The sequence below is a fragment of the Prionailurus bengalensis genome, chromosome A2 (genome assembly GCF_016509475.1).
Source record: "Prionailurus bengalensis isolate Pbe53 chromosome A2, Fcat_Pben_1.1_paternal_pri, whole genome shotgun sequence".
In the NCBI taxonomy this organism is placed as follows: domain Eukaryota; kingdom Metazoa; phylum Chordata; class Mammalia; order Carnivora; family Felidae; genus Prionailurus; species Prionailurus bengalensis.
The window spans coordinates 51,529,728-51,640,425 of NC_057348.1; the positions used below are offsets into that span (position 1 = coordinate 51,529,728).

The 110,698-nt window shown below is 46.0% G+C and overlaps 3 protein-coding genes across 6 annotated transcripts; 2 read left to right on the forward strand and 1 right to left on the reverse strand.

Annotated features, from left to right (window-relative positions):
* Nucleotides 1-981: 981 nt before the first annotated feature.
* On the forward strand, nucleotides 982-62,893 carry IRAK2 (interleukin 1 receptor associated kinase 2). 2 transcript variants are annotated; one of them, XM_043588098.1, is made up of 13 exons: nucleotides 983-1,195; nucleotides 9,494-9,676; nucleotides 28,629-28,766; nucleotides 34,862-34,953; nucleotides 37,550-37,744; nucleotides 37,828-37,892; nucleotides 40,605-40,719; nucleotides 43,307-43,416; nucleotides 45,465-45,660; nucleotides 49,527-49,589; nucleotides 57,107-57,307; nucleotides 60,539-60,830; nucleotides 61,907-62,893. In XM_043588098.1, exons 1-13 carry the CDS (start codon nucleotides 1,102-1,104, stop codon nucleotides 62,017-62,019), a joined length of 1,857 nt encoding a protein of 618 aa, XP_043444033.1. In that variant the 5' UTR covers nucleotides 983-1,101; the 3' UTR covers nucleotides 62,020-62,893. The 2 variants fall into 2 exon arrangements, with proteins under 2 accessions (XP_043444035.1, XP_043444033.1); XM_043588100.1 differs by lacking the exon at nucleotides 49,527-49,589 and having other exon boundaries at nucleotides 982-1,195.
* Nucleotides 62,894-65,777: 2,884 nt separating this feature from the next.
* On the forward strand, nucleotides 65,778-91,653 carry TATDN2 (TatD DNase domain containing 2). Of its 2 annotated transcripts, none has more exons than XR_006298392.1 (8): nucleotides 65,778-66,337; nucleotides 66,450-66,881; nucleotides 74,037-74,531; nucleotides 81,834-82,712; nucleotides 87,046-87,173; nucleotides 88,706-88,889; nucleotides 89,084-89,181; nucleotides 89,306-89,417. XR_006298392.1 is itself a non-coding variant. In XM_043588105.1 (8 exons), exons 2-7 carry the CDS (start codon nucleotides 66,456-66,458, stop codon nucleotides 89,444-89,446), a joined length of 2,253 nt encoding a protein of 750 aa, XP_043444040.1. In that variant the 5' UTR covers nucleotides 65,780-66,337; nucleotides 66,450-66,455; the 3' UTR covers nucleotides 89,447-89,474; nucleotides 89,655-91,653. The 2 variants fall into 2 exon arrangements, 1 of the variants encoding a protein (XP_043444040.1); XM_043588105.1 differs by lacking the exon at nucleotides 89,084-89,181 and adding an exon at nucleotides 89,655-91,653 and having other exon boundaries at nucleotides 65,780-66,337; nucleotides 89,306-89,474.
* A 5,328-nt stretch (nucleotides 91,654-96,981) lies between these two features.
* GHRL (ghrelin and obestatin prepropeptide) lies at nucleotides 96,982-102,414 on the reverse strand. 2 transcript variants are annotated; one of them, XM_043588109.1, is made up of 4 exons: nucleotides 101,366-102,414; nucleotides 101,010-101,126; nucleotides 97,951-98,059; nucleotides 96,982-97,143 (listed from the first exon to the last, which is right to left on the reverse strand). In XM_043588109.1, exons 1-4 carry the CDS (start codon nucleotides 101,471-101,473, stop codon nucleotides 97,124-97,126), a joined length of 354 nt encoding a protein of 117 aa, XP_043444044.1. In that variant the 5' UTR covers nucleotides 101,474-102,414; the 3' UTR covers nucleotides 96,982-97,123. The 2 variants fall into 2 exon arrangements, with proteins under 2 accessions (XP_043444044.1, XP_043444043.1); XM_043588108.1 differs by lacking the exon at nucleotides 96,982-97,143 and having other exon boundaries at nucleotides 97,940-101,126; nucleotides 101,366-101,487; nucleotides 101,920-102,414.
* Between the last annotated feature and the right edge of the window lie 8,284 nt (nucleotides 102,415-110,698).

Below are 110,698 nucleotides of genomic sequence, written 5' to 3' on the forward strand. Positions count from 1 at the left end.
TTATTTTTGGGACAGAGAGAGACAGAGCATGAACGGGGGAGGGTCAGAGAGAGAGGGAGACACAGAATCGGAAACAGGCTCCAGGCTCTGAGCCATCAGCCCAGAGCCTGACGCGGGGCTCGAACTCACGGATCGCGAGATCGTGACCTGGCTGAAGTCGGACGCTTAACCGACTGCGCCACCCAGGCACCCCATAAAAATGTTTATTTATTTTTGAAGGAAAGAGAGACAGAGCATGAGCCGGGTGGGGGGTGGGGGTGTGTGCGCAGAGAGAGAGGGAGACGCCGAATCTGAAACGGGCTCCAGTCTGAGCTGTCAGGGCAGATCCCAACATGGGGCTCGAACTCACAAACCACGAGATCATGACCTGAGCTGCAGTTGGTCACTTAACCGACTGAGCCACCCAACGCCCCATGTCCTTTTTTCCTCAGAGGCATTGCCAGCACCTAGAACAGTGTCTAGCACATAGTAGCTGTTCAATGAACACTAACCGTTATTATGATAAAGTCTATCTTGTCTACCCTATTTAACTCGCTCTCAATTCCTAATTCCCTTAACCAACTTTCCTTTTTCTTTTTTGCAATAGCACTTACTACCTTTTAACACACCTCATAACTTATTTATTACATACTTTTATTACTTATCATTAGTTTTCTTCTCCCACCATCTAGGTTTTAAGTCCCATGAAAGTAAGGAAGTTTGTAGATTTTCTCCAATCCTGTATCTCCAATACCTTGAACAGTGCCTGGCATATAGTAGGTAATTAACAGAATATTTGTTGAATGAATTCTATGTGGCGGAGCGCCCAAAACACTGGGACTGGAGTCAGAAGTCCTCCTGGGACTGCCACTGAAGTCCTCGTGTGTCCTTAAACGCGTTCCCGCCCCACGTCGCCAGTCAGTCCAGCCGGCGGGGCGGGTGTCGCGCCGCGAGTGGCCGCTGGGGGCGGTGGTGTCAAGCTCCCGGCCCGCCCACTTCCCCGGAGGAGGTGGCTGGCTGGCTGGCTGGGACCCGCCCACCCCCAGAGTAGAGAAGCCCCGGGTCCCCGCGGGGCTGCCCCAGTTGCCGGCGAGCCTGCCCGCCGGCCTCCGGAGCCCAGCCATGTCCTGCTACATCTACCAGCTGCCCGCCTGGGTACTGGACGACCTGTGCCGCAACATGGACACGCTCAGCGAGTGGGACTGGATGCAGTTCGGTGAGTGGGTTCCCCCTGGCGACCCCGCCACCAAGCCCCCTGCTCACCCCTGTTTAAGTGGGTCCCGAACCGAGGGGCTCTTTGTGCGGCCGTTCCGGGCCGGAGCCTCATCGTGTATCCTCAGCTGGCCACCACCCCTTATCTGGACACCCCCCACTCCTCACCACTACCACCGGGATTGTCTGGAAGGTGTTAGATGATCTTAGAATATTTCTGTTCATCTGTCGCTGAATAATGACCGGCTCGACTTTGCTGTTTACGGTAAAGCTTATCCTAATAGCTCTGTCAGCAATTACTGTGCGCTTACTGTGCGTCCCGCCCGGATGCAGGCACTGACACGGATTATGTCATTGAATTCCCACAAGGGCCTATAAAGTGCATGTTTCTCTTACACCTTTTTACAGACGTGGAGACAGATTGAGAGAGTGATGGAGTAAATTGCCTACGGGCATGGCGTTGCTAAACGGTTGCTAAACTCCTTGGTGTGTTTGTTTGTTTGAGCTTGGTAATAGGCAGAGAGGGCCTGGCATCTGGGGCGGGGCGGGGGGGACGCTGCGCGCCTCAGGTCCTCCGATTCCCAAGCAGAGGTCTGCATTCCAGGCTCCACCTCCTTCCAGCTGGTGACTTTGGACAAGTTGCTTCACTTCTCTGAGCCTCAGCTTCTTAATCTGTAAACTGGAGGTTCTTGTGAGTAATGAAAATTACGCAAAGGCACCTGACACTTAAGTGTCAGATTCTTGTACGTAATAAGGAAGTATTAATAATTATTATGTTTGTGTTTGAAGTCATTGTAACTGGTACCACTTTATTTTTAAAATAATCTCTATATTTTCTTTAAAAAAAATTTTTTTTAACGTTTGTTCATTTTTGAGAGAGAGTGAGTGAGAGCGAGCCCTAGTGGGGGAGGGGCAGAGAGAGGGAGACAGAATCTGAAGCAGGCTCCAGGCTCGGAGCTGTCAGCACAGTGCTGGATGCGGGGCTCGAACTCACGCTTAACTGACTTAGCCACCTAGGTTTCCCTAAAATGATCTCTGTATTTTCTTTCGAACTTAGATTATGATATGTACCATTTATACAAGAGTGTATGATATATGCACAGTTGAAAGAATAGTAATAAAATGAACGTGTTTTTGTTATCCATCAGTTTGAGCAAATAATATACCTTTTAACCTAGTGATTCTCAACCAGAGGCGATTTTGCCCCCTCGGAAACACATGTCTGGACATTTTTGGTTGTCACAGCTGGGGGCATGCAGTGAGTAAAAGCCAGGGGTGTTGCTAACCACCCTACAATGCACAGGACAGCCCCCTCCACGTAGGATTATCAGGTCCAAAGTGTCAATAGTGCTCAGATTCAGAAACCCCGTTTTCAACCAGTAACAAAAATAATACACGCTTATTGAAAAATAGCGTGGCAAACAAAGATTAGCTCAAATTCCACTACTCAGGGATAACCATTCTTATTTGGATGCTAATATAATAATGATAATAAACAGCAACAACTTTTGCTGCCTACTTCCTATGTGCTAGCAGAGTGCTATGTGATTTATACCTTCTAGTATATAATAATAAATTTACTTATGTGCATGCATTTTTCAAAAATTGTATCGTTTTGTACATTCTAATAGCATGCTTTTTTAACTTAAAATGTTCAGGTATTTCTCCTTGCCAAGCAATGTTCCTTAGCAACATGGATTTAGGTTTTATTTTTAGCTTGTATTTTTGTTAACTATTTTTAATGGAAAAAGCGACGCATGCATTTATAAAAGTAAATAATACATCAGGGGTGGGGAGGAAGGTAAATGTCTTTCTTCTTCCGGGTCTTCAGTCTCAGTCCTCTCCCCAGAGGCGGTCACTGCTAACATGTCAGGACACCTCTGAGAAAGTCAGGACACCACCTGATCTTCTAGACTGTTCCTTTGTTCCAATGACCTGTGACTTATCTACTTTGAATGTTTCCTGGGCAGTGGACAAATTTTGTATAAGAGACTCCCTCTAGGTTTTTTTTTTTTTTTTTTTTCATGTCGGCCTTGACTGTAAACACCAGAGGAACTTCTGTTCCTAAGATATTTAAAAGGTACACCTGTGGCTTTTTTTTTTTTATTAAAGTTTATTTATTCTGAGAGAGAGAGAGTGAGCAGGGGAGGGGCAGACAGAGAGGGAGAGAGTCCCAAGTAGGCTCCTCACTGGCAGTGCAGTGCCTGATGTGGGGCTGGAACTCACAAACCGTGAGATCATGACCTGAGCCAAGATCAAGAGTCAGACACTTAACCAACTGAGCCACCCAGGTGCCCCTAACACCTGTGGCCCTTTAAAAGCACTTTATGGGGCGCCTGGGTGGCGCAGTCGGTTAAGCGTCCGACTTCAGCCAGGTCACGATCTCGCGGTCCGTGAGTTCGAGCCCCACGTCAGGCTCTGGGCTGATGGCTCGGAGCCTGGAGCCTGTTTCCGATTCTGTGTCTCCCTCTCTCTCTGCCCCTCCCCCGTTCATGCTCTGTCTCTCTCTGTCCCAAAAATAAATAAACGCTGAAAAAAAAATTAAAAAAAAAATAAAAGCACTTTATGAGATATAATCCATATGCCATACAATTCACCCATCTAAAGTGTATAATTCAATGGTGTTTAATATATAGAGAGAGTTGCATATCCATCTCGACAGTTAATCTTAGAACATTTTCGTTGCCCCCAAAAGAAACCCTATGCCCCTTAATTGTCAACCCCAGGATTCCCACCACATACCACTCATTTTCCTCAGCTTTGGGCATTACCTATTCTGGACATTTCATAGAAACGTGTAGTCTTTGGTGACTGGCTTCTTTCATATAGCATTAGTGTTCAAGATTCATCTCTGTTGTACCATGTATCAGTGCTTCATTTCTTTTTATTGCTGAATAATGTTGCACAATTTATTATCCATTCACCAGTTAATGGGGTTAACATTTGGGTCCTTTCCACTTTTTGGCTGTTTTGAATAATGCTCTTGTGCATACTTGTGTACAAGTTTTTATGTAGATATATGTTTTCATTTCCCTTAGTAGATACGTAGGAGTGGAATTACTGAGTCATATGGTAACTTTATATTTAACGTTTTGAGGAAGTGCCAGACTGTTTTCGATATTGTCTGCACTATTTTACAGTCCCTCCACCCGTGTACGAAGGTCCAGTTTCTCCATATCCTCCCCAACACTTGTTATTATCTGTCTTTTCACTGCTACCCATCCGAGCAGGTGTGAATGTAATTGTAATTTTGATTTGCATTTCTCTAATGACTAGTGATGCTGAGTATCTTTTTATGTACTTGTTGGCCCTCTGTACATCCTCTTTGGGGAATACCTCTGATTTTTTAGACCCTGGAGACACCAGAATTGCTCAAAGTCTTCAAAGACTTTCAATTGTGATTTAGGATATAATCCGAGCTCTACCAGACTTTCCCGATCTGTCACAATCTGACCCCCACTGACTTCTGACCTCTTCTCCTTCCACACTTGCTCTTGCTTGCCCTGCTTTCAGCCACATCAGCCTCCCTGGTCCAGGCTCAGGGCCTCTGTACTTGCTGTTGCCTCTGCCTGGGACATTCCTCCCCCAGTGTTCACCATGGCTGCTTAGTTCCCTCTTGCCGCTGTAACGAATTACCACAAATTTAATGGCTTGAAAACAACACACATTTATCATGTTACAATTCTGGAGGTCACAAGTCCTAAAATCAAGGTGTTGGCAGGGTTGCATTCTTCCTGGATGCTCTAGAGGAGAATTCATTTTCTTGCCCAAATGTATCAGCTTCTAGAAGGCTGCCTGCTTACGTTGGCTCGTGGCCTCTCCCTCCACCTTCAAAGCCAACAGCAAAGCATCTTCAAATCTCTCTCTGATGTCTGCTTCTGTTGCTATATCTTCTCTGAATCAGACACTGCTGCCTCCCCCTTGTAAGGACCCTTGTGATTACATTAGGTCCACTCTGATCATTCAGATAATCCCATCTCAGAACCCTTAATGTGAGCCCATCTGCAAAGTCACTTTTGTCACTCAAGGTGGTTTTGGGGTTTAGGATACTGACATCTTTGGAGGACCATAGCCCTTCTGGTCTCAGTTCATACTTCACCTTATTCCAGAGGCCCACCCTGCCCCCCTATTACTCTGTACCACCACTGTGTTTTATTTCCTCTGTTCCACTTAACATACTTTGATATTACCTCATTCCTTATTTATTTATGTGTCTCTCTCCCTGGAGAATGTAAGCACCATGAGTGCAGAGACCTCACCCATCTGGTTCACTCCTGTATTCCCAGAGTCTAGGACAGCACCTGGCCAGTGGGCAGCCATTCAACAGCCACTTGAACAAATGATGAGCTGAAGGATGTAGGAATGGCAAGGACGGGGTGGGTGTGTACTTTTTACCCCACTGAATTGGCTTTGGCCCATGGTCAACCAGCTCTCCATGTTGGCATGGGGCTTGCTGGGCTGGGAGCTAGCCATGTTGCCCGTTTAGCTGCTCCTTGCCAGATCACAGTATTGTCTGGCTTCCTCTTCATCAGCACTAGTGATCGCCATTGTCCTTCCATTGCTAAAGAGTCTTTGCTTCTGTGAGTCATTTAGAAGAGAAAAGAGGGGTACTTGGGTAGCTCAGTCAGTTAAGCATTTGACTCTTGGTTTTGGCTCAGGTCATGATCTCCTGGTTTGTGAGTTCAAGCCCCGCAATGGGCTCTGCACTGACTGTGCAGGGCCTGCTTGGGATTCTCTCTCTCTCTCTCTCTCTCTCTTTCTTTCTGTCTCTCAGAATAAATAAATAATAAACTTAAAAAAAAGAAAAGAAAAGAAAAGAAAAGATAGTCCCTTAGGGCAGATTGTGGTACTGGGGGGTATGTGGGGTGGGAAGATCCTTTGTCAGGTGATTTAGAAAATCACATGGCCACATATGCGTGCTCTTTGGATTTGGCAACTGTTGGGAGACATTGTGGCTGCTTCCTGTTCATTTCCCTATGATTACAGTGGCATCCATTTTTTGTCTTAGGGGAAGACAGGCTTCTTACAGCGTCACCCACCCAGGTGTTTTCCAAAGGGCCCGAGGGCAGGAGTTGCTTTGTTGGACTGCTCTGCATCTTGCTCAGTCATGCATGTGCTAGCCTTTGTGCATCGCCCTGCTTTGTCCCGGTCTAGCTGTGTGATTTTGGGCAAGTGACTGCCTCTCTCTCTGAGCCTTCTGTTTCCTCATCTACAAAATGGGAGTGAGTTGCTGAGATGCTTAGAGGACATGTTAGGGTCTTTCGTGTTTTCTCCTTCTCTTAGCCATGGAGGAGTCCCATTAATCCTGACAAGGGTCATTTGACCCTACATCACTTCCCACTGGCCAGGAATCATTTCAGGAGGCTATGTCGTATCTGTTTCAGAGGGCTTTGAGCATGAGGCAAGGCTTACTACTCTCAGGTGAACGAACTCCTGCAGGATTCAGGGACTCAGATCCGGTGGGATGGTCCCACGTGGTCTTAACCGCAGGGAACAAAACCAGGTTTTCATAGAACGTAGATGGCTTAATAATTACAGTTAACACTTATATCATACTTTCTATGTATGAAGCATTAGTCCAAGTACCTCTGTATATATGACTAATCTGATCCTTGCAACAGCTTCTGAGGCAGGTGCTATTGTTATCCTCATTTGCAGATGAGGAAACTGAGGCACAGGAAGAGGTGAAGGTCCTTCCTAAGTAGCAGAATAGGATTTTGAACCCTGGCCTCAAAATCCAAAATCTAGGCCCTGAACCACCCCTGTCCTGTCCTGCTTATATAAATATGTATTTTTATATCTGTAGAAAAGTTTGGAAGATTAGAAGTAAAAGTATGACCAGTGTGGGATGATCACAGAGACTTTGATTTCATCCTGTTAGCCAATAATGACCAAGTATTTCTTGTGTGTGCTGACAAAAGAGCTGGGAACTTAGCAGGGCCCTCAGTGCTGACTCATTCCCCCAAGATCTCTATCTTGCCTTGACCCTGTTTCAAGGGCCTGGTTAGACGTTGATAGGTTAATGCGTTAAGAATTGTCACTTTCATGCAAATGTGCTTTCATGGAAATGTTCAAAGTGCAAGGCACCTCAGGGCTGAGTTCCTGTTTCTCTTGTGTTGCCTGTAAGGAAAGCGCACCCCACAAAGGTGTGGTGGAACACCACACCAGGGTTTCTGTTTTCCCACTACCTCTGAAGAGTGCGAGGCGTGGTGTGCCGGTGAACAGGTGAATAGCCGGGTGCATAGGGAAGGGGGCAGGGAGAGGTGTTGGGGAGGTGTTCCTTCCTCTTCCCTCCCCTCTTTTCTCTCAGCTTCTAGAAGCAGCCCCTGACCCTGCTGACATCATTTCCCACTGACCAGGAATCTGGCCTGGGGTTTCCAGTGACTAAAGTTGCAACTGAGAACTTTCCATCCCCTAACAGGCTTTCTCTCTGCAGAAAGATTGAGGCTGTCTCAGTCTTTCCCATTCCTCCAGAGGGAGGGGATTGTGCAATGTGATCATGTCACTCCCTGGCTCTGAGGTCTTCTGTAGGTAGTGTCTGTGGCTCTTAGGATCAAGTCCAAACTCTATATAGCCCGGCCTTCGAGGCCTTTAATGTAGTCCTGAGTTTTATCTCTTGCCTCCCCTTCCCCACTCAGTTCACTTATGTTTGTATTTTTCAAACAGAAATCTCCATGGGCTTCTGGTTTATTCACCACGGTATCTCTACAGCTTGTCACAGGCTTGGAGCACAGAAGTGCTCAGTGATGTTTTGCCGAATGAATGAACGAATGAATGAACAACTTGATGTTTATATGCATTCCTGTTCCATGATTTCTGAAAATCTGGAACTGAAGCGTGATTATTTTATTCCTAAGTAGGACAAAAAAAGCCTCCTTCACTTTAGTAAACTCAGTGGAATACATGTGACCATTCAAAATGCCATTTAGGAAGAGTTTGTAACAACTCGGAAAATGCTGATGGTGTAATGATAGTAAATGAGAGCAGGATGCAAAATCTTACAGTCCAGCAACAGTGCATCTAGAACCGCTCCTGTGTGGAGGGGAGGGGAGAGGAGAGTTTTGGAAAGAGAAAGTACCCTAGTGGGATGCTGTGTAACATGTTATATTGGTGTTTTTCTCCCCTTTTTTTCCCAAGTTTTCTTTAGTGAACACCATTAATTTTATCATGAAAAATGGAAAGCAGGAATACTTTATATTTAGTATTGCCAGCAGCAGCCACCTGCAAATTTTGTAGTGTTTCTGAGTTGGCAATGTGCTTTTAGATGCATGAGCTCTCTTTTTTTTTATTTTATTAAAAAAATTTTTTTAATGTTTATTTTATTTTTGAGAGAGACAGAGTTCCAGTGGGGGAGGGGCAGAGAGAGAGGGAGACACAGAATCTGAAGTAGGCTCCAGGCTCTGAGCTGTCAGCACAGAGCCTGATATGGGGCTCGAACCCATAAACCATGAGATTGTGACCTGAGCTGAAATTGGATGCTTAACTGACTGAGCCACCCAGGCGCCCCTAGATGCATGGTCCTTCTTGATGCCTGTAACAGTTCTATGAGGATGCTGGGCCATGGGTTCATTTGTTCCTTGGTTCTTTCATTCGTTCATTCATTCATTCATTCATTCATTCATTATTCCCCCTCCCTTGCTGCCAAGGCTAGGACTTAGGGGTGAGGAGAATGAGATGCCCAGGGCAAAATTTAAGGAGGCACCTACTTTCCAGCTACTTCTCTAGCTTCTGAGATCAGCCCTGAGAGTGAGCTTTTGCCCCTGAGTGCCTTAAGTTTTGCTGCTGAGTGCCGCCTTTGCCTCACCTTGGTCCTGGTCTTGCCCCCACTCTGTACCAGGTGCTGTTCTCTGCTCTGGGGATCTAACAGTGGATGGAACAGATAAAACTCCCTGTCTACATGGAGCTTCTGTTCTAGGAGGGGAGGCAAGAGAAGTTCTATTACCTGCCCCCTCTTACAGTTGAGGAAGCTGAGGCTCCTACCAGTGAGGTGACTTGCCCATAACGGACAAGCAGCTAAAGCTCAAGGTCGCCCCTGACCCTCTCCTCCAGTGGGCTCTCTCCTAAGTTTTGTGTGGCTGTGAAGTTGATATTTACAATGAGGTGTCGAAGTGCCAGTCCCATGGGTGTCAGGTGGACTCAGTGCTACAACTCGAGCTGCCTATGGATCCCAGCTACAGGTAGAATTTCAGGTGTGAAGGGGAGCGAGTGAGAAGCTACTGCGGACAAAGGCCGCTAGCCTGGTGACCCTCTGGTGGAAGTACTGCCTTTCTGACGCTGAGATGGCCTCTCGCTTGCCTTCCAGCCTCGTATGTGATCACAGACCTGACCCAGCTGCGAAAGATCAAGTCGATGGAGCGGGTGCAGGGCGTGAGCATCACGCGGGAGCTTCTGTGGTGGTGGGGGATGCGGCAGGCCACCGTCCAGCAGCTGGTGGACCTTCTGTGCCGCCTGCAGCTCTACCGCGCCGCCCAGATCATTCTGAACTGTGAGTATCCAAGGCGGCCCGCTCAGCCGCCCGCGAGCAGGTTTCCGCAGGAGCCTCACCCTCTGGCCTTGGAACTTTTCTTCACCTTAGAAAAAAAATGTAACTGACAGAATTTACCACCCAACTAAGAAATTACCTCTGGGAGAGCAGTTGGGTGGCCAGGGAACCAGATATTGGAGAGAGACTTTTCTATAAGTTCTTCTGTACCTTTAAAAGTCTGCTTCTCTATTCCAAAAGTACATTTAGAAATAACGATTAAAAAGATAGCTATACATAAAAATCCAAAAGAGTCTACAGTAAAAAATGATTTATGTTGTCATCCTATATTCTCAGTTTTAATTCCCCAAGAAGGTAACCACTATTAACAATGTCATGCCTATCTTACTGGAAGTTTTCTGTGCATTGGCTAACATATATGTGACATCTACAACTACTTTTTTTTAAAGATTTTATTTTTAAAGGAATCTCTACAGCCAACGTGGGACTCAAACCCACAACTCCAAGATCAAGAGTCAGTTGTACACTCCACTGACTGAGCCATCCAGGTGCTCCTGTATTTTGAGTTTTTAAAATGATTTTATTTTATTATTTTTATGTGTATTTTTTAAATGTTTTTTTTGAGAGAGAGAGAGATAGAACAAGCGGGGGAGGGGCAGAGAGAGACATGGGGATAGAGGATCCAGAGCCGGCTCTGTGCTGTCAGCACAGCAGTAAGCCCGACATGGGGCTCGAACTCACTCTCGAACCATGAGATCATGACCTAAGCCAAAGTCAGATGCTCAACTGACTGAGCCACCTAAGTGCCCCTTAAGTTTTGGTTAATGTTTGTACCAATATTACTGGAGCACCTGGGTGGCTTAGTTGGTTAAGCATCCGACTCTTGATTTCGGCTCAGGTTATGATTTCAAGGTGGTAAGATTGAGCCTGCATCAGGCTCTGCACTGAGCGTGGAATCTGCTTAAGTTTCTCTCTCTCTCTCTCTCTCTCTCTCTCTCTCTTTCTCTCCCTCCCTCCTTCTGCCCCTTCCCCGCTTGTGTGTGCTCCCTCTTTCTCTAAAATAAAAACTGGAGAGCCTGGGTGGCTCAGTCAGTTAGGCATCTGATTTTGGCTCAGGTCATGATCTCGCAGTCTGTGGGTTCGAGCCCCATGTTGGGCTCTGTGCTGACAGCTCAGAGCCTGGAGCCTACTTTGGATTCTGTCTCCCCCTCCCTCTGCCCTTCCCCTGCTCACACTTTGTCTGTCTGTCTGTCTCTCTCTCAAAAAGAAAATAAAACATTAAAAAAATAAATAAAAATTTAAAAATTAAAAAAATATCTGGATCAGTATTACCAAATTACCCTCTTACCCGCTATTACAACAGTGGTGGGAATGTATTTAGCAGGTAAAAATCGTTCTCTGCCATGAAGAGATGCTGCAAAATTGAAGTAGAATTATGCCAAGTGCCTTGTGTTCAGCCAATGCTTAGCAGAAGGCAGGTAGGGTCATGGCTACTCCCATCTAGAACCCACCCCTTCTCATGTCTCCAAAAAGACAGTGTGGGGCAGCAAGCCGGTCTTTTATTTTTATTTTTTTTAACGTTTATTTATTTTTGAGACAGAGAGAGACAGAGCATGAACAGGGGAGGGGCAGAGAGAGAGGGAGACACAGAATCCGAAACAGGCTCCAAGCTGTCAGCACAGAGCCCGACGCGGGGCTCGAACTCACGAACCGCGAGATCATGACCTGAGCTGAAGTCGGACGCTTAACCGACTGAGCCACCCAGGCGCCCCAACAAGCCGGTCTTTTAATAGGTACTTTCTGAGCCCCTGCCTAGTGCCTGGTGCTGTCCTAGTTTCTAGACGACAGTGATGGGCAAAGCAACAGGTCCTTTGCCCTCATGGAGGATATAGTCATATGAAGATATAATCAATGGACAGGAAAATAAATAAAAATAATAGGTTGGAGTGAGCAGGCAGGAGAGTCTCCTAGAAGATGTTAGTCATGGAAGGCTAAGAAGTCGGAGAAGGTGAAATTGGAGGGATGGAAAGAAGACAGCCATGTGAAGAGCTGAGGTAAGAGAGCCCAGGGAGAGCACTGGATTTTGAAGGAACCAGCATGAAGCTGGTGTGGGAGTCAAGAGCAGTGCATTCTGAGCCACAGAGACCTGCAGAAGACCCTATGTAGGCTCTGGTGTCGTCCTGTATGGGGCTTTTGGTCTGGGAAGAAGCTGGCTGAATCAATAGACACAGGCTCAACACTTTCCTGACTGCACCTCAGGACTTCTGGAATCATGGAGGGCTTCCAGGAGGAGGGATGGTAGGATCTAGAGCAAAGAGCTGATTGATGGGGGCTTAGAAACCTCCACCCTCAGAGGTGGCAGGAGAATAAGGGACATTGGGGTGGCCCTGCGGGCGAGGGGATCTAGAGATGAAGCCCAAGGCAGGATTTCGGGTACACCACACGGGTAGATCACCTCTTGGGCAGGGAAGGCTAGTGGGACAGTGAGACCATCTCTCGCCCTTAGGCACGTAGTGATTCTTCAGGATTTCGGGTGTCCGGGGACACAGGGCTTCCGCACACCCACCGGATCTTATTAGATGAAGGACCGTTCCTCTGCTGGCAGGATTCTCTGCCTGGGGCAGGTTGTGGGGAAGATCCTGCTTACACAGCAAGCAGTGACACACCAGTGTGGGACTCGGCCTGTTCCCTGCCTCCAGGCCCTAGCAGCGTAATCTCTGAATCAAGAATGGGCACATCTCAAAACATGGCTACCCCCAAACTTCTACAGCCTCTGCCCCTGTCTGGCCAGCCTCCCCCAGCTCACCATCTTCCTCAGACTGGGGAGGGGTGGTCTGCTCAGCCCCCAGACTCCCCAAGCCTTTGGGAACTTCCTGAAACCCCTCCCTACCCTGCCAGCCCTTCTGTCCTGAGAGGGTTCCCTTAAGTCCAGTCAGACAGCATCCTTACCCTCACATCCCCAAGGCCAGGTCCTCATCCGGGTCAGCCGGGGGTGGCTGTGGTTTTATAGGAAGGTGGTCAGGCAGTGTGGCTAAGCCCTATTGTTACATGGGCAGGTCCTCCCTTTCCCTGGGCCTTAGTCCCGCCTTTGTCCAGTGGGGGTGGGCTGGATGCCGTCTGAGCCCCCTCTGGACACTCGTGGTGCCATGGCCCCCATTGTCCCTCAGACCTTGTTGGTTGGTGTGACCGACGCCTGCCCTGTTTAGCCATGCGCAGACCCTGGCTCTGGCTTCTCTGTGTCCCCAGAGCCTGGCACGTGGTGGATATGGAGATACGATTAGCACTATGTCCTCAAATATTTTTCACCTTTTGAGAGATTTAATGGTAAACTCTTAATGGGTTGGAAAAGAGGCAAGGAGGGAAGGGGCCGCTGGAGGTGAGGGGAAATGCCACTGGGTCAAATGCAGTCAGAATCTAGCGGCCCGGGTTTCTCCAGCCTAGCCCACTTCGGGGAGGGGGCCAGTGGGTTGGGGCCCGCACGACACCCTGGTTTTGTCTCTGCTGAGTGGCTGAAACACTACCGGGATGTCCTGAGCCCCGAAAGCAGACAAGTACCAGGCATTGAGACAGGCCTCTGGTTGGACACATCAACTCACCATTGACGTCAAAACCTGACTGTTGACTAATCTTGAACATGTTCTTAACGATTTGAGGTCAACACACAATGTAGTGCCAGATTTAAAGAAGCCACTCACTGCGGCACGACACTTTAAGCTAACTACTGACTGAGCCCTGAGCTGCCTGCTTGCCTCCTCCCAAAAGCCCCTTGAGGTGGGTGCTCTAAGGAGCCCCTTCTCCACCTAAGGAGACTGAGGCCAAGAATGGCTCAGTGACTCCCCCAGGGGCATAATTCTGGTCGTGGGTACAGATGGAGTTCACACCCAGGCGTGTCTGGACCCAACGCCCTCATGCTTAGCATTTCTCACAGAAACTTCACTGAACACAGCATTTGGGCTTCCAGGCAACAGTGATATTTTTTCTGTCAGCCTCTCTTCTGTTTAGAAGTGTACTCAGATCCCCGCTTTCCTGGTCCAGCTGCCCTCAACCTGTCAGGACTGTGGGAGTCTACCTTTGCCCCTCAAACCTCTCCTCTCTCCCCCTTAGCCCCTGAGGAAGAGAGACTAACACTTGTTTCCACATCCACAAATCCCCTCGATGTTCTTCTGACAGTCTGGTTGTGTTTTTACTATTGTTTTACGTCCTCAGGCAGGACACTTCCCCTTTCTATTTTTGTCATTAGTTTAAAAAAGTGTCATAAATCTCTGCCTCTTTTTGGAGGTAAATATAGAGGGCATATTCTATATGTGTGAAGCGTTTTAAGTTTCTGTATTCTGACTAGTCAAAGCCATTTTCCCTTCCCTAATCAGAACTTAGTTAAACCTTATTTTGCATTTGCTTGAGGAAGATTGCTTATGAACTTGATCAGCTGCTTCCGGCAGTTTGAGAACCTGATGTCTGCCTACCACTTCTTAAAGGGCCTCTAGAATAGATTTGATAGAAGCATGCTTGGAAACCGCACACACCAGAGGTCCTAGGTGTAAATTGGCTTCCTTAGAGACTATATTTGTATTTGTATCTCCAGGTGCTATATTTGTATTTAACAGAGGCCTTCTGAAGATTGTATCTGAACTGAAGGGCAGTGTGTGGGGTCCCCTGGGGGACACATTGCATCTAGTCTCTTGAAATCAAGTACTGTGGGTGGTCGCTGTTCTGACTGTGTAGAGACCTGGGTCTGTGGGTCTCTGTCCCTTGATATTTTCTCCACCTTCATTGCCAAGACTGTTGTTATTCTATTTGCCAAACTCCTAACATTAAATGTGATAAGAATTAGAATAGGGGCACCTGGGTTCCTCCAACTGAAGCATCCAGCTTCTGTTCAGGTCCTGATCTCATGGTTCGTGAGTTCAAGCCCCACATTGGGCTGTCTGATGTCAGCATGGAGCCTGCTTTGGATCCTCTGTCCCCTTGTCTCTCTACCCCTCCCCTCCCTCTCAAAAATAAATAAACATTTTAAAAAATGCCTTAAAAAAAGAATTAGAATACATTAGTACAGAAGGCTTACCACCCAACTGCCCATTCCTCTAGCAAATTTGTTTTCCAGCGTCAACCCCTTTTTATTCTCTGAGCCATCTCTTGGTGGTTGTCTGTATTAACATTTCTGGTTCACTGCTGTTACTAAGGGCAGACTCCAGTACTCAAATAAGGTGCATGCCTAACTTGCCACCCAAGCTGTCAGCCAGGACCTAGTCACATGATAGCACCTAGTTGCAGGGGAGACTTGGGGAATGTAATCTGTAGCTGGGAGGTTGTGTGCATAACTAAAGCTTCTATTACTCTAGAGGAGGAGGGAATAAATATTGGAGGGTCAGCAGTCTCCCTAGAATTTTCCCCTTTGGGCTACCCAAATATCCATTTATACCTGTCTTCCCACAACTAAAACGTGCTCACCCCTTCCCCAAGAGAGACAGGACCGAGGCCCTAATCAGTTTCTTCCTTTAGCTCAAGGCCCAGGATCTGTGGGTGATGTGTAGTCTTCGGGATCAGCCCCCAGTGGTCCAGAACCTCTCCACCAAAGAGAAGTTACCTGCTCCCCTTCCCCCAGCACACTCAGAGCCCAGTGGTGGTATCTGCACAGGGAGCCACGCTCACAACTGTCCCGTTTGAAATGAGAAACACGCTGTGGTCACTGATCTGTAGCAGTAGACATCTGGCAGAGCAGCAGGTGTAAAGGTCCAACCCGGCCAAGGGAAGTAAGTTTTTGGCTTGATTCATCTGCACCCCTTGTTCTTCTTGGTAGATCAGGGGTTCTCACTGCGCCAGACCTCCAGGCATCAGCATCACCTTGACCTTGTTAGGAATGCAAATTCTGGGGTCTCACCTCATCTTCAGATTCAGAAACTCCAGGGGTGGGGTCTGGGTCTATGTTTTACAAAGGGGTGAGGGATGGGGGCAGGAACTGGGGGGAGCTTCCCTGTTCATTATTCCCTGTGGCCTCATCTGAAGTGGGAAGTGAGAAAGGTCTGCCCTTAGGGAGGGCCACTTGGCTTGCACAGCCCGCTTCCTGTTGGTCTGGGAAGTGTAGTTTTTAGCCAGGCAATCATATGTCTAGCTAAAACTTCTAGAATGTGTGAAGACAAGGGGAATGGGCATTCTCTGCCTTATTAGTACTGTCTCTAAATAATGTGTTTATACTGACCCTTTCATATTTACTTTTATTTTTATTTTTTTAATTAAAAAATTTTTTAATGTGTATTTATTTTTGAGAGAGGGAGAAAGACAGTGCAAGCAGAGGAGGGGCAGAGAGAGAGGGAGACACAGAATCCGAAGCAGGGTCCAGGCTCTGAGCTGTCAGCACGGAGCCTGACGCAGGGCTCAAACTCATGAACTACGAGGTCATGATCTGAGCTAAAGCCAGATGTTTAACCAACTGAGCCACCCAGTTGCCCCTAATTTTTTAAGTTTTCTTTATGTATTTTGAGAGAAAGAGAGTGTGGGCACACAAGCAGGGAAGGGGCACAGAGAGAGGGAGAGAGAATTCCAGGCAGGCTCTGCACTGTCCACACAGATCCTGATGCAGGGCTTGAACTCAAGAACTGTGAGATCACGACCTAAGCTGAGACCAAGAGTTGGATGCTTTACCTACTGAGCTACCCAGAGGCCCCTCATATTTATTTTTAAATGCAACATACAAACTTTATTTTATTCTTTTTAAATGCAGCATGCAAACTTTTAAAAAAAGAATTTATTTTTAAGTAATTTCCACATCCAACATGGGGCTCGAACTTAAAACCCCAAGATCAAGAGTAGCACATTCTACCACCTGAGCCAGCCAGGTACCCCTAAACTTTATTTTTTTAAAATTCAGCGTATAAACTTAAAAAAAGTTTATTTATTGAGAGAGAGAGGGAATAGAGAGAGAACAAGTGGGGGAAGGCAGAGAGAGAGATGGAGAGAGAGAGAGAGAGAGAGAGAGGGAGAGAGAGAGAGAGAGAGAGAGAGAGAATCCCAAGCAGGCTCCACGCTGTCAGTGCAGAGCCTGATGCAGGACTTGATCTCAAAACTGTGAGATCATGACCTGAGCTGAAATCAAGAGTCGGACCCCTAACCAATTGGGCCACCCAGGTGCCCCACAAACTTTTTTTTTAATGCATCATACAAAGTTTATTTTTTTGTCCTTTTCATATTTATTAATTTAAATATTATCCACTAATTTCCTAGAAGAAGATTTGGCTTATACATAACTTCTCTCCCTTTAAAAAAAATTTTTTTTTTCAATGTGTACTTATTATTGAGAGACAGAGCATGAGCATGGGAGGGTCAGACAGAGGAGGAGACACAGAATTTGAAGCAGGCTCCAGGCTCTGAGCTGTCAGCACAGAGCCCGGCACGGGCTCAAACCCACCAACTGCAAGATCATGACCTGAGCCGAAGTCGCACACCCAACCGACTGAGCCACCCAGGCGTCCCACTTCTCTCCCTTTCTAATACATTTATGTCACAATTTTTAGTTCCTCAGTATATTGCTTTTGTAACATTTAAAGAACATCCTTACATTTCTGGTTCTTTCTTGGTCAGCTCTAGGCAATGCCTATTGATTCCCCACTTTGTGAGATGAAATTGCCCATTTTCTTGCCCTTTCTTACCCTGTTCTGTCCACTTTCACCTCCCAACTTTGGGTGAAGACCAGTTGTAAGTAGTCCTCCATGGATGTTGTTATAGCTCCAGGCTCTGGTAAGCCCACAGGGAAGAGCTGGCTCTTGGGTGAAACCCTAATCTCAGGGTCAGGACAGGCAGGGGAATGCTGTCTGTGTGTCCTGGTTGATAGATGTCTGTGATGGGGAAAGTACTGTGTGCATAGGGCATCTGCAGGGCGAATCATAGTCTAGAGTAGACTTTCCCAAAGCATGGGTCTCAGAAGAGTACTCCAGCCAGATACCCCTGCTGCAAACCAAAAGCTCATGAATAACTAAACTTGGGCAATTCTGTATGCTTTATCAGTGGCCCCTACCTTTGGAGATTCACAATGTAAACCATCATATTAAGGCTCTGATAAGTCCTGTAGCAAAGACCTGCTTAGGCCCATGTTTCCATTTATATTTGATCATGGGACCCCTTTTGATGTGACACTTGGAAATAATCCCACAGAACCAACACACTGTGGGAATCACTCCTCTAAAGAATGGTGACCATGGTGAAATTGCCAGACATTTCAGAGAGGCCTCATGATGGAGAGACCAGGGGATCAGGAGCAGACTTTTATGGTCAGGCTGCATTCAGCATCAGAAGAGTCTGCCCCAGGGGGCCAGGGCTGACCATCACCCTGGGGCTCAAAACATGAAGATCCTACTCCTCAGAGGGACTTTTCCAGACTCTGAGCCTTGGGAGGGGACTATAAGCCAGGCTCCAGAGCCCAAGTTCTAGCATCTTGGGTGCATAGGAACTGGAATACTTTGACAGAGGCCAAAGTATTGGAGCTGTGACTCCCAGCCAAAGACGGATCGACTGTCATCACTGCTGAGCTCTACAGCTGGTTAAATGCCACCAAAGGCAGGCCTAGGAGCTGAGCCTGTTGATGGTGAGGACCAGATGGCTCTAGCTCTGAGGAAAGAGGCTGGAAACCAGCTGTGCCTAGCCCGTGAGATAAAATTCTCCCTCATTCCTCCTCATAGAGAGTTAGGTATGTGGAAGCTGGGCAGGGGTCAGTAATGAACTAAAGAAATATTTGTCAAGTGGCTACAATATGTCAGGCACTAGGGACACAGCAATGAAAATACAGACACGGTCCCAGGCCTCAAGGAGCCTGCAGTCTAGTGTGGGAGACAAATACTAACAGGATGATGACACAGAGACCATAACCAACCACAGTGTGAGTGCTTGGGGAAGTGCATGTGGGGTGATAGTATGAAAGAGGGCAGGATTTGATCTCATCAGGGCAAGCTTCCCTGAGGAAGTGAAAACTGAGCTTCCATTAGAAGGCTAAGTGGACCTAGTGAGTGAGGGACCTCGCAAGCATTTCTAGGCAGAGGGCACAGCACGTGCAAAGGCCTGGAGATGGGAAGGAGTGATGTTTGAGGACTCAGAGGCCGTGGAGGTCTCAGCTAAAGGACATGTGAGTGTGGGTGGGCTGAGCCTACAGAGGGCGCAGGGGGCAGGGTCAGGCCACTCAAGGCCTCACAGGCCATGGTCAAGGGTCGGCTTCCTCAGGGGCAAAGGGAAGATTTTGGAGGGCTTGTCCCTGGGGTGTGCCCATTGTTCTGTCCGCTATGTGGAATAGGGGTTTGTGAGGTTCCGGGTGTGAGAATCTGAGTGGGAGAGCAAGAAGCTTCTGGAATCATTCCTCCTGCTGCCACCGTCTTCTCGGAGTTTTCTTGTGACTTTTGCAATTTTCACGTTTTGTTTTGGTTGTGCAACCTTGACACTTTCTAACTTTTGGTTTGGCATCTCAGCCAAAGTCATTTCCTTCCTGGAGCTGGGCTCTCATTGAATGGGGAATTTTTGGCTGCTGTTTAAAAGGAAACAGAAGAGAATGATCTCTTTCTTTCCAAAAGAGCCCGGGCTGTTGCAAGGGCCGGAAGGGGCTCCTGCATTTGCTCTCTTGGAAGGCTTCCCAGGATCTGCCCGTTTCCAACTGCTAGGGAATAAAAAAAACATGGATAGGATTCAGGGTCACTGGAGAATTGCCCCTGGAGGTTGGCACTGTGTTTGGCCAGGATTCCCCCAGGCCTGGAGTCTGCCCATCTGGGTACTAGTTGTAACTTGTATTTTGCACCTAATATGTGCCAGGCAGGCATCTTCTCTCACAAATCTTATTATCCCCATTTTATAGATGTGGAAACTGAGGCTCAGAGATTGACTAACATGCCCAGAGCCACATTGCTCATAAATAATGGGCTGGGATGGGGACTTACACCCTTACACCCTACTGGGGTAGGTCACTAGATGGTAGGTATCAGGTCTCGCTTTCCCCCTCCGAAAAACAGGTACACACATTGCCCTGTCTATTTTTCTTATAAACTAGGAAACTTCAAAACAAAAGAGTTGGTGAGGTTTTTAAAAAGTTACTGCTGTGTGGCTCAGGACAGATCATCTGACTTTCCTTCCACACACTAGCTATTCCACTGGAATAAAGCAAGGCTTTAATCACTGTGGGGTTTTTTTTGGGAGTTGTGTGAGAATGAACAGAGGGTCTATGCAATGCATCTAAAGCAGTTCCCAATTGTTTATTTATCTTTGAGACAGAGAGACCACAGTGAGTGGGGGAGGGACAGAGAGAGAGAGAGAGAGAGAGAGGATCGAGAGAGAGGATCGAGGTGGGCTCTGCCCTGACAGCAGCAACCCCTGTGAGGGGCTTGAACTCACGAACCATGAGATCATGACCTGAACCAAAGTCAGATGCTTAACCGGTTGAGCCACCCAGGCGCCCCCAGTCCCAAATTTTTTAGAGAGGAAAGGTAAGAGCTGGTATGAAAGGAACGGCCATTTACTGAACTCCTGCTCTTGGAAGTAGGCTTCCCTGGGTTGCAAGTTTTGAACACTTTGAGATCATCCCCTAACCGGGATAGGCTAGGCTATGTTGCAGTCCCAGATAAACCCTGAAATCTCAGTTGTTCAACACAACAAAGATTGATTCCTTAACGTCCAGTGCTGCCTCCTGCATTTTTGTAGCTGGCTTTGTCCTGTGGAACACATAGCTCCCAGGGGCAGCGTGGCCGGGGAAGAGAGGGCTGAAAGAGGCTCACTGGCTCTTAATGGCTTTGTCCAGAAAGTGATGATAGCATTTCCAGTTAAAATCCATTGGCCAGAACTGGTCACGTGGCCCCAGCAAGGGAGGCTGGGTTTGAGAGGAAGCAAAGGACTGTTTGGTCAGCAGTGTCTTGCCTATAGGTTTCCTCAGTTCACGGGGATTTATGATGAGGTTCTACCTAACCATGGCCTACGCGATCTAACCCTTGCCCAGCTCTGTCACTTCATCTGTGCCACCTTCTCCTTCATTCATTTAGCTCAGCCACTAGGGTCATCCTTCATTTGAGGAGATCCACTGGGCGGTTTTCTGCCTCCGGACCTTCGAATATGTTCTCCTCAGAATGCTGGTCCCTCCCCAGCTCTTTGCATTCTTCCCGGGGCTAATCTTTCTCATCTTTTGAGTCTCTCCTTTAAATAGTATCTGCCCACAGAAGCCTTCCAAGGCCACCCCATGTAAGTAAGTCTGTCAGGTACCCTCCCCTCTCTCAAGTTTGTTTTCAGCGCAGAACTTCTCCCAGCTTATAATCAGAAATCTCTTATTTAACTAGCTTGATGTTGGGATTATGTCAGTTTTGATAATGGATGGCATCCCCAGTCTCTAACACAATGAATGAATAAATGAATGAATGAATGCAGGGTAAATCATTTTAGCAGCTGGTGGAGTACAGGTCAATGGAAAACCAGAGACAGAGCAATTAGGAAGGCTGATTAGGAGGTCATTCTCTCAGATTTGCCTAATTTTGTGTCTAGCTTGAATTGGGAGTTGAGGTGTGTGTGTGTGTGTGTGTGTGTGTGTGTGTGTTGGACTTTGGATATTCAGGAGGGTCCAGTCCAGAGATGAAAAGAGGAAGGAAAAAGGAAGATCCAGAAAGCTATGTTTGTCACTGATAATGCCAGCTGGCACCAGGATTCTTTAGTTATGGCTGAATCACTTTTATTTGTGCTAGAAGGCTACATTTCAGCCACATGAGTCAGCTGAAGTGTGAAAACACACATACAAATATTACATCACTGTGTATCTCGAGAGCTGTGAAGGGAGGGAGGGATTTCCAGATTGTGCTCACCGAGGAAAGACCTTGTTGGCACAGTCCCCTCTGCTCGAGCGTTCGGCTCCTGGGTTTGCTACAGTATTCAGTGTCCTTGAGCAGCTGCGGGGGAAACCCCAGGCCCCTCTCCCAAGGGTTCAACATGCATCAGCCTTTCACTTGAAGGAAGTGGGTCACAAATAAGTGAAACAGACATAAGATGACTATTCTGGGTTTTGCTTTTTTGAATATATAAAACAGAGCAGTTGAACCTGCTCCCCAGAGCTGTTAAATAGGCCATGCATAGGGGCGCCTGGCTGGCTCAGTTTGAAGAGCATGTGACTCTTGATCTTGGGGCTGTAAATTTGAGCCCCACACTGGGTGTAGAGATTACTTATATATATACATATACATATACATATACATATACATATATATTAAAGTAGGTCATGTGTATGGGAAAGCCCTTAAGACAAAGCCTGACCTTGGGTTGGGGATAGTGATAATAACCATAGTAAATAAGAATAATAGCTTATATCTGTTGAGCCATTGCGTGTTTCATCCTCACAGCTACTCCGTGGGAGTGAGGGTACAGGGCCTCTCATTTGTCACATGAAACAGGTCACCTCGCCAGTGAGCCTGGCTGCGTCTGGTGGGAAGCATGCCAAACGCTGTAAGCTCACTATTTGGCTCCATGAAGGGGACACAGAGAAATGCTTTGGCTCCCCTGTCCCTGTCCCCTGGTGCCTGAAACTCAACCCTCATCCCTCTGGGTTAAGCCAGTGGTTCTCTCAGCTTTACCTGGGGAACCTTCAGATACATCCAGGCTCTGATGCCCCACAGCCACTGGGCCTTTCGAGACCATGCCACTGCCTGCTGAGAGTCACGGTTTCCATTAGAGGACTGAAAATGTTGCCAATAGCCATTCACCCCATATGCTTCCTTCAGAGACCCTAAGCTGAGAACCAGAGGTTCTTTCTCTGTGCCTTTTGGGTGGGGAGAGAGGGCAGAGGATGGTCATTGAAGCAGTTTGTGCCCTGTCCCTGACCTTGGGCTGGCTGCTTTACATATCCTGTCCCACTGAATCCTGGGGTAATCCTGGGACAGGAGGGTTATAATTACTCTGATTCCACAGATAGATGCAAATGATGTTCAGGGTTGAGAGAGTTGCCCTCGGCACACAGGTGGGAATTGTAGAGGCTGGATCTGGAAACAAATGGAAGCTTCCCCACGCTTAGTCTCTGTTCTACTCTTTGATCACAGTTTATATTTTTGTTCTTTTTTTTTTTTGTTTTTTGAGAGAGAGAACACGTGTGCATGAGGGAGGGAGATGGGGGGGAGGCAGAAGAAGAGGGAGAGAGAATCTTTTTTTATGTTCTTTTTTCTTTAAGTTTTGTTTGTTTAATTTTTATTTTTGAGAGAGAGAGAGAGAGAGAGAGAGAGAGAGAGAGAGAGAGAGAGAACAAGTGGGGAAAGGGCAGAGAGAGAGGGAGATAGAATCTGAAACAGGCTCCAGGCTCTGAGCTGTCAGCACAGAGCCCGATGTGGGGCTTGAACTCACAAAACATGAGATCATGACCTGAGCTGAAGTTGGACGCTTAACCAACTGAGCCACCCAGGGGCCCCGAGGGAGAGAGAATCTTAAGCAGGCTCCATACTCAGCATGGAGCCTGATGTGGGTCTCTGTCCCATGAGCTGAAATCAAGAGTTGGATGCTCAACTGACTGAGCCACCCAGGCGCCCAAAAATACAATTTGTATTTTTGGATCTCATCATGCTGCAGAACCAACTTCACATGTGTAGAATCATTTTGAGAATATAATCCCAGGGGAGAAGAACGTGAGGCTGTGCCTATACATCGGTCATAGAAATGCTATAACCAGTTTGTTTCCAGTCTTGGCCTTGGCAAACAGGAAACTTGTGGTGAGATTTCAAGTTTGTCACAACGCTTTGTCGTGAATGCTTTGGCTTCCTTTGCCCTGCCCTGTCATTGATGGTCTATTTTTACCTCAACAGCACTCAGGTGTCTCAGCCTGAAAGAGTGGGTGTCATATCTTCCCGGCTCTCAGAGATCAGGTTCCTATAGGCATTAAGGGTAGAGAGCCATATTTTCTCCTTCTTCTTGTTTTGAAGGTGGGAAAGGAGGCTCGCAAAGGCCCACGGCATAGCTTCCGACGACTCAGATCAGGCACCGGCAGCTCAAGAAGAGAAGTGGAGATGTTTAATGTTTATACATCTTATTTATTGTCAGTACCTAAAATACATCTAAAAGCATGCTGAGACAGGGGTTCACAGGAAACTGAAATTTGTCATCCATCTGTCACTGTGGGCCTGACGTGGAGCTCTGTCAGCTGACCTCTGTGGCTGGCTGTGGCCTTTGAAGGTTGACTGGGTGGAAGGGTGGGTGTCAGCCAGGAATGTGCTGGCAGGTAGACCCTGCTGATGTCTCCCCTCTCTGTGTGGGGACCCCCACTCCCGAGTGCTGACATGTGACCCAGGGTGCCAGCTGTAGGCCACTGCATGTCCCTGTAAAAGAATAAGAAAAACAAAGAGGAAGGCTGAAGTCTCCTTAGGATGAAAACATAATGAAGCCTTTATTTCCCACATGGGTGGAGGCCATAGACGTCAGCCACAGATGGGCTGGTGGCCTCAATGCTCCTGTCAGCTATGTCCTGACAGAGAGGCAAAGATTTGAGCAGTCAGAGAAATGATGAAGTCCCCAGCAATAGGACGCTGCAGTGAGGTCAGGCCAGGATGTTCACCCTCCCCACCCGCCCCTGCATTTGATGATGAGGAAACCAAGGCTCAGCCGGGGCCTCAGACAGGGGAAGGTGCTGTTTTTTTCTGGGGCCACAGACAGCTCAGGGTGCAGGTAGGACCTTCAGGAAGGCAGTGTAGCTCGGGAACATCTCCTGTTGTGGCCTGGCGTCTGCAGGAAGTCGCAGTCTCGGGTCCCCTTCACCAGCTTCATTGCCAGGGGAGCTGGGGCCAGGCTGTAGCGGGCCTCGTGAGAGGAGCCCCCACTGCCCTTCTGCCTCATACACAGATGTCCTGAGATACCACCATGGTGGCCCTTTGAGGAGCACAGGAGCTCCCGCCTCGGGGCAGTGTGTGGCGGGAGGATCCTGGGAGAGGCGCCAGGCCAGAGAGGGGAGGGCAGAGGCGATGAGGACTCCAAGTGGCATGGGGTGGCCCCTTCCTCCTGGGGCAGGAGCACAGGGTTCACTTTATACCCACCTGGGAAGTGGGAGGCTCTGTCCGCACTCTGCTCACCAATTCACATTCATAGCCGGCGATCTTTCACTTTGTCATTTTGCACGAGGGCATGTGGAACGAACGTGGAGGTGTCACATAAGGCAAAGGTGTGTGACTCCATGTGTCCGGCTGCAGGGCTGCTGCTGGAAAGGACTCCCCTGCTTCTAGGCTCTCAATTTTGGCCAGAAGGTCTTCGGCCTCAGGTGGGGGTGGGGGTGCAGCCTGGCCCATAGACAATTTTCTGAGTGCCTGGGGACTCCAGATAGGGGGTGGGGGATGAAGTGTGCATTCTCCCCGGGGGTCCCTGCTGTGGGTGTGAGTCCTGCCCATGGCCCTGGCCTCCCCTCCTTCCTGCTTCAGTGAGTCTTTCCTCTGCCTTCTCCCTCCGGTGGGTCTCCTCTCCTCCTTGAACCGCTGGTTCCCTACTTGCTACTTCCAGGGTTGTGGTGAGGATATTTGTAGTGAAAAGATCAAGAACACATATTGGTGGGTGGCAAAAAACCAGAAGTGAGTCAGATCTGAATCTAGAGAGATGGCCTGTTTGCTAATCTAGGTCAGAAGGGGTCTCCGGGGCTGATGACTACTCACTCTACCTTGGAAGACTCAGTTCCAGTCATTATTGTAGCTAGCTTGCTTCCGGATTTTTATCCCTCTCGGGAAACATACTTTACTGTGCAACTAATGCATGACCATCGTTGAAAATTTCTACAGTGTGAATAAACGGAAAACTAACCAACCAAACCCATGATGTAAAATAATTGATAACTGCAATTATCAATTGCAGGAATAATCACTGTTCACATAATCACTGTTCACTGTTTTGTGTATATTCTTCAGGTTCTTTTTTTCTTCGTTATTCTATGCTTTCATATTTTACAGAAAACTGGTTACATAGTCTGTAGACTCTCCTGTCACTCAAAAGTGTGTTAACCCCTTTCCATGTCAAAGGAAAACATTTAGTTGCTATTAAAGTGAAAAGAAAACCCACACAAGTTAAAAAATTTAAATGAGCAGTAACATTTCTAGAGAAAGAAAATAGAATGCTCTTGCCAGGGTCTGACGGCGGGGAGGGATGGGAAGTTGGTTTTTAAAGGGGACGGAGTTCAGTTTGGGAAAGTGAAAAGGTTCTGGAGTTATCTGGTGGTGATGGCTCCATGGCAGTGTGAATGGACTTAATGCCACTGAACTGTGGACTCAAAAACGGTGTAGGTGGTAAATTTTATGTCTTGTGCATTTTACCACAATAAAAAAGATACAATAAAACTAAAAAAGAAAAGTGTCGATGGTTCAGAATTGTGTTCAATGAAAACTAAGATTCACATCTTACCCTCCTTATTCTAAATATTTTAAAAATATAATAGCAACAAGGGGCACCTGGATGGTTGAGTCGGTTGAGCATCAGACTTTGGCTCAGGTCATGAACTCATGGTTCGGGCGTTCGAGCCCCGTGGAGGGCTCTGTGCTGATAGCTCAGAGCCTGGGATCTGCTTTGGATTCTGTGTCTCCCTCTTTCTCTGCCCCTCCCCTGCTCACACTCTGTCTCTTTCTCAAAAATTAAATTTCAAAAAAAAAACATTAAAAAATTAAAAAAAATATAACAGCAACAACAATGAAGTTCCCGTGTTTGGAGCTAAGCAGACCACGTGCACTGTGTCCCTTAGTCCGCACAAAAGAGGCGAAAGGTCAACCGAGCTGGGACATGATAGAGCTGGTTTCCATTTCAGAGCCTGAACTCTAATCAGCTCATGTCTTCTGCTTCTTTTTCTTTTTTTTTTTTTAAAGATTTTATTATTTTTTTTAAAGTTTTTTTTTCTTTGAGTTTATTCTCAGAGAGAGTGAGCATGAGTTGGGGAGAAGGAGAGAGAGAGAGAGAGAGAGAGAGAGAGAGAGAGAGAGATTCACAAGCAGGCTCCATGCACTGTCAACGATGTGGGGCTTCATCTTATGAACCGCGAGATCATGACCTGAGCTGAAATCAAGAGTCCGCTACTTAACCTACTGAGCCACTCAGGCGCCCAAAGATTTTATTTTTAAGTAATTTCTATACCCACATGGGGCTCAAACTCACGATCCTGAGATCAAGGGGTGCATGCTCCATGGACTGAGCCAGGCAGGCAGGCCTGCTACTTTTTATTTAAGAGAATAATAAATAGGTCATTGTCAGGAAGGGAGAAAGTCACCCATTATCCCCCATTCAACCTCCCTACTACTTCTGTGCGTTCCCTGTAGACTGTCTTCACACATTCCCACCCTTTTCTCCTGCTTTGTGCCGTGGCCACAGGGTGGTGCTGTCTGCTGAGGGGAGTAGGGGGTTTGGGGTGGGGGGTGGGGCACAACAGTTGGTGTCTCAGCCTGAGCCATTCTGGTGTAGATGGCGAAACCAGCTCCAGGTTTGAATCTGATCAGTTGTTTGGGGACAAATCATTTCGCCTATCTGAACTTCAATGTGTTCAAAAATAAAATGCAGTCACTTCTGTCAGCCTCCAGAGATTGTCCTGAAAATCAAATAAATCTGTGTGGTGCCATACAAGTGTAGTGCCATGCATTTTTAGGCATTATTAATGTTGTTCTAGTCCCAAAGCTTGGGTTTGAAAAGCTTGGCCCCTTGGTAATAATCAGCGTTGCTTAGAGAGATACACAGTTTACCTGTCAGAAGAAATGCTGCCAGAGATTCACAGGCTGGAGACGTTTCGTCCTAGCCCCATCGGATGCATGTGTGAGCAAGTCGGAGGCTTTCCCTGGGATTTCAGTGCCCCTGTTTCTGTGGTTCTCAAACGTGGGTCCACCTAAGAACACCAGAGGGTGAAGGGCCTTGAATGCAGGGCTGTAGAATTTGGATTTGGTCTGGAAGGTAAAGGGGAGATACAAGGAGTTGGGAGAAGAGCGAGTACTTCATTTGGACAGTGGGAGGTCACGAAGGCTTTAAACAGGAAAGTGACGAGGCAAGATTTGTATTTTAGCTAGATGTGGCCTGGGAAGGGATCGGGAGGCTGCCACAGCTAGAGGCAAAGGCCAGCCTGGGGAGATGACGCCATCCGGACAGTGGTAGAGGAGGCAAGAGGAGGCACTCTGTATCACAGAGTGCAGGCTCTGAGAAGCTGGGTAGGAACTGGTGTAGATACACCCTCGCAGCACCTTTGGGGTTTCCCACATTGGTGCAAATGGGAAGTGATTCCTCTCAAGGACAGAGAACCTCCACCCAGGCTTCTTCGGCCAGTCGTGCATGCCCAGGCTGTGTGATCTTGGGCAAGCCGCCTAACCTGCTCCGGCCTCTGTTTCCTCATTTCTAACCTGATGAAATGCAAACAGCTTGTGGGAATCTGAAGCATGCCCCTGGCACTCTTGGTGCTCAGTGGATGTAGCCTCTGTTTGCAGGGCTCCCACCTGTGAGACAGGGAAGGATGCACATGATTCCACTGTGTATGGAAGGGGAACTGTAGGACTGCCAGACTTGTATATTTAGGGGCTCAACTAGGCACTTGGTGAGGTGAATATCTTTAATTTCCTCACGTGTTCAGGGGAACGTACAGTCTATAAAGCCCTTTCACGTCTATGTTCCCATTTCCTTCCTCTCAACAGCCCTGTGAGGTAGGCAAGCAGGCACGATCGTTATTATCCTCTCCATTTTATAGGTGAGGAAACAGGCTCAGAGAAGGAGAGTGTCTTGTCCAAGGTCACACAGCTGGCAGGGTTGGAAGCCTGTTTCGTGTGACTCAGTGTCAGAGCTGGACCGATCACAGGAGATTGTTGTCTCCCCCCATTACTTTCCTGGGGAGGCTGAGACCCAGGAGGCAAAGAACCCAACGGGGCCCAGTGAATTCTAGGGAGAGCCCGGAATAGACCCCAGCTCTCTGACTTCTAGACCTGGCGACTTGGTGGCTACTCCACTTCATTAAGTAATACTAACTTTCTTTCTTTTCACCTTGTTTCAGGGAAACCAGTTCCTGAAATCAAATCCTCTTTCCCGGATGCTGTGAAGCCGGGAAGACCTTTGGCAGCTTCTGAAAGAAACACTGAAGATGAACAGGGAAAGGGGCAGTCTATGAGGCCAGCCGCCTTGCCAGGCCCGGGTATTTTAAATTAAAATTTTAATTTAGAGTAAATGTATCTATAAGGATTTTCAACTCAGCATATAATAGCAAAAAATTGGGGCACCAGGGAGGCTCAGTCTGTTAAGTGTCCAACTTCAGCTCAGGTCGTGAGCTCATGGTTCACAAGTTTGAGCCCTGCATCGGGCTCTGTGCTGACAGCTCAGAGTCTGGAGCCTCCTTCAGATTTTGTGTCTCCCTCTCTCTCTCTGCCCCTCCCCCACTCACAGTCTGTCTCTCTCATTCTCTCAAAAATAAATAAAAACATTAAATTTTTTTTAAATTAAAAAAATAGCAAAAAATTGGAAACAACCATGGGGATGGTAAAATTAATGACAGTTGGTCATAACAATACAATACTGTTAAAAATGATGTAGATATTTTTACAAATGTGGAAACATGCTCATAATATATTGAATTAAAACAGCTAAAAAAGTCAAATGACAGAACATATACCGTTTATTATCATTTTTATAGAAAGAAATAAATAACTCTGTAATTGAGGGCTCTCTATGTGTCGGACATTGTTCGGAGCACTTCAGAGATGCTGACTTATTTAATCCTCAGCTGTCCAAGTTAGGTATTTTGATTATCCCCATTCACAGATGAGGAAACTGAAGCACAGAGAGGTTAAACAGCCTGCCGAGGTCAAATGCTTTGGGGCCCAGGTATTTTACCTATGGTTTTACAAGTCCCCAGCATGGGCTGATCCTGCTGCTGGCTCTGGCTGGGAGCCCGATGACCTCTCTGTCCATTCTCCACAGGCTGCCTTACCCTTGCAGCTGTACGCTGAGGGCACTGATGGGAGCTGCCTGCCCCCACTCCCCCACCTTTCTCCCTAGTACCAGCCTGCCGCTTTGTGCTTAAAAAATTCTTTTTAATGTTTATATATTTTTCTGAGAGAGAGACAGAGTGTGAGCAGGGGAGGGGCAGAGAGAGGGAGACTTAGACTCTGAAGCAGGCTCCAGGCTCCGAGCTGTCAGCACAGAGCCCAACGCGGGGGCTCGAACGCCCACGAACTGTGAGATCATGACTTGTGCCAAAGTCAGATGCTTAACCGACTGAGCCACCTAGGCACCCTGCTGCTTTGTTCTACAGCACCTGAGGCACTGAAAGGAAAAGTGATTTGCTCAAGGTTATACAAGTAGAAAGTAGCATGTGAGCAGTGTGATTTAAATGCCCGTGTCCCTAACCACCACACACACCGCTATCCCCAAGCCTTTCAGACCACTTGTGCCCATGGAAGGGTTCAGGGACAGTTTGTCAAATGATGGAAGGACTCAGCCAGTGGATGACTTCCCTGGGGGGTGGGTATGGTGGTGGGGCCACTGCATACATCCATGTGTCCATTCTCACCACCCCTCCCTGGGGGCCTGGCCTCCCTTCTGCTCTCCTGTGAGCTGAAGGTCCCAAATCCATGAAATCTCAGTTCATTGATGCTGTTCCTGAAGCCAGAGTCAGCGTTGGCTGGGAGGAGCATGCCTGGGGTTTTGTACAGAGCTGTATTTGAGTCCCACCTCTCCCTTTCTAGCAGGAGAATTATATAGCTTCTCTGTACCTCGGCTTCTTCATCTAAAAAAGTGGGCACAATAGTGAAAGCCTATGGCATCATGTTGTAGTAAGGAATCAAATACCTCAATGTTGCTACCATGTAAGCATTTATTAAATGTCAGTTAATATTAACAGCATTCTGGGCACCCCAGATAGGTTGAAGCTGGGAAAATAATTCTGGCGCAGGAAGTCTGAATTGTTAATTGTAGCTAAAGATAAAAACAAGCAAAAACAAGTGCAGAACCTTGAGCAGCAGTTAGAGATAAGGGGAAATGGTCCTAAAGCAAATGTGAAAGTGGTTGATGGCCAGAGGAAAGAGTGATAGTAAAAGAGGGAAATTCTAGGGCACTGCTGGTCCAGATGGAGAAGGTAATGGGGGTTGCAGTTTCTTCTGGTATTCCTTACCTGGCCTACTGTAGAAACCAGCCTTATCTGGAGAGGCCTTTGCACTGTTCAATCTCTTAAATGGCCCTCGGGAGCACATGTGCCCCCGCAAGGGGAGATGATAAACACAATCTACAGACAGAAAGGGGAAGCCAGTGGTCTATCTTTGCCCAAATTAAAAATAATCATTAATTTCATCAGTGACCCAAACCTTGTCTTCTCTTGAGAAAACCCTAAGGTTCCATTGGGCCCCAGATTTCAACATGACTGATTATCTTGTTGGGGTGGAAAATATGGAGGTGGTGGTGGGGGAGGGCAGAGATGGGTGGTGGCAAAGGTGCCCTTCTGTGTGGGAGACGCTGGCCCAGGAACTTCTGGTGCCCCGCTGAGTTGTAACCCAGGGATGGGGCTCTGGCTGCTCCCCACACCCCCCAACCCTGGACAGCTGGGGAAGGATGCCGAACCTATTGAAGCTTCATGGCTGTGAAAGTGGCAGGACCAGGATCCAGCCCAGGCCAGTTGCCCCGGAACCCATGAGGTAACTCGTCTGTGCCGGCTGCCTTGTGGGTGGAAAGGAAAGGGGGAAGAGACATGGAGGAGGAAAGTACGTGAGTAGCTCATTAAACAGATTCAGAGACAAGGGCTTTAGTAGCTTGAAATACTGTCACAAAGCCTTAGCTGTAGGAGAGGCCATTGGGTTCTCAGTCAGGATCTCTTATCCTGCACGTATTTTTACCATGTTTGGTACTCCCCATGTGCCAGAGACGGAGCTTGTGCTCTGTAACTGTCATCTCCTTTATTTAGTCTGGACGAGAACTCTATAAGGAATGGGCTTTTATTGCTCTTTTTACATTTTATTTATTTATTAAAAAAAATTTTTTTTAGTGTTTATTTATTTTTGAGACAGGGAGAGACAGCATGAATGGGGGAGGGTCAGAGAGAGAGGGAGACACAGAATCAGAAGCAGGCTCCGGGCTCCGAGCTGTCAGCACAGAGCCCAATGCGGGGCTCGAACTCACGGACCGTGAGATCATGACCTGAGCCGAAGTCGGACACTTCACCGACTGAGCCACTTTCTCTTTTTACATTTGAAAAAGCCCAAAGAAATGAAGCACAAGTCACCCAAGTGCAAATCTTACTAAGGAAGGAGTCAGGACTTGAGCCCATTTCTCTCTGACGCCAACAAAGCAGACAGGGAAGCTGTAGAGGCCACTCCACTGCCAGCCACAGGGCCGGATGCAGAAAACCCCAATCAGATATAGCACCACTCCGACATTCTGTCCTCATGCCTTCAGTGACACAACTCAGAAGGACAAGATTCAGGGTATTCTTCTTAGGGAAGCAGACATGCCAGAAAGATTTCTGTAGGATTTTTTTTTTTTTTTCCAGTAAATGTTTGGCACATGGAGGGTTAGTGATTTGGAAACAACCTAAGTGAAGATGAGTGTCTTCCCGGACCCAGTGCTTCCCCCATGCATTTACAAAGCAAGGGCTGGCTATTCTCTGATTTGTCCACCTTGTGGTGTTGGCTCACATCCCATTCCGTTTTCCCTACAAACCACAGGGATAAATAGCCACTCCTCCAACTAGTAGCCCTCAGATGTCACGAGGTCAGACCTCAGTGACCACCCTCCCAACCCAAGAGGCCTAGTACAGCCTTCAGGTGAACCCCAGGCATCAAGCCAGACCAGAAGGTCATGGTTTATCTGAGGCCAGTACTGGCCCGGGAGTCACCGGGCAAAGGGAGAGGAAGAGGGACCATGTGTGCAGTGAGAGCCCCTGTCGTGAGGCGAGCTCTGGGCTGGGGACAGGACAGAATTTGAGGGAAGAACCGGGAGGGAAATGGAGTGGCCTGGAGCAGCCTAGAGCAGCGGTCCCCCAGGGTGTGGAGCCTGGCTCCCCAGTGGTACCAGAGAGCATGGGTGTTAGAAAAGATGTATATCTCATGCACAAAAAACTAGGGGTTTCAAAGCTAAATACATAATATGTGAATTAAAGGGGATTGAAAGAAAAACATCAAGTAACTCACAGGGGAGGCGGCACAGAGACATGGCCAACAGTTAAGAGATGGATGAACATGACCACAGTCTGGGGACACAGGCCAAGGGTACTGAGCCGAGGCCAAGAGCAGGCAGGGGCATGGGTAGAGGCAGTGGTGGCAGGGAGCCTTACTCCAAGGCAGGGTCCCTGGGCCTGCCAGCAGAGGCCTACATTGGACTAGGTCACCTGAGAAGCAGGAAGATTTTCACCAGACAGGGACGTCTGGATGGCTCAGTCTGTTAAGTGACTGACTCTTGATTTTAGCCCAGGTCATGATCTCACGGTTTGGAGATCGAGCCCCATGTTGGGCTCTACTTGGGATCCTCTCTCCCTCTCTCTTTGCTCCTCCCCCACTGTGTGTGCACTTTCTCTCTCTCTCTCTCTCAAAATAAATAAATAAACATTAAAAAAGAGAAATATTTTCACAGGACAAATGCCTGAGAGAAAATGGGGAAGGTAGGTGCTGGGCAAGGCTGGGAGAGACTTGGGGCCCAAGGGAAGGAGAGAGGGTGGGAAGTTTGGGTGGGAGTGTCTAAGGCAGGCCTACCTGGTGTCTTTAGGGAGATCAGGACCCTGGGTCTCCCCTTAATCTCCCCTCCACACTCATTCACTGGGGGGAGCAGCCCATGGGAAGCACAGGGGAATGTGGGGGATTGATTTGAGAGGGCGGTAGGTCTCTCGGTCAGCTGCCTGGAAGTAGCAGCTGGTCTAGAACAGAGGCCCCAGGGAGAGAGGCTTAGGATGCACCTCCTCTTGGGCCTTGTGGGGATAAAAGATCCTCAGGTTGCATTACGTGAGCTTTGTTTTATCAGCTGCCTGGGTTAATAGTTTAGCAAGTCTGATATTAGTTTCAGCATGGTGCCCTTTTCAGTCTTCTGAATTAAATTTTTTTTATGGTCAAAGTTCCAGATTAATCACTCATTTCCTGATGTTGTAAACCAGAAATACCTGAAGCAAGTGGATTGGGCCAGCAACCCTGGGGTCAAGGCCAGGTTCCCTTGGAGGGTTGGCCCCAGGTTACTCAGAGACCATCCTAGCCATGGGGCCGCTGGGTATTTCCACATGGGGACATCTGAAGCTCCTGGCTTCTGACTGAGGCCTGCTTCTGTGTTGATCAGCCACCGCAGCCCATCTCATGTCTAGCTTGCACCTGCTCTAGTTCATCTGACTCCAGACTGCTTTGTTAGTGTTCAGGTTAATCTTTTGGAGGAGGCTGGTGGGGAAATGTCACCTCTTTAACCTGGCTTTTACTGGACCCCAAACTACACTTCAAGCCTTCTCTCTCCTGAATCTTCTTCATTTACTAAGCGGTGAAGAACATGGACTCCAGAGTCATGACTGTGTGCCCCTGGAAAGGTTGCTTAACTTCTCTCTGCCTCAGTTTCACCATCTGTAAAGAGGAGATGGTAATGGTCCTTATTTCCTAGGACTGTCTTGAGGTTTAGATGACGTGACAGTATTCGCTAGTTAAGTGTGCCTGGAATATTTTCTGCATGCCTATGCTTCCCTGCTGTCATACCTCCACTCAGCCAGTCTCACTCCCTCAATGCCTTCTGACCTCATAAGCACTTTTCGAAAACATTTCCCCATCTTTCAAGGTCAAATGCTCCTTTCTCAGTGAAACCTTCCTTGGCCTCCCAAACTGCTTTGGTGGCCTCTCCTGCCTCTGCCCTTGGGAGGCTGGTTATTGACATGACTGCTGCAATGGAGTTTACTGGAAGGAGGGCTCCCTAGCTAATCACCTCTGTGTTCTTCACTATTCCTTGTGTGGGAGGTGGGGCGGAGTAGGGCTTGGAAGTCACACGGAGATGGATCTCCGTTGGAAGCCTGGCTCTGCCACTTAATTGGCTGTGTGCCCCTGAGCACGTAGCCACCTCCTGCGCCTCTATTTCTCCACCCATCAACTGGGAATCACATAGAACCAACCCTGGGGCTGTGGTTGAGCTTCACTGAGGTAACTTGTAAGGAGTGTGTGGGCTGGCCCCTGGGGGTGTCAGAAAGTAGCAGTTGTCATTTGGGACACAAAGTGTTTGTGGAGTGAATGAGAACCTGGTTTGGTGTGGGAACTGGTTGAGGACCCCTCCTGTCTTCCTCCTTTCCAGGGCCTGCTCCAGCCCGAGCCAACCTCCTGCCTCCTTCCGAAGATGCCCCTCATTCCTTAAAAACCAACTTTCCTGTTTCATCTGATTCAAAGGTAAATCTTCCTCACCCCCAGGTGCTACCTCCCCAGCTTGTGGCTCTCACTCAAAAACCCAATGTATAGGGGTGCCTAGGTGGCTCAGGTCATGATCTCAAGGCTTGTGGGTTCGAGCCTCACTTTGGGTTCTGTGCTGGCAGCTCAGAGCCTGGAGCCTGCTTTGGATTCTGTGTCTCCCTCTGTTTCTGCTCCTCCGCCACTCACACTCTATCTCTCTCTCTCCTTCAAAAATAAACAAACATTACAAAAATTTTTTTAAAAGGGAATGTATTGGGGTGCCTGGCTGGCTCAGTGTGTTGAGTGTGCAGCTCTTGATCTCAGGGTAGTAAGTTCAAGCCTCATGTTGGGTGTAGAGATGACGTAAATAAACTTAAAAAAAAAAAAAAAAGCAATGTATTTAATTCCTTGGACCAGTCTAGGCTCTAGTGGTTAGGGGGATGGGGAGAAAGGAGACTCGTGGAATTACTCCAAGCTTCTAAGTTTCTACATGCAGGCTGTCAGTGCAGCTGGGTCCTGGGGGTTGGGGGTGACTGAAGAGGGTTCATTTCAGTGAATACATGTTTTTTTTTTTTATTATTTTTTTAACATCTATTTATTTTTGAGACAGGGAGAGACAGAGCATGAACAGGGGAGGGGCAGAGAGAGAGGGAGACACAGAATCTGAAACAGGCTTCAGGCTCTGAGCTGTCAGCCCAGAGGCCGACGCGGGGCTTGAACTCATGGACCTCGAGATCATGACCTGAGCCGAAGCCGGATGCCTAACCTACTGAGCCACCCAGGCGCCCCAGTGAATACATGTTTTTAATGAGCTTTTCCATTATTTGTGTTTAAACGAGGGCTGATACATGGCATCTTTTTCCCCTCACAATATGTAAGTAATGTTACATTTATACTAAGTCATTTGCTTACAAACCACCTCTCTTCTAACCTTTTTTTCAGCCCAGTATATGTCTGAGTTACCCTAAATATTCAGTGTCTTGGGTCCAGGGCCACGTATGACTTTTGTGGGTGTCTAGACACTTTTGCCCTCCTAGGCCTTTTCTTTCCTTTGTTAAAAAAAATAAAATAAAAAGATTTTTTTTAATGTTTATTTTTGAGACAGACAGACAGAGGGTGAGTGGGGGAGGGGCAGAGAGCGTGGGAGACACAGAATCTGAAGCGGGCTCCAGGCTCTGAGCTGTCGGCACAGAGCCGGTCGTGGGGCTTGAGCTCACAAACCGCGAGATCATGACCTGAGCAGAAGTTAGACGCTAACCGACTGAGCTACCCAGGCGCCCCTAAAGATTATATTTTAAAATTGCATCGGCACAAAGATGAACACAATCCAAACTGGATTAAAAATTAAAAACATTTTCTTTTCTTTTTTTTTTTTTCAACATTTATTTATTTTTGGGACAGAGAGAGACAGAGCATGAACGGGGGAGGGGCAGAGAGAGAGGGAGACAGAATCGGAAGCAGGCTCTAGGCTCTGAGCCGTCAGCCCAGAGCCCAACGCGGGGCTCGAACTCACGGACCGCGAGATCGTGACCTGGCTGAAGTCGGACGCTTAACCGACTGCGCCACCCAGGCGCCCCTAAAAACATTTTCTTTGACTCTAAAAGTTCATTTTTGTTCTTCTGACTTTAAAATAAATCAAAACATTTTGGTGGGCCTCTACAGCTGTCCTGGGCAGGGTGCCTGGCGGAGAAGCCAGTGCTTTGTGGGTCTGGTTAATGAAGCTCTTCCATAAAGAAGATGGGCACTGAAGCATGTGTTTTTAAATAATAATTTTCAGGGGCGCCTGGGTGGCGCAGTCGGTTAAGCATCCGACTTCAGCCAGGTCACGATCTCGCGGTCTGGGAGTTCGAGCCCCGCGTCAGGCTCTGGGCTGATGGCTCAGAGCCTGGAGCCTGTTTCCGATTCTGTGTTTCCCTCTCTCTCTGCCCCTCCCCCGTTCATGCTCTGTCTCTCTCTGTCCCAAAAATAAATAAACGTTGAGAAAAAAAAAATTTTTTTAAATAATAATTTTCAAAGATAGTGTAATAATTGGGAGAATGATCATGGTATAATGTTAAATGAAAACACCAGAAATCAAAGCTAGGAGTATGGCATGATCCCAATTTAAAAAATAAATCTGTACATCTATTTTATAAGAACTATCTTCAACATTAAGAGCAGTTCAGTGGATAATGGGATCATGGATGATTTTTTTCCCTTCCAATTTTCTAAAACTGTAAGAGCAGATACAGCTTTAAAAAAAAGTTAACTTTCTGTGCATCTATTTTTTAAATGTTTTATTTGTTTTTGAGAGAGAGAGACACACACACACCTATAAATAACTACTACTGTGTTCGCATTTTGATATATTTTCTTTAATCTTTTCTGTATTCATATGTGTGTGAATAAACACATTTAATAAATATAAATTTATTTATATTGAGCACAAGCTCAGCCATTGATCAGCTGTGTGACCTCATCTCAGCTCTCTGACCTCCTTGGCTCTCACCTTTGTAAACTGGGGAAAAAATAAAAACCCCTAATCATGTGCCAGGGACAATAATATTTTCCACATTAATTCCATATTAAATTCCATCTCTCCTCTCTGCATTCCTAGGACTTTAGCGTCTCCATTCCTAAGCAGGAAACACTTTTGAGTCTGGCTGAAGACAGTCTTTTCTGGAGTGAGGCAGACGTGGTCCAGGCAACTGATAACTTCAACCAAAGCCACAAAATCAGTGAGGGGACCTTTGCCGACATCTACAAAGGGCAAAGGCATGGCACGCCATTCGTCTTCAAGAAGCTCAGAGAGGCGAGCGCTTCTTTGTTTCTAGTAAGGGGTGGAGCCTGTATGGGTGAGGCTGAATTTTCATGTTTCATTGTCTTTTCCCACAGGTGGCCTACTCAGGTCCGGGATCTATCGAAAAATTCTTCCAGGCAGAGGTACAAGTTTGTCATAGGTAAGCCCCCCCTTTGGAAATACCTTGTTTAATAATGATGACAGCTAACCCTTATATAGTGCTTTCTGTGTGCCAGGCATGTCTTAAGTATTACACATCTAAAAATTCACTTAATCCTCACGAGAACCTTGTAATGGAGCTGCTGTTATCAGCATTATTTTACACAGGGGCAAATTGAGGCCCAGGGAGATTAAGTGTCTTATTCAAGATTCCACAGCTAGTAAATGGCTGCATAGTCCGTGCTTTTTCTATGTAGCAACTATATGCATAGATTAGACTTATCACACAACCTTGGTTCACTTGGTCCAGCTCGTTCCTTCCATTTTTTGAGATGGGCAGAAACTGACGGTTTCTAATTCCAATGGCAAATCCATCTTAAAACTGTATCGCTCCAGAGCAAGAATTGGCAAACGATGACTGATGGGCTAGATCTGGCCGTGCCTGTGTTTGTCTGGTCTGATTGCTAAGAATGGGTTCTCCATTTTCGAAGGGTTGAAAAAAAGAAAAAGAAGAATATGTCATGGCACATGAAAAGTACATGAAATTGAGATTTTGGTGTCCATAATAAAGTTGTACTGGGACACAGCCACACTTACCTATTTCTGTATTCTCTGTGGCTGTTTTTGTATGATAGAGTACAGCTGAGTAATTGCGACAGAGACCATATGGCCTATAAAGTCTAAAATATTTACTATCTAGCCTTTTACAGAGATATTTTGCTGACCTCTAGACTTGAACAATAAAGGCCTTCAAAAGTCATCCTGAAACCTGCTCCTTTTACAGATGGGAAACTGAGGCTGAGAAGGGAAGTGAGCCTGCCTGTCACAGAGCTGGGTGGGGATTGGGAAAGAAAAGGGGAAGGACCTAGGAAGACTCATTCTGGCTCTGCCGTCACTGATGAATTTAACAAATGCGTATTGGGCACCTGTCATGCTCTGGACACCAGCTGTCATTCAACCTTGGCAAGTCACTGTCGGGGTTTCCTCTGCCAATGTGTAGCCTTGGGCGAGTAATGCATGATTACTGGAGAGTATTTTAAATTTTTTTTTTTTTTTTTTTTTTTTCAACGTTTATTTATTTTTGGGACAGAGAGAGACAGAGCATGAACGGGGGAGGGGCAGAGAGAGAGGGAGACACAGAATCAGAAACAGGCTCCAGGCTCTGAGCCATCAGCCCAGAGCCCGACGCGGGGCTCGAACTCACGGACCGCGAGATCGTGACCTGGCTGAAGTCGGACGCTTAACCGACTGCGCCACCCAGGCGCCCCGGGAGTATTTTAAGAAATAAGGAAAATCAGGGGCGCCTGGCTGGCTTAGTTGGTAGAGCACATGACTCTTAATCTCAGGGTCGTGAGTTCAAGCCCCACGTTGGGTGCAGAGCCTACTTAAAGGAAAGAAAAAAAGAAAATCAGAAATAAGGAAACAGAAATCACCTGTTTTCCATAGCACCTGTAAATAACTACTACTGTGTTCGCATTTTGATATATTTTCTTTAATCTTTTCTGTACTCATATATGTGTGTGAATAAACACATTTAATAAATATAAAATATTTAATAAATAAATAAAAACATTTAATAAAAGATGAAAGTATAATTCCCCTTCCCATTTTGGCAAAGTGCCTTTCTTGAGTTGGCAGATACTCCTTCACTGAGTGGGCAAATGTTGAGTTGTCAAGGCCCTTTTTTGGCTCTAGAGAGTACAGTTGTGAAGAATACACAGCCCCTGCCTTGGGGAAGTTTAGGGTCTGGAAGGGACTGAGTGTAAATGACTCTCATTAGTGTGAAACGTGCAGTAGCATGGCCTGGGGAAGTGGGGGAGGGCAGAGGGATTGGATAGGAGGCCATTACAATGGTCCTGTGGAGTATCCATCAGGGCCTAACTCAAGGCAGAGGAGGGAGGAATGAAGGGGACAGTTGGAAAGCTATTTATGATGGTGAATGCTGACTAATTAGATAGGGAGGTTGGAGGGTTTCCACGAAACTGGATGGATAGTGGTGCCCTTTGCTGAGATAATAACCGTGGGCATGGAAGCAGGTTTGGGACTTGTTGAGTCTAGACTGCTAATCTGCAGCATCGGAATGCAATTAGACATTCAGGTCTGGACCTTAGGGACGGGCTGAAATGAGAGACGTTGGGACATTCCTGATACAGGTGGGAGATCCCTGGAGACACAGCTTATCAAACAAGATGATGAGCTGGGGATACTTACGCTTCAGAGGAAGGCAAAGGAGAAGGGTCTTAGGGAAAAAGGCCATGAAAGAACAGTCAGAGAGGTAGGAAGAGGGTCAGGAGGGAATAGTGACTCAGAACCCAGCAGAAGAGGATTTCAGGAAGAATCCAGTCCTGGGAGTCAAACAGACCTGCGGTCTGATCCTGGCTTCACTGCTTGCTGGTTGTGACTATGAGCCAGTTCCTTAACCTCTCAGCCTCTGTTTCCAGAAGATGGGGTGGTTAAGATGTTATGTGCTACCAAGCAGTGAGGCAGGATAAGCTTGAGCTCCTTGACTTCAAGCTTGTTGAAGGCAGGCAGTTTTCATCTCTCTACCCTGATGCTCAACCCTCAGGGGTCACAGCATTTGGTACCTGGAAAGCCACTGGTAGCCTCTGAGGGGTAGAGGGGGCAGAAGAGAGGTGGGAGGTGAGGAAGTGGAGCAGTCTTTGGTTATTCTTTCTGTCTGACTCCTCATCTCTGCACTAATTCGTGATTTCAGATGCTGCCACCCCAACGTCTTACCTTTGCTGGGCTTCTGCACCGGAAATCAGTTTTACAGCTTGATCTACCCATATATGGCAAATGGTTCTTTACAGGACAGACTCCAGGGTCAGGTAAGGGGCTGGATCATGGTCAGAGAACAGGACCAGGTAGCATCTAGGTAGGGACTCAAGGTTTAAGGACTTCCAGATGCGAGAGGGGCCATCCAGAGAGAATTTAGGTTGGGGTAGATAAGATCTGGCTAAACATCTTCAGATAAAAGCCTATACAAATTATTTGACAAGAGGCATTTCATTTAAGTCAAGAGCAAGACAAAGGTATCCCATAGCACTCATTTTATTTAACATTGTTCTGGGGGTGCTAGTCAATGCAATAGGACAAGAAAAATAATTAAGAGATACAGAGTATGGGAGAAGAGGAAGCAGATTTTTATTTGCTGAGAATGCTATTCTGTTTTTTTTGAAAGCTTCCAAGATTATTAAAAAAATTTTAGAAAACTATATAAGATTAAATAATAAAATTTATTTATTTATTTATTTCTCATTTATATGAGAAAATAAAAATTTAGCCACTTTGCTTATTAATAAAAATGCAAAAATCAACAGTATTAGCCAACAGCACACCTATGCAACTTACAGTAGCATCTCAGGTATAGCACTGTGTTCTTTTTTTTTAATTTTTTTTTATTTTTTAACATTTACATCCAAGTTAGTTAGCATATAGTGAAACAATGATTTCAGGAGTTGATTCCTTAATGTCCCTTATCCATTTAGCCCATCCCCCTTCCCACAACCCCTCCAGCAACCCTCAGTTTGTTCTTCATATTTTTTAGTCTGTTTTGTCCCCCTCCCTGTTTTTATATTATTTTTGTTTCCCTTCCCTTATGTTCATCTGTTTTGTCTCTTAAAGTCCTCATATGAGTGAAGTCATATGATTTCTGTCTTTCTCTGACTGACTCATTTCACTTAGCATAATACCCTCCAGTTCCATCCACATAGTTGCAAATGGCAAGATTTCAGAGAATACCATTCTATTATATATTTGCTTCCATATTTATGGATTATCTCTGGAAAGATACAAAAAAACTGGTGTCTTGGCTACCTCTGAGGAAGTGAGCTAGGTAGCTGGGGCATGGGACAGGGGGAGAAACTTTTACTACATACCCTTTGTGCCTTTCACATATTATGTGAGCATCATACCTACTAAAATTACAGTTTTAACAACAAACAAACCTCCTTCCCGTCAAATCTTCAAATAGGGGGAAATTTTATTCCACAGGAGATTACTGCTTTCCTTAACAGAGACCAGACAAAGCAATTATTTGTGATATAATAATGATCATTAGCTTTATTGTGCTCTTGCTGTGTTCAAGACACCATGATAAAGGCTTCTCCTTCAGGCCTTGCCACAACCCAAGAGGTATCTCCCATTTTCTAAAAGAGGAGTCTTTGGGGCTCCTGGGTGGCTCAGTCAGCTGAGTGTCTGACTTCAGCTCAGTTTGTGATCTCATGGTTTGTGAGTTCAAGCCCTGCATTGGGCTTGTTGCTACAGCACAGAGCTTGCTTTGGATCTTCTGTCCTCTCTCTCTCAGCAACCCCCTTCTCTCTCTCTCTCTCTCTCTCTCTCTCTCTCTCTCTCTCTCTCTCTGTCAAAAACAAATAAACCTTGAAGAAATTGAAAAGAGGAGTCTCTGGCATAGAGAGGCAAAGTGTCTTGCCCAGAGGAACAAAGCTGACAAGTGTCAGAGCCGGAATTTAAACAGGGTTCATGTGGCTCCAAACTTCAGAGGTTTTGAGGAGAAACCTGTTAGCAAGGCCAGTTCTTACAGGATGTGGGACCCAAGACGAGACTTGAAAAATAAGTAGTGACTTAGCCTGAACTTCCAGTCTTAGAACAACTGTGGCAGTGCCTGGGGATGGTGGGGGCTTTAGCTCACCCCACAATCCCCATCAGCCCTTGTGAGGTCTCCCCAAATACACATAAAGTTGGTGTAAGGCCCATATGCTTGGTGAGCTAACACAAGTTCCCTAGCTCCTCTCCCAGCCATCCCCTCCTAGAGGAAAATTCCAGAGTTTACCACTCTATAGTCATGATAAAAATAGCTGTAGTTTATTGAGCACCCACTGTGTGGCAGACACTATGCTAGGGGCATACCATATATTCCTACACCATATCCTCCTTTGAATCCTTAGAGCAATCCCAAAGCATAGGGGTTTAACATTTAATAACATTTCCATTTTATAACTGAAGAAACCGAGGCTCAGAGATGTTGAGTGTCTTTTCCAAAGTCACACAGCTAATGCGTGTCTGAGCTGGGATTTACATCTGGATCTTCTCATGTTAAAGCTGGTACCCTGCCAGTATTCCATGCTGGCCAAACCCTGTTGCAGAGGAAGTGAAGGTCTGGAGGAGAGACAGGAGCTCATTGGGACTTTAAAAAGTAACAGGCATAGGGGCGCCTGGGTGGCTCAGTCAGTTAAGCATCTGACTTTGGCTCAGGTCACGGTCTCACAGTTTGCGAGTTCGAGCCCCGTGTCGGGCTCTGAGCTGACAGCTCAGAGCCTGGAGCCTGCTTCGGATTCTGTGTCTTTCTCTCTCTCTATCCCTCCCTGACTAGTGCTCTGTCTCTCAAAAATAAATAAATGTATATAAAAAATAAAAAGACACAGGTGTGACTCTCCTCTTTTTTCCTTTACTTAGGGTGGCTCGGACCCCCTCCTCTGGCCCCAGCGTGCCAGCATCTGCTCTGGGCTGCTTCATGCTGTGGAGCACCTGCACAGCCTGGAGATCATCCACGGTAATATCAAGAGGTGAGAGAGGTGGGCCGCACCCTGCTGACCACCTGTACTGCGGGGACAAGACAGCACACGTTCTTGTGTCCCTTCCTCTCCCCCCCACCTCTTTTCTCCGTGGCTCTCTCTCCCCATCTCACCTCCCTTGGGTCTCTTCTGTCTTTCTTTGTTACTGTCTCAAAAATCAGCGTCTGCTGTCCTCACGAACTACCCGTCTGTCACCCTGTCTTTTTGAGCTGGTGTTTTCCCAGTGAGCACCTCACATGCCGATGTATTTTACTTCCAACCCAGTAGCTGGTCTGAACCTGATCCTTGAGCTTTGGGTAGAGCCCCCTGGGATTTTGAGCTTTTCACTCAGGGTCTTCTTGGAGAACTGTCCCCTGCTTGTGTATCTGTTGGCAAGAGCAACTCGTGTCAGGGAATCTTCCTGAAGGGTAGGTGTGCAACCCAGTATCTCATGCTCCCAAGAACACGAGAGACCAGTCTGGGGACTGGAAGCATGGGGAGAGATTCCAGAAGACACCGGAAAATCTGGCAAAACTGACCTCAAAACCATAGAACTCATGCTTCCTCAAAGTTCTGTGTTTGACAAGTGGGATCCCTGTCCTCTTTTTTTGTCCCTGATTTTTGTTTGATTGCATAAACAATTGTAATAGCGAGAAAGGAAATGAAAGGGTGAGAGGTCATTCTGGCTCTGGCACCCTGACTCACACCTGGCCTCCATTTCTTCAGCCCTTGCCCTCACAGAAGTCTTAGCCTTAAGGGAGTACTGTTACTTGGTTACCAGTTCACATTTTCTTTTTTCCTCCTTTATTTAAACAAGGCAGATATTTCCCTTTATTGCTTGTCATCCTTTTTTTTTTTTTTAATTTTTAATGTTTATTTTTGAGAGACAGAGAGACAGAGTGTGAGTGGAGGAGGGGCAGAGAGAGAGGGAGACACAGAATCCGAAGCAGGCTCCAGGCTCTGAGCTGTCAGCACAGAACCCAACGTGGGACTTGAATCCATAGACTGTGAGATCATGACCTGAACCGAAATGGAATTGGACACTTAACCAACTGAGCCACCCAGGCGCCCCTGCATTTCACCATTTTTAGTGACTTTTTAGTTTTCTGTTGAAGGATTTACCCATAATTTACTTAACCACTCCTAATAGTGGATATTAGAATTGATGTCTCTTTTGTAAACAACTATTTAGGGTTAATTTGATAATTTTCACACATGTAACTTAGTTGTTTTCCTGTTTGTTGTTTGTTTTTTCCTTTGAAGTACTTTCTGAGAATGTTTACTTCCACAGATTAGTTGACTAGGCTCAAGAATGTTTCTTATTGCTTCCCCTATTCCCCATGATCTGGGCAGGACTAGTCACAAAGGATGGTGGCCTTCAGACTTGAGTCAGTTGGGCCAGAACTTGGGGTCGGAACAATTTTGGAAGGGACCAAGCCCTCATAGGCTATCGGCTTGGCAAACTGAGGTTGATGAGGGTTTGACATCTGTGGGGGTCAGGAAGGCCACACCTCTTTGGCTACACCAATGGCATGCCTGGGGCAGCACAACTAATCTTAGCTCTGTCTTCATTTCCTGGTGGGAGTGCATTCCCACTCCCTGCCCTTATCAGGACTGGCTCAGAAAATCCAGATTGAGGGTCTTTTTCTTTTTTTTTTTTTTTTAGTTTATTTATTTATTTATTTATTTATTTATTTATTTATTTATTTATTGTGTGTGTGTGTGTGTGTGTGTGTGTGAAAGAGAGAGAGAGAGAGAGAGAGAGAGAGAGAGAGAGAGAGAGAGAGAGAGAATCGAAAGCAGACTCCGCACTGTCAGCGCAGAGCCCAACACGGGGCTCAAACTCACGAACCATGAGATCATGACCTGAGCTGAAATCAAGAGTTGGATGCTTAACCAACTGAGCCACCCAGGCACCCCCAGATTGAGGGTCTTAAGTGACCCTTAACTTGTAGGGGCCAATGCTGCTTACTGCAAAGTTGTTTTCCAAAAGGGTCTCCTTGGCAACCTCTTCTTTCCAGCTCAAACTGAGAAAGTTCTGTCTGCTTTCTTTTCCACAGCTCCAATGTTTTGCTAGACCAAAACTTCACCTCCAAGCTGGCTCACCCAATGGCTCACCTGTGTCCTGACAACAAAAGGTCAAGATATACCATGATGAAGACTCACCTTTTCCAGGCCTCTGCTGCATATCTGCCAGAGGATTTCATCAGGGTGGGACAGCTCACAAAGCGAGTGGACATCTTCAGCTGTGGAATAGTAAGAGCTTCCTTCTGTGCTTGGACTTTGGCCTGTACCTATTTGTTCTCCCCACAGCTCCTTTGTAAGCATAAGATATAATAGTAGCCCATAGATATATTCCATCAAATTACAGTAGGGGTTGGCAAACTATGGCCCCCAGGCCAAAACTGGCCCAGGGCATATTTTGTACCACCTATAACTAAGAAAAGCTTTTACCTTTATAAAAGATTTAATAACAATAATAATAAGTGAGAGAGACTTGGTTTGTGGCCCACAAAGCCTAACGTATTTACTGTCTAGCCTGTTACAGAAAGTTTGCCGACCCTCAAAGTACAGCTACTCATGAGTGTCCAGCTTCTAGTGCCCTGATTCCCAGCCAGCCAGCCATCTAACGGTCCAACCAGTTGTCTGTTCATCTTTCTCCATCCATCTGTCCAACTATCTGTTCACTTAGTCATCCAGTATCCATCCGTTCAACAGCCACCCACCGATTTAGTATCCACCTCTGCTTCTACCCTCCCTCCTCACCACTGCCACCGTCCTGTCCTATCATCACTGCGTGCTGGGCACTCTGAATATAAATGTAACTAAAACATAGTCCTTCCCCCAGGAGCTCATGGTCTGACTATAACAGCCTCCAAAGTATTTCTGTGGAACATCCTTGCATCTCTGTAGGTTGGATGTGTTTTAAGGCTTTTATGGCCAAATAGATATGAGAAATGCTGGGTTAAGTAAAGTCCAGCACATTTCTTTATCACGAAATTAATCAGAGACTTCAATATGGTTATGAGCCTTTATTTTTTTATTTTTATTTTTTTTTAATATATGAAATTTATTATCAAATTGGTTTCCATACAACACCCAGTGCTCATCCCAAAAGGTGCCTTCCTCAATACCCATCACCCACCCTCCCCTCCCTCCCACCCCCCATCAACCCTCAGTTTGTTCTCAGTTTTTAACAGTCTCTTATGTTTTGGCTCTCTCCCACTCTAACCTCTTTTTTTTTTTTCCTTCCCTTCCCCCATGGGTTTCTGTTAAGTTTCTTAGGATCCACATAAGAGTGAAACCATATGGTATCTGTCTTTCTCTGTATGGCTTATTTCACTTAGCATCACACTCTCCAGTTCCATCCACATTGCTACAAAAGGCCATATTTCATTCTTTCTCATTGCCACGTAGTATTCCATTGTGTATATAAACCACAATTTCTTTATCCATTCATCAGTTATGAGCCTTTAATTTAATTGGGAATTCACCACAGCTGGGCAAGTGGTATACAGCATTTCCCAAATTTATTTGACCGTGGAACCTTGTTTCCTCGGTATCTTTCAGCACCAGTGTCCCATGGAGCCCCATCTGGGAAATGCTGGCTGAGAAAAAAAAAAGTGACAGTCTCTGATTGACCTTTGCCAAGAGCAAACACTTGCCTCTCAGACCTTGCCCTCTCTCTTCCTCTCTAGCCTCGAACTTTGAGCTTCCTCTCTCTGACCCCAGTCTCTTATCTGTCCACCTCTTGCACTAGTGCCTTCCCCAAGCCACCTTCTGCTCTTAGCCTGACCTCCAAATGTCAGATTCTGCTTCCTTCTGTCTCCTATTGGCTCTTCTGGTTTCCTTGACCCCATCAGGGGTCAGTGGCTCAGTGATGCTTAGTGGGGCTAGGCCAGGCTCCTGCTCATCTTAAGAACCAGCAGGACTAAACCCTGAGGCTACCGGGCAATACAGTGCAGAGCTTAAGGGCAGAGGTTTGAGTCCCAGCTTAGTTATTTTCAGCTTTGTGACCTCGGCTAGGTCACCTGTAACTCTGGGCCTGTTTTGTCCTCTGTAAAATGGAATAATGATAGGTATGGAGACTAATAAGATAATATATAGAAACTAGTTATCGCAATACCCTGCACATGTCAAGATTATTATTATTGTAGTGGTAGTTATTATTCCTACCCTTATACGCTCACTCTTGATTTCTGTTTATCCTTGAAATAAAAAAAATTTTTTTAATGTTTATTTACTTTTGAGAGAGAGCATGTGCTCGAGCTGGAGAGGGGCAGAGAGAGGGAGACGCAGAATCTGAAGCAGGCTCCAGGCTCTGAGCTGTCAGCACAGAGCCCTATGTGGGGCCCTAACCCATGAACAGAGAGATCATGACCTGAGCCAAAGTCGGATTCTTAACTGACCAGCCACCCAGGCACCCCTACCCTTGAATTTTTAACTCAGCTCTTGATGTAACAATTTTTTTTTCATTCATTCATGCATTCATTCATTCAGTGCCCACTGGCTCCCTTCACTCTTTTTCTGTGCCTTGCCACTGACACTATGATTTTGAACTCTGGTTCCTCCTGTTAGGAACACTGCATTTCTCAGTGTTTTTGTTTGTCTGTCTGTTTGTTTGGTGAACACTGAATGATCTCCATAAAAGGTTCAGCACAGAGCCTGTCTGTACTAGGGGCAGAGGGAATGTCTATTTATTCATTTCCCCTTGTCCTTCCCTCTCTTCCTGGCAGGAGCTGGTTGGGAATCCCATTTCAATTTGCTCCCATCCACTTGCTACGGGGTGCCCTCTGCTGCCCCCTCCTGGCCCCTGCCAGTCTGTAATTAATCCTGCAGGTCTGTCCTCTGGGGATAGGATGCCAGCTCAGATTTTAGGCACTTGCCTGAAGATCACCTAAGTGATTAAGGAAGAGAGTCAGGGGCACCTGGGTGGCTCAGTTGGTTAAGCGTACAACTTTGGCTCAGATCGTGATCTCTTGGCTTGTAAGTTTGAGCCCTGCATTGGGCTCTGTGCTGACAGCACAGAGCCTGCTTGGGATTCTCTCTCTCTCTCCCTTTCTCTCTGCTCCTCCCCAGCTTGTGCATGCACACTCTCTCTTTCTCAAAATAAATAAACTTAAAAAAAAAAGGAAGAGAGTCAGAATTTAAATCCAGGCAGTCCTGTCTGATCATACACCCCTTAACCACTATGCTCTTATGTCTGCTGAGAATTTCTCTTCAAAGCAGGTGTTCCCTATAATAAGACACATATCATGGTTTGTCAAAGCTGTGGTGTCTTATACTGGTGCAGGGGTGTGCTCCTTCTGTGCATGGGTGAATTAATGAACAAATAATGTTAATAAAGGCCGAGGAAGAAACATGCTACAGATACTGCTGAGACGTGCTGTGTAGAATAGACATATATACCCAGACTCCTCCTTTTCCTGAGACTGATGTAGCAATGCCTACTTACCACTTCGGATGGGTTTTTTAGTGAAATGATCTTTAAAATATAGTGTGTGGGCCCCTGGGTGGTTCAGTAGGTTAAGCATCAGACTTTTGATTTCGGCTTAGGTCATGATCTCACAGTTCATGAGATGGAGCCCTGTGTCAGGCTCAGCGCTGACACCATGGAGCCTGCTTAAGAGTCTCTCTCTGCCCTTCCCCCACTCATGCTTGCTCTCTTTTTCTCTCTCAAAATAAATAAATAAACTTAAAAAATAGACTTAAAAATAGTATGTGTACATATATGTATATAGATAGATATGTGAGTATAAGTATGTGTATACACATATTTATATATATAGTGTGCATATATAAATATACATATTATATATTTATGTGGATATACATATGCATATAAAACTCATGGTAATACACACATATTTGCTTTCCATCATTCCTGACTTGCTATTTATTCAAACCTTCTACTAGCAGCTGGGTGTTGTGTTTAGTTGGAGGAGGTGTTTAGTGATACTCTGATGTTCCAGATTTGGGGCAAGTGTCTGTCCTGGCAAATGGCAGAGCCAGGCCTGGAGCTCAGCTTTTGTTTCTGAGAAGAATCGTCTCTCTTGGTGAGAATCTGCTGTCTGAACTTCTACATGAGTGTCTGAACCATGCTAACTGCATGTTCTCTCCAGGTGTTAGCTGAGGTCCTCACCGGCATCCCTGCAATGGATAATGACCGAAGCCCAGTTTACCTGGTAAGGGAACCAGTCACTTCTGGCTCACAGCTAGCAGGGGAGGGATCCGGAGGGCAGAGACCTCTACTGTACCCATTTTACAGCTGGTTATGAGGCCTCAGTCTAGGGTTTGATCTGCAAAGTAACCTTAACTTCTCTCCTACTTACCAGCCAGCCAAGAATTTATTTTTTGTGATAAGAGAACTCAGAATGTTTAGGGGAAACCCATTTCTTCTCTCCACACATCCAGCAATCAAATAGAATTTGTTTTCAAGTTGGTAAAAGTGAATTTCAGCCCTCTTAAATGGGTTTATATAATAAAAACAATAATTTCCATTTTGAGGGTTCAAAGAATTAGCATTCCTGTGTATATACATACAGTGTAATTTCAAAAATATAACAGCACAGCCAGACTCTGTTTGGCACCTTACATATATTATCTTTCTAAGTCATCTCAAAACCGCCACGAGATTGCTAGGGTCATTGCGTTCACCCACACTTGAGAAAAGCAGGCTCTGAGGTTTGCCTGAGATCTCAGCTTTACTAAGTGTCAGAGCTGGACTTCCACGTCAGGTCTTTCTGGACCACAGATCCTGAGTTCTTAACCCCGACACTTGGCTGACTGTTTAATTTTCATGACAGTGCAACCATATGAATTCAAGATTATTATCATCCCCATTTTTCTGATGAGAAAACTAAGGCCAAGGTGAAGAGATTTGTCTCATGCCCCCCAGTGAGATCTGTGGTAGAACTGGGATTTGAACCCATGTTTTCTGCAGAGTTCCAAATCCTTTTCATCAGTTTGAGAGGGGAGCACCTTTCCTGACTTGATGGTGAAGCCATGAGAGCAGTTGGTTTTTTGTGGCTGGGCCCCAAAAGCATCCCCTGGGCCCTGGGGTGGGGGGCTGAAGGCCTTCCTACACACGGGAAGCCATGACTTCTCCCTTTGCTGATCCCCCAAGCTCTGCCACTTTTGGGCCACCGAGCCCCAGATACTGCACAGAGGTAGGTTTCAGATTTGATGTGGGGCAATTTGAGGTGGTTTCTCCTATTCTGACAGTTTTCTTTTCTTTTCTTTTCTTTTCTTTTCTTTTCTTTTCTTTTCCTTCTTTTCTTTTTTTCTTTCTGCATTTTATTTATCTTTTTACTTTTTAATTTACATCCAAGTTAGTTAGCATATGGGGCAATAATGATTTCAGGAGTAGATGCCAGTGATTCATCCCCTATGTAAAACAACCATTGCTCACCCCAACAAGTGTCTTCCTTAATGCCCCTTACCCATTTAGCCCATCCCCCCTCCCACAGCCCCTCCAGCAGCCCTCAGTTTGTTCTGTGTATTTAAGAGTCTCTTATGTTTTGTCCCCCTCCTTGTTTTTATATTATTTTTGCTTCCCTTCCCTTATGTTCATCTGTTTTATATCTTAAATTCCTCATATGAGTGAAGTCATATGATATTTGTCTTTCTCTGACTAATTTTGCTTAGCATAATACCCCCCCCCACCCCAGTTCCATCCACGTAGTCGCAAACGACAAGAGTTCATTCTTTTTGATAGCCGGGTAATACTCCATTGCATATATATGTACCACATCTTCTTTATCCATTCACCCATCAATGGACATTTGGACTATTTCCATACTTTGGCTATTCTGACAGTTTTCGTGAAGTGAATTCCCTAGCAGTCCTCTGGGTCTCCCTGGATGAATGTCACAGGAGAAGGAGCTTGTTGAGACATTTATGTAAAATTTTCTGGAAGGCATTTTTTGTTAATGGTTTCTAAAAATGTGGAGGAAGGGACGCCTGCTGGCTCGCTCAGTACAGCATGAGACTCTTGATATTGGGGTCATGAGTTCAAGCTCTATGTTGGGCATAGAGTTTACTTTATAAAAATGTGGAGGGTATAATTTTTTAAAAATCTTAATTAAAAAAAATTAAGATTGCACATGTATTTAAGATTTGGGTCAGAGATGAAAGCTGGTAACACCTAGTGTGGTCCACGGTAGGAGGAAGCTGGCCTTTCCTTCACCCTCGGGGGAGTGTTTCTGGCCACAGTGTTTTCGGAGGTCATTAGGTGGTTTCCATCAAAATTTAAAATGGGCGTGCCTTCTGATGCAGCAATTTCACTTGTACATAGGGACACACACATACAAGGGAGGAAAGACAGATGGACAAGAACGTTGATTGTAGCATTATTTATGTTAGTAAAGAGCTGCAAACAAGTGAAATATGTGTCGACTGGGAGGTGGTTAAAGAAATGACAGTATAATCACACACCGTGGAAATTCCATGAAGTTATTCATAAATTAGTTCATGAACATAAGTTTATAAATATTTATAAGTAATGAGGACAAAGTGTATAATGTGATAAATTTTGACATATGTATATATCTGCAAAATCATCACCAAGCCAAGCTCATGACTGTGCCTACTACCTCAGAAGTTACCTCTTCCCCTTTGTAATCCTCCCTGCCCATCCCTCGCAGCCCCTGCCATCCCCCACAGCCATTGATCTGCTTTTTGTCACTGTACAAGGCTCCATTTTCTGGACTTTCATACAAAATAAATCAGAGAGAGAGTACTCTTGTTGTCTGGATTTTTCCACTCAGCATGGCTATTCTGAGATACATCCATGTTCTTTGTGTCAGTGGTTCGTTTCTTTTTGCTGAGTAATGTTCCTTTGCAGACATGTGCCACTGTTTGTCCCATCACCTGTTGATGGACATGTGGGGTGTTTCCAGTTTTTGATCGTTACACATACAGCTGCTAGGTACTGTTGTGTGTGGGTCTCACTGTGGACATGTGCATTCATTTCTGTTGAGGTATAATTCACACTTGTGAGGCGTATAAATGGTGTACGTCTTAGAAAATGTAGACATTTATGTAACCAACACCACCACAATCAAGATATGGAGTATTTCCATCATTCCAGAAAATTCCCGTGTGCAGTTTTACAGTCAATGCCTTCTCCCCACTTCCAGCCCCTGGCAACTAACTACTGATCTAATTTCTGACCGCATAGTTCTTTTTTGGAATATCAGATAAATGGAATCATAGAGTGTGTACCTGTTTGTTTCTGGCTTCTTCCACTTAGTGTGGTGCTTTTGAGATTCATCCACGCTATTTTGTATACTAGTCGTTCCTTCCTTTTCTTGCTGAGGAATATTCCAATGTATGGATATATGACCATTTGTTTAACACCAGTTGTTGGACATTTGGGCCACTTCCAGGTTTTGGCACTTCCAAATAAAGCTAACATAAACATCTTATAAAAAAAAATAATGAGAGGGGTGCCTGGTTGGCTCAGTCAGTTAAGCGTCCAACTTCGGCTCAGGTCATCATCTCTGTTTGTGAGTTTGAGCCCTGAGTCGGGCTCTGTGTTGACAACTCAGAGCCTGGAGCCTGCTTTGGATTCTGTCTCCTTCTCTCTCTGCCCCTCCCCACTTGTGCTCTCTCTGTCTCTCAAAAATAAATAAATGAAAAAAAAACTTTTTTAAAATAATGATAAAGACACATATGTTCTGACAGGAAAATATCTCCAAGTGAAAAAAGCAAGTTCAGAATACCTTTATAGTTTAATCCCATCTTTGGCAATAAGTAGATGAATGAATAAAAAAACCTTGTAGCTTACATTTTCTTATTTGCAAACTGGGATAGATAATAGTACCTACTTAAGGGGCTTTAGTGAAGGTTGAGTAATATGTACCTAAAACAGTACCAAAAACAGTGACTTAGAGCGGCGCCTGGGTGGCTCAATCAGTTGAGTGTCCCACTCTTGATTTCAGCTCAGGTTGGGGGATCATGCCCTGGTGACAGGGTCTGTGCTGAGCGTAGAGCCTGATTAATATTTTCTCTCTCTCTGCCTCTCTCTCTCTTTCTCCCCCCCCCCAAAAAAAAATTTAAAAGAAATTAAAAAGTTAAAAAAAATACCAGTGACTAAAATATAGTAAGCACTATATGAGTTAACTATTAACTATGATTACCGCTATTTTAATAACTCTTAAGTGATTGCTTGCCACTATAATAATTATTACATATAACTAATATGTAACAAAAGTAATTATACCTATAGACTTCTGTAGCAGAAGGTCTAGGATAATATAATCCAAACCACTAGCAGGTGTTACCTTTGGCAAGTGAAATTGAAGGGATAATCTGCATATTTGGTTCCAAAAACCCAACCGCGCCTCTCTCCCCCGCTTCTCTGGCCTCAGGCATGGCCACTTCTTGAAAGCCCCTTTTGTTATGGAGAATTTCGAAGCTGCACAAAAGTAAAGAGAAGAGTATAAGGAATCTCCATGGATCCATCCCATCAGTTATCATTATCACGCTTTTCTTATTTCTTTTGAACCCAACAAATGTGTGTGTGTGTGTGTGTGTGTGTGTGTGTGTGTGTGTTAAAGCATAGCCTAAGGGCACCTGGGTGTCTCAGTTGGTTAAGTTGGTTGATTTCAGCTCAGCTCATGATCTCACGGTTGGTCATGGATGAGATCTAGCCCCAGAGTCAGGCTCCGCGCTGTGGGTGGAGCCTGCTTAAGATTCACTCTCCCTCTCCACCTGCTCCTCCCCCTCCTCTCTCAAAAAAGAAAGAAAGAAAGCATAGCCCACGTATTATATTATGCCACCCATAAAATACAGTTTTCTTAATTCCTTAATATCATTTAACGCCCATTCCATATTTAAATTTCTCAAGTTGTCTCCAAAATTGCTTTTTAAAGTTGGTTTGTTTGAAACTGATACACACAAGGTCCACATTTTGCCTTTAATTATGTTTCTTGAAACCCTTCTTTTTTTTCTTAAAGTTCTTTAATTTAGATAATCTCTACACCCCATGCAGGGCTCAAACTCATGACCCCAAAATCAAGAGTTCATGCTCTTCTGAGTCAGCCAGACGCCCCTTGAAACTCTTCTAGTCTCCAACTGCACCCTTCCCCACTTTTTCTTTCCACATATTGCATTTTTGCATAAAGTGAGTCATTTGTACCGTAGACTGTCTCATGTTCCGGATTTTTATGTCGTTGTGGTGTTCTTATTTCTCTATTCCTCTTATCCTGAGACTTGGTTAGATTCACGCTCAGTGCTGCTTCCTAGATGGTGCTGGGTGCTTTCCACTGCATCACAACACGATGCGCATAGTGGATCCTTCTCCTTCTGGTGCTGAGGTTCATCAGTGGGTCCAGGTGGAGTTGCTGACTCCACTAAGTTCGCTAAGTTTCCCCATCACCCCTCCCCCCCCCCCCCCCCCCCCCCCCCGGGCTCTTAGCGTCTCTTGAGGACTCTTGCCAGATGAGATCCGTAATTTCACGGGGGGAGGGGGGAGTCAAATGGTGAGCTTCTGCCTCTATCATTCTTTCAGGGCAGTCGTTTTGAACAGTTTCTGACTCTGTTTCAGATGGTGGTAACCTCCATATCTGTAAATAACACCCTCCTGATGTTTATTGATGTATCAACTTTAAACACCATGACAACTTCTTAAAATATGTATATATAGTTTGGGGCGCCTGGTTGGCTCAGTCATTTGAGTGGACTTTGACTCAGGTCATGATCTCATGGTTTCTGAGTACGAGCCCCATGTCAGGCTCTGTGCTGTCAGCTCACAGCCTGCATCCTGCTTCAGATTCTGTGTCTCTCCCTCTCTCTGCCCCCCCCTGCTCATGCTCTGTCTCTCTCAAGAAAAAATAAACATGAAAAAAAAAATTTAAAAATATATTTTAATATGTATTTATTATTGAGAGAGAGAGAGTGAGAGCACAAGTGGGGCAGGGGCAGAGAGAGGGAGACAGAGGATCTGAAGCGGGCTCTACGCTGACAGCAGAGAGCTCAGTGTGGGGCTTGAATTCACAAACCATGACACCATGACCTGAGCTGAAGTCAGACACTTAACAGACTGAACCACCCAGGCATCCCTATATTTATATTTAAATATATATTCATATTTTATATTATTTACGACATGGAGCTCCATCACTTTTTGCATTTTATATAGCATAAAATATTGTACAATATTTATAGTGCATATAACATTGTATACAACATAAAGTACATTGAAATATTTGCATATATTTACATGAGTAACTACACAAAATACTACATATTCTATGAAATATAATTACAAATATGTACACATATAACATACTGATTAAAGTATATATTATATATAACAGAATATGTGTGGAAAATTTATATTAAATGTTTTACTATGTACACAAATAAATATATCACAAATATAAAACATAAATGTAAATGCTTCATATGTTAGTGTAATGTACAACAGATTGTTATGTCAATAACAATATGCTATAATGCTGAATGCAATATGCTATATGTTATATCAGTAAATATACATAATTATATTACATAGTTCCCTATACTATATTTAATATATTTAATCAATGTATTTAATATATTTGCAACATATTTACATATTTGTGAATATGTAAATATATACTTATGAAATATTATGAAACATAATTTATACTATTTATGTTTATATATTTATATAAAAATATATAGCATAACTTTTGTCATATGCATAGTTTAGATTTCTGCTAAGTAGTATAAAATATTATAAACCTTATAATATATAAATATAAAATTTATAAAATTGTAAGTATACACAATATTTATATAGTAGATCTCCTATTAAATATATATGTGTTAGGGGCTCATTTAGTAGAGGATGTGACTCTTGGTCATGAGTTTGAGCCCCATGTTGGGTGTACGAATTACTTAAATAAATAAAACTTTAAAAAATAATAATGCTTCTTGAACTTTAAAAAATAAATAAATATACATGAGTCAGAATCCTACACCCTAAAATATGTATTTTATATCAAAAAAATGTGCCTGTAATTGTTAATAAGATTAAATTATGAATGTAAATAAAGTGTTTAGCATGTAGTACTATATAAACCATAGCTATTGCTACTATTTATCATGGTCACTAATAGACTATTGAATCTTTATTCAGTGTCGAGTGTCACACTTCATGCCTTAGATGCATTATATCTTTTAATCTTTGTGTTAGTCCTATTATCCCCATTTTCCTGGTAAATCAACTGAGGCCTATGTTAAGTCCCTCCCTGGGTGGTACTAGTGTATTATGGAACACCTTGTACATATAGGGAACTTATCAGTTCTCCAGTTCTGGCTTTTTTCCTTGTTTCTTGGATCCTTGTATGCTTTTATTTCTTAAAATCCTGTTAAAATTTTTTTTTTACATTTTATTTATTTTTGAGAGAGAGAGAGAGAGACAGAGCACAAGTGGGGGAGGGGCCAAGAGAGAAGGAGACACGGAATCTGAAGCAGGCTCCGAGCTGTCAGCACAGAGCCCGATGTGGGGCTTGAACCCACGAACCGTGAGATCATGACCTGAGCCGAAGTCAGTTGCTTAACTGACTGAGCCACCCAGGCACCCCTTAAAATCCTGTTTTCTGTGAAGTTTTGCAGCCCTGGTGTGTCGCGGGGGATGGTGGGGAATGTGCGGGTTGAATCCCACATCCCTGCAACTCACACTGGAGTGTTTATCCTCTTCTTCCCACAGAAGGATTTACTCCTCAGTGAAATCCCAAGCAGCACCACCTCACTCTGCTGCAGGAAGACGGGCGTGGAAAAGGTGATGGCTAAGGAGATCTGCCAGAAGTACCTGGAGAAGAGAGCTGGGAGGCTGCTGGAGGACTGCGCCCAGGCCTTAGCCATGGCTGCCTGCCTCTGCCTGCGGAGGCGGAATGCCAGCCTGGCAGAGGTGAGCCTCACTCTCAGCCTTTACCCTGGCGATGAGCCCTGCCCTGGGGTGGGTGGGCCTCCCGTCCCGGTGGCCCTGTGGTTCTGCTTTACCAGGGACTAGGTTAACACTCGGGGTCAAGCCCTTTACCGAGATGTGATTTCATAAACCTGAGCCTTATTTGGTTGCAAGCATCACAACTTAATGGAGCTCATAAGAGCAAAGCAGGGAAGCCAGTGACCTAGAGTAGCTCAGGAACCTGAGGGCAGTGTGCTGGGGACCTCAGGAAGTCCAGGATCCTGTACTCAGATGTTAATAGAACTCTGCTTTCCCTGAATCTGCTTGATTCCTCCTCTCCTCTCCGTAGGCTCCCTTTTCTTGACCTGTGTTTTGGTTAGGAGATATGGCTATGGGTATTATTTATATGCTATGGTTCTACCCCGACTGGGAGATCAAGTCTCCAGGTCCCAATTCCAGTCTCTCAGTGAGAGAGCCTGTTTGGCCTACCTAGAGTCATTGTCCACCCGTTGGCCAGTCAAGTAAGGCGAGGGGAGTGGGGCCCAGTTTATAAACCTGGTGGTCAGGGGGTCAACCCAAGAAGGCTGGAAGGGCTATGTCCTAGAGGAAGGGAGCATCCTTAACCCATGGGCCAGGCAGATATCCCAGAAATCAACAATATCAGGGGCTACAGCATCTTTCTATGCATGTGATATAGAGTGGTGGTTTCCATGGTAACAAGTATAGATTTGTGGTCCATGCTGGGTATTTCTAAGGACCAAATGATTGCCTGAGAGGACTCTGAGACTAACAGTGATCTTTAAGTGGTGTTTGGCAGAGAGGGACTCCTTGCAGTTACCTCAGGAGTTGCTTTTGGCAGCAAGAGGGCTCGGGGAGGTGCAGGCCCCACCCAGGACTACAACCAGACACCCCCTTTTACTTCACATAATTGTACTGAGTACTTAACACTTCATTTGAGGAAAGGGCTTAGTAGCTGAAAAAAAAAGTCTTTGAACACCACCGCTGTAGCCCAGGCCTGCCATTTTATAGATGGGCAAGTAAAGATCCAGAGAGGAAAAGATGAGGCCACAGAGTGAGTTTCTGTCAGAGCTCTCTGGACTCCACGTTCATTCCCATGTCCACCATATTGCACCGGGATGTGGCAGGAGCTAGAGACCCAAGTGGTTGTTCTTCGCCTGAGCTGTTCCGGGTGCCAAGTGGCACAGCATTCATTCAGTACTTGTGTGTTGGGTGGGGGGATCAAATCGGTGAACAAGGCAGGTCCAGTTCTGCTTTTCTGGAGCTCGCAGACAATGCGTAGTAGTCATCTGTGTGGTGAGCACTATAGCATATGATGGGGTCCCACCCAGGAGGATTTTCCCCAGGTAGTGATTGTAAGCAAAGAGCAATCCAAACAGAAGGAGCAGCTCCTGCAGATGTCCTGAGGTGAGAGAAAGCCTGGCTTAGTCAAAGGTCTGGAAGAAGGTGTAAGTGACTACAACAAGAAGCACATGGGGAAGAGTGGCTTGTGGTGAGGCTGCTGAGAAAGGAGGAGCCTAATAATTTAGGGCTTTGCAGGCACAGTTAGGATTTTGAGGAAGACACTAGGGGTTTGAAGCAGGGGCAGGATGTAATCAGATTTATGTTCTGAAAAGATCTGTCTCCCTGAACCACTTATTCTTTCATTCAGGCTTTCATCTCTTCATTTATTTTATTCTTTTGTTCAACGTATCAGTTAAAGGACACTCGATGAAGCTGTTATAATGAGGAGACTCCAAAATACAGTGGTTTAAATGAGATAGAAATTTATTCTCTTTAGCTGAACAGCTTCAACGCAGGCAGTTCAGAGCTGATGTGGCAGCGCCACTTTACTGGGGACTCCAGGCCACCTCTATATTTTTGTTCTGCTATCCTTACTGTGTGGCTTCCGTTTCAGAGTCCAAGATGGCTGCTCTAGCTCAGGCCATCACATCTTCATTCCAGCCATTGAAAGGGGGTTAAGAGGAAGAGGAGAACACACTCCTTACCTTTTAAAGGTGTGACTTGGAAATGCACACATCACTTTTTCTCACACCCCATAGGCCCTAATCTAGTGACATGGCCACACCTAGCCACAAGGGAATGCAGTTTTTAGCTTGACGAATACTTATTTGGTACATGCTCTGAAGATTTGTCTCAAGAGGTGACATTTGAACTGGACCTTGAAGGATGAGGAGGCATTAGTTATGTAGAATAAAGGAGATAGGGCATTTAAGGTATACAAAGAGGAATGAGAAGTGATCCTTGCCCTCAGTATTGCACAAATAAACTGGGAAGATGAGAGGTCATCTGGGTCATGGACTTGAAGACAAGCAGACCTGGGGTCAGTAGTTCTGTTACTTACTGGCTGAGTAGCCTTAGGCAGGGAACTTAATTTCTCTGGTCTTTTAAATTTTTTACCTATAAAAACTCACTGTGCATCACATTCAAATGTGCTTTGTAAGTTGCAAAGGGACTGAGCAAGTGAGATGTGTCATCGTTATTAAGGGTATATCTGTCTGCCCTTTGTGCGTGTGTGTGTGTGTGTGTGTATGTATGTATGTATACAAAGAAGAAACATTCCTTGCCTGCCTCCCTCTGATTTCCTAACCTCCCTAGTCAGAAATGTCCTCAAGGGCAATATCTATATTACTTGGGGCGTTTCCAGTTGAAAGAGATAGAATTTAAGTCAAACTCTTAGTCACACACATACCCACACACACAGGAGGGGGCCTGGGAGGGAGTATATGAATGAGTGAATGAATGAATGAACTTATTGGCTCACATAAACAAATAGCAGACAGGAGACACAGGGTCTCAACCAGCAAAAGCGCATCTATCTCTGTCTCTGGCCTCTGTTTTATTCTTTGTGGGGGTCTTAATTTTTCCTGCTGTGAACAGGTTTTCTGTGTGGGTAGGGAGTCTGGATCTACCACTAGAAAGGAAACTGGAGTCTTTCCTCAATAAGCTTTAAGTAGAAAGGTCCCAGAGAAGGATTCTGGTTGACCAGCTTGGGTCACGTGATCAAACCTCAAATCATTAAGGTCAGAGGAATGGGATACAATGTTTGGTCCATCTTGGTCATGTGCTCTTTTCAAAGGCACATGCTCTCTTCTTCTAGACAAAGCAGCAAAAATCAACATTTGATTCTTCAGTCTCCCTCTTTCTCTCTCTCGGCCCGGGAGACCTGTAAGATTTTTGATTTCAGAGAAAGTTCTTATCTCTCCTCTCTCCAAGGTGTGTGGTTCTGTGGCCGCTGTGGAAGAGCGGCTGAGAGATCAGGAGACGTTGTCCCCTTGGAGTGGGCTTTCCGAGAGCACAGGCTCTTCCTCCAACACCCCAGAAGAAACGGACGATGTGGACAATTCCAGCCTTGATGCCTCCTATTCCATGAGGGCAGCACCCAGGGCTGGGGATGTTGCCTCACTCCCCCCTACAGAGGGCAGAGAAGGCAGGCTGCAGGCTGATGGGGGAATGCCGGCAGACTCCTCCTCTGGAGCCTATGCCAGTCCGGAGCCTCCCCAGGATGGTAAGTGTGTGGAGAATGGAGTGCTTACACAAGCTCGTTTATGGGTCTCTAACTCAGCCTGCCATTTGTTCCTTCTGTTGCTCTAATTCATGCGTTCTTTGATTTTTCAGCCGTTCACCTACTAGCTGACTGCACAAAGAGAAGCCTTGGGTGGAGGTCATCCTTTATACTTCCCTCTGTCTCTGGCTACCTATGTCCAGCCCATCACCCAGTCCTATCCACTGGCCTAAATATCTCTCAGCTCCATCTGCTTCTCTGCATTGCCTGGCCCCTCTTGGCCAAGCTACTGTCTTCTTGCTGGATGACCACACAGCCTCCCTGTGTCCCCCCTGATCCATTCTGGCCCCTTACCCTGTCCCTTCTCCAGCGACCAGCCAGAGTAGTTTTTAAAAACAACTCATGTCACCCCTTGTTTAAAGCCTTTGTATAGCTCCCCATCATACTGAGGGACCAAGTCAGAATTCTTCCTATCTCTCCGTCTCCTCTCCAAACACCCCAGGCTTCCTTCTGAAATAAAAATTTGGAAGGCCTGGGTGCCGAGGTGGCTCAGTCAGTTGAGTGTCCAACCCTTGATTTCGGCTCAGGCCATGATCCCAGGGTGGTGGCGTGGAGCCTGCTTGAGATTCTCTCTCTCCCTCTTTGACTCTCTTCCCCCACTCACATTCTCTCTCTCTCTCAAATTAAAAAAAAAAAAAAAGACCTTTTTAATGCAGTGTCCTTGTCCATTACTAAACATGGCTTAATGAATGCCCCAGGCCCTACCTCTACCTACATCTTCCTCCCATTGGGAGAAGAGAGGAGGGAGAAGAGAGAGAGGGTGTAAGTGTTCATGCCAACGTCTCCCACCCATGAGAAGGAGCGTGGAAGGCCCCGCCTTTCTGAAAAGTGGGGGCAGGTGGCAAGGCTTCACTGCAAAGGCAGAAGCAGGGAAAATGCTCGTTATGCTCAGGGCCTGATTCAGAAACCTGATTTAAAGTGAGAAACTGACCAAGTCTGACTTCTAAGAATTATAATAGTAACTATTTCTAAATGCCATTTGTTCAAGTTCTTTCTTTAAATTTTCTGTTGAATGCCAGCTACAGAGACTTCATGGAAGATTGAGATCAATGAAGCCAAAAGGAAACTGATGGAGAATATCTTCTTCTACAAAGAAGGGAAACTGGACAGCCTTGAACTTTTTGGCCCCTGATAACTAGAACACAGCTGAGGATCCTTGTCCTCAATTGGAAAGATGAACACCAAATCAAGAAATAGATCTGATGCCGAATCAAAATCTCCCAGGAAACACCACCGCCCGGCTTTCCTGGGCCGGGAAGAAAAGCTTCCAGAGTAAGCTAGGGAAGAAGGGACCTCAGCTTTTCAAGACAAAAAATACAGGAAGTCATCATCCTTTCTGGGATTTGTCAGAGCGGAGTATTAGGAGACTGAAGTGTAAACCGCGGTCCACGGGCCCAGAATGTGGGCGATTTTATGGGTTTGGGCTGTGTGTTAATACTGTTACCCAGCTCACACCCCTCAAGAACTGCCGGGGAGTGCTGTCATTTGTACTTTCCAAAGTTAAGATCTCTGGGTCACATTTGCCACCAACTCCTGCAAACTTCCATGGCCTGAAAGATTCTCAACTTGTGTGTCCTAACGCAGTTCTTAAATTCACATACCAAGGCCTCGAGTTTTACAAATGGCAGACACCTGGCAGAGGACTCAGTAGGTTTTCCACTTTCTGCATCTTGTAACCCACAGATATTTATTTAACGCCCACTCGGCACCTTTATCCTCCCATCCCACTAATGCTAATATTTTCAGTGGAGATTTTATTTTGAGAGTATGTATTATTTATGAGTGAATGAAGAATCTGGAGAGCTAGTTTCATGTCTGATTCTGCTATTTAAATCACTTATTTAATTTCTGGAACCTTGGTTTCCTTGTAAGTAACACCTGTTCGTTTTCCTTCCCGGGGCTGTTGGAAGGAACAGGTGAAATGGCTACAGAAGTACTTTGAAAATGCACTTGCCCTGTTTTATAAAATAAATAAAAAGACAATAAATATAGATTTCTGCCATGTACTTAAGGTTTATGCAGTGGGTATTTTTTTGAAAAGTCATGTTGCAAATCTTTTTGGGAAACATCCTGTTTTAAATTCAGTGTGTCCTGTTTTAAATAGTCCTACTATTGTAATGATTTCTTCTTTTCGCAAAATAAAAATACATGGCAGGGGGGCACCTGGCTGGCTCAGTCGGAAGAACATGTGACTCTTGATCTCAGGGTGGTTGAGTTTGAGCTCCACGTTGGGTGTAGAGATGACTAAACAAATAAACTTAAAAAAATACATTGATAAAGTTAACAGATATCTTGTAATTAGTTTTGATTGTATCCAGATGAGTTTGTTTGGGAAGGGTGCCCTGCGCCACGGGGTATCATGGAGTGTCTAAGAGTTGGGCGCTGCCTCTAAATGTTGATTGTTAGTAGCTGTGTGATGTGTCAGGTTAGGGAGTTACTCTGAGCCTCTGTTTCTTCATCTACACAATGGAGAGAATAAAAAGTACCCTTTTCATGTGTTTGTCATCAGGCCAAGGGGAAGAACTTGCTTCGTGAAAGCATTCAGTAGTCCCCCAAGAAGTTCAGCTTTGTACTGATGCGTAACAAAGATGAGTGTGCTCCGGTCTCAGGGGCAGCCATGTGTACTGACACCCCTGTTTTAAGCTCTAATGGCTGTGAGGAGTCAACTAGAGTGTGTGTTATATGCCCCAACCAGGACCTGGAATGTGGCAAGCACCTTACAATTCTGAGTAGGGTCTTTTCAGGACTAGTGCCAATAGGGTACTGGTTATCAAGACATACCAGCATTTCGAGAATAGGGCTTCATACATTTCTGGAGAAGTCAGTGAAGGGGCACCTGGGTTATGTCAGCTAAGCATCCGACTTCAGCTCAGGTCATGATCTCACAGTTCGTGAGTTTGAGCCCCACATCAGGCTCTGTGCTGACAGCTTAGAGCCTGGAGCCTGCTTCAGATTCTGTGTCTCCCTCTCTCTCTGCCCCTCCCCCCGCTCATGCTCTCTCTGTCTCTCTGTCTCTCTCTCAAAAATAAATAAACATTAAAAAAAATGGAGAGGTCAATGAACCACTCTGACAATCTGATGAAAGCTACAGACCTTCTCCCCTCAACAGGATGTAAATATGTGCATAGACATTTGTGGATATGAATTCCAGGGGGGGCTCATGGGCACCATGATGTCTTTCTATGGATCCTTAGAGGGAAGGCCTTTTTTCCCCAAGTTAATAAATGTACATGACCAAAAAAATCTAGTACAAACCATTACATGCTAGGAAAAAAGCCTTTTTTCCACTGGGGTTTTAGTCTCTTGCTTCTTGCTTCTTCTCTCTAGAAGTTACCACTGCTGCTGTTTGGGGTATCCTTCCAAAGATGATGAAAATTTTATCTTTTTGCTTAGCGTCATTAATCATTAGATTTCATTAGAAAATTTTCATTCGAAGATCAAAACTGTGAGTTAGACATGGAGTTGGAATTTCTGGCTTCAGTGTAGGTATGTTTTTTCACATCCTTCCTGGCCATTCTTCCTCAACAGTACTTTTGGATTACTTTAGTCTTTTTGCCTGGTATTCCACTCTCAGGATATTTTATAATTTATATAATTAGCTTCCAATGCTGGATGTTGAGGTGGTTTCATTCTTGTTACTACAAAGTGCTCCTTCCAAAGAGGCTGTACCAATTTACACAGAATCAGGTATGGGAATGCATTTCCCCCCATCCTCAGCTACAAAGAATATTATCATGTTTCTTGATCATTGCCGATTAATAGGTGAAAATTTATAATTTTATTCTTATTTTTAAGTGACAAGTGGAGCCATTATTTTCAGATATTAAAGAGCCTTTCGTAATTTGTGTCTGTTTCTTGGTTCCTTTCTGTTTCCTTGGTTCATTTTATTTTATTTTTTTAATTATTATTATTTTTTTAACATTTTATTTATTTTTGAGACAGTGAGAGAGCATGAACAGGGGAGGGTCAGAGAGAGGGAGACACAGAATCCGAAACAGGCTCCAGGCTCTGAGCTGTCAGCCCAGAGCCGACGCGGGGCTCGAACTCACAGACTGCAAGATCATGACCTGAGCCGAAGTCGGCCGCTTAACCGACTGAGCCACCCAGGCGCCCCATTTTATTTTTTTTTTAAGTTTTTAATTCCAGTTACTTAACATCTGTTTCTATTTTAATACTTAATTATTTTATTAAGACAGTTTTTTACATAGTAAGGACATCAGCCCTTTTTTATGTGTTGCATTTTTCTAATATTCTTTTAACTTTGATATTTTTGCCCGGCAGAAATTTTACATTTTAGATTTTTGTATCGACTTTTTTTCCTTGTGGCTCTTAACTTCCAACTCTGCCACTCTCTGGGTGTGTCACTTGGTCTCTGAACCAGTTTCCTGCTCTGCAAATGGGGTCATGATGTTAGTGCGGGTTCGAGGAGAGTATCGGGACCTGAACGCGTCTAGCTAAGGGTTGAAGCGCTGAGCAGCAGGGAGAGACACTGTAGGGTAGGGGTTCGCGGACGCCCCCAGAGCCATGGAACGCTGGCGGGCGGAACTGCGGCCCTCCCTAGCTTCGCGCTCTTCGGGCCCACGTGAGTGGCTCCGCCCCGCCTTGCTTCCGACCAATGCCTCCAAGCCTCCTGACCAACAGGCGAGCTCCGTCTTGCTCGGAGTCCCGCCCCCTAACGATTCGAGCAATGGGCGTCCCCCGTTCGGCGCAGGACCCGCCCCTGCCGCACGCCGGGCCGTGGGCCGCAGGGCTCGTTCCGGGAGGCGGGCGCAGCGGAGGCCGGTGTGGCCGGAGCTCGGGCGGAGGCCGGGCGCGGGCTGCAAGACTGGGGTGGGAGGCAAGCGGGCGGCCGGGGTGGGACGTTCCGGCCGTGGGGGCGGCGGGGGCGGCGTCTGGGCTGCGGCGGCAGGGGTCACCGGGCGAGCCGGAGGCTGTCCCGTGGCGGCCGAGCGCCGCACCGCTGGCTCCTGAGGGGCGGCTCGGGCCCCTAGGGCCCCGGGCTGGTCGGCGGGGCCGCGGGAGCAGGGCGGGCTGCGCGCCGGGTCTGGCCCTGCCCTGCGGCCCGCCCTCGGCATTCCGGGCCTCTGGACCACGCGCCCCCCCCCCAACCCCCTAAAGGCTGAGGGTCTGGTAGCCATGTGTGCACCCTAAAGCGCCTTGTAGTCTTTTGAAGCGCTTCGACATCTCGGAAGTGCTCTGTACTGCAAACTAAATCGAAGCGCTTTGTAATCCCGGAAGCGCTTTGACATTTCCCTAGTAGCGCTGTGCAAACTGAAGCGCTTGGTGATCGCGGAAGCACGTTGTGGGGTTTGGAAACCAAACCGACGCCCTTAGTAAATCTTGGATCGTTTTGACTAAGGCGAAGCGCTTTGGAATCGCGAACAGTAGAAGCCCGTTGGTATCTCCGAAACCTTGAGAACTGTGATGGGCAGTGGAAAGAACGGGGAAAGGTCAGTGAGGCCCCTGGCTCTGACCTGGCTTGCCCTCCTCCAGGGGGCCCTGGGATGGCGGGGGTCTGCGGAGGGGTGGTGTTGGAATCCAGGCCCCCTCTTTACTTCGCAGGTGCCCATGGCGTCGGAGCGGCGCAAGGTCAAGTACCACTGGAGCAGCACTTCGGAAGGGTGTCCCCGCAAGCGCAGCTGCCTCAGGGAGCCCGGTGATGTGGCCCCCTCCAGCCGGTCAGCTCCTAGCTCTGCGTCGCGTTCAGGAGGCACCAGCAGCCCCAAGCGCCTGAAAGCCCAGAAGGAGGACGATGTGGCCTGCACCCCGAGGTTGCCCTGGGGCTCATCCTGCCGCAGAAATTCTTCCTCCTCCTCCTCCTCTTCCTCCTCCTCGTATTCCTCTGGCCCAGGTGTGGGCGGGGCTGCCCCCAAAGGCTGCCTGATTCGGAGCACACGGGGATTCCTTTCATCGTCCAGAGGATCCCCTCTTCGCTCTGCCAACCCCTCTCCGGAAGAAATGGCTTCTCTAGAGGAGGAAGCCTGCAGCCTTAAGGTAGGTGACTGGGAAGGCTTGCAGTCGGTGAAGCCCTTGCACGTGGCTTGAGATATTGGTGGCAGGAAACTAAGAAGGGTCCTGTCTTTAAAGACCTCTGGGGTCTTCCCAGAGGTCTACGCAAACTCCGAACACCCAGCAGTTGGTCGAGGGGGGGAGGGGGCAGGCTAAAGTGCCATAGAGAGGTAGTTTTCAAACTTGGCAGCGCTTCAAAACTATTTGGAAAAGCTTTAAAGTGCTTGTGCCTGTTTCTCATTCTCACTTAATTGGGCTAGGGTGTGGCCTGGGTTTCCAGATTTTTAAATGCTCCTCAAGTAACTGTAATGTGCAGTTTAGGTTGAAGGATTACTGCATTAGAAGGGGCATGGCAAGTTCAAGAGACACCGCTGTGTTTATGTCAGTTGTAAATGTAAGGAATGGTGCCCTTGTAATCTGAACCTTTCTGAGTCACAGAACTGAGAATCAAAATTTGGTTCTTGGGGTGCCTGGGTTGCTCAGCTGGTTGGGAGGCTGACTTCGCCTCAGGTCATGATCTCACAGTCTTTAGCTTGAGCCCCGCATTGGGCTCTGTGCTAACAGCTCAGAGCCTGGAGCTGGCTTGAATTCTTTGTATCCCTCCCTCTCTTCCCTTCCCCCACTCAAAAATAAACATTTAAAAAATTAAAAAAAAAAAAAGAACTTGATTCTTGGTGTGGCTTTTCACCAGAGTTAATGGTTTCTAGCACCTTGGGATTTTGCTTGGTGGGTAGGGTAGCATTTGTTTTGGAGCTTAAATATTTAGTTCCCCATTAGGAACATGCAGGAGGATTTCTCAGAGGAGGTACATTTCATCCACTCCTTCATTTTATATTAACTTAAAAAAAGATGGATAAAATTTTCTCAGCCTTTTGCTTTTGAGAGGGAGGTGGTGGTGGTGAGGGAACGTTGAACATGAGTCTGTGAGAAGTAGAAGCAAATGTAATTCATCTCTCATGGTCTGTTGTTTCCCCGGTGGAGAGGGTGAGTATTAGCTAATGTCACCGGCTCTACCATGAGCTTCATCCACTCTTCCAGTCAGGTTTGGAACAAATATTTATCGAGGGCCTCGATTGTCACAGGCAGTGCTCTAGTTGCTTGAGATTCTCCAGGAACAAAACGGACATCACCGCCCTCTTAAGAGTTTGCATTCTGGTTTTGCAGCTCTGGGCCTTAGAAGGTGAGGAGTTGTGTATGTGGAGGAGTGGAAGAAAAGTCATAGTTGGGTGAGATGAGCTGCTTTCAGATAAAGTGATCTTACAAAAGAAATAAAAGGCAATGAGGAAAGTGGATTGATCTATAAACTTTGGCTCACTGGTTAAATTACATGGAACTGAGAAATTAGGCTGTCGTTGGCTGTTGATCCTGTGGATCTCTTAGGTGAAGTGGGCCGGGTGTTCTCACTGTACACCTCACACGACTCCTGTATGGCATGTGGATTTTTTTGTTTTTGTGATTTCAGATTCTTACGTCTTTGGCATAAGAATACATATTGAATATGATTCAAATGTAAATCAGGTGAATATCAGTCTTGGCCCGTATAATTTAATCTTGCCATTAATCCTTGACATGATTCACTTAATTTGGGCACAGCATAAAATAATGTCAATTGATTAAGTTTTACTTTGGTGACAATTAGAGATAGAATGAAGCCCTTCAAGAGGGGTGGGAATCTTTGGTTGGTCTTTCAGGGGTGCTGTATTCCTGGCTCAGGCTGTCCTGCAGACCAGGAACTAAGATTTGAAGATATAGCCTCTGATCCAGGTGGGTGTAAGTCTATCATGGACCCATCTGTATCTCATTTAGGCCTAAGGGCCTTCTTATGCCAAAAGCAATTTAATGGTTAGCTGTGGAGTCATGAGTAGTCCGGTCCTGTCTCAGAAGTCATGAGGTTAGTGCTTTGCCTTTAGTCCATAAGCTCTTGAGGGTTCCTGAGTACCAAGCACTCTGCTGGATTGTGGAGCCGTGAGATGGCTTCTCAGGAGCACATGTTTTGGGGGGAGGCTTGAGAAGTCACAAGACTGCCTCGCGATGTGGTGTGTGGAGCATATGAGTGAGCCCAGGATGGAGGCTAGCGAGCGAGGTGGGGACAGGTTGCAGCAGGGCTTTAGTAGGCAAGGGAGTTTGGATTTTGTTCTAAGCCATTAGAGAGTTCTATAGAACTCTGTACATGGGGAAGGCAGATTAGCATCTTTGAAAGGTCACTCATGTTCCATGAGGATAGAACATGAGCATGTTGATACTGTTAATCCTAATTCTTCCTCTCTAGCCCTGCTAAGGGTTGTTCCTATAGTGCTTGCTAGTTTGAAAACAAGGTGTGGTACTGGCCTCATCTTGATGAAATACAAAATGCCTTTCTTAGTTTCCTCTCAGTCTGCACCTCTGCCCCTCTTGCTCTGCAGCCACGTCCAGCTTGTTTGTCTAGTAAGTCGTAAGTCCTAAGTCCCATCAGCAAGCACAGCCCAGCGGCACTCACAAAAAAATGGCATGTTCCCCCCTCAGGTCCTTCTAAGGTCCCCTTCCTCTTACTTTCTACCCACTTATCCGCCTGTTCTTCTTCATTTGCTCTGTAAACTTTGGGGTACACCCTTGGCTTTGTGTGTGGGTCCTGCATCATCTGTCTCCTCCCCAGTTTCAGCACTGAAGTCTCAGCCAGGTCACAGGATATTCAGAGGGGAAGATGCTTGCTTGAGTCTTTTCTGGCTGCAATAACAATGCCGCAGACTGGGTAGCTTGTAAACAGTGGAAAATTATTTCTTACTGTTCTGGAGGCTGGAGTCTGAGATCAAGGGGTCAGCATGGTTGCGTGAGGGCCCTTTTCTGGGTTGCAGATTTCTCCTTCTGTCTTCACATGGCAGAGGGGACAGGGAAGCTCTCTTGGGGCCTCTTAGATGAGAGCGCTAATCACATTCATGAGGCCTCCACTTTCATGACCTAATCACTTCCCAAATGACCCACCTAGTACCATGACCTTGAGGTTAGAGTTCACCATAGGAATTTTGGGGGGACCCATTCAGACCATGGCTAGACTAGGCAATTTGGAATCACTAGATGCTTGCTGGCCCAGCCTCTTAATGTTTATTCCTTATTACCTCTATCTAGGACAGTTGTTGGAGAAGTTTTCTCAAATTCTAATGGTGGCTGAAGATCTTCATTTACTCTTAGAGTAAGAGTTAAATTTATCTGTTGTGAGCACCTTCACCTACCTGGTCTTTAGTCTTTAGTATGACCTACCTAAATTTCTACTTTCAACTTAGGGAAGGAAGACTGGAAGGGAAAAAATTGAGCATTTATGATGTGATAGACCTTTATCAAATATGATTTTCAATGTTTGACCCATAAGCTCTCATATAATCTTGAGAGGCTTGTGAAATAGGGAGTAATATCTTTACATGTCAGTTAACAAATATTTACATATCGATTAACAAATGTTTGAGCACCTAGTATGTGTAGGCTCTGGGAAAGGAGGCTCAGAAATGTTAAGTAACTTGACCAAGGCCGTATAGCTTGTATGTGGCGAAGCTGTGCTGTAGTCCCAGATCTGTGGGACTTCAAAGCCTGTGTTCTTTCCAGTGCGGCCCTCTGGAGCACCTGCTGTGTCCTGGCCCAGTGTTAGAATGAGGGATGGAGAGACGAGGAGGGCAAGATCCTCCCCTTGAGGAGCTCTCTGCAGGGTGGCACAGCCCAGACATAGGAAGCCATTGTGTATGTTGGCTCTCGAATGACAGAGCTTTCCTGTGTGATCGTGGTTCCTGCATATTCACCCGGCAGATGTCCAGCGCTCGGGTGGTAGTCCGTGCTAGCGCTTGGAGGTGCGAAGAATAAGGCCGTGGTTGAAGCACTGAAAAGTCATTCATCACTGAGCATTGTGTGGAGTGCTGTAACAGGGGTATTTAAAGTACTGAGAGTCAGAGGGATGAATGACTAACCATAGAGAAAGTCCTCAGGGAAGAGGTGCCCTCGCTTGCATTTGCTCCAGCACCTTTCTTCATTCCCGGGCACTTGGGTGTATGGACAAAGCTGGGAGATGATGCTTGGAAAGAAGCTTGGGGTTGAGCCTGTGAATGGCTTCCGATGTCATGCTCGGGAGGTAGGGATATATTCTGTGGGCAAATGCAGCACGAAGGGTTTTAAGCAGAGGCGTGATGGGGCGCCTGGGTGGCTCAGTCAGTTAAGCGTCCGACTTCAGCTCAAGTCATGATCTCATGGTCCATGAGTTCGAGTCCCGCATCAGGCTCTGTGCTGACAGCTCAGAGCCTGGAGCCTGCTTCAGATTCTGTGTCTCCCTCTCTCTCTGCCCCTCCCCTGCTCGCACTCTGTCTCTCTCCCTCTCAAAAATAAATAAACATAAAGAAAAAATTAAGCAGAGGTGTGAGGTTGCCAGATTTTAGAACTCCTCTGGCGCACTCTAGAGAAAGGATGGGAGGGAGTAGGCAGGAACTGGGTAAGAACTGTTGGCAGTTGTGCAGGTGGGTGAGGACTAGGGCTGGAACAGCTTCTCCACTGAGTCTTTGCCCCACCTTCAGAGATGGATAATTCACCAAGCCATGCTGCCGGGAAAAATGAAATCTCTCCTTTAAGGAGCCAGGTTGTTGGCCTTTTCTCTTGAACTTTCTACCTAATCTTTACCTTTATAGCCTCCTATTCTGAAAGTCTTCAGTAACCTGGATCCATTTCGGGTCCTCACGGCCTTTGACATCTTGGCCTTTGCTGCTGTTTCTCAATTTTCATATTTTTGCCATTCTCCTTTGGTTTCCAGGATATTAGGGGGTACTTGAGTTTGCCTCCTAGTTCTGCCACTTACAAGGCATATGGCAGTTTCCCTCTCTGTACAAGAGGGATGACAGCTGTGGCATCTCTGAATTGTAAGTCACAAGGTAACACAAGGTATGTTATTTGAATTCTAACACTTTTTTCTCCCACAAGGATAGTCCTGGTCTTCTTTACCACGATGGGCAAAATGGTGGTCCATAAGCTGAATGCGGCCTGCTGGGTCCTCAAAGTACCCCAAATTTTGGAAATTGCACATTAAAAATATATGCCTCCTGTCCAGACCTCTGCCTTGAACCGGGGACTTGAGGGACCTTCTTCTCCTTCCCTACTTTCTACTCCCTTTTCCTGTGTTATTTTTCTCTCTGGCACTTTTCACTCTCTAACATATATATTGCCTTTATTCTGGTTTTCCCTTTGCTCACCAACTAGAATGTAAGGTGCAGTAAGCAGGTGTTTTGGTATGCTTTATTGAATGCTAAACCCCCAGATCCAGAAGTGTGCCTGCTAGCATATAGTAAGTGCTCAACAAAAAATTGCTCACTGGATGAAAAAATGAGTTAAATTTGAGATTTCTTGTTTTACTTGGAAAACCAGAATCTTTAACTCTGGATCTGTACTAACAAGCGGTGGCAATTGGTTTGAGATGAGGAGCTGTGACCCATCAGACAGTACAGGGGCTCCTCTGTTTGCTGTCGACCTTGTCTTTCCGTGCTGTCCTACACCTGCCCTGGGCCAGGGGTTGGAGGGCGAGGAGAGGGGTAGCTCATGGCCCAGGGAGAGGTAGAGAAGTCAAAGAAGGGATTTGGAGCCTTCCAGGATGAATAGTAGTTTGTGAAATGTGAAATGAATACTAAGGCAAGGGTATTCCAAGCAAAGGAGATTAGATTTGCCTATAAAGGTATATAAGAGGGTGTGACGGGGATGCTGGAGGCTGGCAGGTGGTTGGTGGTAGAGATGAGGGTGGTGGAGAAGCAGGCTGGGAAGTTGTGGCTGTGCCCTGTAAGGCAAGCCCAGGGAACCTCCAAGTTCATTTTTAACATTTGTTAGATTTTCTCAAATAAGGAAAGGTACCAAAAAAATGGTTTATAATCTCCTTTCCCAGATAATCCCCGAGACAATTAAAAAAAAAATGTTTACCATGTTAGAAAATTCAGAGGTTCAAAATGAAAGTAAAAACCACCTTTCCCGTCCATTTCGTCAAAGCTAGTAGATGCCAACAATTTGAGTACTGCTAGTAAAAAAAATAGCATGCCATGTTAGTGCCTAGATTTATATATTTCAAAAGCCTTAAAAAAAACAGACAACAACCAAAGATGATATGTGCTTCCTGGAAAGAGTTCAAATATGAGAGGTGTGTAAAATAAGAGGGTAAGCCTCTTTATGTAACCACTCGCTTCCTGATGGACAGTAGAGAAAAAGTATCAGCGACCTTAGTGTGGAGTTCTCTCTCTGTCTATATATTTGAGAGGAATTTAATGCAAATGAATTAGAACAAGTTGTAGGGACTATAGAAGGCCTTGGGATAATGGTCAATCTAGGTCCTGGCTGGGAAGGTTTGGACTTCATTGCTTTTGAGATGATTCTAGAGGAAGATGTGTTGAGTGTTCTTACCCCAGGCTGGGATTAGACTGGATGCATTTCACAGTAAATGAACATTGAGAACAAATAGTGTAGCTCCTGGAATGAGTGAGTGCTGAGGGGAAGGAAAGAAGGGACTGAGACTTGACCTGTGTCTCTGAGGAGATTTGAGGTCGGGGGTAGTTATAGTCTCTGGACTGACCCTGGTGCATTCTCTGGGAGACGAGACACCTCCCAGCACCAAGGTTTTGATTTGGGGGAAGGAGTTTGCAGAGAATTTCAATAAGGCTTGCACCCTGCCCTCAGGACTTGGGAGATTGGAGTCTATTGCTCCCTGGGTCCTTAGGTCTCTTGGACTCTTAGATGTGGGATTGGGTTAATTGACCCTTTTATTGCTGAAATTTTGGGGTTCTCTTTTGTGTATGTGTGTTCTGAAGTGTTTGGTGGTAGTCCTTGGCCTTAAGGAACTTACATTCTAGTGTTTTTGGACTGTTTATCTCTCGGTTCATTCCTGCCCCCTACAGTATGAGCGTATGATCTAATGAGCGGTAGAAAGTGAATAGTAAGAAATGGCAACAATTCAGGCCCTTTTACAGTGGTACTTCTCAATAGGTTGGGATGGAAACCACCTCCAGGAGAGAATCTTTGTCTTAGCCACTGTCACTTTGCCTATGATTGGTGCAGCCACCACTGATTTATGATTTGCTGAGTCCTTGCTATATGAAATCACCCTTGGGACAACCCTTTCATGATCTGTGATTTTTTTTTTTTTTTTTTTTCCCCTTCCAGGTTGATTCGAAAGATAGTTCTCGTAACTCCACAAACTCTGAATTTGCAGCGGAAGCTGAGGGTCAGAATGACACAATTGAGGAACCAAACAAGGTCCAGAAAAGGAAGAGGGATAGGTTTCGAGACCAAGGCTCTACAATGATCTACCTGAAGGCTATCCAGGGCATCTTGGGAAAGTCGATGCCAAAAAGGAAGGGAGAGGCTTCCACTAGGGCCACACCAAACACAAGGGAGCGTCCCAGCCGTGGAGAAGGGCCAGCCAGGAGTGCCACTGTGTCTCCTCCTCAGAAAGGGAAAGAGTCAGCCCCAGAGGTAAGAGCAGAGGAGGAAAAGGCTGTGCTGGAGAGGACCAGCTTCTGTGACAGGAGAGTGGTGATAGACCCTCAGGAGAAACCCAGCGAGGAGACACCTGGTGACCGAAGGACAGTCATTGACAAGCATTCTCCACCTCTGGAGTTTTTGGATGACTCTGACTCTCATTTAGAAAGCCAGAAGGTGAGTTGAGCTTACACCAAGCATTAGGTTTTTAGTTCTCTTGATTTTATGTTATTTGGCCTTTGTAGTTTGATCCTAGGTGTTGTGTTCTTCGTTAAAAGCAGCACTTGACTTACCCAGGATTCCAGGACAAACTGATGATTCTCTTCTAAAATACTTCCAGAGTTTCTAAGAAGTCTCAATACAGTGCTGAGTTTTCTTTCTTTAAGATTTTATTTTTAAGTAATCGCTGCACCAAACTTGGGGCTCAAACTCACAACCCTGAGAGCAGGAGTTGTATGCTCCACCAACTGAGCCAGCTAGGCACCCCCCAACCTTTTTTTTTTTTTTTTAAATGTAGACTTTATGTTTGTTAGGATGTGTGTGCCTGCCCTAACAAAATGGATAATGGCTTAAAGAAAATAGAAACTTGGCTTCAGAAGAATGGCTTCGTAGTTTCAGGGACACTGGTGCCCTCTGTCTTGATGCCCTGCTCCCTCAGCTCAGTTTCCGTCTGTGATCTGAGTTGGCTACTCTGAAGGGACCCTGAGTACATTACATTGACATTCTAGCCAGTAGGAAGGGGAGAAGAGCAGAGGACTCCTTCTCTTTTAAGAACTTGGCTCAGAAGTTGTCCACATCATTTCTGCTTTTATCTATTGACACGAATCTAGAATCCTGGCCAATGCCTAGCTGCAAGAGACTCTGGAAAATTAACTTTCATCTGGGAGATTTACACCCAGATCACCTTTATTGCTCTTGAAGGAAAGAATGGTATTGGAGGGACACTAGCAATTTTTAACACAGTTTATAATTGGGGGGAAAAGCATTCCACTGTTGTACCCATCTCTACTTATCCTTTACTTACGTCTCGAGTAGCAGCTCCTTGAATCTCTTTAACTCTTTCTTCTAGTATCTCCATATTTCTCAGTGATCTTGCACTGTGTATTGATTTTCTAGTTGTAGACATCTATGGATGTGCTATGCAGAAGACGAGAATTTAGTTTGCTGCGCTAACTTTGGCACCACCACACCCATGAACCTGTTACCTCTTCTTGCAGCTCCCTGTGTTGTTGTCATACTATTTCTGGCTAAATCTATTGAAGATTTGTTATTCCCATATTCCTAGCCCGAATCATCTAATATACTCTGATTACATTTTTTGTTTTGTTTTATTGTTTATTTTTGAGAGAGGCAGAGTGTGAGCGGGGGAGGGGCGGAGAGAGAGGGAAACAGAGAATCTGAAGCAGGTTTCCGACTCTGAGCTATCAGCACAGAGCCCGATGCAGGGCTTGAACCCATAAACCGTGAGATCATGACCTGAGCCACCCGGGCGCCCCTGATTACATTCTTATAAAAAGTTTATCTTCCTTTGAGAGCATCACTGCCTTGTTTTTTCCCTTTAGTTTTCTTCATACCTGTCACTAATTCATCCCCAAACTGCTAGTGCCATAAAATTCTCCTCAATATTGTCAAAATAAGTAATCTCAGTTTTCTTCTTCCCTGTACTTGCCTTAGTTGTTGCCTTAGAATTCCCCCTTTTCCTGTTTCCTTTCATTTCTGCTTTCTTTGTGAGTAATTAAGGTAGGTGTATATAATACTTACTGCCCGCCCCCCCCCCCCCCCATTTTTGACATACTTCATGTCTTGGTTTTTTAAAAATTTTTAAATGTTTATTGTTGAGAGAGAGAGAGACAGAGCGACAGAGCATGAGCAGGGAAGGGCAGAGAGAGAGGGAGACACAGAATCCAAAGCAGACTCCAGGCTCTGAGCTGTCAGCATAGAGCCCAATGTGGGGCTCAAACTCAGGAGCCATGAGATCATGACCTGAGCTGAAGTTGGACACTTAACCGACTGAGCCACTCAGGCGCCCCTGACATACTTAATTTCTAGGAACACTAGTTTAATGTTTTGAGTATTCCTTTTTTAGAGCATCCTATTATTGTTTGAGATTATCATGCCTTGTCTCTTTGAGAATATTATAGGTTTGTTTTGAGTTTTCTTCTGCTTTCTGCACTACTTTTTCACTGAGTTTCCTTCTCATTTTTTTCCAAGTATTTTGGTTTCTATCTTTTGTGGTAGAGCTCTCCTGGGATGTGTTGGCTGTCTGTTCATATTTAAAGATGGAGCTTTCAAAAGCTGATTGGAAGTCCTAAGTGCTGGCTTCAACATAGAGTGATGACATTGGGTAATTTTGTGGGGGTCCCAACTGGATCTGTGGCTTGCTGTTCACAGGCTGCTCAGTGTCCCCCAGGGGGAATGCTCTATTCCTCCACCTAGGAGATATACATCTGGCTGCTGCTGTTCTGGGAGTCAGGGTTCGGGAGGTACCTGGGTTGTCAACTGTCTAACGTGCGATGGTCCCTCACCCTTGATTGTGTGTCCATTGTCCCTGATTATTCCATAATCTCCTTGGCTCAACTTTTCCAAGTATGAACCTTAGTCTTTTGCTGGGTGGAGAAAGGGCAGACCCACCTGCACAGGATGAGAGGAGGGATCTGGGGACCTAACATCACAGATTCCAACTCATTCTCCTGTTTTCATCTCCAGCTTTACCTTCATTTTCAGAGGTTGAATGCTTCCAACTGAGTCTTTTGGGGGTCCTGTACTGTGGCTCACCCTGGGTTTTTCTCACTGCAGGCTTAGGTTTTGGCTGTCTCTGATCTGCTTATCTGATAACTGTTCATCTGTCTGCTTTCTAGCGGCTGATTTTTGTGTAATTAGCTTTGCCGTTTATTCTATATGCTTTCTCTTTGTAGGTTTATGTCTTTTCAAGTCATTTCCTATAATTTTCAAAGGGTTTTTTGGCAGGAAGGACAAAAACCACATGTGCTATATTTAACTGGAAATCTCACGAACAATATGTTTTATAACCTACTTTTTCTACTAACTATATAATGGCTGCGTTTCCTGTCTAATGTTGATCATGATCTTGTTGGGCCACCTGAAATTCCTTTGTACGGATGAACTTTCCAAACTTACCCAGACTTCTATTTGTCAGGCAGGACATTTAGATTGTCTTTGTTAAGTATGCATTTGGAGGAGGCATGAAATGGTAGGTAAGCACTGAGTGTTGGGATCAGGTAATAAGGGGTCATACCTTGGCCACCTGAACTGTGATCATGAGAAAGCCGCTTAACCTCTTTGAGCCCCAGTTTCATCTGTGTAAAAGTCACAGTTCTTGAAATCTTATCATGGTTAAACAAAAGGATCAGCAGACTTATTTTGTAAAGGGTCAGGTCATATCTTAGGTGTTGTGAACTATGTGGCCTGCATTGGAACTATTCAGTTTTGCTGTAGAAGCATGAAAACAGAGACGGTATTTAAGTGCACAGGCCTGACTGTTCAGTAAAACTTTGTTTACACCAACAGGGAGTGCATTGGATTTGGCTTATGGGTCACAGTTTGCTGAACTGATAAATGAAAACGCTTTGCTCAGTGACTATATAGTAGGACCTCAGTAAATGTAACTTTAAATTTTACCATATTTGTGTGAACCTAAGGCAATCTCCAATATAGGTAACCTTCCATTTTCTTAAGAAAACGCAAAAACCTTTTCTTGGCCAACTTGACTAAGCCTTTCAGGAACTTAGATTACATAATCATAAGTCTGTTTATGGTATGTATTTGTAATTACACTTGCATTTTCAAATTCATGTGTTTTCCCCACTCTGCTATTTTTCCCACTCACTCATTTCATTAAATTTTATTGAACCTTTGCACATGTCCTTGACATGGTCTTTGCTGTCACTGGAGTTACTTTTTGAGTCAAGTAGTGTGATTTCCTGAACTTCCCTGATAATAAGAATGGAAAATCTGACTCAGGAGGTCTGAGATGGGCATTGATGTTTGTTTGTTTGTTTGTTTTAATGTTTTTATTTATTTTTTTTGGGGGGGGAGGGTCAGATAGAAGGGAGACAGAGAATCTGAAGCAGGCTCCAGGCTATGAGCTCTCCTCACAAAGCCTGATGCAGGGCTTGAACTCGTGAACTGAGAGATCATGACCTGAGCCAAAGTCAGATGCTTAACCGACTGAGCCACCCAGGTGCTCCTCAAGTATTTTCCCAATGTCTCTTTATGTGCAATCATTTACCATATTGCTTTTTAAGAGTGATAATTAAAAAAAATTTTTTTTAATGTTTATTTCTGAGAGAGAGAGACAGAGTGTAAGCGGGGGAGGGACAGAGAGAGAGGGAGACACAAAATCTGAAGCAGGCTCCAGCCTCTGAGTTGTCAGCACAGAGCCCGATGCGGGGCTCGAACTCACAGACAGCAAGATCATGACCTGAGCTGAAGTCGGAGGCCCAAACGACTGAGCCACCCAGGTGTCCCAAGAGTGATATTTAAAAAACAAAAAGTGCGGGGCCCCTGGGTGGCTCAGTTGGTTGAGTGACCGACTTCGGCTCAGGTCATGATCTCACAGTTTGTGAGTCCGAGCCCCGCGTCGGGCTCCATGCTGACAGCTTGGAGCCTGGAGCCTGCTTCAAATTCTGTGTCTCCCCCTCTGTCTGCCCCTTCCCTGCTCATGCTCCGTGTGTCTCTCTCTCAATAATAAGTAAACGTTAAAAAATTAAAAAAAAGTGCTCTTTAAAAGGTTTGTTGAAAATGACGTTGGGCAAACTGTGAGGTCATATCCTCCAGAAATGATTATTAAATCTGGTACATCTCTTTGCTTAACCCCACCCCTCTATTTTTAAGAAATGAATTTAGGGAACCTTCCTATAAGCATCCAACATTAGCTTGGTTGAGGTCTGTTTGGGGTCATTTGTCCTCCTCACATAAAAGAATGTACATCTTGCAATACAGGAGACTTTGTAAGAACTAGCATATAAAATGCCCCCTTTCTGAGGGGTCATCTTCGGGGATAAAACCTTACCTTCTGTTCAGGTGCTTTTTGTAATTTTAATCAGATTAGTTATTTAAAGAAATGGCAGAATAACTTTAAAGAGCTGGATTGCAAAGATGTTAATTGCATCTGAGAATGGTTTTAACTTTCAAGTGCACATATACAAAAGTAATGATTCTAGTGTGTCTTAGTGGAAAAAAGAAAAAAAAAAAAAAAAAAACTTGTCCAGCTCTAGCAAGACTGCAAGTTTTTATTGTCTACGTTGGTGGAAATTTCCACCATAAGTAAGATGGTTTTTGAAGGATTATTCTCCCTTAGAGATTAATTTGTAGAAAACTTTTTTTTTTTTTTAAGTAAACTCTGTGTCCAATGTGGAGCTTGAACTTGCAACCCTGACATCAAGAGTCACACACTCCACTGACTGAGCCAGTCAGACGCCCCTGAAAAACCTTTTATGGGAAATTTCAAGCATATTCAAAGTAAATAGATTAGTGTAACAAATCACCCAGTTGCCTGTCACCCACCTTCAGGAGTTCAGATTAAATGTTAAATGTGCTGCAGTTTAGGTGATCTTGTATCTTAGAAAATATATTTTTTTAAAAAGATTTTTCTTTTTAATGTTTATTTTTGAGAGAGAGAGAGAGACAGAGACAGAGACAGAGCATGAGCGGGGGAGGGGCGGAGAGAAAGGAAGACACAGAATCTGAAGCAGGCTCCAGGCTCTGAACTGACAGCACAGAGCCTGATGCAGGGCTCGAATTTACGAACAGTGAGATTGTAACCTGAGTGGAAGCCAGACACTTAACTGACTGAGCAATCCAGGCACTCCTAGAAAAGGTTCTTGTTTGGATATTTCTGTTACTCAGGAAAGGAGTAGCAAAAAGAAAATCTAAAGTGGGAAAGTATCCTATGGGAAGTTTATAATTCATTAACATTTTTGTGACCAATAAAATGTGACCATTTTGTTTCCTTTTGGAGTGTGGGTAGAGGTATGGAAGATTAGTATCCGCAGTAGAAACAAAAAAAGATTTCTTTTCCATTTTAAGGAGGTAATCAATTTATTCATCAGGCTTCTTTAGAATAAATTTTTTGTTATGTGATTTGTATTTGCTTATACAAGTATTTTTAGGAAAACACTTTGTAAAGTGTGTTTTGCTGCTCAAGCTGACTGGTCCTGGAGCGTATAGATGGCTTTGTTAACTAAAAGAAACTAGGAATAGTCTTTTTGGCATGAGTTGAGATCTATGTGTTTACTGTATTTCTCAAACCTGATTTGTATAAAAGTGACATGGAGAATTAAATACGGATTCTTTGGGACCCTGTTGAATTAAAATATCTTAGGGTGGGGTAGCCTTAAAAAGCCCCCAGTTGGTTCCAATTTGAAGCTAAGTTCAGGAACCATTGCCCCATTTATTCTACAGATTAATTCATCAAATGTTTGTGAGCACGGTATGCTAGGCACTGTTGTAAGTGTTTGGAAGATATGAGTGAAGAAACCAAAAATTCATGACCTTCGGGGCTTCTGTTTTAGGCAAAGCTAAATTGATATAATGTAATGTGATCCACTTAACCATTGCCATGTAGTGGCTGAAACTAAATGTTTTACTTTGCTCTCAGTTTTGTGAGTGAGGAATTCAGAAAGGTCCGGACAAGGCAGGTCTTGCTTGGGGGTGGAGGTGGTGGTCTGTCATGTGCTTCTGATGCAGTTCTTGGGAGGCCTGCATTCCGAAAGTTCATCAGGGCTGGACGGGCAAGGTGCTTGCTCATGTGGCTGGCAGTTGATGCTGGCACCTACATGGGACCTCTCTAGCATATGGTCTCGGTGTTCTGGCCTCTTCTATGGTGGCTGGCTTCCCTGGGAGGAGCAAGCTGTCAGAACAGAGGGGAAGCTGTAAGGCTGTTCTGACCTAGCCTTGGAAGTTGTCCAGTGTCCCTCCTGCTGTGCTCTCCTGAGTGTTCTCCTGTGAGTCACTAGGTTGCCTTAGGTTTGAGGGGAAGGGAGGGGTCACAAACCCCACCTCTCGATGGGGAGTAGTGTTAAAAGCATTTGCAGACACATCTTAAACCCACCTTGACTGTGCGGTTTGCATTTGGAATGTATTGGAGACACGTTAGAGATGAGACCTACTGGGTGCTGCTTTTCTCTAAAATCCCCAGCACACCAGGTGTTCTAGAGAGCAGATTTTCTCCAAAGGGATCATTCAGAAAGGGAGTGCAGGAATAGCATCCCCTTTAGGGATGGTATTCTAAGACTGTGGTCACAGTTGTTTTCCTGAACCTGATATGACTGGTTATAGCTGTAACCTGGCTCACATTCTGGAAATTACAAGGAAACCAGGGAGAAAGTAAGCCAATGCAAAGCCTTCACTGTGGCCAGAAAGACAAGCCAGAGTTTATGTTCTGCTGATGACAGAGGGTGAGAGGCTGTCTTCATTCACACAGGAGGGCTCACCCGTTGTTTGTTTTCTTTTCTGCAGCCTAAAGAAAGGGAGGTGGTGATAGAGCGCACCTCTTCAGGAAGTGACTGGTCTGATGTAGACGAAGTCTCCACAGTCCGATTCTCTCAGGAGGAGCCCGGCTCGCTGAAACCCTCCACAGTTCCAGAGCCTTCTGCCTTCCCCACTGACTATGTCATGTACCCGGCTCATTTGTATAGTAGTCCGTGGTGTGACTACGCCAGCTATTGGACCAGCAGCCCCAAGCCTTGCGGCTACCCCTCTGTGGGCGCCGGCAGTGACACGCTGCAGGCAGGGCGGAGCAACCGGGGCCTCCTGAGTGATTGTCCCCCTAACTCTGCAGCGACTTCCCAGAATACTTCCAGAGACCAGGAGGCAACAGAGGAAGGCACATCCCAGAACTCCCGTTCATTTCATTTCTCCAGAAGCTCGGAAGAAGAGGTGAAGGAGAAAAGAGCACTCCAGGAGGAGATGGCACCACGTCCCTGCGGAGGCCACGCATCCGGCTCCCTGCCAAGGAGCCATCGGGGGTCAGGCCTAGAAGAGGGTTTCATCGATACCCACTGTCACCTGGACATGCTGTATTCCAAGTTGTCTTTCAAAGGGTCCTTTACCAAGTTCAGAAAAATTTATAGCAGCTCCTTCCCTAAGGAGTTTCAGGGCTGCATCTCTGACTTCTGTGATCCTCGGACACTGACTGATTGCCTGTGGGAGGAGCTCTTGAAAGAGGATCTGGTTTGGGGGGCCTTTGGCTGTCATCCTCATTTTGCACGTTACTACAGTGAGAGTCAAGAAAGAAATCTTTTGCAAGCCTTAAGGCACCCCAAGGCTGTGGCATTTGGGGAAATGGGCTTGGATTACTCATATAAGTGCACCACGCCTGTCCCAGAACAGCACAAGGTAATGAGGGTCTCTTTAGTTTGCTCACAGTTTTATTTCCTCTGTCAGTTGTTGAAACCCAACAGTAAAGCTTTCTCTGCTCTCGTATCTAGAGAATTCAGAGCCCCTAAAAATGTGATGGCTCTTGTCCAGACCCTCAAGATGTTACTTGTCACATGATTCACCAACTATTTCTTTACACTTGATTGTGTAGGAGAGGGGGATAGGTACTCTGTGACATCTTGTGGCATGATATATATATATGGCAGGACATTTGTTACTCGTTTTGGGAGGCAACCAATTTTGTTCCAACTATATTTTTAATCTGATTCTAAAGTTAAGTATGTTAGTAGCAGAATATTTTGAAAATATAAAAACATGTAAAGAGAATTTCCCATTCTGCCAGAGATGATGACTATTACCCATCTTAGTGCTTGCCCCTGTCCAAGTATTTTTTTGAGCACAGACATTTGCCAGAGGAAGGGTGGTTCGAGTATTTCAGTGGAAGTTTCAGATTTGGGAAGGAGCAGGACAAGAGGAAAGACCCTCCCACGTTGTCACTGCTCACACTGCCAGGTTGCATTTGTTGTAGAATTTGTTGTGTGCTGTCTTCGTGCTGATGATGCCTGGTAGGCTGGGTCTGCATGCCCAGTACATTCCAGGCCTTGGCGAGAGGGCTCGTGGATGCCAGCCTGGGCAGAGTTTAGCAAGCCAGCTTTCCCTTTAGCACTGTCCCCTGCCCGGCTCGGTCAACCTCTGCCATGCACTGATACTGTGCCCCATTGATACTTGCATCTGTGGTTAACGGTGTGAGTTAAGAGAGGGAATCTTGTAGAGCCAGAGGTTTCTTAGTTTTCCCTTAACCAAAGAGAAAGTTTAGAGAAGGTGTGGTACTCTTCTGCTGAAGGACTCCAGACCTTTATACACCTTTAGGAGAGAGATTCCAATTTGAATACGGTTGTCCATGGCAACCAACGTGCGTGCAAGGCTTAAGAGTTAATTTACATAAGAAACGATTTCAGATGCTCACATGCTCCCAAAGGATCTCTTTAAAATGAGTTTTCTAGGACCTGCTAAGGTTACTAAATTTGGAACAGGGTGATTTTGACTTGATCTATTTTCAGACAGGTGGGATTTTATTTGTGCAAATGTTTTCAATTTTTTACTTTAGTGAGTTTCTAGTGTAAATAGTGTTTGTGTTCAGAATTAGGTTTGTCTTACACAAACCTCTTGCGTGTCCACAGTTCTTCTCGCTAATACTAGAAAGCTTGCAGTTCCTGGCTTGTGGCAGTCATAAACTAGTCCAAAGTGAATGGAAGAATAGCTAAATCTGAAGACATAGAAAACAGATTTTTAAGAAAGTGAGGAATATTTAATATTCAGCTTTCCTGGTTTGTTTCCCTGGCTCAATGCAGGTGTGGTATGGAAAGAGGAACAATTGAGAAATGTGTGCACTAAGGCAACTGGAAGGAAGAAGAGTATTGTGTTTAATTGTGTAGCTGGGGTTGATTGAATGCCTACTATGTGCCAAGAAACGTACTAAGTATTTCACAGTAACTTTTCCCTTTATTAAGTTATTATGGTAACGGGGCACCTGCGTAGCTCAGTTGGTTGAGTGTCCACCTTCAGCTCAGGTCATGATCTCACGGTTCATGAGTTTGAGCCCAGTGTTGGGCTCTGTGCTGACAACTCAGGGCCTGGAGCCTGCTTTGGATTCTGTGTCTCCCTCTCTCTGCCTCTCTCCTGCTCATGCTGTGTCTCTCTGTCTCTCAAAAATAAATAAACATTAAAAAAAAAAGTTACTATGGTATCAGATCTGCATGTTGAGGCCCATAGGGCGTGCCGTGCAACAGACATCTTGAAGGTGTAGCAGAGGGTGATAAAATCCTGTGGATATCATCTGGCTTGGTGAGAGGGGACTCATGACTGGAAAATGGCGATTCAGAGGAAACACATAGCTGGCAGCGGGAGGGGAAGATAAAATATTTCTGTAGAACACTGACGACCACCAGGCTGGACGGAGGAAGTGGATGCCTTGTTCTTGATGTAAATCTACACTCAGGCACCAAAGTGAGAAGTGGTGGGACCTAACAGCTACAATAGGTAGATGTCTGCACGGAGTTGGATTTACCTAAAAGCAGAGTGATTGACAAGTTCTTGATGAATATTTTACCTTATGAAGGGAAGAAGATAAGCTGATGGAAGAAACCGTATCTGGCTAAGTGATAGGGTGCCAGCTCTGGTTGGTTATTAGAGCTTGGTTTCTGTTACCTAGTATTTTCTGGAAGGATTGGGAAACAGAGGAAAGCAAAAGAATTGGGGGAAAATTCAATAGTTACCCTGCTACTCAGAGTGAACCACTGTTAACTTTTTCCTTGCTTATCTGTGTGTTCGTAGATTTAACTGCCTATTTGACTCCTAACAGTTAGTTCCTGGATAGTTCAGGTATGAGTTGCACACATCAGCTAGCATGACTATCAGAATCTCTTGGTATCTGGTTTCAAAAGACAGAGGGAGTGGACTGGCCTTCCCTACCTGGGCTGTCTGATCCAGGCGGTTTTTGCCTCTAGTTGTGTTTGACTGAAATTAATTACTGGGGAATTGAGTATGCAAGAGCTGCCTGGACCACCCCTAGGAGAGACTGATTGACTCAGGAATTCCTGGAAATAATGGATCCGTGGGAGAACCAGAGCTCGTACAGGCAGAAGAAGAGTAATTATGCTGGGTCAGTAGCTTCCCCCCGCTTGATTCCCTACTGGTGTTTGTCAGCTGGATTCCTGGTGATGACAAATGCTCTAGGTAGCTCCAACCCAGCCACAGGGTCCTGTCTTCTAACACGTCTTCTCCCATCTGCCTGTTTTTGAAATTTGGATGTTTTACAAAATGTTGTATTTTTAGTATTATTGTCCCTTGTAGAATTGCAAGGAACAAATGGCATGTCTAATAAGAACCTGTCATAGAATCATATGTCCATGCTTTTTAAAAAAAGTTAGGAAACAAAAATTAGCTTTGAATATTTTTTCCACTTCTGAAAAGGTTCTGGTTTCAAATATATTTTGAAAAAAAATAGGCTTTTTATAACAGCTTTGTAGTATTCTATCCTAAGGCTATAGTTTGCCCTTATGAACAATTTTTTAGAAGCAGGAATTAAGCCTTGGAAATTGAATCTCTTGTGACCTCCAGCTTCTGGAGGGACCCAAGGAGGGCAGCTGTGTTGGGGAGGGGATCCAGCAAGCTGTAGATACAGGGCTAGACCGTCTTTGAAGACTCTACCAAGCATTCTAAGATTTTGGTGTCTGTGGTCATTTTCCTTTTGTTGAAAACACAGGTTAAACAAGAATGACATCAGAATTGGTATTGGTTCACTGTCACTGTTAGAAGAGGAAGCCCAAGCGTTGGACTTGAAGATGTCATTCTCAAGTGAATATTACAGGACTCAAATTACCAATAGTAGTTTTTTGATGTTAAAAATGCAAACATGAATTCTGTTCCACTGTTAAAAAAAAAAGCTCATGGAAACATTGTTTTAGATGAGGTTATTTGTTTATAATGAATTAATACTCGTGTTCTTCTAAAGCTGAACTTGCTAGAGGAAAGGATAAGTTCTAGCCCCTTTTTTATTTAAATTCTTAACAATATGTGTATTTTACTAGTGATTTAAAAGTGGCTAGAGTTTGTTGTTGTTTTTTAAAGGTTAAAAAAATGAAAGGTAGTGTATCAGTAGGTATTCACCTAGAAGGATATCTGATTTTGGTTGAGTAAAGAAAGTGAGTTGGAGAAAATAGGTAGTTTATTCTTTCAAATACTTGAGCACCTTTTGAGATCCACACATTGTGCGTGTGTGTATGCACGTACAACTTTGGAACTTGCGTGGAAGGGGATTACCTCTTGGGGGTAGGCGTAGAGATGGGTACGGTGAGGGAAAGGACATTTAACTTGATGTCCCTGAGCCCTGCCCTGCCCCTGCAACCCCACATAAGCATTGCATGGTGGTTGCTCTGTGGAGTGCCAGGGTTCAGATGTGGATTGTGGTGCTCCAGCTTCCAGCTGCGGATCCCTTGCCCTCTCTTGGAACCACCTCTTCTTCAACTGCATGACAGGCCAACAACAGTACCTTACCTTAGGGTGCTTGCGAGAATCACAGGAATACACCTAAAGAGTATTTAGGAATACACCTAAAGAGCTCTGAGCTCTACCTGTGAGTCAGCACCCAGTAAGCGTTAGCTGTTATTATAATACATTATGTAGTCTGCAGAATTGGGGACGATGGAGGTGCTCACTGCTCTGGGTGTTGTGGAGGTAACAGGCTTCTGGAGTGGCTCTGACCCACAGGTGTCCCTGTGCCTTCTCCCAGGTGTTTGAGAGACAGCTGCAGCTGGCCGTATCTCTGAAGAAGCCCTTGGTGATCCACTGCCGAGAAGCTGACGAAGATCTGCTGAACATCATGAAAAAATTTGTGCCCTCAGACTACAAGATCCATAGGTTAGAAGGCTGGAGCTTTGGTGGGCAAATGAGAGGAACACTTCTTTCTGTGTAGGATATTAGTTGGAAAAAGGAAAACTCACTGAGGAGAGGATGATCCTATCAGGTCTTTGTGACATAGTATCCCTTCTAAAGATGAAGTATTAGATTCAGTCATGTGAGATTTCTGATATTTGACCATTTTTCACTTACATAATGGCAATTTCATATGGTTTGAACTAATATCCTAAATCACCTCTGAGCAACAAAGGGGCTTTCGTGACCCCGGTCCCTGGTGGCAGGCTACAGTGGAGCCTGAGCTCTCAGAGATGAAGGCCCTACATCTGGGGAGAGATCACTGTGTTGTCCAGTGACTTAGCAAATAGAGATCATTCCAGGGCACCAAAAAAGAAATTCTTTCCTTTTTTGAATTTGAAAGTTCATTTTCTAGCCATTGAATTTCACTGTGCATTTAATCTGAATTGTATCTAGGGGCTCAGTGTGGTAAACTCTTGATCTCCTACCTGGGAGATCAATGCCTACCTGTCCTAGGCATTTGGCTTGGGGTCCCTGGGAGCAGCTGTGGAGGCTGGCAAGTGACTTCCGCAGAGAGTAGGGCTGAGTCGCGCATAAGGTGCTGTGGGAGCCAGAAGAGGGGCTGTTAGCTTAGCTTTGCTAGAAAGGGGCCAGGAGGTAATGCCTGGGCTGGCTCTTTCAAGATGGGTGAGATGGGTTAACTGAAAAAATGGAGCCTAGAACCCAAACCAGGTGTTGACAGGCAGCAGAAGGCAGTGGATTATCAGGCTAGACCGCCGCCTTTCAGGTGCCCAAGTGGAGAGGGCGACCTCTCTGATTGTTGTAGCACACACCAGAGATGAGGCACCGTCCCTCAGCCCTTTTGGGTGGGTTGGTTGGCTTCTCATGGCTTTGTTTGGGGATGGCTTTGAAGGAAGTCTAATGGGGGACAGATAAACCAGGGCCAAGACGGCTCAATGAGGTGTTGTGGCTGGAGGAAGCCCTGAATTTTCTGACTGGTTAACAATATAACAGTGCCTTAAGAACATGAATGGATAACACATTCAGAGAAAATTGACCTATAGTCCCACTCTCTGATATCTTCATTTTTTTGTTTGCTTCCAGTTCATTTGGCTGCAGAGACATAGTTTTTTACCTATTGTAACTGTAATCTTGGAGGGGCCGCAGGTTTTAAGTCTGTTTCTCTTCTCGTGTTACAAGCGCACCCTGTCCCTATATTGCTGCTGGATATTCCCTGTGGTGGCCACTTCGAGTGGCTGCGTGGGATTGGGCGCAGTGATGGGCTAACTGCTGAGCTTTGATCGCTGAGAGTCACCGTGGGTCTTACCTTGTTGGAACCATGGTGTTCCCATCTGGCTACTGTGGAGTCCTCTTGGATGAAATCTTTGTGTTTCTGGGAATTTGTCCACACAAAATCATTTGAAAGGGCCACTGTGTCTTGGGGGCAGTTGGGGGCTGTTGCAAAGGGGGCTGTGAGAGGGGCCCTGATCTGGAAACCCTCCCCTCCCCTCCACCAGGCACTGCTTCACTGGCAGCTACCCAGTCATCGAGCCTCTGCTGAAGCACTTCCCCAACATGTCTGTGGGCTTCACAGCAGTCCTGACTTACTCCTCGGCCTGGGAGGCCCGGGAAGCTCTGAAGCAGATCCCGCTGGAGAGAATCATTGTGGAAACGGATGCTCCCTACTTCCTGCCCCGACAGGTAGGGGTGGGTCATCAGGCTGAGTTGAGGCGGGGATGGGGGGAGGGGGGTGGTCACCTTTGCAAGGTTGGCAGGCCCAGAGCCCTAGTGACTTCCAGGTTTCATCCTTGGCTGTGTAGATGTCTCCTTGTTGTTCTCTGCAGAACCAAAAGTCTAGGGGGCTGAGAAGCTGAAGGGTAACCACTCTCTTCCAGGCAGTGCAAAGCCCTACCCTGTAGAGGGTAGTCCAAGGAAGCGTGGGACCCTGCTCACCCAGAGCCCCCCATGACTAGGACTCTCCCTGCACCTGCAGGTAAAGGGGTCTCTACAGGGCAGCCCCAAAGAGGTCCTTGCTGGGGAAGGGACGGGGAGGGGGATCTGTGTAATGACTGTGCACAGAAGGCACAGTGATGTTCTGAATGCTTGATGTCTTCCAGGTTCCCAAAAGCCTCTGCCAGTATGCCCACCCAGGCCTGGCCTTGCATACGGTCCGAGAGATTGCGAGGGTCAAAGATCAGCCGCTCTCCCACACCTTGGCCATCCTGCGTGAGAACACCAGCCGCCTCTACAATCTTTAAGCAGAGAGGGTGCAGTCAGGAGAAAAAGGTCAGACTAGAAAAGGTCATCAAGATCACGTTACATGTTTTTTAAAAATCAGGACAAAAATTGGTTTCTCTGCATCTTCTTACTGGAGAGAATGTAGAACATAGGGTGAGCATTTAGCCTGATCTGTCTTGAGTGAACTTGGTTTGGGACCTTCTTCCTTTTCTCTCCCCACCCCTCCAGGACAACCAGTGGCCTGACAGAAGATGGGCTGGTTTGCTCTCTGCCTGTATGTCCCAGGTCAGGGATGTGTCTGAAGAGAGCCCCTTGGAACGGAGGAAACCAGGACAGGATGTTTGCCTCGAAGCCCCGTCCTAAAGCTCTACTTCTGGCTCGGGGGTGGGGTGGGGAGCAGCGTGGAGCAAGGCGCGGGTAGGGTCTACCTCCCGGGGCAGTCAGTGACGCAGGAAGGGGCTGAGAGGAGGGCGCAGTGAGTTCGCCACTCCAAGTCCTGGTGCTCTGCAGCCTGCGACTTTGAGCAGTCTTCACAGGCCCTCTCCTACTCGTCTGAGCACCTGTGTGTGTGTAACTCCGCTCCTGGGTCTCCGATCTAAAGATGAACTCCCAAGTGGGAAACCTCCTCTGGGGGACGTTAACTGGAGCCTTGTCTTGGAGGTTTATGGTCCTTCAACCGAGAAGTCCTCCCCTTCTTTCCCTGGATAATGCTTCGGTTCGGCTGTCCCAGCTGCTGCCTCAGTTCTGCTTCAGCATGAGTGGAAGACCTTGGCTGCTTGTCTCACTGGTTCTTCTGCCATCGGTCTGGAGGGGCGGGGGACGCTCACTGTCCGGGGGAAGTCCTGGCCAATGGGGATCTGGACAGACTGGGGGACTCCAGGAGGAGGCCTTTGGGAGGAAGAGGACCCCTGAGAAGGTGTTTCTGCTTACCGATGCCCCCAGGGCTACGGCTCGGTTGTGTTCATCGGGTAAGGGTTCAGTTTGCAGCAGATGCGACCTGCTAGTCTGCTGTTGGGACGTCCCACCTGCCTGTTGCTCCATTTTTGCCCCATTCTCCTGGAACACTGGACCAAGAATACTTCTGTTTCATCCCATGTAACAGCCCCTTATGTGCCCCACCCGGGTTGAGAGGTAAACCAGTTTAATTCTTCAGAACTCTGTTGGGGCTGCTCAGCCATGGTGTTGCTTGTGCCGCACATGATCTTAGCCAAAAGGCCGAGAAGCGATGGTGTTGCTTATGCCGAACAAACAGGCCTGGTGTCTCTGCCTTTCAGTCCCCTCCCAGGGCTCTCTCTCCCTTGCCTTTGCCTCATCTGTGTCCTTTCTCCCATGTTGGAAGTGAGCGCCTCTCCTTTGACTTTTGAGAGGCTGGGTCGTCAGGTTCTAAGCTGTGCTCTGCTCCCTGCCTGGTATATCTGTTACAGGCCCTGGAAGGTTCTAATGGTTGAGGGTTAAGTGTGAGGACACCTGCACTTTGTCCAAAAGGATCCTTTACCCCGATCTCCCACAGTGAGATGGGACACCTTCAGTCCCTTGTCTGTTTCTTGGAGGCCGGTAGCTTAATTCGTGAAATCCATCACTTAATGCTGGATTTCTCTAGGGGTTTTTGGAAGGTGCATTTGAGCCTCGTAAGCTGAAAGGGAATGGACTTAACGTTTCATAGCTGGTGTTTCTGTCTTGGCCTGGTGCACGTGTCACTGGCCTGGGAAGCAGGCCTTGATTCACTGTTGGCCTTCCATGGCTCAGTTGCGTGGCATTGTCTGTGCCTCCAGTTTGCCAACGCGGGGAATCGGGGGCTTGCTCTCCCGCTTGGAGGACTAAGTATTTCAGAGCGCTCTGTTGTCCCGCAAGTGAACTGCAGCCTGTACACCTCCTTTACAACAAGCCCTGTCAGTCAATACTCACTGCGCTGGAAGCGGAGTGGTCCTGTGCTAGAGGGCTAAAAGTGATGACTAAGTGGATGTCTCTGAGCCTGTGCAGTCTCCCTGCCAAGGTAAAGCACAAGGTGCTATGTACTCTCATCTCTAGGATTTAAGATGATCATTTCTATGCTGTTACACAGTGGAACATGACTTGTGTGGGTGGTGAAAGCTGGTGGGCATTGTTTTTGACTTGATGGCTGACTTGATTGTTTTTGCTGTGCTGCCGGAATGCCTCTGTATGTCCCCCCACCCCCTGCCCCTTTTGGCCATCTCTTTCTGAAAATAAAGTGATGGGTCTTTAGCCAGCTCCCGTGCCCTCTGTGGTTGGTTACACTTCTCAGAGTGATAACAATCAAGTTGTTGGCCAGCCTTGTAACCTGAGAATCCAAAGTTGGGGAGAAATTCCCAGGTATACATGTTATGTCTCTGCAAAATGAAACTGGTAATAAGAATACCTGGTACCTTCCTTCTTCAGAGTTCTGCTGCCCTCGAACATTAACCCATTTTACTGCCTGGGAATTCCGATGTACTGCTGCTTAGCAGTACACAGATCTTTGCTTTTCCTTTCTCCCCCCGGAGCACTGCAGTAGGAGAAACGGAGTACACAAGGGTAGTGTTGACAGATCTGTTGTAGTGAGGCGAGTCTTTGGACTATGGCCTCCTCTGATGCCTCTGGGCAAACTTGGGAGGAAATTCTGTGTCACTACTTTCAGTCGGTCCTCTAATTTTGTGCCAAGGTATTACTGAACACAAGTGCACAAGCCAGAAGTAAGCCTGTAAAAAGGAAGGCTGTGTTCCAAGAATGCTACAGATGCCTGTGCTGATTTGACGCCTGTGCTGATGCCTCGTTCGAGACACGGTCATCGATGATGCATCTTCAGCATATAATTCCATCACTTTGTCTCCTCTGTTCCTTCCCAGGAGAGCACACGGTTGATGGCATCTGCTCAGGGGTAGTCCTATTTGTGGCTAGAAATCTGCTGCTCTCGGCTCTTGTGGTGCTTCCATCTTTTCCTCTGTATTAAGTTTGGGACCAATTACTAATTGTTTACCGTCAGCACGTTCACGTTTGCATCAGTTTTATAAAATAAGGGCAAATGGCCACTGAGCTACATAGTGATGGAACAGACTGCATCAAACAGAGATGGCCGAAGTGTTGGTCTGTGGCCGGCCAGCCCCTGGATCACAGTGAGCACTCATTCGTCAGTGATGGTTGGGGGCGTATCCAGATTAAAGAAGGTAACTAAGTGTGGGTCTTCATTCTTACGTTTGCATGCTGTCAGATGAATGTCTGAGCACACACCTATAAGTGTATAGTAAGTTAAATACATGTTACTGTACTAAGGTAGCAGGTATATTATAAAAAGTTTTTTTTTTATGCTCCAAAACCAAAGTTTTTTATAAGGAGGATTTTTTTCCCCCCAGCAAATATGTCACTTCCCCCAGGGATAAATACATGCTCTTTCAGAGAAACTTAAGCTAGTGGCATCATTAAATGATGCATGGAGGCATGGGTTTAAGAAAGCTGACCTAGTCATAATCTCACAGTTTGTGAGTTTGAGCCCAGCATCGGTCTCTGCAGTGATGGTGCGGAGCCTCACTGGGAATCTGTGTCTCCTTCTCTCTAGCCCCTCCCCTGTTTGTGCGCGCTCGCTCTCTCAAAATAAACATTAAAATTTTTTTTTTTTAATTTTTTTTTTTTCAACGTTTATTTATTTTTGGGACAGAGAGAGACAGAGCATGAACGGGGGAGGGGCAGAGAGAGAGGGAGACACAGAATCGGAAACAGGCTCCAGGCTCTGAGCCATCAGCCCAGAGCCTGACGCGGGGCTCGAACTCACGGACCGCGAGATCATGACCTGGCTGAAGTCGGACGCTTAACCGACTGTGCCACCCAGGCACCCCTAAAATTTTTTTTTAAAAGGCTGACCTAGGACTATTTTGGAAATGCTACATTTTCTCAAGTGTTTCCTCTGCTAAATTTTATTTGTCAGTTGTTGACTTGAAATTGTCCTCACCCCACTGCGATGTATTATGAAGGAAAATGAAAAACAAAAGAAGCCCCTTGGATCATAGGCAGTCAGGCAAGGGAAGCAGGGACTAAAGATAAACCCAGGTACCATAGCTCTGGATAGGAGTCAGCAACAGATTTGCAGGTTGACTTTGGAAAGTTACTAACTTCTCTGAACTTCTGTTTTCTCTCTCTTAAGTGGGCTTGTGCAAGTTAACTGCGACTACGTTGAGTACATATAAGTTTATAGAATAATGCCTGGTAAACAGCAGGCATGCAGTAAATGGTGATGGTTCGAATAAATGAATGCCTGCTGTGTGCCTGGTGTCTGTGTGGGGGATACTATGTTCAGTCTTGATAGTGACCCAGGGAAATAGGTGTTTTATGTGTGATGAGCCTGAGAAATTCATTGTCTTGGTCTGGATCATACCTCTGGGATTCAAATTTGGGTCAGGCTGAAGGTCCTAGCTTTGCATCACATCATGCTACCTGGCCCAGGAGTGAGAGTACTTGTTCCACAGTGGGTGCTCAGCATCTATTTCTTTTCTTTTTCTTTTCTTTTTGTCATTCACTCAATTTATTTTTTTATTCTCAAGTTAGCTAACATACAGTGTGGTCTTGGCTTCAGGAGTAGATTCCCGTAATTCATCACTTCAGTATAACACCCAGTGCTCATCCAACAAGTGTCCTCTGTAATGTCCACTCCCGTACCCCCCAGCATGTGTTTCTTCCACAAATCACCTAGGTAAGTGGGAGAGTGCTTGTGAGTCCTTTGCAAGAGGAGTAAGCCCTTGTCTTTGTTTTGGAAGCATCAGGTGACTGTATTCCCCTCATGGCCTGACACCCATGCTGCCTTGAGCTCAATCCATGCATGCTTCTTGGGTTGCCAGCTGCCTTCCTAGACCACTTTGACCATGTGTGAGCCTTGGATCCTCCTCTGGCTATTGAGAAGAGGGCTGACAGTGAAGAAAACAGTCAGCAAAACTAAAAGGCAACCGACGGAAGGGGAGAAGATACTTACAAATGACGTATTAGATAAAGGATTAGTATCCAAAATCTATAAAGACCTTACCAAACTCAACACCCCCAAAAAACCAAATAATCCAGTGACAAAGTAGGCAGAAGACATGAATAGACACTTTTCCAAAGAAGACATCCAGATGGCTAACAGACACATGAAAAGATGCTCAACATCACTCATCAGGGAAATACAAATCAAAAGCACAATGAGATACCACCTTACAGCTGTCAGAATGGCTAACATGAACAACTCAAGCAATAACGGATGTTGGTGAGGATGTGGAGAAAGGGGAACCCTTTTACACTGCTGGTGGGAATGCAAACTGGTGCAGCCACTCTGGAAAAAGTATGGAGGTTCCTCAAAAAATTAAAAACAGAACTATCCTACAACCCAGCAATTGCACTATTTATCCAAAGGATACCAAAATGCTGATTCGAAGGGATACGTGCACCCCAATGTTTATAGCAGCACTATTGACAATAGCCAAAGTATGGAAAGAACCCAAATGTCCATTGACGAATGAATGGATAAAGATGTGGTATATATGTTTAATGGAATATTACTCAGTGATGAAAAAGAATGAAATCTTGCTATTCCCAACAACATGGATAGAACTAGAGTGTATTATGCTAAGCAAAATTAAGTCAGAAAAAGACAAACATCCCATGATTTTGCTCATGTGGAATTTAAGATACAAAACATGAACATAAGGGAAGGGAAGCAAAAATAATATAAAAACAGGGAAACAAACTGTAAGAGACTGCCAAGTACAGAGAACAAACTGAGGGTTGTTGGTGGGGTGTTGGGGGGAGGGAAGAGCTAAAGGGGTGATGGGCATTAAGGAGGACACTGGGTGTTATATGTAAGTGACTCACTTCTAGGAAGAAAAAAAAAAGGGCCGTGGGCCTGGTTAGTGATGTTCAGAGTTGCACCCCTACTAAGTTATAGAGCTTAAGGATGTGGCTAATCTCCAGGATAGTGTGCTAGTCTTTACATCAGTGCCTAGGGGGTGGCCATCTGGAGGCTGAGGAAGGTCATTTCCCTGCATTTCTACTGCCTTTCTCCCTCTTCCCTCTCTTCTCCCACTGTGTTCACCAGTACCTTAAATTCTTTATATGGTGAATAATGCTTTTCAATCTTACTACTGAGGTTTAGAGGTAGATGCTTTCAGAAGCAAGGATTTGGTGTGCAAAGTGCCCATGTAGTCATATAGTCAGAGTCTAGACCTCTGGGAGATGCAAGTATGTGTGTGTGGTAGGCATAAGGGATGGACATGACGGCAAGCCTGGGGCTAGAGAAATGGGAGGAGGTAAGTGAGCATGATTTCTCAGTTCTGTTGAGGATATCACCTGGCCAGGTGTGAATTTTCAGAAGTTTTATATGAAATTTTATATGAGAATCGACACCAGTTTGTGCCGGGGGGGGGGGGGGGTGATCTGGTTCTACTGTGTGCTGTCCTGCCTGAATTGAATAGGATCCAGTTGTCTCTCAGCCCCTTTAAATAAGCTGTTTATTAGCCCAAGGATCTTGTTAAAATACAGATCCTGGTACAGTTGGGTCAAGATTCTGCATTTCTAAGAGGTTCTCAGATGATGGTGATGTTCCAGGGTGCACGTGGTGTTCGTTGCTGAGGGTGGCAGTTGGATTTCAGTGTGCCTGCCAAGTGTGATCAGTGGTTAGTGCCAGTGGGGCTGTGCCTTCAGTGCCAGGCGATGATAGTTTTACTCGAGAAGATACGTGGCTCCTCCAGCACCCTGATAAAGGCTTTTCTGGGCTCTGCATGTTACTCCAATTCTGTGCAGAGGGTCGGCCTACATGTTTCTAATAGGTATTGGCAGTGCTTATATTTGGAGCCTCCTCGTTCTTTACCTTTTTCTCTCCTTAGTGATTCACCCATCATCTGTCATCACCAGCTCTTCAAAGACAGTTCACATGTTTTACATGGAAGTGTAAATCACTGATAACTGACATTTACTGCCGAGAAGGCTGGTATCTTTGGTGGAACTAAGTTGTGGAACTTAAGGATCAAGTCTCAATTCAGCTGTGAGCTGGAGTTGAAAGTGTTTAGGAACACCTGCCTGGTATCAGTGAAGTACCCCGAGGCAGTGCCCAGCCTGGCCTATGTGAGGTGGCATCTGCTTTGCCGTGTCTTTTCGGGAGAGGACAGGGAGGAAGGAGAAATGGTTATTTCAGCTCTGTCTAGCAGTGGCTAGTAGCCGTGGTAAGCACCCCAGTTATGTATAACTTCATACTCATGCCTTCACATTCCCAGGATCCTGTTCTGATCTTGGATGTCACTTCAGTGGATGTTGGCTCTGATAATGTCACCTGAAGTTTCCTGGTCCCCCATCCTTGCTGATTGCTAAATAGCTCTCATTATAACTTCACTGTGCTCAGGAAGCTGTGGTATTTTAAAAAAAACAGTCTGTCTTCTGTTCCCTCCCTTTCTCCTCCCCTCCCTCTCTTGGTTTCCTAAGTATGCATATCTGCCTTACTACCTATCCCTCCTTGCTCTTCGTACTGACCATAGATTAAAAAAAATTTTTTTTTTTTTTCAATGAAATGTGAAGTTTTCCTCTGGTGAAATAAATTTCCATTTTGAACGTTCGGCATACAGCATGAATGTTTATTCACTTCTTAAGCTAGTACCACTCAGAACTGGGTGTTGTTGCAGAAACAGTTTAAAAGCCAGGTGGGCGATGTCAGGTTGGGAGGAAAGCAAGTGGGTCGTTCTAGTGGATGATCACTCATCTGCCAGGACCTCTGAAAAGGAAGAGGTCAAAATTCAGTGTCCACTGTCCTGCCAGTGCCATCATAGATGGCTTTTCTTCCACAATGGCGATGTCGGAGGTAGTGTGTTGTAATGCGGGGAGGAGGCATTGGCCTTGGTGTGTGGACTGTGTGAGTTGATCTTGTCACCTAAAAGCCGAGCCTCGGTTTCCTTCTCTGCACCCCCCAGGTAAGTGCCATGCTCCCTGCCTACCTCATGTGGTTGGTGGGGGTACAGGGTGACACCGTGTTAGTTAGGGAAGTGCTTTGCAGGTTGTAATGTGCTTCCAAAGGCAGGTGTTGGCCCCCGTGACCAGGAACAAATGAATGGTTTGTTTTTATAAGCCAAGAAGGGATTCAGAACAAAAGCAAGAAATCTTTGCTTCACTGGGTGCAGAAGAGCCTATTCTGATGATAGCACTAATTCCTTTTGTTCACGAGGTGAAGTTATATAATAAAGGTATAATTTTATGCACTCACAGTGAGTGTTAGCTGCATTTTATGGTTAGGATATTGGGGTTCCCTGGGCCCCAAAGTTAGTGTGCTAGTTCTTGGAACATAGCGAGCGTGCTCTTGAAATACAAAGACTGTGTTCACCTTTCTTCTGAGCCACTTGGAAATCCCAGCCCAGTCTGCTCTCCTGCAGACATTTGGGAAGGAAGAATTAGAAGGCAGTGGTAGGGGAAGAAAACTTTGCGAGGCAGTGGTAGGGGAAGAAAACTTCTCTTGTGTCACCCATAGGCTGAGCTCCATTTGGGACTCCATGGAGACTGAAGTGACCTGACTGGGGCAATGACTTACCATCGGCCTCTTCCCAAAGGACGTCCTGAAGAAACTTCCCCAGCGCCTGGCCATGCTGGTGGTACTGAGCCCCTGACAGCTTGATTCCAACATCAAAAGGGGCGTTGAACTAGGAGGAGGGGTGGGGAAGACCCAGGAAGTGTCAGAGGTCACACCCTCCCACCTCTGCCCCAAACACACAGGCCTCCCAAAGGATTTCCTGGGCTCTCCGGGTCTCATCACAGGGACAGGGAGGGAGGAGGGTGTGCGGGCCCAGCAGGTGCCAGTGAGAGGCTGCTCAGCCAGATTACTCGCCTTCTTAGGCCTGTTCTTCCCGCCCCTGCCATCTTCAGGAGACTTACCTTGTACTCTTTGCTTACCTCTAGTGAGGTTGCTCATAAAAGCTATGGGGTTCCCGAGATTGCTCCCACTCCCCCTTGTAATTTTGGAAGACCTAAGTTTGAGGTTGCCAATGGTAGAATTTCAGACTCCAGTAGGGAGACCGGGAGGACAGTGGGTCTTGCCAGTGTCCTAGCAGTAGCCCGGGTGGTGGTCTCTGCCCCTCATCTGCCCCCACCTTCTCTCCCAGCCATTCTTCCTCTCCTGGGCACAGGTCTTTCCTTGTTCCATGGGAAGTTAGACAAGAAGCTCACCTTTGCCTGGAAAGATGCTCTGAGCCAAGTGCCCCCTTCTTTCTGTGCCTCTGTCTCTTCCCTTCTCCAGGGGAGCACCCTATTTTCCCAGCTCTGTCAGCACTCTAGCAAATGATTTATTGAAGCTCAGCTTTGGGTAAATGGGGAAGAGCTCTGTTTGCAGCCACATCATGGATTCCCCTACTTAAGAGCAGACTGTATCGTTATCTCTGTTCCTCTAGTAGCTGCCTTGGTACCTGGCAACCTGCATGCTGGTCACCGAGATGTCTGAGCAAGTCACTGAGGGGATCCTGGTGGTGGGAGGGAGCCTTTGGTCATTGGTCCTTCTGCCGCCTGCCCTGGAGCCTTGTCCGGTCCAGGGCTGCAGTGACGCCCAGCGTGGAGCCCCCTTGTCTCCGCCAGGCTGGCCCAAGGCCTTGCCTCCGCGCCGGGTGCAGTCCTCCGGGCCTCTCTGCCAGCAGGTACCGCCGTCATTCTCATTTCACACATGAGCAGACGTGCTCCAAGAGGTTGTGAGAAAAACAAATAGCTGCTTGTTGAAAAAACTGACCTTCCTCGTCTCCACTGTGAAGGTGGAGAGAATGGGGAAGGACATGATTGATATTTTAGGAAACTTTGGCCCGTCTGTTCTCTCCCATGGGCAATTATTTCTTTCTCTTCCATCCTGGGGCTGACAGGTGATCTGAACAGACTTCTTGGGAACCACATGAGCATGGGTCTGGGGGCCTGCTGGCTGGCAGGGCACCCGGAACTGGGCGGCCACATGGCAACTGCTGATGGGGAGGTTTGCCTCTGGTGACTTGAAAAGGCCCATTTGGCCTCAGTGCCTCATGAGTTCTGTCAGGGATGGGGGGCGCTGGGGGAAAGGACAGGACTTGGTCTCAAAAGTCTTACGGCTCTGAAAGTCGATTCCGGGAGGAACGTGTCTGGGGGACGGTGGGGGCCCGGGATGGGACAGGTGGAGCCCCAGTGCAGGAGGGGCTCAGGCAGTAGGTCCAGAGCCCTGCAGCCAGGGATGCAGGCCTCCCCACCTCTGTCAGCTCCAGATTTCAGGTTCTAGTTGAGGCAGCACAGTCCACCTCTTCCAAGGCCAGCCTTTGTGGGAACTGGAAACTTCTGGTCATCCCATCTCTGCCTTGAGTCATCAAGCCACTGAAACCTCTTCCCTGTCTGGGCAAACTGAGCATTAGCCCGACTGGGGTGAGTGTCAGCCACAGGGGCTGCCGGTCTCACCAGGAAATTCCCCAGTTTGAGGATTTGTAGGAATCGAATGGGGCTCTCACATGTGTGGAGGAGGCACCTGAGAGCACTCCTTGGTTCTGCTGAGGGTCTGAGAGCAGGGGTTGGGAGCTCATCCTTTTTTGCTAGAAGAAGCTGGCGGGAGGGAGGGAGGCCAAGGCAGGACACACTCCAGCTTCTTGGGCCAGAAGAGACCGGGGAAGGGCGTTCTTGGGCCACTGTGCATGCTCTGTTTGCCAGACTAGTGAGGGGAAGGGGGGCTTGGGAGCTGGAGTCAGCCGTGACTGCAGGTCCCGCCTCTGCCACACACTGGCTGTGGCGTGTCAGGCACGTGTGCTCACCTGTCTGAACTTCTTTTCCTCGTCTCTACCACAAGGGCAATAATGTCAGCCCTACTTACCTCACAGGTTGTTGTAGAGATTAAATAGTGTGCGATAAGGGAAAGACAGTTTGCAGATGAGATCCCGGTCAATAGACACAAGCAGTGCGATAATTAAGGACTCCCCCAGGGGAATTCTGGTTCCACTGCATGGAGGCGTCTGTCATCTGAATGCTTGTCAGAACCATCGCCTTAACCACAGCCAGCCTTTCAGGAAAGTTGCATGGAGAACCCCTACAAAATCCCTTTACTCCCTCTCTGTCCTCATGTTCTCTTTATTTCGAAGCTTGCTCCTCACCTCAGGCAGGATTTGTCGGAGCCACGATAAGCCCCACCAATCCTGTTGTTGTCTACAGATGGGGGTTGGTGAGGGGCCACCAGAGATGGGCTGTGGTAGCTGGCCTGTCCAGGGTGCCATCTGCATACGCTCCAGCCCCAAGAAAGGCTGAAGAGGCCCAGAGGCCACGAGTTTTCTGTGGGGAAATGCCTTCAGTCCATGACCAGCCGACTCTCGCTGGCTGTCTTGGCAACATGCGTGCTGGCTCCCCTTTGAAATCATCTGGTGTCAGCTAGCACCCCTGCTGTCCTGCTCATGGCTCTGGTCCTGTCCCGTTCTGTTGTAGCAAAGTCCTTTCTCTTAGACATCTGCCTCCTGATGGGAAAAGACCTGGAGCCAGTTCAGGGTAAACTGTTTTGTGCTATTTTACATTTCTTAAGTAGTCGGTAGGTGGATCCCTGTTCATAGCCTGCCCTCCTCCTCCCTCCTCCCGTCCACTGCCACAAAAGCATAAAACTGCAGAGGAACCAACCCGGATTTCTAGTTCATCCTCTGCCCCTTCCACTTGACTTGTGTCTTCTGGGTGGATCAAGCCTTCTAGAGCTCGGGGCTGCAGTTTGGCTGGTGTCTTCTTGGATTCCTTTCTCTGCTGGAAAGAGGTATTCTCTTTTTAGGGCCCCAACCCTCTCCCTCTCCCCCGTATACTTCTGGAAGCAGAGTGAGGTGTGAACCTATGGTCAGACCCAGATTCCTCCTTTGTGCTCTTGGAGATAGCTGAAGCCCAGAGAGTTTGAGCCACTGCCCAGGTCACACAGCTGGCAGCTACATGGCAAGGCTGGGATGAGATACCCCAATTCGAATGTGGGGCTTTGTGGGGAAACATCTTACCTGTACTTTCTGGTGTTCGGGGCTCAGGAAGCTGGAGCCTGCCATGGCCAAGTCTGCCCACAGCACGCTGAAGAGCAGCAGGCTGCACACGGTCCCCAGGGAGGGCATGGTGTCAGGTGGGCCTGGAGGACAGATGGTCTCCAGGCAGTGGGTCCTCCCCTGTCTCCCTGTGCCCCAGATCTGGTGAGGGGACTTGGCCCTGGGATGTCACAGCAGAGTAGAGAAGCTCTTCCTACCCCTGAGAGAGGTGCTCCCTCTGTTCACTGCCACCAGGTAGAAGTGAATTAAAGGATGTGTGCCCTCTATTCCCAGGCTGTTGAGCAGTGAGACTCCCCATGTTTGTCCTGGTCCCCAGGGAGCTTGTGCTGAATTTCTTAATGAAGGATCATGAAGCTGGGCCAGCAGGGTCCTCAGGGGATACAGGGGCTTAGGGGGCTCCAGCCGCCCCACGTTGTGCAGCCTCCCCTTTGTTCAGTTGGGCCCGTGAATGGCCAGCAGTCACAGTAAATTAAACCCATAAACCCACACACGAAGAGTAGAGAGAGAGTACCTACCTGGGATTCCTGGTGGAAGTGGTGCCTGGTAGCTGTCTGGTCCTTATGTAGGAAGCCCTGTGTTTGTTTTAAGCTAGCAACCCCTTCCTAACTTCCTGTGGCTGCTTTACATTCTTTGGGAACTCATATGCTCGTGTCCTCTGGGTAGAAATCAGCAGTGGAGGTCACATGCTCGGAGAGATTGCTGCGTTGGCACCTGCTCCAGCTGTCACCAAGTGGTCCCAACTCTGGTTCAGGTGGGAGGGGGGAGGCGGCTCAGGGGTCCAGGTCAGCTTTGCTGTTCTCTGCTGCTCTGCATATTCCCCTTCTGAAATTCCTCTTCTTCCTGGCTAGAATGAGGTGATGGTTACCAGATTTTTAAGAGTTTTTCCAGCCCCAACATGTTATTTTCTGTGACTGATGCTGCTTTGGCTTCCACAAACCTCTGGAGCTCATGGGGATCCTGTCTCCGGAAAGTTTCACGCTTCCCCAAGCAGGGAAGTGCCATGATAGAATGAGGAGTCTGCTGGGAGGGACGGTGACACAGGCTCCTGACCGTCCTTTCAGAGGAGGCGGCGTGGGGATCGTTTCCAGAATGCGTCGGTTTGCCTTGGTGTTTCCTGACGTCTTGCCTTGTCTCCCTTCCCCTAGCCAGGTTCTGAGAGGGAACAGACTGGCCCTGAAGGGAGAAGAGCTATGGCCCAGTGCTGGCACAGGTGACTACTCCCAGGGTGATGGGCCCCGGGCAGATGACTAGGAATCTACCTTGTGTCAGAGCCGCTCCTCAGAGTGGCTTTGAGGATGTCATGAGGTGATGGATGTGAAAATCTTCTGAGGTGTCATGCACATGACTGCCCCTTCTGTTCCAGCCAGTGGGATTTGCAAGTGTATGCTGTGGTCACACGTTCTTGGATGAGGAGTTAATTAACATCACAGGGGAATCCTTCCCTGTCTGGAGAGCTTCATCTAATTGGATGCCCAGGCAGTGACTCCTAAGGGCTAAATGAGTTGCCTCCACAGAAATTGTAGCATTTCTGAGCAGGAACTCTCTTCGTGCTGGGGCTCAGGGGCTCAGAGCTGGGAGATCAGGAAGGGCTCCTTGAAAGAGGCAGAAGGTGAAAATGGAAGGGAGGGCATCACCCGGTGTGAGCAAAGGTGAACAGAAGGCGTGGGTGTATGTAGAGCGTTTGGGGTAAAGATTAGAAAGTTGGCTGCCTTGGATGAGGGTGTCCGTGGGCGGGGGGGAGGGTGTCATCAGGAGAGGCCTAGAAGATGGTTCTGGGTCAGGTTATACACGGCCTTGAAGGCCTTGCTAGCTCAAGGAATTTGGGCGTTTTCTGCAGGAGGGAGGCCCCGGAAGGTTCTTGAACAGAGGAGTGACAGGATTGTAGAATACAAGAGTTGGGAAGACCTTGAAGAGCTGGGAGGCTGAGCTTTGATTTCACTGGAAGGAACCCTGAACACCAAAAAGGCCCCAGTCCCCTCAAAGCCACACAGCCTTCAGTGGCAGATGCTGGCTTCCCAGGTTCCTGGCTGCTAGGTCAGTGTCTTCCCTGATAGACCATCCTGATTGCACAGCAAACCTGGGATTCCAGAAAAATCTGCTTGCTGTGAGAGGGGTGGGATTGGGGCAGGGGATGCAGTTAGGCTATCAAGGCAATAGAAGGCTGATCATCAAATGACTGGCCACCTGACTTAAAGGGGGCACTGGACCCTTGTAGAGTCTCTAGGGACAGTGGAGGCATGGGAGGGTCTGGACTAAGCCCCTTAGTAGAAGGTGGGGGACTAAGTACCTTTTCGTGGAAAACCTCTCATTGCCAGATTGCCATAAGGGCTGGAATCCCTCCTTTAGCCCCAGCAGAATGTGAGCATGTTTCCAGGAGGCCTTCCCCCTTGTCAGCCACCTGAGCTTAGATCTCTTGGCTCCTGGGTGTGGACAAATCCGGAGTTCTTGGAGAAGATTTGCAGCTTTTTCAGAGCCCCTTTCCCAAAAGGAAAGCCAAACAGAAGCCCTCACAGACCCAACTATGGTGACCAGGCACCTGCTGAGACATGAAGCCTCTGCCTAATCCGGATGCAGGAGCTGCCAGTGTTGATCCTAGATAAGGCTACCGGCCAGCAAACACCCTGCTCGCTCTGTTATCTTTGGGGGACAGAGAGATGGCCAGTGTGTCCGGAATGACCCTAACCACATACCACAGAGTCGAGGCTGGTAGGGGGAGGGAGGAACATCTGATGTATGTCAGAACTGTTGAGGAAGGAGCCAGGGGACACCCAGAACTTTCCTCGCTGCCCACTCATAGTCATGGAAGCGGAGACAGGCATGCGGTGAGGAACGTATACACATTGGAGCCAAGGGGAGTCTGGAGGAAGACAGTGTGACTCAGGGAAAGGACTGACTTTCCCAAGGCTCATTTTCTTCCTCATTCCTTTCAAGTACGGATCATCTCAAGGCCAGTTTGGCCCCTCCCTGTCCTGTGTCTTTCCCAGAACTTAGCGGGTGCTCATTGCACATGCTTCTTGTGGATTGCTTGCTGGCTGGTGATTTCTTTCCCATTGTGGGGCCTTGCAGGCCTGCCTTAATGAATGGATGGGAAGCACTCATCATCTCTGAATTAATTGCTGTATGTAAATGGTGTCTGAGAACAAATTATACACTTTCTACTACACTTTCATTTCTACTGACAATTTAGTTGGCTTGTGTAGCACTTTTTTCATCAGTTTGGCCAAACCTCTTGTCTGAATGAGGCAGATTTTGGGGATGTAGAAAGAGGTTTTTATTTTTTGGTGATGGGGTTATAGATAGAAATTTTTTTCTGGTGGGATTTCTTTTTTGTCTTGGTTTCCATACTTTTAGGTTGGCATTGTTCAATAGAAATACCATGCCAGCCTCAAGAGCCTCATAAGTATTTTAAATTTCATTAGGAAATGTAAAACCCAGTGAAATCAACTTAATATATTTTCTTTAATATAAAATATCATTTTGATGTGTAATCAATCTACAAAATGCTTAATGAGATACCAGACACTGGTTTTCTTTTTACGAAATCTTCAAAATTCAGTGCACCTTAAACTTTTTCCAGTATATCTCTGCTCACACTGGCCTTATTTCCAGTGCTTAGTAGCTGCATGTGGCTTGTGGCTGCTGTACTGGACAGCACCATTCTAGGTAATCATGAGTATCATTCTTGCAACTCCCACAAGCTTAGCCATGCTCTCTTCCATGCCTCCAGCTGTCTGAGCCAGGTCTTTCCAACCGAGGCTTCCTGTTGTCCTGCCGTCATGGTGCTGGGGCCCCAAGAGTTAGTTTCTCCTACTTTCAATCTTCTTCCCCAACAGCTTCTGCTCTCAGCCTTAAAATATGCCCTGGTCTCTAATCCTGCAAGGGTCTATCTGGCACTGGCCTGCTTCCCTTCACTCTACCACCTCCAGGAATAACTTCCTTTCCCTTTCCCTGTTTCTTCCTTAGTGTACACTGGCCCCTCAAAACCCCAGAGAGAACTCCCATCTACACCCTGTGTTGAATCCGTTCTCCGTGTGTTGCTGGTAGCAAAGCCATAGTCTAGGGACCACTAAGAGCCATGGGATCTCAGGATGAGGACTTCAAGGCTGTCTAATCTCAGTTTCCGGGTGCAGGCCTGTGCTGGGCTGCACTGGATTCGTGGCGGAGCTTATAAGGACACTGGGTATTTTTATACCTGATTCTGATCTGAAGTGGGGCCCCAGAGTTTATATTTAAAAAAAAAAATTATTTACTTTAAATGGTTATACATTTTGAGGGAGGGGGTAATGTGTGAGTAGGGGAGGGGCAGAGCAAGAGACAGGGAGAGAGAACTCTAAGCAGGCTCCATGTCCTGTGCAGTGCAGAGCCCCACGCAGGGCTCGATCTCATGAACTGTGAGATTATGACCTGAGCCGAAATCAGGAGTAGGATACTTAACCAACTGAGCCTCCCAGGCGCCCCTAAATTTTTATTTAAATCCCAGTTAGTCAACATATAGAGTAATATTAGTTTCAGGTGTACAGTATAGTGATTCAACACTTCCATACAACATCTAGTGCTTATCATGACAAATGTCCTCCTTAATCCCCATCCCCTATTTCACCCATCTCCCCACCCACCCCTCCTCTGGTAACCATCAGTTCTCTGTAGTTAAGAGTCTGTTTCTTTGTTGGCTTTTGTTTTTCCCCATTTTGCTTGTTTGTTTTGTTAAGTTCCATGTATGAGTGAAATCATAAGGTATTTGTCTTTCTCTACTTCACTTAGCATTATACTGTTGAGCTCCTCCATTCATGTTGTTGCAGATGACAAGATTTCATCCTTTTTTATGGCTGAGTAACATTCCAGTGTGTGTGTGTGTGTGTGTGTGTGTGTGTGTGTGTGTGTGTGTATACCACATTATCCATTCATTAGTCATTGGAGGCTTGGGCTGTTTCCATAGTTTGGCTATTGTAGAGAAAGCTGCTACAAACATCAGGGTGAATGTGTTCCTTTGAATTAGTGTTTTTATATTCTTTGGGTACACCTAGTGCAATTGCTGGATTGTAGAGTAGTTCTATTTTTAACTTTTTGAGGTATCTCCATTCTATTTTCACCAGTGGCTGCACCAATTTGCATTCCCACCAACAGTGCAAGAGGGTTCCCCTTACTCCACATCCTCACCCAACATCTGTTGTTTCTTGTGTTGTTGACTTAGCCATTCTGGCACTTGTGATTTGTATTTCCCTGATGATGAGTGATGATGAACACCATTTCATGTGTCTATTGGCCATCTGTGTGTTTTCTTTGGAGAAGTGTCTGTTCATGTCTTCTGCCCATTTTTAAATTGGATTATCCATTTTTTTTGTGTTGAGATTTTTAGGTTCTTTATATATTTTGGACACTAATCCTTTATCAGATATGTCATTTGTAAATATCTTCTCCCATTCCTTAGGTTGCCTTCTAGGTTTGTTGATAGTTTCCTTGGCTATGCAGAAGCTTTTAATTTTGATACGTACCTATAGTTTATTTTTTATTTTATTTCCCTGCCTCAGGAGACATATCTTGAAAGAAGTTGCTATGGCTGCTGTCAGAAAAATTACTGCCTGTGCTCTCTTTGAGAGTTTTTATGGTTTGGGACTGACATTTAGGTCTTTAGTCCATTAAAAAAAATTTTTTTTAATGTTTTATTTATTTTTTTTGAGTGAAAGAGACAGAGCATGAGTTGGGGGAGGGGCAGAGAGAGAGGGAGACACAGAATCTGAAGCAGCACAGGCTGATGCAGGGCTCAAACTCATGAACTGTGAGCCAAAGTCAAATGCTTAACTGACTGAGCCACCCAGGCACCCCTCTTTAGTCCATTTTGAATTTATTTTTGTGTATGGTGGAAGAAAGTGGTCCAGGTTCATTAACTTGCATGTTGCTGTCCAGTTTTCCCAATACTATTTGGTGAAGAGATATTGTTTTTCCCATTGGACATTCTTTCCTGCTTTGTTGAATTTTAATTGACCATATAATTGTGGCTTCATTTCTGGGTTTTCTATTCTTTTTTTTTTTTTTAATTTTTTTTTCAACGTTTATTTATTTTTGGGACAGAGAGAGACAGAGCATGAACAGGCGAGGGGCAGAGAGAGAGGGAGACACAGAATCGGAAACAGGCTCCAGGCTCTGAGCCATCAGCCCAGAGCCTGACGCGGGGCTCGAACTCACGGACCGCGAGATCGTGACCTGGCTGAAGTCGGACGCTTAACCAACTGTGCCACCCAGGCGCCCCATGGGTTTTCTATTCTGTTATATTGGTCAATGTGTCTATTCTTGTGCAAGTGATCAGTTATAGCTTTGTAATATAACTTGAAGTCAGGAATTGTGATGCCTCTAACTTTTTCTTTTTCAGGGTTGCTTTAGCTATCTGGGGTCTTCTATGGTTCCATACAAATTTTAGGATTGTTTGTTTTGTGAAAAATGATGTTGGTGTTTTGATAGGGATTGCATTGTGTAGGGCTTGCAAATGTGTAGGTTGCTTTGGGTAGTATAGACATTTTCACAATATCCTTCCAATCCATGAACAGTGCACATCTTTCCACTTCTTTGTGTCATGTTCAGTTTCTTTCATCAGTGTTTTATAGTTTTCAGAGTATAGGTCTTTCACTTCTTTGGTTAGGTTTATTCCTAAGTATCTTAGTGTTTTTTGGTACAATTGTAAACAGGATTGATTCCTTAACTTTACTTTCTGCTGCTTCATTATTGGTGTATAGACATTCAACAGGGGTGCCTGGATGGCTCAGTTGGTAGAGCACATGACTTGTAATCTCAGGGTTATGAGTTCAAGCCTGATGTTGGGCATGGTGCCTACTTAAAATTAGAAATGCAGCAGATTTCTATACATTGGTTTTGTATCCTGCGACTTTACTGAATTCATTATCAGTTCTAGCTAGCAGTTTTTTGGTGGAGTCTTTGGTGGGTTTTCTACATATAATCATATCATCTGCAAATAGTGAAAGTTTTATTCTTCCTCACTGACTTTGAGGCCTTTTATTTCTTTTTATTATCTGATTTCTTTGTATTATTATTTTTTTTTATTATTAGCTGTGACTAGGACTCTAGTACTGTGTTGAATAAAAGTGGTGAAAGTGGACATCCTTGTTTTGTTCCTGACTATAGAGGAAAAGTTCTCTGCTTCCCCTACTTAGGATGTTATTACCTGTGGGTTTTCATATAGGTCCTTTATTATGTTGAGGTATGTTCTCTCTAAACCTACTTTGTTGAGAGTTTTTACCATGAATGGGTGTTGTACTTTGTCATACGCTTTTTCTGCATCTTTTGAAATGATCATATGGTTCTTAGCCTTTCTTTTATTAATGTGATGTATCATGTTGATTGATTTGCAAATATTGAGCCACCCTTCCACCCCAGGAATAAATCCTACTTGATAGTGGTGAATGATTTTTAAATGTATTATTGGATTTGGTTTGCTAGTATTTTATTGAGAATTTTTGCATCTAGGTTCACTAGGGATATTGGCTTGTGGTTCACTTTTTTTGTGGTGTTTTTTTTTTATCTGTTTTTATCTGTTTTTGGCAATCAGGGTGATACTAGCCTCACAGAATAAATTTGAAAGTTTCCCTTCCTTTTCTAATTTTTGGAATAATTTGAGGAGAATAGGTATTAACTTTTCTTTAAATGTTCGGTAGATTTGCCTGTGAAGCCATCTGGTCCTGGATTTTGTTTATTGGGAGTTTTTGGATTATTGATTTCAAGTTCTTTGCTGGTTACCAGTGTGTTCAAGTTTTCTATTTCTTCCTGTTTCATTTTTGGTAGGAATTTATCAATTTCTTGTAAGTTATCCAATTTTTTGGCATATAGTGTTTCATAATATTCTCTTATAATTGTATTTCTGTGGTGTTGATTATTTCTTCTCTTGCATTTATGATTTTATTTGGGTTCTTTTTTTTTTGATAAGTCTTGCTAGAGGTTTATCAGTTACATTAATCTGTTCTGTTGGGCTTTTTTTCTTGTTTGTTTCTATATCATTTATCTCTGCTGTAATCTTTATTATTTCCTTCCTTCTGCTGGCTTATTTGTTCTTTTTCTAGCTCCTTTAGGTGTAAGGTTAAGTTAAGGTTGTTTATTTGTGATTTTTCTTGTTTTTTTTTTAAAGTAGGCCTGTATTGCTATGCTCTATCCTCTTAGAACTGCTTTTGCTGTATCTCAAAGGTTTTAGACCATTATGTTTTCATTTTCATTTGTTGCTAGGTATTGCTAAATTCTTTTTTGATTTCCTAGTTGACCCTTTCATTGTTTAGTAGCATATTATTTAACCTCCATGTATTTGTGGTCTTTTCAGATTTTTTTCTTGTGGTTGACTTCTAGTTTCATAGTGTTGTGGTCAGAAAAGCTGCATAGTAAGACTTCAGTCTTTTTGTATTTGTTGAGGTCTGTTTTGTGTCTTAATATGTGATCTCTTATGGAGAATGTTCCATGTGCACTTAAAAGGAATGTATATTCTGTTGTTTTAGGATGGAATGTTCTGAATATATCTTTTAAGTTCATCTGGTGCAGTGTGTCATTCAAAGCTATTATTTCATCAGTCAGAAAAAGACAGGTATCATATGTTTTCATTCATATGTGGAATATGAGAAACTTAACAGAAGACCATAGGGGAAGGGAAAGAAAAATAAGTTACCAACAGGGAGGGAGGCAAACCATAAGAGACTCTTAAATACAGAGAACAAACTCAGGGTCGATGGGGGTGGGCGGTTGGGAGAGCAGGGAAAATGAGTGATGGGTATTGAGGAGGATACCTGTTGGGATGACCACTGGGTGTTTGTATGTAAGTGAGGAATCACAGGAATCTACTCCCAAAGACAAGACTATACTGTATACACTGTATGTTAGCTAACTTGACAAAGTATTAAAAATAAATAAAAATAGATTTAAAAAACCCAAAAAACAAAAGCTATTTTCCCCTTGTTTATTTTCTGTTTAGATGATCTGTCCATTGATGTAATTGGGGTTTTAAAGTGTCCTATTATTGCATTGTTATCAATTAGTTTGTTTATGCTTGTTTTATTTTATTTATTTGGGTGCTCCCATGTTGGTGCATAAACAATCTTGTTGGATTGTCCCTTTTATTATTATATAGTGCCCATCTTTGTCTCTTGTTACAGTCTCTGTTTTAAAGTCTAGTTTGTCCATGGGGTGCCTGGGTGGCTCAGTCAGTTGAGTGTCCAACTCTTGATCTCAGTTCAGGTCTTGACCTTATGGTTGTGAGTTCAAACCCTGTGTTGGACTCATGCTGAGTGTGGAGCCTATGTAAAAAAT

Excerpts from the sequence above, each read along its gene's own strand:
- IRAK2 (XM_043588098.1), top strand. The coding sequence starts at position 1,102 with ATGTCCTGCTACATCTACCAGCTGCCCGCCTGGGTACTGGACGACCTG. Across the intron at positions 28,767-34,861 it reads AGCCGCCTTGCCAGGCCCGG|GGCCTGCTCCAGCCCGAGCC; the intron begins GTATTTTAAATT and ends CCTCCTTTCCAG. Across the intron at positions 60,831-61,906 it reads TCCGGAGCCTCCCCAGGATG|CTACAGAGACTTCATGGAAG; the intron begins GTAAGTGTGTGG and ends GTTGAATGCCAG.
- TATDN2 (XM_043588105.1), top strand. The coding sequence starts at position 66,456 with ATGGCGTCGGAGCGGCGCAAGGTCAAGTACCACTGGAGCAGCACTTCG. Across the intron at positions 66,882-74,036 it reads AGGAAGCCTGCAGCCTTAAG|GTTGATTCGAAAGATAGTTC; the intron begins GTAGGTGACTGG and ends TTCCCCTTCCAG. Across the intron at positions 82,713-87,045 it reads CTGTCCCAGAACAGCACAAG|GTGTTTGAGAGACAGCTGCA; the intron begins GTAATGAGGGTC and ends GCCTTCTCCCAG.
- GHRL (XM_043588109.1), bottom strand. The coding sequence starts at position 101,473 with ATGCCCTCCCTGGGGACCGTGTGCAGCCTGCTGCTCTTCAGCGTGCTG. Across the intron at positions 101,127-101,365 it reads CCGAACACCAGAAAGTACAG|CAGAGAAAGGAATCCAAGAA; the intron begins GTAAGATGTTTC and ends ACCTCTTTCCAG. Across the intron at positions 98,060-101,009 it reads AGGATGAACTAGAAATCCGG|TTCAACGCCCCTTTTGATGT; the intron begins GTTGGTTCCTCT and ends CCCTCCTCCTAG.